The 144179-nt window shown below is 45.4% G+C and overlaps 2 protein-coding genes across 4 annotated transcripts; both read right to left on the bottom strand.

The window, feature by feature from the left end:
• Nucleotides 1–12150: 12150 nt before the first annotated feature.
• On the bottom strand, nt 12151–96169 carry PKP3 (plakophilin 3). Of its 3 annotated transcripts, XM_044270092.1 has the most exons (14): nt 96040–96169; nt 67852–68017; nt 25522–25610; nt 24294–24964; nt 23480–23606; nt 22702–22906; nt 20387–20561; nt 19880–19997; nt 19459–19620; nt 19180–19365; nt 17903–18056; nt 17100–17292; nt 14248–14335; nt 12151–14135 (listed from the first exon to the last, which is right to left on the bottom strand). In XM_044270092.1, exons 1-14 carry the CDS (start codon nt 96070–96072, stop codon nt 14100–14102), a joined length of 2403 nt encoding a protein of 800 aa, XP_044126027.1. In that variant the 5' UTR covers nt 96073–96169; the 3' UTR covers nt 12151–14099. The 3 variants fall into 3 exon arrangements, with proteins under 3 accessions (XP_044126027.1, XP_044126026.1, XP_044126025.1); XM_044270091.1 differs by lacking the exon at nt 96040–96169 and having other exon boundaries at nt 19180–19362; nt 67852–68561; XM_044270090.1 differs by lacking the exon at nt 96040–96169 and having other exon boundaries at nt 67852–68559.
• A 3023-nt stretch (nt 96170–99192) lies between these two features.
• LOC122920016 (TRIO and F-actin-binding protein-like) lies at nt 99193–100071 on the bottom strand. The gene has a single exon (XM_044269226.1). It carries the CDS (start codon nt 100069–100071, stop codon nt 99193–99195), a length of 879 nt encoding a protein of 292 aa, XP_044125161.1.
• Nucleotides 100072–144179: the final 44108 nt, after the last annotated feature.

The raw sequence follows: 144179 nt of genomic DNA on the forward strand, positions 1-144179 counted from the left end.
CGTCACGAACTTTAAGGGATCTTGCCATAGGGCACATTAAACCTGCAACACCCAGGGCACCTCACCTACCACCCGGCCTGGTCCCTATATACAGAGAGTGCCCCAGAGGATCCATGTGCCAGCCTCTCCATCACTGCTGTATGCCTGCCCAGGGTATATAAAAACTGTGAGTGCCAAGAACACCCTCGGTTTAGTAACTACCCCTGTGACCTCACAATGGCTCACCCTGCAGGGCGGCGTACTGTACATATACAGCCGACGCTAATGATTGGTTGCTACTGAATGTCACAGCTGAAAGAGGCAGGAGAAAACAAGGGTGTCGGATCTTTTGTTATTTTAGATGATTCACGCTATGTTCACATCTCCCAATGTTTTTTTTTGTCCGCCAGAACCCGACATTTATGCCGGAAATCGGCCGGATCACTGCTGGATCCCATTGCAGTAAAGGATCCGGCAGGCTGCTCTGATCTCAAAATGGAGATGTGAACGAGGCCTTACAGGGGTTGTCCAATTTCTAATTTAACTATGGGAAACAAGAGTCGGATGAATTCACATAGGCCAACTGAGCAGGCAAATATGGAGACAATCTGTTCATTCCAGATAACTGCCTGCTCGTCAGAGGAGGTGAGAGCTGCATTTACATGCACCAATCATGTCCACTGTGGATGAATGATCGCCCTTCCCCATAGAGAATTGTTTTTCTCGGCAGCAGACCTCTGTTTACACAGGATAATTTGCTGTTTAGAAACAATGATTTTCGGGGGATGCATCAACGGTGCTTTCCAGTGTCGGATTGGGGTGTAAAATTCATTCTGGGGGCCCAATGTACAGCTACATTCAAATATTACCTGCTCACAAAGCGGGAGCAACAAGTCACTACAAGATGACGCAGATCACTAGGGAAAGAAGATACGGTCTGGCCTACCTCTGTACCCAGAATTCATCTCAGCCAACCCATGCTCCCATAATAATAAACTGGATAGTCTGTTAACCTACCCAATTTTTTATACTAACAAAGACTGGTTGAGGTGCCGTATACTACCTATCTACACGTACTTTAGGTCGTTCAGTCTACTGTGTTGTGCTACTTTTGCTGGAGGTGGGGGACTAGTGGCCCACTTTGCTCAGGGGCCCACCTGGGGATTCACCTGTTACCCTGTAGGCCAGTCGGAGCCTGGTGCTTTCACCCAATGAGCGAGCTGATGTTTGCCCGTTCATCAGGTGATGGGCATCACTTTTACACAGGCCAATTATTGGCCAATCCTAAGATAATTGTGTAAAGCAGACGCCCCTGAACCAAACGGTTTGCCTTTATTTTAATCTGGTTTCGGTCAGACAAAAAACTGTGCGTTTATGCCAGAAACCAGTCGTGAACGTCAGTTTCTGGCTAGGCCGAATACAGTAGACTCCGGCAGGGTGTTACTCTGCCGGATAGCTTTAGCACAAGTGTGGAAGTAGCCTTAAAGGGGTCATCTCATCTTGGACATTGGAGGCTTATCCCTAGGATATGCCCTCAATATCTAAAAGGTGTGAATTCCACCTCTGGGAAAACACCTGTGCCGAAAAAACTCCAATAGAAGTGAATGGAGCAGTGGCCTCTCTTGCGCATTCATTTCTATGAGGCTTCCGAAAATAGCCGAGCACACTGCTCACCTATTTTTAGCACTTCCATATGTGCCCTCTATCACTTTGCATGCTCCACTTTAAGGATAGGTATGGGTCCCAGAGGTGGGACCTGCACCAATCAGACATTGGGGGCATATCCACCCTCAGCATCCAAGATGGGACAACCCCTTTAATCTGTGTGGGATTTTTAGGGCCCAGGGCAACAATCCAATGGGGTGTGCAGGAGATCATTGCTCCATACGGATATTGGCTTTTGACAGTGTGGAGTGGCGGTATACTTGGAAGAGTTTAGCATAGGTGAGAAATTTATAAATTAGGGAAAACTATTGTTTGCTAAAGGGATTTTCCCACTAAAAACACTCATCCCCCATCCACAGGAGTTTCAACACTTCCTATAGTATTTAATGGAGACAGCCAGAAATGCGTGGCCACCTTTGCTTTCACCGCATCCACAGCACCAGTCAGAGAATAGGAACAGTTACAGTATACTCTGTGTATATACCATAATTGCCTGTGATGAGAATACCGCTTTAGGGCCCTTGCACACAACCGTATGCCCTCCGAGATGTACGGTCCGTGAGCGGGCAATTTGCCCCGGAGCGGCATTGATCGTGCACACGGGAGCGCACAGCATCATAGATTGCAATGATGCTGTGCATATCGGGCCCGACGTGCACAGCATCATTGTAATCTATGATGCTGTGCTCTCCCGTTTGCACGATCAATGCCGCTCCGGGACATATGGCCCGCTCACGGACCGTACATCTCGGAGGGCATACGGTCGTGTGCAAGGGCCCTTAAAGTGATCGGAGTGGACTCTCTTAAAGGGGTGGGACATTTAAAAATTGTGGCTCATCCAAAATAAATATTGCTCTCCAGGGCTCCTGCCGGTCTTGGTTCCCGTCCAGCAGTGATGACGTCACCAATGTCATCCCGGGAGCCCCTGATCGGCGGTGTAGTTTCATGTTGAGTAATATTTATTATGTTAATATTGCAAATCCTCTGCTTTCTCTGTGATTTTTAATCGGCCCAGACAAACTCTTTAAACTTCAATCTGTTTAATCTGACCCTCCATTTGGGAGGATGCTGAATTCCTCACACTGCTCTGAGAAATGCTTGACTAAGGTATCACAGTTGTTTTCAAGGAGGGAAGTTCAGAAAGGGTGAAGTTATCGGTATTTCTTACAGAAGGTTGCCTATGTCTCCCGAGAAATCATCAGATACAAAATGTGCACGCAAGGTTTGTAGTGAATGAATCATGTTGCTTTTTACAAATCACAAATATATTCGTGAACATAAGGAGAAAACTGATTTATAAAATTTGAAAGGGGTTGTCCCACAAAAAATAGCCTAAAGTTTTCAAACCAGCACCTGGATCTGAATACTTTTGCAACTTGCATGTAATTAATTATATAAATAATATATAATTGCATAAACTTAGAATAGCCACTGAGTTATTCAATAAAATGTATCTGTATAGCGCCACCTGCTGTTTTTCTTCCTATTTCTTTGTCCTGCTCACTGAGATGGACGCACATGCTCAGTTTCATTCTTAAACTGCCTCCTGAGCTGAAATAGGGAGCGCTGAGACACACCCCCCTGAGCTGTGATAGGGAAGCTGAGACACGCCTCCCTGAGCTGCGATAGGGAGAGCTGAGACACGCATCCTTAGCTGTGATAGGGAAAGCTGAGACACGCCTCCTTAGTTGTTATAGGGAAAGCTGAGACACGCCTCCCTGAGCTGTGATAGGGAGAGCTGAGACACGCCTCCTTAGCTGTGATAGGGAAATCTGAGACACGCCCCCCCTGAGCTGTGATAGGGAAGCTGAGACACGCCTCCCTGAGCTGTGATAGGGAGAGCTAAGACACGCATCCTTAGCTGTGATAGGGAAAGCTGAGACACGCCTCCTTAGTTGTGATAGGGAAAGCTGAGACACGCCTCCCTGAGCTGTGATAGGGAGAGCTGAGACACGCCTCCTTAGCTGTGATAGGGAAATCTGAGACACGCCCCCCCTGAGCTGTGATAGGGAGCGCTGAGACACACACCCTTAGTTTCAGCAGAAAAGACACTCCCCTTGAGCTTCCCGCTTGATATAAACCTAGCAGAGCAATGAATGGGGAGATCTCTGGATCCGTGTGAGGTACAGGGCTGGTTCTAGCTTTATTAGAAAGAGATTGTCATGTACTATATGATGTCTGGGTTTTCATTTTTTACATTAATCATGGGATAACCCCTTTAATGTTTGGAGTACAGGTCCTATACTTAGACTAGAACAAAGTGGGAGAAAACTTGATTACTATTGACATTACATTTTTGACTTTAGTGTTATATATCTCACAAGGTGATGCCTAGGTTATACCGTACTGTGGTCAGTTTGCATAAGACGATACGCCAGTTATATTAGATGTTTGGAAGAGAATGTGGATTTGTAGCCTGAATGGTGGATTTGTAATAAGGAACAAATCACTGAGCAAAATGTCGTTAAATTAATCCAAAATATTTCTCATAGGGTGGTCAACACCTATGAACTAGACAGCAGAAGCAGAATACAGCAAAGAGCTATTCCAGAACAGGGTCACTGCAAAAGGTTAACTGGTATGATGTTGTGTTAAGTAAAAGTGTTCTGATTTACCATATTTGTGCACCCAACAACATTGTATTGATAAATACCTTGACTCAACCCCTTTTAGGTTGCCAGGAGATAGACATAGGTTCGCCCCCTCGTTAGCCAGTGAGTAGAGAGTGTGTGCTTAGCTGAGGAAGAGAAAGGACCTACTTGTACTTGCTCCTCAGAGCCGGCCTGAGCTCGGCCCCCCCCACACATCAGAGGCTCATCAGTTTAAAAATCACAGAAAACCTTTTTTTAACATAAAGGGCACCCCAACTACCACCAGGCAGGAGCTCCCAAAAAAGGGTGTGTCCTGAGGAAAAAAAAAAAAAGGATGTGCCCTCCTTTCACAGCACAGCCCTAGGGGGAATTGGAGTGAGTGTACAACTATCATTGCCAGAGTTACTGCCACTCCCATCCTCCACTCACTCCTCCTGGGCTTGCTGTACTATAATATATCCCTAAACGGTTTAACCCATAGATAAAAGGCGGATTACTGACCATAATAGATAGCATATAGAGTCAGCATCACATCCACTCAAAGTAGCACATGGTTGTATAAGCCAGCCACCCATGGTAGAGGCTGTGTGCAGCGCTTCACGTCCCCATTGAGGCATTACCAACCGAGGCTCCTTTCATCGTTTTACCGTATGTCATCATGCATGATACCGCCTGTTACGCCTGATACTTGTTTTTGCATCATGGCACTTCTGGGCTCTATCTTGGGCCCGGCTATCAAGTCGTCTGAGAGCGAAGAAGTCATGGGCCTCGTTTAACAAACTAAGGGCGTGTGACGTCAGTGTTACATCAGTTTTTTTGTGTGGATCCATTGTAATAAAGCCTGTCCTTCTCCGCAAAACAGACAAGAATAGGGCATGTTCTATTTTTTTGCGGAGAAGGACTGGCTTTGTTACAATGGATCCACACAAAAAACGGCTGTGGGTCCAGAATTCCTACATCATGGATGTCCAATAGGGCTCATGCACACAAATGTATTTTTTGTCTAAGTCCGTTCCTTTTTTTTTTTTTTTCGGCCCATATGCGGAACAATTCATTTCAATGGGGCTGCAAAAAAAAAAAAAAAAAAGGAACGGACACAGACAAAAAATACATTTGTGTGCATGAGCCCTATTGGACATCCATGATGTAGGAATTCTGGACCCAACATGAACCGGGAAATGATTGGTCTAGCTCAGGGATCAGCAACCTTCGGCAGTCCAGCTGCTGTGAAACTACAACTCCCAGCATGCAAACACCCGGCTGCAAGAAGTGAAAGGAGGATTCTGGGAGTTGTAGTTTCAGAACAGCTGCAGTGCCGGAGGTTGGTGACCCCTGGTCTAGTTTGACACAGCCCATTACCTGTGTCTTACTCTGAGTAGATTTGTTGGCGACGAATATGTACGTTAATCCACCTTCTTTTGTGTATGGCCATTAATATTACAGCGTTCTCATGTTTTTCAAAGCCAAGTTTTCAATTTATTTTAATGTTGTCTTTCCGATAAATGACATTGACTGTTCTATACTATATCTGTACCTCCTTTACCAACCTGAATTGCAATGCTGCATTCTACCACAAGGGGGTGATGTTGGGCAGGGAACAAAACACATCACATTGACCATGTACTTACTGGAGCAGGAAGATGTCACATCTATCTTATATTACTCATTTATACATATTATGCAGCACTTAGTCTGTATACAGTAAAAAAAAATCTTAAATTATCTTCTGGAATCAAACAAAAGGAGAGATGCCCAGTTATAGGCCTGTCTGTAATATGGCAATACAGAGGAGAGCACATCAGGATGGCACGAACGTATCGGCATTGCATCAGATAGGAAACTGAACTACATAAGACGGCCACTTTGAAAATTGGGTCAAATAGATGCACCTGCATTTTAATCAATCTCCTTAGACTTCAATGGTTGTTTTCCTTCTGCAAAACAGATAAAAGTCATGCATTCTGCTTTTTTAAAATATGCGTGGATTTTATATCCCCAGGGGAATAGACTCGTCGATTAACATTAGCTTCAGGGGACAGAAAATAAATAGAACGAAATTGGAAACTGATAAAACATATTCTAATATGAGGCGTCAGGAATTGCTACTGTAACATACATGTGAACAATGAAATACCAGACGGCATACATGGAGGTGTTTCTAGGACCATCTGTGGCACGAATTGAACCTTAGTAGTGTCTTTTGTTCGCAGAAACATTTCAAGATGGGGTTAAATTGTGAACAGAATTCAATATGTTCTTAATTATTCCCACATCCTATGGCAAAGGGGTATTCCAGTTGTTAAGAAGGACCTGTCACCGCTCCTGACAGGCCTGTTTTAATAGCGTCATGCATTCCCCATGTAATAACAATTCTGGAGCATCTATTCTTATGACTGTATGTTGTGACATTCCTTTATTATTTCTACTAGAAGTTATGAATGAATTGCCAGCAGTCTGCAGTAAGGGTACAGAGGGGCGGTAACCAGTTGGGGGCGTGTACCTGCACAGTCTGACAATGGCAGCATTGATTGGATAGAGGGAGTCTGTGCAGGTACACCCCCCAACTGGTTACCGCCCCTCTGTACCCTTACTGCAGACTGCTAGCAATTCAATCATAACTTCTAGTAGAAATAATAAAGGAATGACATCATAGAGCCATAAGATACACAGGGAATGCATGAAACAGGCATGTCAGGAGGGGTGACAGGTCCTCTTTAAATGTTATCCCATATCCACAAAATAGGGGATAAGTAGTAGATTGTTTTTTGGATGGGTGGGGGTCCCAGTGGTAGAACTCGTAACAGATACCCTGTAACCCTCAGAGATCCCAAAATGAACAGAGTAGCAGGTTGGGCATGCAAACTCCAGAATTTGCTGAGCTATCTGCAGAACTCCTGTAAAGATCAATGGAGCCCTTCTATTTATGTCAGGGGCTCTGAGGGGTACGGGGTACCCGTTCGCATGATTGGTGGGCATGGGCGGACGGGACATGCACCGTACAGGGAAACTTCCCGGTGGGTCGATGCCCAGGGGGCTACCTGAGCCCTCCTCAGGTACATAACAGTCTGACCCTTCTCAGTTCAGCTGTGTTACCATTATCAGAATGGTGATACAGTTGAATACTGTGGCGGGCACGGGAGCATATGTCATCATGCCCTGCCATTCATCCTCAGAGGAAACAGGGCACTAGGCTTGAAGCCTCTGAGGCAGTGTACAGATGACATAGGGACGCAGGTATTTAAGGCCTCAGCAAGAGGCCTGTGGCCTGCACTGCAGATGGTATGGTTGATCCACCTACTTGTGTTGGCCCTCCTTCTGTCAATTTGGTTGGGCCACTTTTAGTTTTTTTCCAGGGCCACTTTAAGTTACCAGTCTACCCCCTGTTGGTGGGCATCCCAGCGATAGGACCCCCACGATCTAATAGTTATCCTCTAAACTGTGGATACAGGATAACCTTTAACAACCTGAATACCCCTTTAAAAGAAGTCATCTACGATTAGAAAAACATATCTGCATTCTTCCAAAACAGTGCCACACATGTTAAAGGCTTATCCCATCTGGATGTTCATGGCATATCCACAGGTTGTGCCATAAATGTTCGATAGGTGTGGGTCCCACCTCCGGAACCCACCCCTATCTTGACAATGGGGCCCAGTCTCGTGACCACTGTGTTGGATGACAGCACATGTCCATCTATCTCTCTCTCCATTCACTTGCAGAAAGAGACAGATTTCCAGCTTCCATAAAACAGCATAATCTTTATAGAATCCAATACACCCAAAAGGTGTAGACACAACACCACTGATGCGTTTTGGGCTATATACTAAGACGAAAGGGTTATTATGTAGCCCAAAACGCATCAGTTGTGTTATGTGTCCACACCTTTGGATGTATTGGATTTAATAAAGATTATGTGGTTTTATGGAAGCTGGAAATCTCAGTCTATTTCTGCTGGTTATCTTCCTCCGTAATTCCGTGCTTCCAAAAGAAGACACTGGTGAGCTGAACTTCTACCTTATTACTCTCCATTCATTTCTATGGGAGTTTTGAAATTGCGGAGCAAGCATGTTCAACTATTTTCAGAAGTCCGATAGATGCAATGCATACAAGACCATTTCTCCATTCTTGGGTCCCCATTCTCAAAATTGGAGTGGATCCCAAAGTTGCCCTGTTGGACATCTATGGAATATCCTGTGGATATGCCATAACTGTCTAGATGGGAAGGCTCCTTCACTGGAGCAATACCCAACAAGTGAATAGGACTAAGCTGCTGTGGGCAGGGGTGGCAATATTTTTAGAAAAAAAAGCTACCATATTTTTCCAATTCTAGACAACCCCTTTAACTCTTGGCCAGTTTCACATGAACAAAATCTGCATGTCCCATCATGACCACCGGTCTAATGACCCGAATCGACCATAAATCCCTAGGAGCAGGGCGTAGCTATAGGAGATGCAGAGGTAGCAGTCGATACCGGGCTCAGGAGCCTGAGGGGGCCAAAGACCCTTGTGCCGCATAATAAAACACAGGTATTATAGAACGTTCTTGATGGTCAGTTTACACCTCTGGCTGGAGGGAAGGGGTTAGGGCACGAATTTGGCATGGGGGGGGTGCCATTTAAACTTTTAGAATTTTTTAATTAGGCAGCACTAAAGCTATGTGCTCCCCTGCCCCTGGCCACAAAGCACTGGGGAAAGTGGGGACCAAGCTGAACGCTTGCACCAGGGCCCATGAGCCTATAGGCAGTTAGAGCCGTAGCCTGGTGGGGACTTTCTGCACCCATATCATGCTCCTATGAAATTAGCCTTACATGGTCTAGTTTAGTCTTCTTTTACTAACCCCCTTAATTTGTTATATTAGTCTATAATATACATCGTTTCCTGCCCCTACAATTCTAAAAATTAATTTGTGGTGAATAAAAAAAATAAAAAATAAACCACTATAAATGTTTTAAAACACAAACTATCAGCTACAGGTGCAGATTACACCCGTAAAAGCGAGGCCACGGTTGTGTAGGAGTAAAAAATTAACACCGTAAAAACATTTTCAAAAGATAAATGCTAACTAGGAGAAAGGTTGAGTACGGCGAGCCAAGAATAATAATCTGCGCTACACATGTATAATAGGTAACCTATAAGCACATTCAGCAACATACCACAAGAGTGACATAGCAGACTACATTCCGTGCCGGGATACAGGAGTAGGTGCAGAATAGTCCAATAGGTCATTCCCCGATTATTTACTTCCATATTACCAATTACTTATGGAAATAAGAGATGGCACATGTTACAGAGAAAGCAAAATAAAGCAGAAATCGGCCAGTCTGTATTCTGCAATGGACTTGAAACGGGGATTTATAGGAAGGTGTCCTGAAGTCGATCAGCACTCATGCTTGACTGTTCTTCTAACTCCTATAGAAGTGAATGGGGCATTATGGGAGTTGTAGTTTCAGAACAGCTAGAGAGCGCCAAAAGGTTGCCGATGCCTTCTGTAGGAGATAAGCAGCCCCGCAGGTGCCTAGTCGCTACTCACCCCCTTCCCTCTATGGAAGTAAGCATGCTTACATGACTGATCCGAGGATGCATGTTTACGAGGGGGTCTAGAGAGTTAGATAGCTACTTTACATCAGGAAAATCGCTAATTTGCATACCTATTTCCCAGAGGAGCATTGCACGGCCTATAGGACTCCTTACACCTATTAGGTACTCTCCAGAAAAAGAAATAGTACCCCCACATCCCAACTTAGCAGATTTGTTGTTAAATGTTAGGGTGAATTAGTAAAAGTACCCAGGCCCCTACTGCAGATCCTCAGGGGCGGTGCATGCCATACACCATCCTCCTGGGCCGGCCCTAGGTTTAAAGTAAAACTGTCATGTTCAACATGGTGTCTCAGCTGAGGGCAGCATGTTATAGGCCAGGAGGAGCTGAGCAGATTGATTTATTTAGTTTTATGGGAAGATATTCAGCATGACTGACTTATAATTAGTTCATTTAATTTCCTGCTTGTTCTGGCATTAGAAGTCAAGGAGGCGGTCCTATTGGTGATTGACAGCTTTCCCTCTATGACTGTGTAAACAGATGGCTATCAATCATTGATAGGACTGCCTCCTTGATTTTAAAGCCCAGAATAGAGCAGGAGGAGCTGAGCAGATTGATATGTTTTTATGGAAAAAGTTTCAGTATAATTTATAATGAATTCATTTAAATCCCTGCATATTCTAGGCTTTGAAGTCAAGGAGGCGGAGCTATCAGTGATTGACAGCTATCTGTATGCACAGTCAGAGGGGGAAGTCTGTCAATCACTGATAGGACCACCTCCTGGACTTCAAAGCCCAGAATATGCAGTGAATTATATACAAGTTTTACTGAATCTTTTCCTATACAACTAAATATCAATCTGCTCATCTTCTCCTGCTCTATAACCTGCTGCATACATTACATATTCAAGCATTAGGGTCTAAAACAGGCATGGCCAACCTGCGGCTCTCCAGCTGTTGTAAAACTACAACTCACACAATGCCCTGCTGTAAGCTGATAGCTGTTGGCAGTCTGGGCATGATGGGAGTTGTAGTTTTGCAACAGCTGGAGACCCTTAGGTTGGCCATCCCAGGTCTAAAAGAAGCAACCAACCCCCTCTACTCATTCCCAACAGTGAGGGTACATTCACACACTGGAGTTTTTCTGCACTTTTGTGCATTCAGTGGAATTTTTTTTAAAGGGGGGGGGGGCGGCGTAGTAAAAACACCAGCTCCAGATGTGAAGGTCTGTGGGAGTATGAAACGCAGGACTCACAATCTTTTGTTTTTTGTTCATCAGATGGCATTTTTTTTGTATATCTCTGGCTTCTTTTAAAAAAACACAGCACGCGTTAAAGTTTCACCACAGTTCTAGCGGAAAATTCTGTCTCCGTAGGCCAGCGAAATTACATTTATCATCCAGCCTGAGCCCCTGTGATAAATCTAGTGCAGGTCTAGACCTCCTGTCTACGTTTACACCCTCTACAAGATCTGGACTACTGTGTGCAAAAAATGCCAGATAACACGCCACATAAACATAGCAAAAACTGCAGGTGGCCAAAAAATAAATAAAAAGAGGTTACAGTTTTCCTTTATTTTTTTGTGTGGTCAAAATACACGTGTAGGGAGCCTTATTCATTATGCACTCAAAATGCTAAATGGAATAAGGCCTCTTGCACACGACCGTGTCCGTTTCGTGGGCCGCAAATCGCAGATCTGCAAAATACGGATGTGGTCTGTGTGCTGTCCGCATTTTATTTGCAGACCCACTTTTTTCAAATAGGTCCCTTTGGGTCTTTTTGCAGAACGGACATATGGATGTGGAAGCAAAAAGATGATCCTTGTGCCTTCTGGATCCGTACGTCCAAGGGATAGAACAGGTCCTATACTAGTCCACAAACTGCAGACCTCGGGCCCATCGAAGTCAACGGGATGCAATATGGACATCATCCGTATTTTGCAGATCCACCAACAGCAACTTGATGATCGTTTCCAGGCTGAAGGTCCACAAACAGGACACAACGGAGAAGAGATTATAGTGGAAGAATTTTACACTTTTGAATATAAGTGATTACTGTCAGGATGGTTTATTTGACCAATTTGCTTTTTTATACTATTTTTTGGAACTTTTATTTTGGATAAAGACGGAAAGGCTGTGAGCGACTAACTAACGAGCAGACAGCAAATAACGAGTTTTGTCCTTGAACTGCACACACTAAATATCTGAAGTACGTAAGGCAGTCTTGACCTCCGGGGATCCTGTCATAAGACAGGCCCCAGCAAGGCAAGGAAATCTGTGAGAAGATTCCACCTCCGCCCAGGAATGTGAGGCCTCCTCCTTCACAGGGTTCCCACACTTAACCCTTAAAAGTCACATCACAAAACACACGACAATCGCCCATAGAGTTCAAAACTTTTATTGTGTACCGGAACACTGTGCTATAATTTCACAAGGATGATAGGGGAAGGAATAAGGCACGTTGGAGCAAGAACATAAGCACGAAGGGGAACGCTCCCCTCGAGATAAAAAAAAAAAACTAAACAAAAACAACACAGTGTATTATTCTCATTTGCATAAATCCTAAAGGGAAAGGAGGTTCTATGCTGAATCTACCCGCAGCTGCCCAGGCCATACACACATCTACCAACAGTCACACTGGGAATTTATTTACCGCCCGCACCCACATCAGCATTTTATAACATTTACTTAAAAAAGACAGTCAAGAAAATATTAAGCACTTGGCTCCTGGAAATGGTTTTCTTACAAACCAGGGGTAGAAATAAAATAGTAAAAACCCTGGCTGCTTTCTTCCGGCACCGCACCTCGTGTGCGGTATCGCAGCTCCGCCCTATTGACTCTAATGGAGCTGAGCTGCAATGTCAGACACAACCTGTTGGCTGGCGTGGTGCTGTTTTTAGAAGAAAGCAGCCATGTTTTTCTAATCCTGGACAACTCCTTTAAACAGCTTTTTACGTAAAAAAATAAAATCACCAGTAAATACATCCCCGACTGAAAAATTACATTCAGCGCCTTTTTTTTTTTCAGTAAGTGACAACCAATATGGCTTCCATTCCATCTCCCGTATGGGTTGTCAGCCAGCTTTACTAGTCTCCGCAATGGCAAATCTATTTATCCCCATACAATTGAGGAGCAGACGGTAGCGGTGGCCATATCGGCCATCACTCAGCTCCACCTAGAAACGTCTAGAACTACAGCAGCTGAACAGGATTTCTATGTACTGGATTAGATTTTAAATTTTTTATTTTTTTTTGAGAGGAGCTGCAGTGTGACAATCCTCTCTTATTCCTCCTTGAATTGTATAAATATACTAAACGACTGGCTGTCACTATTCCTCTTGTCAATACGGTATTGTCTGTACATACTCAAACTCTGAAAACTGATTGGACAGTGTCATAGTGTACAGGGACACGCCTCACTGACACGGAGAAGGGTAACGCCCAGTTGTTAAAGGGGTTTTCCAGGTTTGGAGTATTGATGACCAGGAGCAAGTGCTGCGGTTTCATCATTTGTTTACCTACATGCCCCTGATGACTTGAATAATATAAAGCCGCGGTACTCTGCACTGCCACTACTAAATAGACGCCGTGGCACTCACACAAACTCCCATAGTCCTATCAAGCATCGGATCGGTAGGAGTCAGACCCACCGCAATGATATAGGCCAGGGATGCCCAAACTGCGGCCCTCCAGCTGTTGCAAAACTACAGCTACCAGCATGCCCTAATAGCTGTAGGCTATCCAGGCATGCTGGGAGTTGTAGTTTTGCAACAGCTGGAGGGCCGCCGTTTGAGCATGCCTGATATAAGCCATTGATATTACAAACCTGGAAATCCCTTTTAAAGTATTCATACATTTCTAGGAGGACAGCCAAATGCATAGTTCGAAGAAAAAGATGCAATACAAGCGTTTGCTAAAACAGACGACATGTCGGGAGCCCACCGACCAGGCTAGTTACCTACAGAAAAGTACAAAATCAGCAAGCATTAGTTCTCCAGCTTAGCACGTGTTCGCATGTATTAAATATACAAACCCAGACACACCCAAAGGTCAAGTTTATGTTTTACATACAAGCCCATACATTCATTTTCATTTATTTCATTTTCTATTTTTTTTTTATACAAAATAAAAGCAGATGCACTTATCTACTTCTTTTTAACCCCTTCCCCCATCTAGATATACACACTGCCCCCCACAAACACTGCTGTGTTGCATTTAGAGTGCCAAAATGTACAAGCGCGGTCGGGGAAGTACTCGGTGAATCAGTGCTTTCTCAGTGATCTTCGGCGGAGAAGAAGGAAGTAGGCACTAGTGTGGTTGGCCGAGAACATATCATGAGCTAAGGAAATCTTCTTTCCGGTATCCCTTCTGTGAAAGCAGAACGAGAGGTTGAGAGATGGCAGGTTTGCGTTTGGATGGTGCAGTGGGTAAGGGGTTATTGCTGGGATATGACCTGTATCACAATAATCAGATTACTCACCGCCTTGAAGTCCCGGTGCAGCTTGCTGTACTGCCACATGTTTGTCAGAAGACTGGAAGCAGCTCGGGAACACTTCTCACTGTCTGGGCTGGAGAGAAGATAGGGGTAAAGTCTTAGTGACCTGTCACAGAGGGTCATCTAGATCAGTGTACCCCAGGGGGTATGTGCCACAGGGTATGGGGGTGTGTGCAACGCTGCCCTGGTGTCGAGCTGCTTGCTAGTGCCACTCCATATACAACACTAGAATACTACAGAAGGGCTCTCTGCCCAACTGTTCATTCTTATAAGCCGCTAGGCCAGAAGGACGAAGCAGGCAGCGCAATCTGGTCATTTCGACCACCTGAGCCAAGACACAATCTGTAAGATACCCATGTCCTGATTCGGGGACAGCAGCATGGAACGACATAAGGTTGTATTTGATTTTGTTATTTTCATTTACCATTTTGGGGGGCGCATACTATTAGGCCACTATATAGGGAGTCACTATTACTACTGGGAAGCAGGGGCTTTATAACTATTGTGGGCACTAAAGGGGGCGCTTTATTAATAGTGAAGACACTCACTATGGGGGGCATTTTTACTACTAGGGCACTATGGGGCTTTTATTACTACTGAGGGCACTATGGTGGGTTTATTAGTACAGGGGGGCACTATGGTGGGTTTATTTCTACTGAGGACATTATGGTGGTCTTTACTACTACTATGGACACTACGGGGTCATTATTACTACTGGGGGAAGTAAGGAGAGTTTATTATTACTGCGACACAATAGAGAGGAATTTTTACTACTAGGGGACCATGAGGGGCATTATTATTGGGCACACTATGGAGGGGACTACTACTGATAGGGACACTCTGGGGGGGGGGGGCATTATTACAATTGGGGACACTATTACTAGTGAGGGCATTCAAGGAATTATTACTATTGGTGGGACTTTTGGGAGCACTATTACGGGGGGGAACCATGGCATAGTATCATCTTGACAACTTTTGTGGACACTGACTGTGGCGCTATTACTGTCAGGGGCACGGTTTGCTGGGCAGGGATTGAAGGGAGCACTATTTGTCTGGTACAAGTATTTTCAGGGTGAATATCCGTTTCTGCAGTATAGTATTTGGCAGAATTGGGGAGCACAGTATCGAGGGTGGCAAGAGAATTAGGATGGAAAAGAGAGGAACATAAGATGTCTGTGGGGCAAACTCTGCTTAGACAAGACATGGTTGGAAGAAGTCATCATGGCAATCTGGGACGAATGGAGAAAAGCAAAAAAAAAAGTCTACATCAGAGGAGACATCACAGGATGTAATAAGCATGTAGTGCTGTATTCTCCTATATTTTTGTTAGGGCAGAGTTTAATTTAAAAATTAATTTCCACGCATCATGGGTCTAAATGTGGCGTCTGTCATGTTTGACCGGAAGATTCTTTCCATCAAATCTGAAGAAACGTCTGATGGAGGCCTGTAATAAAGCCTTGGACAGCGCCATGAGAATAGACTTATTTGTTGACACTTATCACTGATCGCTTCCAAGGAGGTACTTGGGTAGGACGTGTTGTCACTTGGGGGCACTTGGCCTGATTGAGCTAGATGTACTGCAAAAGCCAAGGTGAATGTAAGACCACTTACTCTAAGTGGTATCGAAACAGAATATGGCTCCCATAGATCTCTTGTCAGCCCTACCATGCGTCTGTATGCCTCAGTTTTCATACAGCGACACATACGTTTTGTTTTTTTCTTTCAGATTCTGTATGAACCTGACAGAAGGATAACTATGACACATAGTTAGCGTCTATAGCTCCACAGTAAACCAAGAACAATGATCCTATGATGATCCCATGATTTTCAGTCAGCGAAAATGGGCATTAGAGGTCTTCAAGGGAATAACTGGTATTAGTTCACATCATCACACCAGAGACAGCCTGGGAATGAAGGAACCAAGCACTTGCTGACCCCCTCACGCCACTGAACCTCAGAGTATTTCCCTGCTTTTTAGAGGAAGGAGGATGGTGCCAACATGAGCTGAGGTTATCATTACCTCATGCTGTTTCCATAGTGGTCACATCTTCCATCAAAAACGGATAAGGAACAGCTACTTAAAATCTGGAATCTCTCTGAACATGCATGTCTTCTCAATTGGAGAGTAGATTAAAGGGGTTGGCCTATTTCAAACAATGAGGACATATTGTTAGGATATGCCACCAATGTCACATAGGTATTGGACCTATCTCTTGAACGTGGCCCCCCAAAGGAGAGCACACTGTGCATGCATAGCGTGCTTTTTATTCACTTCTATGGCAGTTTCTCTGATTTTTCTGGAACTCCCATAGAAGTGAACGGAGAGTGCACTGTGCAAGCGTGGCCACCTCTCTATTCACCTTTATGGCAGTTCCGTAAGTAATGTGCTCGGCTATTTTTGCCACTCCGATACAAGTGAACGAAGGGTGGCCGCATTTGCACGGTGTGTCTTCTTTCACTTTGGAGGCCCCTTTCTAGAGACAGGTGCAGCTCCCAAAGGTGAGACACACATCTATTTGACACTGGTGGTGGCCTATCTTAGCAATATGCAGCCAATGTGTAAGATGGTCCAATGCTTTTAATCTCCTGCTAGACACCCGTGGCAGTCGTTTATCTTCCAGAGAACAAAGGGATTAGGCGTTTAAGGAAGCTTGAGCATTTTCTTCCTCAACATTTGCATTCATAGGAGAGTCAGGCGGTCTCCATACACATTGGATGCTCAGATGGTCCAAGCGAAATAGGTGGGCTTAAGTGGCACTGTATAAGTAAAGGTAATTCATTCATAAGCAATATGGACTATGAAAGAGTGCTGTGAAAACCTGTTGCCTCCAACTTACTTATCTCGCTTCCTCTTTATGTACATCAATTTGCTGAGCCCATTGAAGTATACAATATCTCGGGCTGCCAGGGGTCCAGCTACAGTCAGATTATTGAGCACGGCAATTATGTTCACTATGACTTCGCAAGGAGGGCTCTTGTCTGTGCTTTCACCAGGAAGCTTCTCGAGAAGGTGACTCACAAGCTTGGTGGCTATACATCAAGAGAGGAAAGATCATATGGGTATACACTAACACTTATGTAGTTAAATAGATGGTTGCCCACTAAATAGTGGCCCGCCTCCGGCGATAGTATGACGAGACGAACGAGCAAGTGGATTATTTTTTTATTTTTTATTACCCACAAGTCACAAAAGATGCTGAAAGTGGTATTCGTTCACGGTGGGTTGTGATGCTACAGATAGTGCTTGTGATGTTTGTGGACAAGTCTGGGGAATGTGGTGGCCATAACCCCTCGCTCACAGTTCGCTCCTCCATAAACAGTTCATGAACCCGTGCCAGTGAGTTCTGTGAGGTTTGGCATCTTGCTTCATCTTGTTGGAAAAAGCAGAACATTTAGTCTTCTCCAGCATTACCGTTGAAGAGCTGCAAGCAGTATCAGCCAACATATTCCGACGTGCCCAAAAGGGTCAGAGATGTGATCGGGGACCACTTTCAGCATCTTTTGTGACTTGTGGGAAATTAAAAAAAAAAACTTGCTCGTTCATCTTGTCATACTATCGCTGGAGGTGAGCTCATTTTCGTGGACCACTCTGTTTATAAAGGAGAGGAAGGCATGGGAGCGCCATAGATTGAGTACTCACACATCTCATCCTTGTTTTTGGCATGTCTAGACAAGTTGCGGATAAGACCTGTGAGAGAACGCAGTTGGCTGTGATCTGCAGTCCTCAAACGATCCAAAACTGGGTTAAGAATACGTTCTTGTTCCAATGCCACCTGGCTCAAAACGGCTGCCCACTGTAAAAAATACAAATGCACAATTAACTATGGACGCTTTAAACATGGCTTTGAAAAAGTACAATTGGTACTGCATTCTTCTCTGGTGTTTGTACCTCATAATCTGGATACGCACATAAGGTTAAGAACAACTGAAAGCTTGTAAGAGAGGTAAGCGTCACCATCCCCTCTATCCACTACTCTGTAGTCCATGGTATAGTGGGCAGCCAGGCAAATTCAGATCTGCCATGTCCATTCAGAGTAGCTGGTAATGATAGTTTCCTGACTGCCAGCTTGCAGGAGGAGGTGCTAGAGTCAGGGAAAGCCTTGGAAGATCCCAATAATGACATAGGTGTGTGTAGTGTTGTCCTGAAGTACTGTACCACAACATTGATAGGAAGGAGCAGAGGGGAGTTTAGACAGGGGTAGAGTTTTCCACCATACAGGGTGTTGTATATGGTGTAACCCCAAGAGGATGTAAGGGATCTGCTCTTGGAATGTGCAGTGGGCCTGAGCTTGACGATTCTGAATGGAAGCTGGTGGATCTCATGAAGTTAAGATGGCAACCAGGAGGTCCACAAGTAATAGAAAGGTACAGTGGAGCTAGAGTGTGATCACTGAGGGAGAGATGTTGAGTTGGCTGAGTAAAGTGTCTGGGCAACTGTGCGAGACGTCAACCCTGAGAGAGGCCAGCTTTGAGACCATGTGAGCTGTGTGGCATTGTGAGAGGTGACTGCTGAGATTGCATGGACTGTGTGAGACTTCAGCCTTCAGTGACCGGCAGAAAAATATAAACGTGGCACAGCCTTGATGGTCCTACACCTGCTCTCTCTGTTGAGTTGTTGTCTCTGACAGCTTTTCAGTCTCTTTGCTCAGCTAAAATTCCATCACCCTGCAAACTAGGCTAAAGACTACCAGTGTTAACTGTTTGTTGTCCATACACAACCTTTTGGGATACACTGTGCATAAAGACAAGTATTTTTAGCATTAAATCACATTTAACTTGATTAACTTAAAAACTTGATTAACTTTTAGTAGTAATCCAATGGGTCACGGCAGAGAGTAGCCAAGTTGTTCGAACGCTGAAAAAGCTTTAATATAATGATTCCTTTAACCTGAAAAATAAAGCATACGAGCTACGTACCTTGCGGTCTCCAGCAGTGATGTTCTGTAGAGCCCCCGCGGCTGCCTCTGTGGTATGCCTGTTGAGTTCACACTGCTGCAGTAGCCGGTTGTACAGGTTGACTATCTGTGGGTGCCACAGTAGCTCCATTCCCTTTGGATCCTTAGAGATCTCGGCAAAGGTTGCATAGTCCGTGCCCTGCTGCTGCTGGTGGTGGTAGAGAAAGAAAATGACAGTTGTACTCTATAAAGAAATAGCAGTGACAACATCAATCACAAAGAGTTACCCTCATGAATTTACCTCTTTAAGTTTGCGACTCTGTGGGGTGAAACATCCTATGGCATCTCCAGCTGTAGTCCGTCCCCGCTGGGTCCCTTCTAGCCTTTGCAGACTGGATGGTGGCATTTCATCATAAAGTCGGTAAGACAAGTTCCTCAGTACACATACTGTATTTTCCACACTCTAGAAAACATTTTAAAAAAAAATCATCATTTTCTAGAGAAAATTCAAGATGAATCTAGTGTAGCTCTTTTGCAGTCAGTCAATCAAATTACCTCTGCCAAGGTTGTATACTAATACACAATAACTATAGCTAGAATATACAGATCTCTCATCTAAGGTCTAAGGAGCTTTTTCCTTCAAGGTGTGAAGAAATACTGCCCCTGGTAACATATCAAGATGTTTAGTTGTTGGCCGCGACCTTACAGTAACTACTTCTCACCTTGTCTTCAGCTTTTCCAGCTTGTAATGCCTGGTTTGTGTAGCCAACCAAGGATTCCAGCAGACCAGGGCAATCACGCATCTTCTGACGCGTCTCCTCATTAGCTGAGCTCAGGTTCCTACATCAGAGTAATGGAGAATGCTGATAATGTACAATATTCCAAACTATCACAGTAACCTTAGCCCATCCTATTATCACTCCATCCACAAGAAAAGACTGGTTTAGGTTCTTTCCACATCTGTGTCATGGTTTCCATATATAAAGAAAAACCAGTATGCCATACCAGATCCATCGCACAAAGGATACATCAGGCGCCAGACAGCCCTCATTGACTTGACTTACAATGGAGTTAGTCAGGTCTCGATAAGTTTACAGTCATTGTGACTGGAAAAATAGTGCTGCCTGTCATCTTATTTTTCCTGTCAAATATGGAATCTGCAGCAGAGGCTTCAAAGCTTCTGATGCTGGTGAGAACATAGCCTTCGAAGAGCTAAGCAGCCATTTTACCTGAGGAAGCCAGTGGCATTGTAAAAGATCTCAGATTCTGATGCGTTCTGTTGGATAAGAGCAGATCCTGGAGATCCAGACAATGGAGACAGCACACGATCTGTTAAAGGTCCCAGAGTATCACGTGCCAATCTTGATTTCAAGTTGTCACTTGATGACAAATTCCACAAAATTCCTGAAAGAGACGAACACAAAAATCACTAGAACTTTGCAAACCTAGCGCTCTCTGTCCTTATTTAGTGCATAAGATTTTAGAAAGGGCTACCATAAGAATATGTGGAAATCATCTAAATATCTATTTGCTGTTGAAATGTCTAGACCAGCGATGGTGAACCTTTTAGAGACCGAGTGCCCAAACTACAACCCACTTATTTATTGCAAAGTGCCAACATCGCAATTTAACGTGAATACTACAGTCCAGTATAGTATATCTTCCATGTACTTTATCATGTAGCTATAATAGCCTGCCTACATTCAATGCGCCACCTGTGCCATTCATAGCGTTCCCTGCGCTGATAAATAGCGGGAAATGTCTAAGGCATATTGGCACGCTATAGACTTTTTCCTGGGCTCGGGTGCCTACAGAGAGGGCTCTGAGTGCCGCCTCTGGCAACCGTGCCATAGGTTCACCACAACTTGTCTAGACCGTGCCAATTATTTTTTTTATCATTTTCATACAAAGTCTTCTTTTTGACCACGTCATAGAAGTTAGTTCGGTGTACCACTTATACTGTATATCATCCCACTGGTAGTGCATAGGCAGTGTTCCCTCTGTCACTACTGACGCCAAAGCATTACCCATTTATATGAGCTCTTTCTTAGGCCTCATGCACACGGCCGTTGCCTAGCCATGGCCGTATTGCGGCCCGCATACAACAGGTCTGCACCGGCCGTGTGCACCCCGCGTCACGGATGCGCACCCATTGCGGAACGGAAGCACGGATCGGAAGCCCACGGAAGCATTACGGAGTGCTTCTGTGGTGTTTCTGTCTGGACCTCCGCACCGCAAAAAAAAATAGAACATGTTCAATTTTTCTATGGTGCGGACGGATCACGGACCCATTCAAGTTGAATGGGTCACGATCCGTCCCGGCCGCCTCACGGATGTTGCCCGTGCATTGGGGACCGCAAATTGCGGTCCCCAATGCACGGAACGGCCGCACACCGGCCGTGTGCATGAGGCCCTGACCGAATGCATCAGCTTGCCTTTTAGCAGCTTCATGGAGGTCTGCAGAGCTGGACAAGGATATAATGTGCAACCAGCAGGACCAGGACCAGAGTCCTCCACACTAGACAAGTAGAAGTTGAGGCAGCACTCCAATTAATACACGCCTTTATTCACCCATGCTTGAGGAAGGCTCATCGGTGCTAAAACGTTGGCATAGAAGAAGAAAGGCGTGAATTAATTGGAAAGCTGCCTCAACTTCGATTTGACCTTCAGGCAGCGGGAATTTAGCTTTCTAAAGATGTCCCTGTGAAAAGAGACTACTATGGGATTAGCTAGGAAAAGTCAGACTCTTATCCACCGCAGAGGACACGTGTGCATTGCACATATGAAGCCGAGGACCATACACATGTGCATCGAAGCGAGATGTATTATCCTCGGCTTCTTATGCATGAATCTGATGCTACTGGGCATGAATCCCGCATTTTTCTCCAGTAAATTCTACTTTTTCTAGCCAATCCCAAAAGGCCGGTTTTCACAGGGGCATCTTTAGAAAGCTAACCTCCGCTATGTAAGGCATGCTATTGGTTCAGTGGCCCCAAAGCAAACGACGAGTTTCTGTTAAACAATGTATTAAAGGGGCACTCCCTTCTGAGACATTGACGGCATATCACTAGGATATGCCATCAATGTCAGGTGTGGGCACCGCCGCCGCAACCTGGTCCTCTTCTCAGGGCCCTCAAAGTGAAGGAAGAACGGCAGTGCATACACCGACACCCTCCATTTAAACTGTGGGAGTTCTGAAAATAGCCACACTTCCATTCACCACAATGGGACATCCAAATATAGATGAGCAAGTGTGCTTGTCTATTGTCAGAAGTCCCACGACAGTAAGAGGAAAGCAAGCTCGGTTACTTCAGGGACCCCAGTCCCCAGTCTGGAGATAAAAGGAAGTTCCCTGAGGTGGGACTCGCACCTATTTGGCCCTGATGACATAATATAGTGATATGCCATCATTGTCCCAAATGAGAATCCTCCTTTAAACGGTACCCTTCCAATCAGGGTCTGCATCCAATATATATATATATCAAACATATAGATGTATAGAAAAAAGATTTAATTTAGAAAAGTTGACGTGCTTAGAACGTACCCGTCACATTCTTCCGGAGCTCATCATCTGGCTCTTTCAGTGCCCGTAGAAGCTCATTTACACCATTGTCTTCCACAAGCGCTATTTTATTATCGGTATTGTCGTAGATAAGATTACGCATGGCTCCTGTAGCATGGCGTTGTACCTCTTGGTTTGGGTTATTAAAGAGCTTTATTAGCCTTGGTATAGCTTGCAAGCTTCGAGCCTGGAAAATGTATAGTATTAAAAGTTATTGATGGAGCCAAGAAAGGATCCCGAGGACAATGGTCGCAGTGTAAGGCTACTTTCACACTGGCGTTTCTGGGTCCGTTTCTGAGATCCGTTTCAGGGCTCTCACAAGTGGCCCAAAACGGATCAGTTAAGCCACAATGCATTCTGAATGGATAAGGATCCGTTCAGAATGCATCAAATTTGGCTGCGTTTGGTCTCCATTGCGCTTTTGAGACGGACACTAAAACACAGCTTGCAGCGTTTTGGTGTCCGCCTGACGATGCGGAGCCAAACGGTTCCGTCCTAACTTACAATGTAAGTCAACGGGGACGGATCAGTTTTCACTGACAAAATATGGTGCAATTGAAAACGGATCCGTCCAACGTTTTGACTTAACTTTTTTTTTTTTTTATGAATAATGCAAACGGATCCGTTATTAACGGATACAAGCGTTTGCATTATCGGTGCGGATCAGTCTGTGCAGATACAAGACGGATCCGCACCAAACAAGGGTGTGAAAGTAGCCTAACACACCTGTATTCTCCATGCGTTCAAAGCTACGGCTCACCTGCTTTTTGGCTTCTGTATCACTGTAGCACCGATGCTGTATATACGCTGCTCCTATGACCTGCAGGCTTGGGTCATCATCAGCCACCAGATACTTCACAGCAGTTGGCATGCTCATGTCATCAAACCTGAATATATTATATTTGTTATAACATGTGACATTACAACGTGGCAGGGGCAGAGGGGCCCACTGTAGCCACACCGAGTTTTACAACAAGTATCACTACTCCCACTTTCCACGGGTCTCTCATAGATTACTCAGACATTGCATCACCCCCATCAGCCAACAAACAAAAGGTGAAGATTGCCTGAGCTGCACTGTGATTGACGAGTCAGTGTATGAGCAGACTACAGACCACCAGGGATGTCATCAATCATTTCAGTAGCCTAGCCCACCCAGGATGTTATCATTAAACTCTTCACTTCCCTAGTCTACAAGTCATTGTACTACTATCCTCTTCAGAAGGGGGCATTACCACTAGCCCTTTTACAGCCCTAGACCAGCCGACCCCTTCACTACCCTAGACTACCAGTGATGTTACCCATTGCCGCAGGCAAAATAAAAATTGTTTAACGGATAATAGGGAGATAAAAGAGATCATTTACAGTCATTAATCATTTTAAATTTGAGAAGATATGAGTTGCAGGTATTCCGGTGGAAGGGGACCCATAAACTGCTTGCACAGGGGCCCCAAGTTGTCACGAGAATGGTGCAGTTTCTTGAAGAAAAAGCGGGTCCTCTTTTCTGATCTTCTACAACCTTTTTAAACCATCAATGTTTATTTGAACCCTATATAGTTTTGCCTGCGACTTACCCGCTAGTAAAAGAATGTTGACTCATCAAACTCTTGTTTCCATCAAATACATCCATGCCCCTTAATTCTTGCACTTGGTGCGCAGACTCTGCCAGGCTCCGCATGGAAGGAGCCCGAGAGGTGTGTTCAGTTACGTTAGATACATAACTGTTGCCTACAAGACTTTGTTGCTGCTGAATCTGCTGTGGGGCAACTGAAGCCAAAGTGCCGTAAGAACCAGATGCTACCCGGGCACGGTTGGAGCTTTGAAAGCGTTGTAAGGTGCGCATTGCAGGAGCCCGGATTGTGCGAGTCTGTGCCACCTCTGCTCGTTCAACCCACGAGGTGCCGCCATCCTGGACAAGGTTTCCAGAGAGAGACCTTTGTATTGCTGGCCCTGCGCTTGCAGAAGACATCTGGCGTGCATAGAAGCCCGAGTTAGAAGACCCGTGGTCGTATCTTTCTTCACCATCTCCAATGCGCAAAGACCTTAGAGACATGGTATCATATTCTCTTTTGCTTGGGTACACTCGTTCATGGTAGGAGGCTGGACGATAGGTAGAGTATTGCTGTTGTCTTTGCTGCTGTGGAGGTACACTGATTCTTTGTGTTCCTCCAAGATCCACAGCAGAGCGGGAAGAGTAGTTTGTACGCATGCCTCCCATGGTGCCATACCCAGAAGATCGGGCGGACTGCAAAGAACAAGCAAAAGTTATTCTGCAGGGTGTTTATAGAAAGACAACTCCTATTAGGGCATATGAACGAAATAAATGAGGGCCCCCCCCCCCCCCACCAGTTCTAGAGTCCATCCTGTTGTCCGAGCAGCTGTCTGAATGGCCACAATGTCATAGTGCAGGACATGACTGGGTGGCCACGTCTACCCCAGAAAAATCAGCTGTTTGCTGGGAGCATAACCTGGGGCAATCTGCTGATCGCCCCACGTCTGCATTTTTAAAGGGGTTGTCACTGATGAGACAACTCCTTTATACTAATTATTTCTAAATATTCAGCTAGTAAAATGTTTTCCAGTTCCAAGAAAAGCAGATCATTCTTGAAGAGTATGGCGCTACCTGAAGAATCACTCATTTTAGCATAAAGTGGAAGCACGAGTTGTGACACGAGAGAAGAGATGGCACTAAAGGCAGTATTTGTACTGGATTAGAAGTATATTACCGGATACTTGTGTTATATTTACAGTGTTCACTAATATCACACTCCACCCCACTGGCTTCCCTTAACAGGTACTTACAGATATCCTTTGATCATTGCTGAGGACCTGGGAGCGGGAGCTGTAGGAATTTGGCATAGTACTGTACTGGGAGCGAGAGGAGTAGCCGTCTGTGAAGATAAGAAGAAAACCAAACCTGTCAAACCATGAAAAGCCAAATGGCAGGCTTACAGGGCCTAATAGTCGGACAGATTATCGGGGATGAATGATCCTACGCACACTCGTTCCCGATAAGCTGCTCGTCTAAAGGTGCAGCCGATGTCTGGTGATGTAACTCATCGGCATTTATCCTAAATGGGCTATCCCATTAATAATTTTAAAAAATATGAAAATCAGACATTATAGCACATGTCAATTTCTTTCTAACAAAGCTAGAACCAGCCCTGTACCTCACATGGATCCAGAGATCTCCCCATTCATTGCTCTGCTAGATCTAGATCAAGCTGACAGCTCAGGGGGAGTGTCTTTTCTGCTGCAGCTAAGTGGGCGTGTCTCAGCTCTCCCCATCACAGCTCAGGGGGCGTGTCTCGGCTCTCCCTATCACAGCTCGTGGGCGTGTCTCGGCTTTCCCTATCACAACCCAGAAGGCAGCGGAAGGATGAAACGGAGCATGTGCGGCCTTCTCAGTGAGCAGGACAAAGAAATAAAAAAAATATAAAATACAGCAGGTGGCGCTATACAGATACATTTAATTAAATAACTTAATGGCTATTCTAATTTTTTTATTACATGCAATTACAAAACTATTCAGATCCAGGGACAACCTTTAAGAGAGTGTTACCAAGAAATCCACTGGTAAACCAGGTACAATGCCTTGTAGGGCTAGCTCAGCCCAATGTAATGATACCTTTCACTTCATTCTGCAGAAAAGGCACTTTTAATCCACATGCAAATCAGTAGTTAACTGCACCAAGGGCAGGCCCAAGAAGCCACCCTGTGCACCTTTTGCTTCTCCTGCTACCTCTGCCAGCCCCTCCCCAGGTTTCTACTACATATGGTAGTTCTCTCAGTGCACTTTACCTCTCATTTGCATATGGACTGGAAGTTTTTTTTGTCTAGAATGAAGCAATGGCTAAGTGAAAGATATCATTATATTCAGCTGACCTAGCCCTACAAGGCAGTGTGCCTGGTTTAATTTACTGGTAAATTTACAGTGGTTCTATGCTGCAATACCAGATACAGCCTACGCGTAAGGATGGCGCAAGTTCTAAAAAAAATAAAAAACATTTTTTGTAGTCTTATGTGTCTAAGTGTTAATAAGAGACTAGCTACGGTTGTACCACACTATAGATTGTAGTATCTATACTCCCTTGTTATGCAATGCTGAATAAATGTTGCTATGGTAGACCATAATAGAGATAATCTCAGTGATACAATTAGGGTAAGGCCACATGGCAGTAGTGACGAGGTCACGTTGCTGCCGAGTACCGCGTGGCCGTACAAACCGCACCAGACTCAAATTGACTAATTTAGTGGGTCTTCAATGTTAAAGGGTCACAGAGTCCGTGTGATACTTTTGATATGTCAGAGACATATCAAAAGTTTTCATTGGTGGGGGTCTGAGTGCTGAGACCCCGCAATCCCTAGAACAAAGAGAAATAGGTGCTCACATATTGCGCTCTCTCTCCATGCTGCATGGGATGGAATCCAGACGGCCCATAGACTTTCTACGGAGAGTGTCTTGCTTCCTCTCCCACAGTGATTAGAGCGAGAGAGCACTCAGCCCTCCACCCATCCAAAGTTTTACAAAAACTCAGTGACCCAGTCCGTGTGGGCAGCTGTAATAAGGGATAAAAATCGGCCTGACATTTATTATTGAGCTTCATTTTTAAAAATGGCTTGCTACCCATACAACCAATCAGATATCTGCTATCATGGCTCATTCCGGTGTGGAAAAATGAAAGCTGCTATGGCCGACAAGGGCCAGTTCTCTGTTAAAAGGCTTCGCCAAATGTACCAAATAGAAAGTGAATCATACAACATGTTACAAAGAAGATGGTGGCCTTATCCTTCTTAGTAGTTCCTTTTGTCTGAGGGATCTTGTGAGAGTTCTTGAGGCCCGATTAAAAGCATGACTTAGGCAGAGTTGTAGCTGGGCTTTTTCTTCTCAATGGGCAAAGATTCGATTTGCTGCCCTAGCCGTGTATCTAAATACCCTGGCTAAGGCCTCATGCACATGACCATATCCGCCTTGCAGTCCGCAAATCTAGGATCCGCAAAACACAACAATTTTTTTTACTCCTGTAGAAATGTCTAATTCTTGTCCGCAAAACGGACAAGAATAGGACATGTTCTATCTTTTTTTTTGCGGATCCCTGGAATGGACATACGGATGCGAACAGAAGACGTTGTGCTGTCCGCATCATTTGTGGCCCCATTGAAATGAATGGGTCCATATCCAATCCGCAAAAAAGTGTGGACTGAACATACAGTCATGTGCATGAGGCCTACAGCAGAGGAGTTGGTTGGTGCTCCCTATGCCCTGCCAGGCCTCTTGTAGCTACGCTGCCCAGGCCCATAACCATTATAAGATGCCAACCCAAATGAAATGCTCCCGGTGAGTAACAATATAAAATGATAACTCTTATTTACCTGCAGTCTAAGTAGCCATATTACTACTAATGAATCATCTGTCTGGAACTCAGCGATGACTGCCTGCCTCCATACTCTCAGAAATTCTGTAGAGTTTGATAAGATATACCGTAGCTCCAGGGCATGCACTCAAGGACTACTGTCTGGTTTACAGTCTCAAATAAGGACGATATCAGCGCCATTATGTGGCTTACATTTCATAGATTAAAACGTTAACTATTTTGCATTCTTGATCTCTGACCGAAACTTCAGCACCTCCTCTATGCTGCAGGTAAAAAAACCATGGGTATGCGAGAAGTCACAGAACTCCCCAGTGAGAACTTCTCTTTCACTAACTGGATGTGCAGCACAATTTGCTAAAGGCCCCCATATACTAGGGTGACCATACGTCCTCTCTTTTTCCAGGACATGTTCTTTTTTTTGAGACCTCAAAATGTCTTAGATTCTCAAGGGGAGGAGTGGTGAGCCCCGCCAGGTGGGCACTATTACTAATGAGAGCACCAAGTGTCCTCCTTTTTTGAAAACCAAAATATGGTCACCCTACCGTAGACATTAGTGTATTGTCCAACGAACCTGCTGAGAACTGTGGGTTTGGCCGACAGTCTAATGTCTATGTGGAGCTCCTAACTCTCCACCAACAGATGACGTCTGGGGAGAGAAGGAACTACAAAGTGAGTATTTTCGCTTGATCCCTTTGTTCTCCCAGAAGATGTCGCTGCCAGAGGTGTCCAATGGTGGCTTTTGTAACGCCCCAGAGGTGCATTACCACTTTTACACCTCGCCACTATCTCCCACGGTTAACCTAAGGTCATCCCCTGTATTAATTTCCAGGGCCTGCAAAATGTGTATTCTTATTTCTCATTTTGTGACTGTTTAAGTGTAATATGCCTGGTCTAACAGCAGGTGGCAGCAAAAAAAGCAGAGCTATTTTACCTAGAGTGGAACCTTCTTTCCATTCTAACTCTCTCTAAGGCCTCTTTCACACGGGCGTCAGTTTTTTTGCCAGGATAAGAGCCGGGTGCTTTGCGGGAAAATGCGCGATTTTCCGGCGCGAGTGCAAAACATTGTCATGCGTTGCACTCGCGTGAGAAAAATCGCGCATGTTTGGTACCCAAACCCGAACTTCTTCAGGGCTTGGGATTGATGTTCTGAAGATTGTATTATTTTCCCTTATAACATGGTTATAAGGGAAAATAATAGCATTCTGAATACAGAATGCATAGTAAACCAGCACTAGAGGGGTTAAAAAAAAATAAAAAAAAATTTAACTCACCTTAGTCCACTTGATCGCGAAGCCCCGCATCTCCTTGTGTCTCCTCTGCGCTGAGCGGCTGAACAGGACCTGGGATGAGCTGCTCCATTAAATACAGGTTAAGGACCTTCGATGACGTCACTCCAGTCATCACATGGTACGTCACATGATCTTTTACCATGGTGATTCACCATGGTAAAAGACCATGTGATGACCGGAGTGACGTCATCGAAGGTCCTTAAGCGATATTTAATGGAGCAGCTCACCCCAGGTCCTGTTCAGCCGCTCAGCGCAGAGGAGACACAAGGAGATGCCGGCTTCGCGATCAAGTGGACTAAGGTGAGTTAAATTTTTTTTTATTTTTTTTTAACCCCTCTAGCGCTGGTTTACTATGCATTCTGTATTCAGAATGCTATTATTTTCCCTTATAACCATGTTATAAGGGAAAATAATAATGATCGGGTCTCCATCCCGATCGTCTCCTAGCAACCGTGCGTGCAAATCGCACGGCATCTGTACTTGCTTGCGGATGCCATCCGATTTTCACACACCCCATTCATTTCTATGGGGCCTGCGTCACGTCGAAATCGGACAATATAGAGCATGCTGCGATTTCAACTGAACGCACAAGTGATGCGTTAAAAACATCGCTCATGTGCACAGCCCCATAGAAATGAATGGGTCAGGATTTAGTGCGGGTGCCATACGTTCGCCGCACGGATCGCACCCCCACGGAAAACTCGCCTGTGTGAAAGGGGCCTAAGTGAGAGTGGAGTCAGTCTAGTTTTACCTCCTGCCAATGGAGGGTGTGCAGCAAGCCCTCATCCCTGTTGGACGGGTCCTGCCAAAGCCAGCCAGAGTACCTTCAGATCTGCTGGATCCAGAGGCAGAAGTAAAGAGCCTCTGAAGCCGGGAGTAAAGTTCCTTGGACAAAGACAAAGCTACAGACCAGACTATAGAAAGTTAAGTACAGCCAAAAGGAAAAGTTTCCTATTTAATCCTGCTAGCACAGCAGAGCCAGAGAGCAACAGATGTAGCATAGCCGAGTGCGTTTGCCTGCCAGAATATATGCCAAAAGTAAATCTGTTGTTATTAACTTCAACACAATGTCTGGACTCAATTTATTTCTTCATCCCCTTCATCAACTACCCCCTTGATTTGCTTCACATGACTACACTACGCCTGGGATTCCAGCCTATACAGGAAGGAGCACCTTGACACATGCAACACCCTTAAGGGACATTGAGGCCCTCCAACACAACTCTGGCATTCCTACACTGGGTACCACCATATCACTAAAAGGGGCCCTGTGTCCTTGTTGCTACAATGACATCTTAAAGGGATAGCATGGACGTTCTCCCCCCCCCCCCCCCCCCCCCGGCACTTTCTCCTCTCTCCCCATGGAATACATGTACACGCTTGGCCGAACCGTACATGTATGGGGGAGTCAGGAGAGATAGCTGTTCAGATCGTTTGGGCAACAGCTAGCGAATGTGTAGGGAGGCCTTAAGGCCAGGAAGAGATATAATCATAAAAGGTGGTTTGTGCTCATAGAAATAAGGCAGAGTTCACACCAGAGTTGGTGTATCCATTGTTCCGCTCTGTTAGAGGAGCAGAATAACAAAAATAGCTGAAGTGGCACATAACTGACCCAAACTGAGCCTAAGGGTCCATTCACACGTTCGCAATTCTGTTCCGCATTCCTATGGGGCCGCACGATGCGCTGCCCGGATCCGGAAATGCGGACCCGCACTTCCGGGTCTGCATTTCCGTTTCCGAAAAAATAGAACATGTCCTATTTGTGTCCGCAATTGCGGACAAGATTAGGCATATTCTATTATAGTGCCGGTTATGTGCGATCCGCAAAATGCAGAACGCACATTGCCAGTGTCCATGTTTTGCGGATCTGTAAAATATACACGGATGTGTGAATGGACCTTTACTGATCTCATGGACTGTGGATATGGGATTAGTGGCATTAGTCGCACTACCCCTCATTTAGTCTTTTTGCATGTATGGTCATCATAAATGGTCAGCAGATTTGTACCTATGACACCCATGTTCAGACGTGTCCGCATTGCTGACAAAAATAATGTTTTAATGAATGCAAATGAGCCTCTAGGAGCAACGGGGGCGTTGCAGTTACACCTAGAGACTCTGCTCCGTCTGCAACTTTCACACTTTGACAGTTCCAGGCAATGTAAACATGATCACACCTGGCCCTGTCAATCTCAGTGCCAGGGGAGTGACAGTTGCAGAGAGAGCAGAGCCTCTAGGTGTAAGGACAAATCTGCTGACAGAGGACCTTTAAATGAACTTCTCTTTGCAACAGTACAGTAAATGAGGCCCTTACTGGAAGATATCAATGTGTATTGTATACAAAGGACAATCGTACAGGTCGGAACTACTCTACATGGGGAAACATTGTCAAGAATAGTGATGAGCGGCATAAGCAATATTCAAATTTGCGGTCACATATTCGCCGCAAATTCGCGATTGTGAAAATCAGTAATGTGATATGCGCATATTACACGCACAATTTCATTACCTATAACATAATAAACAGACAAGTACACAAAGGCTATATGCCAAAAGCCAGGTATGTGTTAACCAATAACCTATCCATGAGACAGATAATAGCCAGCATACCTTACAATGGCAGCCTTGTGCACTATAAGACATTCAAATCCAGCTCTCATCGGACTGAGAGCCAGTAAGCCTCAAAGTTGATTTAAGTTGGATGGCTATGCACCTAGATCATTATCATTAGGGTGACAAAAATTGTAAAACATTTTTGGGGATGCCAGCTAACTCTTCTCTCGCTGCTTAGGAGGGCTGCATACAAATTTTCAGTTTTCTAATTGTCCTAATATTATATTCAATAACCTTTCTACACTGTTTTGTCATGTAGACTCATTTGCATAAACTTGAATATGGGAAAGACATGCAAATTAGCAGAACCTGCCTTGTTTTTCAGCTGAAACACCATTTGCCATATTCAAGTTTATGCAAATGAGTTTACATGACAAAGCCATCCAACTTAAATCAAGCAACTTTGAGGCTAACTGTCAGATGAGAGCTGGTCCTGGCAATATCATAGCCCATGAGGTTTATCCGAGGTGATTATTGCTAGTTGTATCAGTGCACAAGGCTGCCATTGTAAGGTATGTCTCATGGATAGGTTGTTGGCTTGCACATACCTGGCATTTGGCATACAGCCTTTGTGCGATTGTCTGTTATGTGTTGTGTATTATACAGCAAGAAAATTTAGACTAGCACATTCATATTCATAGTCACAGGTGCATATCCATCAAGCAAACATGGTTGATAAAAAAAAATTGCTGCACAACATTTCACATACAAACAATAGAGCTGAGAAATGGGGATCATTCAAAATTAAAGTGGTATGATACCTACTATAAATGAAAAAATAGAAGCCCTTTGCGCACATTTTAGATCAAACGTGTGTCGGGCCCATCTACCAGGCGTCAAGGTGGCTTCCGCAGACGGGTACCTAAGGGCCGTTTCACACGAGTGGATGCCGTGCGTGGCATCCGCTCCGTGAAAGAGTGCCAAGACCCGCTGCAGACTGCAGAGGCACGGAGCAGTAACATGACTGATAATGCTCCGTAGCTCTCTGTGATCTCTTTACTACGAAATCACAGTTGGCACTCTTTAACAGACTGTACATACATAAGTACTGTTCCTGTAAGGGGCAGGGGTGGTGTACACCAACTAAAAGCACTGGATGTTTTAGCAGACCAAAAAAAGTTTATAAGCATACTGCATACATCCTATGTAGAAGGAAACAAAGGAAGTGTAAACCTGGCATAGTGGGTCTGGTCAGACATTCAGTGGGGAACACAAAGAACATTCTTATGAGAATCTTTCAGAAAAGCTCCAGATGGAATCCTCACATACTGTATACATACAGCAATTTCTGATTATACGTTACATTGAAGAAAATCTGGTCATGAAACATTAGAAAACACGCATGAGGTATACCGGATGATTTGTGTTGTGGTTTCTGTATAGCCCATCTACCTCGAAGGCACAAATTACATTAATTTTACTTGCATAAGAGTGGTTTTACTTCCCCAAGCACATGGAAAGCCAAACCAAAACCTGGAAATGCAATGTAGCTTCTCAACCTGCCATTACAAAAAGACTCTTCTATACCTAATACATAAGCAGGAGCTTTAGAAGGATGTCCATAAATCACATACCCGGCAACCCCATCAATGCTTCTTTGGATCTCGCTTCTTGGACTGCAAACATGAGCATCTTATTCCTTTCCCAATGGAAAACCTCCAAAATAATTATCTCTTCGCAGAAGGTAGGACTGGCTCCATGAAGGGAAATTTTGTTCTTATAAAGGGCCAACAACATCTACTCCCTCTCCAGAAGTGACACCATATGCATGCCAATGGTACATGCATAACAGAAATATTAGGCAAAACTGGTCAGACATGGGTGCTAAGGCTGAGACCATGCTGTGACATCTCAACCTGAAACTGTATGCAGTCATGGCACCGGTTGCACAGTGACAAATACAACTAACATCTCCTAGGTGGACAATATGTGAAAAACACCAACTTGTTGTGGAAGTATTAACATTATGACTGTGGGTCTTTTGTACAGTAAACAGGGGAGATGATACAGGCAGTGAGCATCCCTTTTTTTAAAGTTGGTCATAGAACATTACCACCACAGGGGTGCAGAGAAAGCAGTTAAACCTGGGACCCTGGTGCCCGAGGGCTTCCAAGGCCAATATCATGAACTGAGGCCTCGAGCCCTTCCAATTATGCTTCTTCTGGACATGCATAGGGACAGATGATAAAAGGCCATACATCACAAGATAACTGCAAACAGTGAACTATTTGTTTCCCTATGGAAAATCATTCTTTGTCGATGTTGATTGCAAGCACAACCATTAGTGGTTAGTAACGATGCAGACAATGGGTGTCATTTACTAAAGACTGGCTCCCAAGTGTCTTGAGGGTCTTGCAACTTTTTTTTCTGCCCAAAAAATAGCATAGGCTTCAGAATAAATGACTCCCAATCCCTTCTCAAACAGAAGCTGACCCATTGGTTCAGCCGTCATCACCAAGGGGTGCCATTTCTGGGCATGAACATTGTTACAATATATGCCAACCATCTAATGTGCCGATTGTGCCAATGCAGGAGCTATTCTTAAGGCCTCTTGCACATGAAAGTTTTTTTCCCCCCCGTTTACGTTCCGTTTTTTGTGTTCTGTATACAGAACCTTTCATTTCAATGGATCCGCAAAAAAAACTGAAGGTACTCCCTATGCCTTCCGTTTTCGTATCTCAGTTTTTCTGTTCTATTCAAAAGATAGAACATGTCCTATTATTGTCCGCACGACGGACAAGGATACGACTGTTCTATAAAGGGCCAGCTGTTCCGTTCCGCAAAATACGGAATGCACATGGACGTCATCCGTATTTTTGGCGGACCGCAAAATACTTAAAAAGCCATACTGTCATGTGCAAGAGGCCTTAAAGGGGTTGTCTGGTTTCGGGAGGAAAACTGACAACCCTCGAGATCCACCTGCAATATAGAACTGGAAAGTACCTACCTGACCGTTTCTATGCCTCTGCTCCAGTTCTTCTGGCAGGGCTTTGTTTTCCCAGCTGCAGCAGTGACGTCACGTCCACAACACGTGACTACTGCACCCAATCATTGGACGCAGTGTTGCACGGAAAAAGCCATTGATTGGCCGCAGCAGTCACTTGTCGACGCGAGGTTACTGCCTGAGCCGGTATACAGAGTCCGGTCAGCAGAATTGGATTGGCGGTGGAGCATCTGTCAGGTAGGTACTTACCAGTTCTAAAATGCAGGTGGATCCCAAGGGTTGTCCTCGCGGTCAAACATGCAAGAACTCAGCGGCTCAGCTGTCACATGCCATTCTTGCGCTAGTGACGGCTGAGGCCAGCGACTGACTGCAGCAGTCACATGAGTGGGAATGGAAGGGATGAGAGCTCTAGATTTATGGCGATTGACTAATATTTTTTATTACACCCTCAGCATCTGGTTAGTTTTAATTTTGGATGAGACAACCCCTTTAACCATCACGTTTTCCACTCATATAATTAACCTTTTTCATTACTTTTTTGCCCTCTTTATAGTCTTAGGACCTTTATCACAGTTTTTTGATGGTCCATGTGATTGGAGCATGTGATCTGACGTCACCACAGGTCATTTAGCCGGCAGCTCATCATTAAAGATGTAAGAAGAGACCGGCAGCTACGCGATCAAGAGGAGAAGGCGAGTTAATTTTTTTTTTTTTTTAACCCTCAATTGACTACCTACTATCCATTCTGTATTAACCATGTTATAAGGGAAAATAATACAGTGAATAGACTGTCACCTAGTAACCATGCGTGAAAATCGCACCACATCCGCACTTGCTTGCAGATGCTTGCGATTTTCACTCAGCCCCATTCACTTATATGAATATATGATAAACGCACAATATAAAGCATGCTGCGATTTTCACGCAACGCATAAGTGATGCGTGAAACTCACCGCTCGTGTGCACAGCCCCATAGAAATGAATGGGTCCGGATTCAGTGCGGGTGCAATGCGTTCACCTCCTGCATTGCAGCAGCGCGGAAATCTCGCCCGTGTGAACTCGGCCTAAGGCCTGACGCAGAACTCAATAACTTCCGTTCGTGTGCTGCCCAGACTGCCACCGCATAAGGTCTCATGCACACGACCGTTGTGTGCATCCGTGTCCGTTCCGTCATTTTTCACAGTTTAGCGTAGGTCCCAGTCATTTCTATGGAGCTGTGAAAAAAAACTGATAGTCCTCCGTTTTTTCTCCATGTCCGTGATCCGTGATTCCAGTCCATCCAAAAAATATAACCTGTCCTATTCTTGTCAGTGGAAAACTGAGGACGGACCCATTCAAGTCAATGGGTCAGTCAAAAATGTCATCCGTGTCCGCGTCCATGTACGTTTTTTTCTACAAGACCTTGGTGCAATAAAATTACACTTTTCATTAACCTTCCTTTTCTTCCCCTGTCAGACAAAAAAAAAGGAAGACACAAGGAAACAACTGAAGCAAAATCGGACACGGACCACTGAAGCCAAATCACTGACAGTGAAAAAACACTGTCGTGTGCATGAGGCCTAACAGGCAGATCCATAAAATTAAAATTCACACTTCAGTTTTTACTGAAACTCGTTAGTTTCTATGAATGAATCTGGCGCAAAAAAAACAAACAAAAAAAAAAAAAAAAAAAAAACCTCCATATTTTGCCGACAGAAATCAGAAAGATTGTCTAAATCTGACTTAAACCATCCAGAAACAGTTATATTGTATGTATTGTTACTAGGTTACTTATCTGCTATTTCTTCTCTTTACAGTTGGCTGCATTTTAGGCCTTTACCATTAGGACCTCACTATGATCAGTCACTGTATCACAAGCCTCATGCTGCAATACCAGACACAGCCCATAGGCAAGAGTGGCACTGTCTCTTGACAAGTCGTTTAAAGGGAAAGTATCATCTATATTTTTTCCCATCAAAACCAGATTGTGATCAATATATTTTTTCTGATATGTTTTTATTTTCTTATTGTAGATTTTCTTATATTATATTCTGTGCATGGTTATGGGGGTAGCCATGTTTCCTGAACTAGCGTTTAAAATTAAGGGGTTTTCCAGGTGTTTAATATTGATGGCCTATCTTTAGGGTAAAACATCTTAAATAAGTGCATTTGACCTGTAAAAACTGCATAGGCAATTACCGCCTTGATTCAACATAAAAAAATACAAAAAACACAGTTACGTTAATGTACTTTCATGCAATTTGTTTTTGATGAATTTTTATGCAATACAAAAGGTAATATGTAAATCTACCCTCAAGGTAGAGGTTTGTGATGTGCTCCTAGTGGTCATGAGGATTATCTCAGAAGACAACCAAATCTTTGCTTTGCTACCATATACCAAGATCAGAAAATGGAAGAAATCTGATAAGAGCAACCAAAAGCCATCCCTGGCCCGTCATTAAGCCTACTCAGCATATCATAGAGAACAAGATCTTATTTAGGACAAGTGAAAGAGAAGAAAAAGGAGCTTTCATATGAGATTTTAGATCCACCAAGAAGCCTTTATAGCTTGTCTGAGTCTCCCTGGTTACCAGCCTGGTCATTGACTTCTCTGAATACCCTGCATGGCTGGAAGAGTTATAGGCCTCCTTCTGTGTGAATAGGAACGGGGGTTAATTGGCCTTCATGGGACATTTTTTGCTCTTGTGCACATGACTGAGCAGTTCTTTTGCCAAAAGCACTAGAACTCCATATAATCCGGGCGGGCAGAAGGGTGTGACAGTCATTCGGAGCTGCAGAAGAATGCGTGTCTCCCTCCCCAATATTACGAGGCAACGATCTTCAGAATTCTGTCTCAATGTTCAGTTTATGTGCATCCCCATAAGATACAACATGTGAAGCACCACAAAATAACAGGTTGGTCTTTTTTAAAGGGCATGTCCACTTTGGACAACACCGTTTTGTTAAGGCCTCATGCACACCACCGTATGCTTTCTGCGGCCCCCAAATTGTGGATCCACAAAACACAGATACCATCCGCGTTTCATCCGTCTTGACTTGAATGGGTCTTCGGTCCACATTTTTCGGCCAAGTATAGGACACGTCCTCATCTTTATTTGGGACGGACATGTGGAAGCAGCATGCACATGGATTATTAGTGTGCTTTTTACACATATGTACAGTGGATATAAAAAGTCTACACACCCCTGTTAAAATATCAGGTTTCTGTGATGTAAAAAAATAAGACAAAAGATAAATAATTTCTGAACTTTTCCCATCTTTAATGTGACCAATAAACTGTACAACTCAATTGAAAAACAAACAAATCTTTTAGGTGGAGGGAAGAAAAAGAAAGAAAAAAAACCCTAAAATAATGTGGTTGCATAAGTGTGCACACCCTCTTATAACTGGGGATGTAGCTGTGCTCAGAATTAAGCAATCACATTCAAATTCATGTTAAATAGGAGTCAGCATACAGCGGCCATCATTTAAAGTGCCTCTGATTAACTCCAAATAAAGTTCAGCTGCTCTAGTTGGTCTTTCCTGAAATTTTCTTAGTCGCATCCCACAGCAAAAGCCATGGTCCACAGAGAGCTTCCAAAGCATCAGAGGGATCTCATTGTTAAAAGGTATCAGTCAGGAGAAGGGTACAAAAGAATTTCCAAGGCATTAGATCTACCATGGAACACAGTGAAGACAGTCATCATCAAGTGGAGAAAATATGGCACAACAGTGACATTACCAAGAACTGGACATCCCTCCAAAATTGATGAAAAGACGAGAAGAAAACTGGTCTGGGAGCCCGCATTCGGCAGTCAGAAGATGGTGGCATTGTTGGCAACATGGAGGGGTACATACTGGACAAACTACCTTCCGTCCAAAGGTCAGCACACAGTAAGATTTTCAAGAAAGCATTTTTTGTCTAACAGTGGAGACTCCTGGAAGCAAGACGTCTATTTATTAAAGGGAACCTGTCACCGGGATTTTGTGTATAGAGCTGAAGACTTGGGTTGCTAGATGGCCGCTAGCACATCCGCAATACCCAGTCCCCATAGCTCTGTGTGCTTTTATTGTGTAAAAAAACTGATTTGATACATATGCAAATTAACCTGAGATGAGTCCTGTCCCTGACTCATCTCACATACAGGACTCATCTCAGGTTCATTTGCATATGTATCAAATCGTTTTCTTTACACAATAAAAGCACACAGAGCTATGGGGACTGGATATTGCGGCTGTGCTAGCGGCCATCTAGCAACCCATGTCCTCAGCTCTATACACAAAATCCCGTGACAGGTTCCCTTTAACTCCGAATTTCTTAACAGGAGAATGTTTGAGAATTGGTTTTCTAAAAGTAGATAACCCCTTTATATACAGAAATTAGGTAAAAGGAGTCCAGTATAAGTCTTACCTCCTGTTCATGGAAAGGAGAAGAAATAATTTAATTAAAAAGGTGTTCAAACATATAAAATGTGAAAACGGTGAGCTTTGCCATATTACTGGGACCTGTTGACTATCCGATGTGTCCCGACTCATCCCCAACAGCAGATGTCTGGGAACAGAAGAACTGGTCATGTGGGAATTCAACACTGGCCATCCTTTGTCCCGGGAGATAAGCCACAGACGTGTCTGGCCTTGGCTTATTTCCCTTTCTTTATTTTAAACACATGGACAATCATCTGTTCCGGCATTCAATAGACAGATGTCTAACATGTATGAGCACCCTAAAGGTGCCCATAAACTAAATCTTCAATTGCTGCTGGCCAAATGCTTTATCATCTGACAGCTATTACTCCCCCTCCTCCATGGATGCTCATTATGGCTGAGCGTGTTTGTGTTTTCAATGGAGAGAGAGAGAGAGAGAGAGAGAAGAGAAAGCCACCTCTGGTGGTGGCTTATCTCCTGGCAGAATAGGACCAGATGTTGAAATGCATAGTGCCTGAAACTTTTCTCCCCTGACATAATCTATCGGCGAACAGTGGGAAGATACCCATACACGTTAAACTGTAGGCTGGTTCCAATAACAATTATATAATGCATATGGGAGCCTTTACTCTATATTCTCACGCACACAATTGAGAAGGGTTTTCTAGGGATACAGTTGGCCACAAACACAAAAAAACACTGTCTAAACAATCAAGGAACAGAATCAGGATCAAAATGGCCCACCAGATTCCAGAGCACCCTATGGTTGACCCAGTATCTGGCACAGCAGAGGAGAACCCCATTTGTAGTGGACTTTTCACTTACCACAAGGATCTATTTCTTTATTCAGAAATGTTGTGTGCATAAATTGATATAAGTGGATGAATACAGGTTCTGTAGAGATGGACGGTAGATCCTCACAATCATTTCCTCTGGTCGGTCTAAGGAACTCTATTCTAACACTGTACTGAGTAGTTTATGGGCAACTTAGCTTTACCAACCCACTTTTCTATGCAAGTTCTGATTATGTAAAGTGCTTAGGGAGATATTTAGAAAATTATGTAAGAAACTTGTTTTATTAGTTATCTTTTACCTCTAGTTACTAGTTGATAGGAAGAGGCAGTTCTCCAGAAGTAGAATATTCATGGCTTTTCCTCAGGATAGGTCATCAATATCTGATCAGTGGAGGTCTAACTTCCAGAACCCCCACCGATCACCTGTTTGAAGAGGCCCCTTCCCAGGACAGGGACATCATGTTCTTCAATCACATGGCCATATTTGCAGCTCAGTCCCATTTAGGTGAATGGGCCTGGGCTGCAATACCAAAGTCTCCAGGAGTTGAACCCTCCACCGATCTGAGGATAGGTCATCAATGCTGAAGTCCTAGAAACCCATTTAACATGGACGTGACACTGTAACCACATGTTCATAGATGTAGGTTGTGAACGGACAGGGCATTGGGTGCACATAGATACGCAAGTTTTTTTTTTAATTATTATTATGTACTATAGTCATGGAAATTGCTCAATATATTGCACAATGTCTGGAGAATTCCCACAAGTCCCTAATTTTCATGCGCACCAACTAGATTACTTAGCAGATTACTAATCTGTATTCTTCCTCACTCCTGAATCAGCTAGAAATATTTCTTTAAAATATCATATGGCTACTAATGCACTAGTCACACTGACCAAACCCGAGTGAATAATAGAATGCCGACCAGGAACATTACCAAAATACCGGTCTGTGTAGAAAACATGATGGAACAGATTATTTTTTTTTTGTTTAAGTGGTATTCCCACCCAAGGCAGCAATGTAAAGTCAGCTAATGATCGGTTCTCTGACCCCCATCTCACCTGGTGAGTAGACCACAAATAGTCATATCCAAGACTAGGGTTACATGGAAGAAGAGCGGCCCCCATTGTGCCTGGTCTCTCCATTTACTGAGGTGAGATTTAAGGAAACATCCAAGCACATCTGCCATGATAGAAGTAAATGATGAGAGCCATGGTCACCTCTCCATGCATTCTCTGCCTCAATGTGGCAGTCTTTTCACCAGGTGGGATGGAGGTCCGGGGGGCTCCATTGTGGACAAGTGGGACCTGCATCTGTCAGAAATGTATGGCATATACTGCAGATATATGGAAGCCATGGAAAGATCCAAATCAAGGGGCTGCTTGCACATACTTCTTTCACAAGGGCCCTCTGCTGTCTATAGCCACCCCTGGTAAGGTGTGTTGTCTACCTGAATCAAAAAGTGCATCATAGGTTACTCACTGAATGCTGCTGAGGGTTTACATATTTCACGTGGGTGCGTCCTATAACACCAGGTAATAATTCAAATCATGCAATAGGCATTATTCATACTGGCATCCATACATGCCGTAACACAGTGCTGCAAACCTTTTCTGGTCTGAGGGCCACAATGTTAGAGCCAACCAATTGCAAGTATGAGTAATGCTTTCTTCAGCAAGCAGTGCGACATCTATCACAGGTTGTGCGTGGTATTGCCACAGCTCTATTCAGTTCCATGGACTGGGCTGCAATACCACACACAACCTATAGACCGGCGTGGTGCAGCCATGCTGTTGTAATCCTGGACAACCCTTTTGAAAGGGACGTTACCTTCTGCGACATTGATGGCATATAGAAAGTATCCGATAGGCGCTTGTTCTACTTCCAGGACTCCCACCTATCGATGATGCCTGGGCACATAGTAGTGGCCATCTTTGGCACCCCAGAAAGAACGTAACCGTGCACGAAAAAATTAAATGATACAATCAAGATCGCCTCACTCTTGCGTAGATGCTTCTGCCCCGATTTATCAAGGCCGGCACACGCTGCATCGGTCTTAATAGGGTCTGCGCTGCCGGAAGAGGCATGTCATTTATGATGAGGCGTAGGCCTGGTCATACATTACATGCCTCCTCTGGCTCTCCGTGCTGAAATCAGCCACAATTGTGTCTTTGACTAGATGGCCACACAGAATGCATGTGCATCCCTGAGGATTGTGTTTGGCCGCATGCACACTATCGTGGTGTGTTTTGCAGGATCAGAAAAATGGAAAGCTGAACAGTGATTTGAATGCACCCTAAGGCTACTTTCACATTAGCGTTTAAGTTTTCCGGTATTGAGATCAGTCATAGGGGCTCAATACCGGAATAAAATGCTTCCGTTTTGTCCCCATTCGTTGTCAATAGGGACAAAACTGAACTGAACAGAACGGAGCGCTCCAAAATGCATTCCGTTCCGTTTAGTTGCATTCCCAGACCGGAGAGCAAATCGCAACATGTTGTATTTTGCTTTCCGTCCTGGGATGCGGATGCAAGACGGATCCGGCATGACCCCCAATGCAAGTCAATGGGGACGGATCCGTTTTCTCTGCCACAATAGAAAACAGATCCGTCCTCTATTGACATTCAATGGAGTTGATGACAGATCCGTTTTGGCAGTGTTAAAGATAATACAACCGGATCTGTTCATAACGGATGCAGACTGCTGTATTATCAGTAACGGAAGCATTTTTGCTGAACCCTGCCGGATCCAGTAAAAACGCTAGTGTGAAAGTAGCCTTATGCAGCATCTGTGGGGTTTCCATGACCGTGTGGCCATTTTTCGGGGCACAGTAGTGATATATGTCTCTCCAGTCTGCATTACGCAATCAAACCTAATCTGTGTCCGCACCATGCCGCCGGACAAATCTCATGATACAGAGCTATGCAGAAAGATCAAGCTTGAAGCCGGCCTTAGGGAGACTCATTATACATATACAAACACAAGGCAGGGCAGCAAAAGAAACTATCCGGAAAGATATACAAGTCAATATTGGAAATCAAACACGCTAAAATAAATATTCAGAAATCCTTGTGCATTTCTGTAATATATCAAGTCAGAAAATCCATCGGCAATGAAATCGGAGGCGTATACAGGTATCAGGAGCCCGAGTGTGGCCCTGAACAATAGTGAGCCATAATCGCGTCGTGCAGATGAGGTCTCAAAGGAGAATTTACACCGCGCAATTGTTGGGCTGAATATCTGGAATGAATGTTACTTGCGTACACCCGTTCCCAAAGATCAGCCCGTGTAAAGGTGCAGCAGATCACTAGATGAACAAGCAAAACGCTCGTTCATCGGGTGAAGTCATCGTTGATGAGGACCCCTCAGTCATGGTTTCTGGGCAGCAAATCTGCTGCCAAGAAACAATGAATCTATATGAGAGCTCATTCACACGACCATATGTATTTTGCGGTCCACAAAACATGGATCCACATAAAAAATACGGATGACGTCCGTGCAGCCGGCCCATAATAGAACAGTACTATCCTTGTCCATAATGCGGACAATAATAGGACATGTTCTATTTTTTTGTGGACATACGAATGTCCGTTTTTTTTGCAGACCCATTGATATGAAGGATTCCACATACAGTCCCCCCCAAAAAAACAGACATGGAAAGAAAATACGTTCATGTGCATGAGGCCTGAGGCTGAATGACTTCAATAGCCATCGCTCGTCTTCATACGGTGAAAGTGATCGCTGCATGTAAATGCAGCTCTTACTTCCACTGAGGAGCAAGCAGTTAGGCCTCAAGCACACGACCGTATGTATTTTGCGGTCCGCATAAAAACGGATCCGCAAAAAATACGGATGACGTCCATGTGCATTCCGTATTTTGCGGAACAGAACAGCTGGCCCCTAATAGAACAGTCTTATCCTTGTCAGTGATGCAGACAATAATAGGACATGTTCTATTTTTTTGCGGAACAGAAATACGGACATACGGAAATGGAATGCACACGGAGTAACTTCTGTTTTTTGTGGACCCATTGAAATGAATGGTTCCGTATACGGTCCACAAAAAAAACAAAAACGAATGGACACAGAAAGAATATACATTCGTGTGCATGAGGCCTTAGAGGCTGGAATAGCCTGCCATATTGGTTTACCAGAGACGTGAACGTAACCTTATCGGGAAAGAATGGTCTCTTCCCGATAATTGTCTGCTCAGTCGACAAGTGTAAGCGCGACTTAATTAAGGTTGTATCATGCCACCATACAACCTCCATGGCACCCATAGATTAAAAGGCCCAACTTAAAGCAGCACCATGCAGATTGTTAGATCATTTGAGATGACTACTGCTGTGCGTCTCCCAAGACTCCGCCAGCGCTGTAAAAGCCCAAGATCAGGCTTTCTTCATCCAAGGCCCCAAAAATTGGTGTAGCATGCCACACACACAAAAAAAAAAAAAAAAAAAAAGTGTCTGCAAGGATACAGTCTACCACAAACCTTTTCCAAAAGGATAAGGGCTCATGACCTGTTCCTCAAGACTCTGAACCAGAAGACCCATCTAGAGGGGACCACTAGCCTCCCTTCTGCTGAATCTTAGAGAGAACCCATCTGCATCTATACTCTAGTATTGTTACCATATTCTACCAATCACTACAGATTACAGTTGGAAGTATTCCTTAAAAACAAATCCTTATAGGATCAGAAGTGATGGGAACCTGTTATTGGTCACTCACCGGCCTTAGCAGTAACATGCCGTTCTTGCAGAGGTGTCTGCCGAGGGTATTGATTGGCTGCATAAGGCTGAAGACCAAGAATGGTCCATGACCATGGACGTAACTACCACAGCGGCAGACCATGCGACTGCTATGGGGCCCAGGGCAAGAGGGGGCCCAGTCTTAGTTGGGATCATCTTCTCTTCTACTGGGGGTGAAAACTTGGTCAGGACTCTACCTTCTAAAGGAACAACTTTTAGCAAATCAGGCAGTGGAATAATCGCCCAAGGGTCATTGAAAGGGGTTTAGGCGGAAACCCCTCTGTCCTGTGTGGGGGGCTATGGGGCCCTTACTTCTCTATGTACACCACTGTCCATGACACTTTCATTCTGACGGCGGCCACTGGGAGCCAGAGCGCTGGAACACCATCATAAAAAGTATCGTCTCCAATTAGAGTTTGAATCACACCAGACAACCCTTTTAAGGCCATGGGAGAACCGGATTTCTGCTGTGTCTTGCTAGATTCTGCACATGTTGGAGCAGGTAATAATTTATGTAACATTACATATAATTCCCCTGGTGTACTTAGTGGCTGGCTCACAATAGAAAGTCAGCCCTCTGCTCAAAATGGGGCAGGTACAGTTCTAATACAAAGCTTCATTGTTTGTAGAGAGTTTTTGCCAATATTTGTATCAAAACGGATCATAGACCTACATGGGGTCATTTATCAAACTGGTGTAAAGCAACCAATCAGATTCCACCTTTCATTCTTGACAGCTCCTTTGGAAAATGAAAGGTGGAATCTGATTGGTTGCTATGGGCAACTAAGCCAGTTCTCCTTTACACTAGTTTGATAAATGACCTCCACAGTATTTTCAGAAAGCAATTACACAGAATGTCAGGATCCCAACATAATATGGCGGGATCCACATGGAATTGTAATCATCATCCTCGTCATAAATTATGCACATCTTTGAGCATCAGAGGGGGAAATCATAGACCAGTGTAAAAGGCTAGTCTTTGTAAATGACCCCCTTCCCGCCATTGCGCTTCTAAGGCTACATTCACACAACAGTATGAAAAAGAGTTATGGACCCATTCAACGGTTATGGACCCATTCATTTTAACGGGGCCGCAAAAGATGCGTACATCACACCGTGTGCTGTCCACATCCGTAGTTCCGTTTCGCGGCCCCACAAAAAAATTGAATGTCCTATTTTTGTCCGCAATTGCAGACAATAGGCATTTTGTACGATAGCGTCGGCATGTGCAGTCCACAAATAGCAGAACGCACACGGGCCATTATCAGTGTTTTGCGGATCCGCAAAACAGTACGGTCGTGTGAATGTAGCCTTATTAGAATTCTATAATGTCTTCTCCCAGGCACAAGAGGTCATGTAGTTTGGGCCGGAGGTTGGATATGAGACCACTGTCAGATGAACAGCTCTCTCATCTGACCATACACGAATGCTCAGCCGGGCATGCGTGTGTTCTGAATGGGGAGAAAGTCGCTGCCAGTCGCTAGCAACATCCTGATCTTGATCTCCCCCCAACATCTGATGATGGGGGAAGAGCCAGGAGGCCAATATCACTGAAATGTGCAAGTTCAGCCAGTATGCATGTAAAGTGTGTGACCAGCAAAAAAATGGATTGTATCCAAGCAAATGAATACGATAAGTGAAATCTCCTCTGATAATATCGCAGGAGATAACACAGATAACATAGCAGAGCCGCTCCTATATCATGGGCACAAATTCCTTACATCCGGATCTTTGGACAATCCTGAGCCCCCTTTCTGCATTTAGTGCCCCCCCCCCCCCCCCCAATACACAGACTAATATATAGGTTCTGTCACAGCCACTGGTATAGCCTCGGCATGATTTATACACATATCCATAGAGACTTCCACACACGCCCGAACACACCCACACACAGCTGGGCGCAGACTTTGCCTCTATTCATGGGGGAGTTTCCCAGAGAACAAACTGGGAGCACTGATAACTGGTGAATGATTTGTAAAGGCGGGATGGTGGGAGGGAGGGATGGAGACAGGAGCCTCTGTGGAGGTGCGCACTCCCTGACTTCCATAAACTGCACTTCTGCACAAACTCTCCCACTCCTTCCAGTTACTGTGTAATATTAGGCCACTAAATATCTGCTTCTGAATGACTTTTTGGCCTACAAATCCAATGTCTGACTCCCTCAATAATCGACACATTCTGTTTCTACTATGGAGCAGGGGAGATAAGCAGCTGCCAGACACTTCTAGCGACACTTATCTTGGACCCAGGGGTGCACCTAGCCTTTCTGCTGCCTGAGGCAAAAACTGATATGGCCCTCCACCCCAATGCCAATTTCTTAACCTAACCTCTTCCCTTCAGCCAATGGCCCCTCCGCTGCCCCCCTCTTGCTGCCTGAGGCAATCGCCTCACCTGGCCTCATTGGTGGTGCGCCCCTGCTCAGACCGATAACCCAACCTAAGCCAATCCATCACCGACGTCTGGTAGTAGCGTTTTTGGAATATGTAGATGCACCTACTGCCTTAGTTCACAGCATTGCTATAACCTAAGGCCCCTCGCAGACGAGCAGGTCCGGATGCGTTCAGTGAGAACTGCGCAATTTCGCAAGCAAGTCCATTCAGTTTTGTTAGCGATCGAGTTCAGTTTTTATCGCACGGGTTCAATGCGATTTAATACTTAATGTATACAAACAACATTTTTTAGCAACCATCCGTGAAAAACGCATCGCATCTGCACTTGCTTGCGGATGCGATTTTCACGCAGCCTCAGTCACGTCTATGGGATCAGCGTTGCGTGAAAAATCGCAGAATATAGAACACGCTGCGATTTTCACGCAACGCACAAGTGATGCGTGAAAACCAATGCTCATGTACACAGACCCATTGAAATGAAAGGGGCCAGATTCCGTGCGGGTGCAATGCATTCGCATTACGCATTTCACCCGCGTGGAATACTCGTGTGAAAGGGGCCTAAAGGCGCGTCTATCGGGCTGACAGACCAGGGTACATTTCTACCTTAAAAAAAAAAATTATAGTGCTTCCTGCTGGCTTATGCACACTAACGTATTTTCTTTCTGTGTCCGTTCCGTTTTTTTGTGGACTGTATGCGGAACCATTCATTTCAATGGGCCCACAAATAATACGGAAGTTACTCTGTATGCATTCCATTTCCGTTCTGCAAAAATATAGAATATGTCCTAGTATTGTCCGCATTACGGAAAAGGATAGGACTGTTCTATTAGGGGCCAGCTGTTCTGTTCCGCAAAATACAGAATGCACACGGACGTCAAAATACGGAATGCATGAGGCCTTAAGGAGGAGCCATTACCTCTCTTGTCTGTTTTAGGCTTCCTGCACACGACTGTATCCATTTTGCGGTTTACAAATCACGGATTTGCAAAGTACGTGTGCATCACACAATTTTGTGGGACCTATTCTTGTCCACAAAATGGACAAAAGGACAGGGTCTAGAATTTACAGCCCGGCTGCATGGATGCGAACAGCATGCGGATAACATCCGTGTGGTGTCCGTTTTTTTTTTTTTGCGGACCCATAGAAATTAATGGGTCTGCAAAAATTGAGGATCGGACACGAACCAAAAATACGGTTGTGTGCATGAGACCTTATTCACTACCGTGCTTACATCCCCCTGTCACAACAATTCTGGAGCATCTATTCCTACGACTCTAATGATGCGCTGTTCCTCCATTATTCATGCTAGAAGTTGTAAATTAGGGTTGTGAGAATCAGGTTCAGATTGCTGTATCCGAACCCGATTCGTTTAAAAACTTTGTTAACATGGGCATAGTCTTACAGTAAAATGTGTGTCCTCCGCGGAGGTCTTTCCGAAATTTCTGCAAATGGAAGAGAGACAATGCGAGTCTCGCGTTGTCTCTCTTCTATCTCGTCAGTTTGTTTATTGGCATAAATTACTGTATCAAAATACTAAGCCGAACTCCGCTTCATTAACGAGGCACGAAGCAGAGTTCGGTATACAGTAATTTATGCCAATAAACGGACCGACTTGATAGAAGTGAGACGAAGCAAGTCTTGCAATATTTGCTGAAACGTCGGAAACACCTCCGGGGAGGACATCCATTTTACAGTTAGACTGAGCCAATATTAATAACGAAGTTTATAAATTAATCGAGTTCGGATACAGCCATTGCTCAACCCTAGTTCAGATGTCAGACTGTGCAGGTTCACCCCCCCCCCCCCCCCAACTGGTAACAGCCATCTGGACCTTCATGGCAAACTGCTAGCAGTTCATTCGGAACTTCTAGGAGGAATAACAGAGGAACGGCACAGCTTACAGTCACAAGAATAGATGTTCCAGAATTGTTGTTTCATGGGGAATGCAGGAGAGGGGGCCGCTGTTCTTGGTATATTGATGAGGAATTTTCTAGAGAGCCATGAATGATGCGGTCTATTGCTAGCACCTCACTGTCAAATGAAACAAAAACAAGTGGTCCATGGGCCATTCCTACACAGGGGCCACTGTTATACGCCCCTGTGTCCGTGCCCGGTGCGGAGGTAGCAGTCGCACTTAGGTCCTAGTGTCTGAGGGCGCCATTGAACTCGCAGTCACAGAAGGCATCGGTATTTTAAAAAGTACGCGGTAGGTAATAAGCCTAAATTCTGTATTAGGGACCAGAAGCTTTTAAAAAAACTGAAGCTATAGAGAAGGGTACTATTGAGATTTTGCATATAAAGGGGGGGGGGGGGGGGCTCTACGAGAAATAAAAAGGGTCAAGTATTGGATTTCAATGCAATTCTAGTGAACTGTATATATAGCAATTAGGCAAGAAGCGGTTTTGTTTCCTAGCGCGCTCCTGAGGGTTTTAACAAGGATAGCAAAGAACAAAGGAGAAGCGCTTATGTTGTTAGTGCCAGGACCGTGAAGGGAGAGGGGGGGAGGAAGGATAACTGTTTTCCAGCGAAACAGGGGGCACAGGTGAGCACGGCATGGCCAAGTTCACACCAGGCTGATTACAATGCATGGGGTGTTACAAACCCTCAGGCCTCATGCACACAACCGTTGTTTGCTTCCGCGTCTGTTCGACTGATTTTAGCATTTGAGGTTGGGACCCATTCATTTCTATGGAGTCGTTGAAAGTGCGGATAGTGCACCGTTTGCCGTCCGTGATTCCAGTCCATCAAAAAAATATAACCTGTCCTATTATTTTCGCGGAAAATGGGGACCGCTAAAAAACGCGGAGGCACACAAGATTGTTTTATTCCTATCATTTGCATGGCAAACCTGTCAGACTTTTTTTTTTTTTACATTCCTTTATGTCTGGTGGTCCTCCAAAAATAAAGGAAGACACACGGAAACAAAAACGGAAACTGATCATGGAACCCCAATTTGCGGAACGGAACACAACAACAGTCGTGTGCATGAGGCCTCATTCACACAACTGGGTAAAAACTCTGTTGCTGATTTTTTTATCAATCCATACTGTGAAATCTGCGACAAAATCGAAATGCACATGCTTGTGGGAAACACTGCCGGGATCTTACCGTGCGATAAATCCAGCCAAACACAAGAGCAGTGTACCGTTCTACAAAGCAAAGTCTAAATGTTTTTGGCCCTAGCAACTCATTAGTTAAATGAAACTACTGTATGTGCAGTGCCGTAAGATTTAGGCCTCATGCACACGACCGGTGTGTGTTTTGCGGATCTGCAAAACACGGGTGGCGTCCATGTGCGTTCCGCAATTTGCGGAACAGCACGGACAACCATTAATATAACGGCCTATTCTTGTCCGCAAAACGGACAAGAATAGGACAGGTTATATATTTTTTTGCGGACCACGGAACGGAGCAACGGATGCAGACAGCACACGGAGTGCTGTCCGCATCCTTTGCGGCCCTATTGAAGTGAATAGGTTCGCATCCAAGCCGCAAAAACTGGGGCTCGGATGCGGACCAAAACAACGGTCGTGTGCATGAGGCCTTAGGCTAGGGCTACACGACGACATGTGTCGCGCAACATATAGGGCACAACTACATGTTGCGCAACAATTTTTATAATGATAGTCTATGGTGTCGCACTACGACATGCTGCGACTGTCGCAGAAAAATCCATTTTGAATGGATTTTTTGCTACTGTCGTGTCGCAGTATGTCGCAGTGCGACACCATAGATCATCATTATAAAAATTGTTGTGTAGCCTTAGACATTGCAAACCGCAAACAGTACTGGGACAGAACAGCTATGAAGCCACCTTAAAGAGGTCGTGCCACGAAACATAGTCTATATTTTTTAAACCAGTGCCTGGATCTGAATACTATTGTAATTGCATGTAATTAAAAAAAATTGTATAGCCAGTGAGCTACTCAATAAAATGTATCTGTATAGCGCCACCTGCTGTTTTTTCTTGCTGAGGTGGTCGCACGCGCTCAGTTTAAATCTTTAACTGCCACCAGCCAGATGTTCTGTTAGGTGCCGTGGCAGTTACAGGGAAATAGCAGAAAGGACAAACCCCCTTAAAAAGAACACACCCCCTTAAAAAGAACACACCCCCTTAAAAAGAACACACCCCCTTGAGCCGCCAGCGCTGAAGGGAATCTAGCAGAACAATTGGAGCAGTGAATGGGGAGATCTCTGGATCCATGTGAGGTACACGGCTGGTCTCATGCACACGACCGTATGTATTTTGCGGTCCGCAAAAAATACGGCTAACGTCCGTGTGCATTCCGTATTTTGCAGAACGGAACAGCTGGCCCCTAATAGAACAGTCCTATCCTTGTCCGTTATGCGGATAATAATAGGACACGTTCTATTTTTTTTGTTGAATGGACATACAGAAACGGATTGCACACGGAGTAACTACCTTTTTTTTGCTGACCCATTGAAATGTATGGTTCCGCAAACACGGAAAGAAAGTACATTCAGAAAGAGATTAGCGTGTACTATGTGAGGACTGATTTTCATTTTTTACATCAATCATGGCATAAAACCTTTAAAGGGTTTGTCTGGGTTCAGGAATTCAGCCCGCAATAAAGAACTGCCCAGCACAGAGATCCCTCAGGATACAATATTACATACAGTGGTCTTTTCTGACCCATCGTAAGTTGAAACCAGACTCAACATACAAAGTCTCAGACTCGTATCCAACCAATCAAGGCCAATTCTCTGGTACAATAGCTGGATTAGTTACTAGTTAGCAGCTATCCCTGACTGGTGGGGCTCAAGCACACGACCGTGTGCTGCCCGTGGCCGTATTGCGGCCCGCATATGGCAGGTCCGCAATACACAGGCACCGGCCGTGTGCATCCCGCATCACAGACCCATTCACTTCAATGGGTTCGCAATCAAAGAGATACGGAATGGAAGCACGGAACGGAAGCACTACGGATGTTGCCGTGCATTGGGGGACCGCAAATTGCCATTTTCTTTCCGTGTCCATTTTTTGGGCGGACTGTATGCGGAACCATTCATTTTAATGGGTCCGCAAGAAAACAGAACTTATTCCGTTTAAATTCCGTTTCCGTATGTCCGCGTTTCCGTTCCGCACAAAAATAGAACATGTTTTAATATTGTCCGCATAGGACTGTTCTATTAGAGGCCAGCTGTTCCGTTCCGCAAAATACGGAATGCACACGGACGTCATCCGTATTTTTTGCGGACCGCGAAATACATATGGTCGTGTGCATGAGCCCTTAGTCATCTATTTATTTTTCTAAAATCTTAATTTTCTCTCATCTTGGATGACATTTTGGGGCTTTGGAACCAATTACTCAGCTTACAATGGTCGTCCTGGAACCAGTAATATTGTAACTTGATGGACCACTGTATGCACATTCAGCGCATCGATGAGACCAGTGATTGGCTGCAGCAGTCACGAGTTGTCAGCGTGATATCACCGTTGCAGTCGGGTAAACAGAACCTGGCAGAGGGCACTTAAACTGCCCGGTAAGTACTATTGCAGGCTGATCCCCAGCATTGCTGGATTATTTGCAATTCACGTGTCGTGGTCGCAGCAAATGTACGAGTCGCCCTGTGGACCCATTCAGCCCCACTGCACCGTGAACTTTGGTCGTGCGACAGGTGTCACAGCCATAATTACCGTGTAGACTTTATATAAAAGCTTCTAACTGACCCGCCTGAATCTGGTCTATCAGCCCTATCTAGTATGACAGTAGATAAAGCAGTTATATGATGACTTGGCATAACGCCCAAGGGTGCCACACCCTTACCTCGTTGGACAATTTAGCACTTAAGTAAATACCAGTTACACCCTGTTAGCCAACGGACAGGGCCGTAGCTATAGGTAAAGCAGGGGAAGCTGCAGCTTTGGGGCCCTGACCCAGAAGGGGCCCATCCAGGAGGAGGTGGACTAAAGGATTTGGTCAGGGCCCCCTCAACAGTATTACACAATGAAAATATATACAGTGACAGTACCATTGGTAGCTTACTCTAACCAATGGTACTCTAAGCTCTTTTCTCTTGTTTTCTGCCGTCATGCTCGGAGCTTGTACCGAGTCATTTCTCTTTAGGTGTCCCCCTTTATCTGTTTATTTCACGGGCATTGTCCCTGTTATATATATTGGGGGATTTCTGGGGTCTTTTTCTTCTCTTCCTATATACAGTGACAGTATAGACAGTGTAGAAAACGGATGGTACAGCTGCCGGCCCTGGTCTGAGAGAGCGATCTTTACTAGCCACAGGATTGGGGGCGGCATGAAAGGAAGGGGGGGGGGGGGTCGCTAAAAAAATTACTGTGGGGTGGAGTCCCATTCAAAAATTAGCTGTGGGGCCCAGTCAATTCTATCTACACCACTGCCAACGGACCTTTTCTCTTATTGTTTAACCAAAAAAAAAAAAAAAAAATAATAATCTGTTCTGGGTCTAAGAAGAAAACAACATTTACTATGACTGCATTGTTGATGGGGGAATTGTTCAAGATGGGAGTTATACTGCTGAACACCAATAGTACTGAGCTTAAAAAAAAAAAAAAATGTTTTGCCAGTTTCACATAATGAAAGCATGCCGCACATGCAGTTATTATGGTTGACATTTTTCAAATTGCTTTATAATTACATTATGATATTGGAGCTCAGCCTATACCATTTATTAAATTGCTGCACAAGCACAATTACATTTTCAGAAGGTAGGTCCCTTTGCTGGAATTCGATTCATATTCATTGGCCTCGTAGTCTAAATACTGTATGAAAAAAGAAGCCAAAAAAGTTGGTATTCTTGCCAGTCAGCTATTTTAAAATCATATACCTGTAACAAACAGCAGTGTTGGCCTTGTGGCACAAGCCCACTCCATACCAATGAGAAAGCCATCAAACAGCTTCAACCAAGGTCATACTCCAAGTCCAAGTCCAAGTCCATGGCACGATAGTTAGTGGTTCCTCCATGAAGAATCCGTGTTTGGTCTGGGTGTCTATTTTTTGCCCTCCGTTTGTCATCTGTATTTCAGAGCATCTTTTACCAGTGATCCGTGAAAACCACAGACCCAACATGGATGGCACTCGTGTGGCGTCATGGTTTTTAAGGACCCATAAAATGTAATGTGAATGAGGGATTCATAATCACAGACAAAAATAGGGTATGGTCCCGTGAGGTCACCACAGACCTATGGTCCGTGGGAAACCACTGATGTGTGAATATATATCAATTAAATCAATGGATATGTGAATCAATGGATATGTGAGCATTTCATGGAGACCACATGTTCATGATTCACTGACGTGTGAAAGAGGCCTAAAGCTGGCCTTAACTACACTGTTAAAACTACTCTCTTAGCAAGAAAGCCAGGCATGGATCATACATTAATCTGAGACTTTCATACTGATTGGTAGGGTCCGACCCCCAGGACCTTCACTAATCAGTTGTTTGAGAAGGCACCGGCCCTCTTGTAGCTTACCCTAGACCAGGCATGTCCAAACTGCGGCCCTCCAGCTGTTGCAAAACGACAACTCCCAGCATGCCTGGATAGCTTACAGCTATTAGGGCATGCTGGGAGTTGTAGTTTTGCAACAGCTGGAGGGCCGCAGTTTGGACATGCCTGCCCTAGACCATGTGATGTCACGTTAATCGGTCACATGGCCGAGGCACAGCTCAGCCCCTTTGAAGCGAATAGGGTTGAGCTGCAATACCAAGCACAGCCACTATACTACGTATGGAGCTGAGAAATGGCTACTGCCAGCGATGGTGCCTTCTCAAGCAGCCGATTGGTGGGAGGATAGGTCATCAGTATTACAGTCTGAGAAAAACCCTTTAACCAATATCCTTAGTTCTGTCTCAAAACCTACTCGTGTCTTCTTATGTGGCAGTGAGGTCTTTTGGTCCTCTCATGCACCAGGGCATCTACAGCTTCTAATTCAGCACTTGTAAAAACCATTCAGAGAACTTTCCTTTTATTTCATTTTTTACAACTCCCTCCCCCGTCGTCATTTACCCATAATTTACTTACAGATATGACTGGAAAAATGTTGCTCTGCAGGCCTTGGGGCAGTGTCTTCTACAACTGTCTCCTTTACGTTCTTCTGTTTGTAGGATGAGTAAGGCTACTTTAGGCTATTTCACACTTGTGGCAGCAGGGTCCGGCAGGCTGTTCTGGCAGGGGAACAGCCTGACCGATCTGTGCTAACGCTAGCCCACCCTGCCCCCTTCTCTATAATAGGGGCGGACCGGAAGTCCCACCACAGTACGGCAAACATGCAGACAGGCGGCCGGACAAAAACTACAGCATGCTGCGGTTTACGTCTGCCATGTTTGCCGTGCTGTGGCCAGACCTCCGACCCGCCCCCATTATAGTGAATGGGGCCAGAGTGGACTTCCAGCGGCACGGTGGGCTACCGTTAGCTCGGAAACGACAGGCCATTCCCCCTGCTGGACCCTGCTGCCGCAAGTGTGAAAGTAAACTGTAATAACAGGTCATCTGGGAAAATGTAACATCGAACAAGAACAGCATGGATTAACATAGGAGTCAATCTTACCAGTCAAGGAAATGGGACCAAAAATACTACACTCAAAATAGCATAAAAACCACTACAAATATTGTAATACACATAGCTTACACATAAACAAACATAACACTTTGTACAAAAGAATATGGCAGTACAAAGCCCTAGAAACAACAGCGAGTCAAGGGTGGATATATCTTTGTTGAATTTAGGATGGAGAGATTTCAGAAAAGAAACAAGTGTGCTGCGAATAAGCGGCACAGTAGATGGCACATGCCCTGGGCAGCCACAGCCTCAGAAACGTATTCTGTCACTACTTCTAGACTCATGTTCCTACGTTGCAAAGGAATGGCTGGGAGAGCTTCCCCTAAGTGAACAAGTTATAGCACGTAGGGATTGGAGTCATAATTATTACCTATAGTATGAAATATATGTAAAAAATGCAGCCATGCCAAGTTCAAAGTCTCCATCAGCTTGCCTTGAAGATAGAAGAAAAAAAAAAAAAAAAAGGTTTTTCACCGACGAGTGCAGTCCGTATTCTCTGAGGACAGCACATGTACCCATTGATATAAATGCGTCAGTTCACATATTAGTATTTTTTGTTTTTTACTGACTGTTGGTCAGTAAAATAAATAATAAGAACGGAGACATGCACTACTTTAGTCCGTGAGATGGACCATACCCACCCATTGAAGTCTATGGGTCCAGAAAATCAAGGACACAACACAGATGGCATCCGTGTTGCACCCGTTTTTCACTGGAGACTGATAGGAGATGCTTTGGAAATTAATTTTCAGCTGAGCAGCGTCCGTGGATTACGGATGAAACACGGAGGGTAAAAAACAGACACACGGACCAAACAGAAACCCTTCACGGATCAAACACGGATGTCAAGCTGACACGGAAATGTGGACGAGTCCCGAAGCCTTCATCCGTGTTTGCTCCCTTTTCACTGACCACTGGTAGGAGAGGATCTGGAAATTAGTTTTCAGTTGAGCAGTGTCTGTGGGATACAGATGACAAAAACCAGACACACGGACCAAACATGGATCCTTCACGGACATCTTCATGGAGGAAACACGTACAGATTTTCCATGGACGTCAAACAGACGAGAAAATGTGAATGAAGCCTAAGGCTTGTTTTATGGTGTCCTTGCCACTTTGTATGTAGCTCATGAGCTTGAGATGGTTGGGGAGCTCTGCTGCAGAGAATGATGCCATATATCTCTGCTGCTCCAACTGTTAGTTGGAAAACCCTTGGAAGTTTAAAAGGACCATACGGCAGAACTCTGTTTAGTACGGGGCTTTTGATAGGACTCCCATAGAGGTGCACTGGGCCTCTACTGTAACCGTGAAAACTTCTGAAGCCATATAGTTCATTTCCGTTTGATTCATATGGAAAAAGGTCATACAACCGCTTCTGACATACATTCTGAGGCTTAAAAGTTAAGGGATATGGAATCAAATTATTTCAAAATGCATCAGTTTGCATTAATTCATTCTCCGATTGTTTTTCCACAGGATCAGAAAAATTAAGGATGTTAATATTTAAAGGGATATTCCCATCTGGCCATGCATATTAATAGGATATGCTATGAATGTCTGATGGGTATGGGTCTCGTCCGTGGGACCTGCTCCTATCTCAAGAAAAGAACCTCAAAGTGAATAGAGAGCATGCACGCTCAGCTATTTTTGGATGTCCCACAGCAGTGAAAGGAGAGGATGGTCACACATGAGCAGAGTGCTCTCTGTTCACGGCCTCATTGTTGAGAAGAAGTAGGACCCAAATCTATCAGACATATATGGTATATCCTATTGATATGCCATGTATGTCCAGATGGGACAACCTTTTTAATCTCTTTGGATCTGTAGAATGCATGTAAAAGTTAAGATAAACTAGAAGCTCAAAGTGACCTCTAGCTAGAAGTGCCTCTCCTCTTACTAGCCTGCAGGGATGAGGGTTCTGGTGATTGACAGGCATTGGCAATACCATGAGCTACCATACCAGTCTGGGAAGAGATACTGTAGCCCAGGTTGTCAAACAAGACAAAAAAATAATAATCTTACTCAACTCATTGTCTGACCAGATTCCTAAGACCAGGATTGATATTTACTTTCCAATAACTGGTTTGCTGAATGCTTAGAAGAAAACAATCTGATGATGGAGCATGGTTCTCCAAACAACACATAATTACATAGAAATGCAGGCCAACAATTGGGAAGTTCCAGGGGAATTATTGCATTAATTAAAGAAAGACCAGGGTCAGTGAATTATCTGGTCAACATCTTGGGCTCCATATGTATGTGTACTGAATGAGGAGAACATAGAAAGCTGCAATTGTCATTCACCGTGGATCAAGTTTTTGCCAAGGTTGAGACTTGCAAGTAAGCATAGACTCTTGGCTTGTCCTCTACTGTGAAACAGTTTGATACTGTATTCTATTCAGATATTTTCAGTTATGGTCTGTTCCCAGGAGAGCCAGGTGACAACCAAGATAGCTAGCATTACAGTTCCTTAAGGGTTTGAGGCCCATCTTTCAAGAGGTCTACAGGAATCTGCAGTTATATAAATGCAGTTAGGGGATTTAGGACGTTAGGAAAGGCTCTTTTCATTTTGGACTACATCAGGAAATGCCTGGCTTCAGCGGTGGTATGGCCACAAGCAGCATGTCTCTGCTGAAGCCAGTCACTGGCTGGAGAAATGCATGTGACCATGCCCACAGCCAGCTAGACCGGAAGATGGAGACGGTGGGGGAAGCATGGATGAATCTTTAGTTGCAGGGTCCTGCTGCAGGCACTTCGTAAAAACAATAATAATTTTTTACTGGAAACCCCTTTCAGGTGGCCTTACACATTAGTCCAACGTTGATCAAAAAAGGACAACTCCAACCAAACAATGGTTCATTGGTTGTAATCTAACAATGAACGTTTTAGCTGCCTGATGACCGACCATCACCATCTGAAAAGAAGTCGGCCATATTTTACATTTTTCATCCGATAGTCAGATGAAAGATATTTCATTCGAAGAGAGATCGTTCATGGATAAAATATCTTTTTTAGGATATACCGCTCCCAGAAAGATCTTTTATCCATTGCCCGGTGTCATTCAACATGTGTGGTCAGTCTGAACAACTGTAGTGGTCAATATGGATTAAAATGTCTATGGCTGCGTCTGCAAAATGATCGTTCACCAGCTTCTATCTAATGTGTGTGGTCACCTATAGGCTACATCCACACATAGCAGACATGCTGTGGATTTTCCATCCAGATTTGCAGACAATCAAAAGCGTCTTAGCTGCCCACACACAGACTCCTCTATTCACATTTAGCTGAGCCAAACGCGAGCGTATTGTATGAGAAGAACAGAGGAAGCTGCTGCCGGCTTATCTCACTGGAGAACAAAAGGAAAGCGTGGAAATATTCAATTGTCCGACCTTTGTTTCCCCCGACACATGATGTCAGACGAGAGTCGGGAGCTCCTCACAGCACATTAGTGTTGGTCGAACCCTCAGTTTTCTGACAGAAGACTAATGCGTATGGTCACCCTCACAGTACCAGCAAAGTGGATGAGATGGCCTTTTTTTTTTTTTACACATCTGGATGGTATGTGTGAGCATCCCTATGTCGGGCCATACTTTTGGAGTAGGTGTTGGAAGCATTTCCCGTCTTATATGCCAAAAGAAGTGGACAAAAAAAATGAGATGTGAATGGAGCCGACCCTTGGTGGCGACCACTGTGGATATTGTCATTGCAGCCACAGCAAAACTAAGAAATGTCTCAATAAAATGTGTGACTTCACATAGGAAGACAAGTTACTGGATATTTAATAGTGATTTTTTTGATTCAGGGTGAAAGTAGATTTCATTTACATTGCTATAAGGCTGGGTTCACATCACTTTTCATTCTTATGATCCATCAGAAGAACAGAAAAACGGATCTTGTATTTTAAGTGTCCGTTAGTCTACTTCTACACCACCGGTGTGAACCTCCGACGTGGCTGTTCCAGCAGACAAGTAGAGAATCGGCAGCATGCAGTGGTTCTGTGCTTGTCTGCCGGAATGCGCACAGATCTCCGCTGGGCCCTATTACACTTAATGGGGCTAGCAGATATTCCGTCTGCATCCGGCAGTGCCGGGTCCGGATAATTCCGGTAGGCTGTTCTTTGCCGGAACAGGCTACCGGAATTCACATGGGAGGTGCAAAAGTAGCCTTAGGCCTCATGCATACAACAGTGTCCATTTTGCAGTCCGCAAATTGCAGATCCCCAAAACAGCAACACTGACCGCGTGCATTCTGCGGAACGGACCATCCAGCCCTCAATAGAGCAGTCCTATCCCTGCCCGTGATACGGATAAGAATAGGACATGTTCTATATTTTTTATTTTTTTTTGTGCGGAGTCGTGGAATGGACATGCGGATGCGGACACCACAAGGAGTGCTGTCTGACTCTTTTGCGGCCCTATTGAAGTGAATGGGTCCGCGTCCGACCTCCGAAATATGCAGCTCAGGTGCAGACCCAAACCACAGCATGAGGCCTTATGCTCAGTTATGCACATTTTGCATCCATTTTAGCTATTTCCGCCTGAAATCCATCATTTTAGACAGAAAAAAAGTCCTACACAATTTTTTTTTTTCTGTCTAAAATAACGGATCTTAGATCTAATACGGATGCAAAACGTACATGAGGGCTCATGCACATGAACTTATTTTCTTTCCATCTCCGTATCTTTTTTTTTTCCGGACCATATGCGGAACCATTCATTTCAATGGGTCGGCAAAAGAAACTGAAGTTACTCCGCGTGCATTCCGTTTCCGGGTGAACAGCCTGCCGGATCTGTCCTGCTGCTGGTGACCGTGTGCCCCCGGACTGCCGCTCCGTCCCCATTGACTATAATGGGGCGGGAGCGGAGTTCCGGGGAGACACAGCAGCGCACAGTGAGAGGCTGCCGGAATAAAACTAAGACATGTCTGACAGCCTCTCGCCGTGCCTCACTGGAACTCCCCCCCGCCTTATTATAGTCAATCTAGCAGTCCGGGGGCACACAGTCACTAGCGGCAGGACGGATCCGACAGGCTGTTCACCCGACGGAACAGCCTGCCGGAGGTCCGTGCCACTAGTGTGAAACTAGCCAAAAATGCTCATGCAACAATATTTTGTCACAATGGCGTTTTTTACTCCTTTCTCCAAACTGTGGCGGGGGCTCGGCTGGGACATTGGCCCCAGTAAATTTACTAACATTTAGGCTACATGCACACGACCGTATGCGTTTTGCAGTCCGCAAATTGCGGATCCGCAAAAAAAACGGATGACGTTCCGTATGGCATCCGGTGTGCTGTCTGAGTCGTTTTTTGCAGACCCATTGAAATGAATGGGTCCACATCCAATCCGGATCCATTCATTTCAATGGGGCTGTGTACATGCGAGTTGGTTTTCACGCATCACTTGTGCGCTGCGTGAAAAATCACAGCATGTTCTATATTCTGCGATTTTCACGCAACGCTGGCCCCATAGAAGTAATTGGAGCTGCGTAAAAATCGTATCCGCAAGCAAGTGTGGATGCAATGCGTTTTTCACGGATGGTTGCTAGGAGATGTTTGGATACATTCAGTTTTTTATCACGCGCGTGCAAAATGCATTGCACTCGTGTGATAAAAACTGAACGCGATCGCAGGCAAAACTGAATGACTTTGCCTGCGAAATCGCGCATTTTTCACTGAACGCATTCGCAAAGCACCCAGACCTAATCCAGACACGCTCGTCTGCAAGGGGCCTTACACCAGGCGTAAACGTTGGCATAAGACTACCCCAGTCAGGTGCATGTCGCCGTGATTTTTCCACTGACTGGTCGTGTACATGAGGCCTCAATCACAAGAAATGGCATGAAATAACATGACAAACATTAAAAAGCAAACCGTTTGCAAGTAGCCCCAGCTCTGGCGTGCTGCACCGGTCAGATAATGGGGGTCATTTATCACGCGTGTGGATTAGGCTACATGTACACGACCGTGTGTGTTTTGCATTCCGTAACAATGCCTAAAACGGACAAGAATAGGACATGTTCTATATTTTTTTTTTGCAGGGCTACGGAACGGACATACTGATGCGGACAGCACACGGTGTGCTGTCCGCATTTTTTGCGGACCTATTGAAATAAGTGGGTCGGCATCCTATCCGCAAAAAAAAACGTAACAGACACGGAAACAAACAACTTTCATGTGCATGTACCCTGTGTGCTGTCCGCATCCGTTTCTCCATTCCGTGGGGCCGCAAAAAGAATATAACAGTTTTGCGGACAAGAATAGGCATTTCTATAATGGGCGACCTGTTCTGTAAATTGCGGAACGCACAGGGGCGGCATCTGTTTTGTCTGCGAGCGCGTTCAGTTGTTCTTTTATTTTTTTTCCGCACGGGTGCAATGCGCTTTGGTGCGTTTTTCACTCGTTTGATAAAAAACTGAAGGTTTACAAACAACATCTCTTAGCAACCATCAGTGAAAAACACATCGCATCCGCACTTGCTTCCGGATGCTATGCGTTTTTCACTGAAGCCCCATTCACTTCTATGGGGTCAGGGCTGCCAACGGGCGGCCCCATTGAAGTGAATGGGTCTGCACCCGAGCCGCAAAAAAATGTGGCTCGGATGTGGACCACAACAATGGCCGTGTGCATGAGGCCTATAGAACATGCTGCGTTTTTCAGTGCGGATTCAGTGCGGGTGCAATGCGTTCACCTCACACATTGCACCCGCGAGGAAAACTCGCCCGTGTGAAAGGGGCCTTAGTATTGCCTCTTCCTACTCATCATGACTGCAGGTCTATACACATAGCATCCGAAATTCAACACCAAGGTGAAAAGCACGTCCACTCCCTTATCCCTCCACCCATCCATGCGCCTCCTTATTACACACAGGTGACAACAGCGCAGGGAGGGAGGACACACCCGACCCTGCCCGGACAGCCACCAGTCACTGGCAATAAAACCGCGCATCATCCTGCAGGAATGTGGACTATGGCGTATGCATGAGGAATGGGCCCCAGCCTCTTCCTACTCAGGGGAAGCAGGATTTAGCTCGCCAAGCTCGTTCCCCACCCAAAATCATACAGTATCTGCAGAGTAATGCAAGTCATAAGACAGAAACTGGCAGCAGTCCCTCTGATTCAGCCAAAAAATACTCCAGGATGATGAGGGTTGTCTTCCTCTAAAACAGGGAGGGATCGGCAACCTTCGGCACTCCAGCATGCCTCATTCATTTCTATCAGAGTTCTCAGAGGAGCATAGCAAGTATGCATGCTGGGAGTTGTAGTTTCACAACAGCTGGAGTGCCAGAGGTTGCCTACCCCTGCTCTAAGGCTACATCTACACAACGACATTTGTCGCGCGACAATTTTTTTAATGGCAGTCTATGGTGTTGCGCTGCGACTGCGACGCAACAGTCGCAGAAAATACATTCGAGATGGATTTTTCTGCGACTGTTGCATCGCAGCATGTTGCAGTGCGACACCATAGACTGCCATTATAAAAATTGTTGCGCGACATTAGTGCCACAAAATATTGCGCTACAAATGTTGCTGTGTAGTTGTGCCCTGTCGTCGTGTAGACGTAGCCTAAAACATCAGAAGCCTCTGGATAAAAAGAGTCGGAGGGAAACCGGATTTATTTTAGTACTTATCATGGAGAACATACTGAATTTGACGCTGAACTGTATACGCAAGATATCAATGGAAACTGCCCAAAACAACTGCTTCGACCATAACGTTGACAACGCTGCATGCGACGGTTTTTGTCCAGGCGAATACCGCCATTTATTGTACTGGATCACAGCCAGACCCCATTGCAGTGAATGGGGATCCGGCGGTGAAGCACTGGGATCCGCGAGATCCAGCGGGCTGCTCTGTGCCGGAACGGCCTGTCGGACCTCCAAATGGAGATGTGAACAAGGCCCTAGAAATTTGGCGCTTACTGGCTGCTTGAGACTTGTAGTACCACAAGTCACATACCTTACACATATATACGTTAGGAGTATAGAAAAGACAACAGACTCCCACTCAACGGCCGGATACAACTTTACAGGGAACTTGAGACTATGACCTATGGACTGCGCACAGATTGCATCATACGGCGTGCCGCTCGCAGACTGGCACTGTCTCTGGCTGAATGAATGTCTGCCATCTTCTAGAGCGGCACAGAAGGATTCAAGACTCGCAGCCATATCTTCAAGGCCTCTATTAAAGGGTTTCAAACAGAGGCCTTTTTTCCCCCCTGAAACAGCGCCTCTCTTGCTTATAGGCTGAGCCTGGTATTGCAGCCCAACCCCATTTAAGTGAATGAGGCTGAACTGCAATACCAGACACAGCCCTTGGATGAGGTAGCGCTGTTCTAGGGAAAAAAGCAGACCCTCTTTACTTGTCCTTTAGGGTACATTCACACGACCGTGTATATTTTGCTGTCTGCAAAACACAGATCTGCAAAATATGGATGGCGTCCGTGTGATGCCCATTAGTGATGAGCGAAGCGAGCTTTGGATGTTACATCCGAAGTCGCTTTGTTCATAACTTTGGATTAATACTGTACGGAGATCCGTCTGCGTACAGTATTAGAATGTACGGGTTCCGATGATCCGAAGTTAGTGATTTGCGAAGTCCCGCGTGGCTTCGTTGAATAACTTTGGTTTTCCAGTTTAAAAATCAGCTACCAAAGTTATTCAACGAAGTCACGCGAGACTTTGCGAATAACTAACTTCGGCTCATCGGAGCCCATACATTCTAATACTGTACGGAGACGGATCTCCGTACAGTATTAATCCGAAGTTATGAACAAAGCGACCAGATGTAACATCCAAAGTTCGCTCATCACTAATGCGCATGTTGCATCCTTTTTTAATTTTTTTTTGGGCCCATTGACTTTAGTGGGTCCATGAACTAAATTTTGCGGCCAAGTATTGGGCACGTTCTCTCTTTTGCAGAGCCGACATACAGATCCCGAAAGCACACACATGTCTTCCGTGTGCTTTCCACATCCGTATGTCCATTCTGCAAAAGAGAGAACATTCGTGGTTTCCCACAGACAATGGTGGCACCACAGTGGCATGCCCTATTTTTGTCCCTCACGCATATTATAGCCTATAAGTTCATGAAAACCACATATTTAACATGGATGCCATCCAAGTTTTCTTCTTCGCCTAGAAGATGCTCTGGAAATCCATTTTGTAGTCGAGCAGTATCTATGGACCACAGATAAACGGACACATGGACATCTTCACGGATGAACCACAGATCACGTATATGTGTCAGAAGGGCCTCTATGTCCCCTCAGGCTCCAATACTACTACAGCTACCTCCGCATCAGCTTTTTTTTTTGTAGACGATGCCATCTTTGGAATGCCCCTTTAAGACTATACACAGAGTCTGACAATGAGACAGCGCCACCTATGGGATGAGACTCACGAAAATTCGAAGCTGTACCAGGCTGGCTATCCCAATGACAAGTATAATGTATTCAGGATTCACACTGTACTATGTGTAACACCTGATTATTCCATTGATTGGCAAATACTCCGTAATTAACCCCTTAAGAGAAAATTAGTAATGTAGCTTAAAGCCAGTTCAAAGCTCGGAGCATTAGAACGTTTATTGCCATGCCAAGTGACTTCAATGAGGCCGGTTCTGACACCCAAGCTGAACAGGGGACATCATAAAAACTCCCAACGGCACAAGGATCAGGGCTGAGCAATGCGACAGATCTAGAAAATCACCATGCAGTCTTTTTATTGGGATCCCCGGGAAGTTGTATGCGGGTAATGCGCATTTATGGGATGAAGTGCGGATTGATGTGCACTGTACACAAACACACACTGCCCTGTGAGTAATGGGCCAGCCTTTAAAGATGCCACACTGACGGGGATACTACTCCCATCAGGAACAGCTGGAGGTTTTACACAACTCTAGACCATTAGACCAATGCATTATTTCCCCATCGGAAGAGCACGCCCCATAAAAATCAAAAGTGCGTACAAGCATTACTAATGGCCGTTTCTTAGCGCAGTGTATAGAGTGTTGAGCGAACTTTGGTTTTCAGGTTCGACGTACAAGGTTCGGGTTATCTAAGAATCCCATTAAGGATTTTGCTATTATGAGGGAATGCCTCTTATAGGCTTCCCTGGTGTATGCCGTCATAGAATTCCGTTATGGTTCGTGGTACTGGAATCCATAACGGGATTCTTAGATAGCGCGAACCTGAACCTGTACGCCGAAAACCCAAGTTCGCTCATCACTAGATGTGGATTTGATGTGGAATCCGCACCAAGAATGAACATGTCACCTCTTTGTTCCTTAAAACCGTAAACAGAAAACAAAAAAGTGCCACGTAAACTAACAAGCGGTTTTCCCACAGAAGAGAACATTCGCAAGCGTCTTTGGCACGGTTTTTGGATGCCCAATCTGCTCCAAAATCTACTTTGGAAAAAAAACCTGTGTGAACATACCCTTAGGCCTCTTTCACATGGTCAGTATTTTTGCATCACAACCCAGGAGTGGATCCAAAACACAGATATTTCTACGATACCTTTTCTCTGTAGGTTTCACTTCTAGTTTTGGCTTACAAATACTGATGCGAAATACTGACCACGTGAAAGAGGCCTTACGCTGGAGCATTTTTGCGGAGCCGCGGCCCGGAAGTTCGGGGCTGCGCTCCGGAAATGCAGATGTGGAAAGCACATCCATTCCTGCCCCATTGAGAATGAATGGGTCCGCACCCGTTCTCGATATAGCGGAACGGATGCGGACATGTGAATGGATCCTTATGCGCACCATGTACATACTTTATACCCTCATGCATATCTGGACAGATTTGTCTTCAGAGTTTTAGTCTACTACTTATGTCAGTTTCTTGGAAAGCTGAGTGCCAGCCAATATGGTCGCTATTATGGATCCCGAAGGGCTTCTGACTAGGGATGAGCGAACTTGTTTTTAAAAGTTCGGGTTATCTAAGAATTCCATTATGGATTCCGCTACCACAGACCATAACTTAATTCTTAACGGAATCCATAACGGAATTCTTAGATAGGGCTACTTTCACACTAGCATTTTTTGCGGATCCGTTATGTTACAATAATACAACCGCATGCATCTGTCATGAACGGATCCGGTTGTATTATGTCTTACATAGCCAAGACGGAGCCATCATGAATTCCATTGAAAGTCAATGGGGACGGATCCGTTTTCTTTTGTGTCAGAGAAAACGGATCCGTCCCCATTGACTTACATTGTGTGTCAGGACGGATCCGTCTCGCTCCGCATCCCAGGATGGACAGAAAAACACTGCAGGCAGCGTTTTGGTGTCCGCCTCCAGAGCGGAATGGCGACTGATCGGAGGCAAACTGATGCATTCTGAGCGGATCCTTTTCCATTCAGGATGCAGTAGGGCATTTTTAGACCGCTTGTGAGATCCCTGAACGGATATCACAAACGGAAAGCCAAAAACGCTAGTGCGAAAGTAGCCTAACCCAAATCTTGTGCGCCGAACTTGAAAACACAAGTTCGCTAATCCCTACTTCTGACCCAACTTTCCCAGGGTCATAAAGGGGAAATCCGCCTCGTCATGCAGTAATACATCCACAGAGCCGGTAGTACTGCATATGTAGGTAGATTTGCCATTTAGAGGTCTAGGAAAGCTGGGCAGTAACAATATTGGGTGTCACTCAGCTTTCCTAGAAACGGATAGAAATAAGATACCGCGAAAAAGAAGATTAACACTTCGATGGAGGAGGACAATTCAAGGTGGCAAATGAGCACAACGGAATAATGACCTTTCCTTGGGCAACTTTCTGACTAGGTGCCGAGGAGTTGTTTTTTTTTGCTTTAGTATGGTGAGGAGTGGAGTGGTGTGGTAACTAACTGTAGGTTGTCACTCTAGGATAGCCACAGGCGCTCAGCTTAACCCTGTCCACGCCAGAAAGAACTAAACATCGAGTTCCACATCAACAGAATCTGGATCAGCGGCTAAGAAGGTCCCATGGATACCGGTAGCATACGATCATTTCAGGTTTGCATGCATGGAATTTTCTTACCTGAGTAGTTGGAGTTGTTCTTCGATGAACTCGTTCCCTTTTGCATCATCCGTACTCGAACCTGTTCCTGAACTCGAGCGTTGCGCAGCTCCAGGCTCTCATCCCGCAGTCTTCGGTCCAGTTGCGAATCCGTAGGCAGCGCCAGCGAGGTGATATCGGTGTTTGGCTGCAGGGCCGACATAAGGAAGTGACTGTCCTGCATTTTCAAGCTTTGAGAGTGGAAGTGCAATCTCCCACGTTGCGAACCTGCCTTTGCTCAGCGTCTGGTTCACCTGAGGCGCTATACGTGGCACGCTCCCCCACCTGTCTAACTGGACCTCTCTTTCCGATATGTCAAAGCTTTGACAAGGTCTCTTGGTACAGAAGGAAGTTTCCTGCCCGTCAGTGGCCTCCTCTCCACGTTCTCAGCCTGTCTCGGCTTCCATGCCCCACCCTACCATTACCTCAGCACTCCTACCTGTTCCTGCTATTCTCTCTACTCCGCCCTGTGACCTAATACTCTTACTGTCACTCTGTCCCTGTTGGGCCACAATATCCTTTTGTCTCTTGGTTATTTGCAGCGTCTGTCTCCTTCGTGTTCCTTGCACGCTCCCTCACACCTGTGTACGTTCTGCAGATCACTCGCACCTGATCCTGCATGCTCTGCACAAGAAGACCATAGGCAGGCTGCACACTCCCTCTCCATGCACTCTGCCTGTCTCACACCTCACTCACTGCACTCTATACAGGAATGTAACATCCCCCTCTCGGTGTCAGCAAGAAATCTTCCTCCCTTTCCCAACCCCTTGCTGAAAAAAACCACTATAGCAAGTCCTGGACACCTAATCTTGGCAGTGGGGGAGATTTAAGCCTTGGCTACACTGCGTCTTTTTGTAGCGCGACTATTGAACGATCGGTGCAGTCTAAATGAATGCAGTCTATAGTTAAAATCAATCAGTCGCACTACAAAAAGTAGCCAAGGCCTTATCAAACCGGTGAAAAGGAAAACTAGTTTAGTTGCCCATAGCAACCAATCAGATTCCACCTTTCATTTTCTAAAGGAGTTCTGAAAAGTGAAAGGTGGAATCTGATTGGTTGCCATGGACAACTAATCCAGCTTTCCTTTACACCATTTTTTGATAAATCTCCCCCATCGTGTTCTGTGGTCTATGTTATAAAATGCATAGGCCCAGCTTTACTAGTCCTAAAGATATCATAAATTTAGCCAGGCTGTCTAGGCCTGCACCAGATGTATCAAGGGGCTCAGGCTGGATGACAAATGGTTCAGGGAGAGACACTGGGGGAGAGTTATTAAAACTAGTGTAAAGGAAAACTGGTTTAGTTGCCCATAGCAACCAATCGGATTCCATCTTTCATTTTTCAGAGCTCCTTTGGAAAATGAAAGGTGGAATCTGACTGGTTGCTATGGGCAACTAAGCCAGTTTTCCTTCACACCAGTTTGATAACTCTCCTCCACTGGGGCACATTTATCAAGCTCACCTGTTTTTAGGCATAAAATTAGACAGGCGAGTATTTATTAAAAGTCGCACAGCAGTTTATGAATAAGACTAGGCGTATTTTTATTAGGGCTCATACACACGACCGTGTTTTTTTTGTCCACATCCAATCGTCAATTTTTGCGGGTCGGATACGGACCCATTCAAAATATGCGGGACAGCATACCATGTGCTCTCCGCATCCGTCCATCTATTCCGCGGCTCCGCAAAAAACATAGAACATATCCTATTCTTGTCAGTTTTACAGACAAGGATAGGACAGTTCTATAGATGGCAGGACATTCCGTTCCGCAAAATGCGGAATGCACACGGCCAGTATCTGTGTTTTGCGGACTGCAAAAACCGCTACAGCCGTGTGCATGAACCCTTAGGCTACATGTACACGACTGTTGTGTGTTTTGCAGTCCGCAAATTGCGGATCCGCAAAACACAGATGGGGTCCGTGTGCGTTCTGCAATTTGAGGAACGGCACGGACAGCCATTAATATAACTGCCTATTCTTGTCCGCAAAACGGACAAGAATAAGACAGGTTATATATTTTTTTTGCGGGGCCACGGAATGGAGCAACGGATGCGGACAGCACACGGAGTGCTATCCGCATCTTTTGCGGCCCCATTGAAGCGAATGGGTCCGCATCCAAGCTGCAGAAACTGGGACTCGGATGCTGACCAAAACAATGGTCGTGTGCATGAGGCCTTAGGGCTCGTTCACACGAACGTGTGCTGCCCGTTGCCATATTGCGGCCCGCATTTGCGGATCCGCAATACACGGGCACCGTTCCGTGGCCATTCCGCATCACAGATGCGGACCCATTAATTTCAATGGGTCCGCAAATCCGGAGATGCGGAACGGAAGAACGGAACGGAAGCACTACGGAGTGCTTTCTGGGGTTCCGTTCCGTGCTTCCGCACCGCAAAAAGATAGAGCTTGCTCTATCTTTTTTCGGAACGGAAGGATCGCGGACCCATTTCAGTGAATGGGTCTGCGATCCCCATGCGCCTGCCCCACCGACGGTGCCCGTGCATTGCGGACCACAGCATTGGCACGGGCTTCACACATTCGTGTGGACGAGCCCTTAGGGTTCATTCACACGTCCATAAGTGTTCTGCGGATCCGCAAGACACGGACACTGGCAATGTGCATTCCGCAATTTGCGGACTGCACATCGCCGGAACTATAATAGAAAATGCCTAATAGGACATGTTCTATTTTTTTGCGGAAACGGAAGCACGGATGCGGAAGTGCGGATCCGCAAATGCGGATGCGGACAGCACATTCAGGCCCTATTGAAAATGAATGCAGACCCATTTTGTGGACTTGTGAATGGACCCTAGGGCCTCCTGCACACGACCGTATGGCTTTTTCAGTGTTTTGCAGGCCGTTTTTTCCGTATCCGTTTTTTGTTTCCATTGTGTTTCTGTTTTGGCTCAGTTTTTCCGTTCCGTTTTTTCCGTATGGCATATGCAGTATACAGTAATTACATAGAAAATATTGGGCTGGGCATAACATTTTCAATAGATGGTTCCGCAAAAACGGAATGGATACGGATGCATTTCTGTATGTGTTCTGTTTTTTTGGCGGACCCATTGACTTGAATGGAGAAACGGAACTTGATTTGCAGGCAATAATAGGACATGTTCTATCTTTCAACGGAACGGAAATACGGAATGCGTACAGAGTACATTCCGTTTTTTTGTGCGGAACCATTGAAATGAATAGTTCCGTATACGGACCGTATACGGAACGCAAAAAACGGCCCGTAAACGGGAAAAAAAAACGTTTGTGTGCAGGAGGCCTAAGGCCTCCTGCACAAGACCGTATTTTGTTTCCGTGTCCTATCCGTTTTTTTTGCGGATACAATGCGGACCCATTCATTTCAATGGGTCCGCAAAAAACGCGAACAGCACACTGTGTGCTGCCCGCATCAGTATGTCCGGAAAAAAAAAATAGTGCATGTCCTATTTTTTTTCTAGTTTGCGGACAAGGATAGGCATTATTACAATGGATCCGCAAACAAAACGGATCCGCAATCCATACAAACATCATCAGTTTTTTTTGTGGATCCGCAATTTGCGGACCGCAAAACACATACGTTCGTGTGCAGGAGGCCTAAGTCTGACCTTTGGTGGTTGTTTTTCAGTTAGACAGGTTCATATTTATTTACTTAGACTGGTCTAATTTATTTGCGTATGAAAAAAGTCCCATTTCACCACTAAAAACAAGCGAAGAAAGGTATGCCAGCCCTGGAGTGGAATAGAAATTAGACTGTTTTTGCGACAAATTTAGGCGTATAACATAAATGGGTCAGAAAAAAGTTGCAAAAGTTAGAATACTTCAAAAAAATCGAAATAGCCGAACAAGGCATAAAAGCCTCCAAAATAGGTGCAATTTTAGTAGTAAATGCAACTTAAAAAATAAGACTATTTAAGGGAACATGCACACGAACGTATTGCCCGTATGTGTAACCATTCATTTCAAAGGGACCACAAAAAAACGGAAATGACTCTGTGTGCATTCTGTATTGGTATTAGAGATTAGCGAATTTGTTAATAGTTATTTTCGGCTGATTTGCCGAATTTCACCCAAAAATTTGCTTTGTGACGAATTACTTCGTCACGAAGCGCATTTTTTTGTAAGTAGCAGGTGCAATAACAGGGAGCAGTGATAGCGCCGCCCCTGTCATTGTACCCCTCAGATGCCGTGTTCATACATGATCGCAGCATCTGAGTGTAAAATTAACAATAAAAAAAAAAATTAAAAAATTACTGCCTCCATTTGCTCGCGACGGGCCGGCCGCCGCCATCTCGCTTGAAGATCTCGGCCATAATCCTGTGTGGCGCGAGATTACGTCATCACGCTGACCAGCGTGATGATATAATCTCGCGCCACATGGGATTATGGCTGAGATCTTCAAGAAAGATGGAGGCTGGTGGCCCGTCGCGAGCAAATGGAGGAGGTCAGTTTGAATTTTTTTTGCTTTTTATACTATTTCAGGTTAAATCGATTCGCTGACACGAAGCACGAGGAAATTCGGCTTCTAGGCAAATCGAATTTATCCTGAAATTCGGATCGAATGGGATTCGATTCGCTCATCTCTAATCGGTATGTACGCAAGTCCGTTCCACAAAAAAATAGAACATGTGCTATTCTTGTCCGTTTTGAGGACAAGCACAGGCATTGTTACAATGGATCCGCAAAATACATATGTAACGCCCCAGAGTGGCATTCTAAGTGGGCGAGTACCACTTCCTGCAGGAGGGGTGGGGACCAGAGTTAGTGAGTTCCAGCTTACCCTCTGCCAAGGGAGGGTGTGCTGGTCATGTCTCTGCTGGACGTGCCCACGCCAGCCAGAGCACCTTAAGCTCTGCTGGTCATGGAGGCTAAAGCCTAAAGCCCAGGAGCCAGGAGCACAGTTCCCTGGCCTAATCTAGAGACAGGCCATACTACAGAAAGAGAAGTGCAGCAGACAAGAAGAAGCAAGGTTATACAGCCAGCCTGTCAGTACAGCAGAGCCAGAGAGAAACCGATGTAGCAGTGACGAGTTTGCCTGCCAGTTGTATTGCTAAAGCCTGCTGGGACTAAGATCAAGCTTGAAGATTGTTTTGGATGAACATTTATTCAAGTAAATCTGCTGTTCAACTTCATACAAGGTCTGGAATGATTTCCTTGAAATCCCTCAATTATTCCCCCTATTTATTGCTTCAGAGCTAAAGCCCGGGGTCCAGCCGTATCCAGGTAGGAGCACCGTGACACACATAAAGAGACATTTTAGGCCGCACTATACCACTCAGCATTCCTACTAAACATGGGATGCACGTAATTACATCTATTAAGGGCCCTAGGGGGAGGCGCACAAATTTAAACAGAATTAAAACTGCTTCATTATTATGTACATCAAGCTGCAGGCATTTGGTGTGGGGGGGGTATATAAAATTTGTACACTAAAAAACCTAAAAGTCACAAATTTGCTACTTTCTGCCATTTATGCCTTTTATGATGTCACACGGTTGTCATCTGTTTTTTGCGGATCCGTGTTTTGTGGACTGAAAATTACATACTGTTGTGTGAATGAGCCCTTAAACAGCATTTTGTAGACACTATACATATATTCTGTACTATATCCCCCTTTCCCTGACTCCGTACCAACTGCCATTGGTTGGCTTACTCTGAAACAGATTTTTATGCCAGAATTGTAGCGCACACATGGCACTAATTGGCACGGGGACGCCCCCTTGTCGAGCATGTCAGAACCAAACAAATCTGGGCTATACTTTTCAGTGATATAACTCCCCTGGTGGAGTCCAATCTGATGGAAGTGAAATGTGACTAAAGTTTAGACTGAAAGGGGGGAATTTATTATGAATAGTTATGAGCGAAGTTCATGTTTTGAATTTCGATTTCGGCCTTCGAGTTTTCTGGCAATTCCGTTATGGATTCCGTTACCACAGGCCATAACGGAATTCTATGAAAGAATGCATAACAGAATCCTATCCGCAAAAAAAACTGAACGGACACGGGAAAAAAGTACCTTCGTGTGCATGTAGCCTAAGGCCTAGTTCACACAAACGTTTTTTTTGCGAGTGTATGGGCCGTTTTTTTGTGTTCCGTATACGGAACCATTCATTTAAATGGTTCTGCAAAAAAAAACGGAATGTACTCCGTATGCATTCCGTTTCCGTATTTCCGTTCCGTTGAAAGATAGAACATGTCCTATATTTGGCCGCAAATCACGTTCCGTGGCTCCATTCAAGTCAATGGGTCCGCAAAAAAAATACGGAACACATACGGAAATGCATCCGTATGTCTTCCGTATCCATTCCGGTTTTTCTGAACCATCTATTGAAAATGTTATGCCCAGCCCAATTTTTTCTATGTAATTACTGTATACTGTACATGGCATACGGAACGGAAAAACGGAAAGGAAACGGAACTCAAAAATGGAAAAACGGATCCGTGACAAACGGACCACAAAAAAACTATAAAAGCCATACGTTCGTGTGAACTAGGCCTAAGAGGCATTCTGTTTTGCTTTCTGTCATAATAGAAGTCTACGGGCCGCATAACTGATCCTGTCAAGTAGGGCAAAAAAATAAAAATCAATGGATTGTCTATTTGAGAAAAAAAAAACACCAGTTATTGACGGAAAAAAAAACACCAGACCCACAGCATTGCTAAAGCCTGCTGGGACCAAGCGTTAAAAATCTCGAGCGTTAAAAATACCACTACAAAGCGATGCATGTTTGTTCTGCATTTGCTATTTCTCAGAAATTTCCATTCAATATATGGAGCTGCCGTTTTTTTCTTTTTTTTTTTGCTGAAAAATCTCAAGAAAAAAAAAAAAAGTAAAAACCCTAATAATCTGAAGCTGGCGTTTTCTCAGCAAATCCTCATCAAACCGAAAAAAAGTATGGAGGACATTTATTAAGATCTGCATTTTATATGCACAAGCGGGGTGTGCGTCAAACTTTGTAACTTTTTGAAGCTAGTTTTTTTTTTTTTGCATACCAGGTATGATGAATGCCCCCTATATGTGGACCCAACCTTAGGCCTCATGCACACGACCGTTGTGTGCATCCGTGGCCGTTGTGCCGTTTTCCGTTTTTATTTTCGCGGACCCTATGACTTTCAATGGGTCCGTGGAAAAATCGGAAAATGCACCGTTTGGCAGCCGCATCCGTGATCCGTGTTTCCTGGCCGTGAAAAAAATAGGACCTGTCCTATTTTTTTCACGGCCAACGGTTCACGGACTCATTCAAGTCAATGGGTCCGTGAAAAATCACGGATGCACACAAGATTGTCATCCACGTCCGTGATCCGTGTCCGTTTTTTCCTATCATTTCAATGGCAAACTTGACTTAGATTTTTTTTTATTTTTCATGTCCGTGGATCCTCCAAAAAACAAGGAAGACCCACGGACGAAAAAACGGTCACGGATCACGGAGCTACGGACCCCGTTTTTGCGGACCTTAAAAAAAAACCGGTTGTGTGCATGAGGCCTTATAGTGGTATTTATTTAATGAAGAACTTGTCCAGCTGGTGGCCTGGGAAAGCAGAGGAGAACTTGATCTATAGGGTCCTATATAAAAGCCCTATAGAAAAGTTCGGGGGTCAGAGGTAACAGTTTTTGTCTCCTTAGCTTTCCCCTCTGAGAACACAATAGGCCTGCATCGGCTCACCCTTTCTCACAGCAGAAGCTGTATACCCCCCTCAGTAATAAATGTAATTGATGTCCTATTGTCCCAATGTCACATCCCCATTAAAATGCGAGAACTACAACATAAAATCTAGTACTTCTTGTAAACAGTAATCTCAGGATTATCTTATTTATCCTGGCATTTTTACATATCCAGGCTACTTTACACACATAGGTTTTTGCTGAGGTTTTTCTGCCCTTTTACCTTTTAGTGGCATTTTTTCAGCTTTTTTGCAATTAGCTGGCGGTCTATGGGAAAATTTTGTTTTGCTACTGCCATTTGTGTTCATTAGGTGGCGTTTTTTGTCTTTTGCTTCTTTTTAATAACACAGCATGCTGAAGCTCTTGGTGTTTTTTACATCACCTTTTCTTTAGTGGAAAAACACCATGAAGAAGACACTGGTGGGCAAACACACAGGGGGTCATTTGCAAAAAGCAGCTGTTTACACCAGTCTTTATTTCCCCTCTGCCCTGCAAGAGGAATTGCCTAGTTTATGAATTGGGCACACCTCTAGCAGATAGTGTGCCTGGAGTGAAAACGACTCCAGCTCCTGACTGGAGTAGCTTTTACTCCTCTTTTATGCCTTTATAGGGTAAAAAATTAGTAAATTTGTTGGAGCCGAAGTCTTGGCCCTTGCCAAACCCCTGCTACTTCCTCGCCACATGGTGCAAAAATGCTATGTGATTAAATATGGTCACACAGGCATTTGAAAAAGTTGCAAAAATGGGTTTGTAACCTTTTTATGCCTAAAAGAGGCATAGTAAACGACACAAGTAAACAACACCCACAATGTGCAAAAAAAAGCTAAAAACCCACAAAAACACAACCATGTTAATCCATGCTCCTTTTCTGCAAATCCACATCCTTTTCCCACTAAGTCAACCCCATAAGGCAAAGTGGGTCATTCATTTTTGATTACCTGCTTCATAAATACTTCTAAGGGCTCATATACATGAAAGTATTTTTTTTCCGTGTCCGTACCTTTTTTTTTTCTGCCCTTATGCAAAGCCATTCATTTCAGGGCAGGCAGAGTTCATGCTAAACTATAAAACAGTCCAAAGGTCAGGGCAGGTGGCACATGGTCAAAATCTGGGAATCAGGCAGAAGTCAGAACATAGCCAGACAAATGGTTTATAGCACCTTTTAAGGATTTAAGCAAGCTAGAAATACATACAGGTCCTTCTCGAAAAATTAGCATATTGTGATAAAGTTCATTATTTTCTGTAATGTACTGATAAACATTAGACTTTCATATATTTTAGATTCATTACACACCAACTGAAGTAGTTCAAGCCTTTTATTGTTTTAATATTGATGATTTTGGCATACAGCTCATGAAAACCCACATTTCCTATCTCAAAAAATTAGCATATTTCATCCAACCAAAAAAATAAAAGTGTTTTTAATACAAAAAAAGTCAACCTTCAAATAATTATGTTCAGTTATGCACTCAATACTTGGTCGGGAATCCTTTTGCAGAAATGGCTGCTTCAATGCGGCGTGGCATGGAGGCAATCAGCCTGTGGCACTGCTGAGGTGTTATGGAGGCCCAGGATGCTTCGATAGCGGCCTTAAGCTCATCCAGAGTGTTGGGTCTTGCGTCTCTCAACTTTCTCTTCCCAATAGCCCACAGATTCTCTATGGGGTTCAGGTCAGGAGAGTTGGCAGGCCAATTGAGCACAGTAATACCATAGTCAGTAAACCATTTACCAGTGGTTTTGGCACTGTGAGCAGGTGCCAGGTTGTGCTGAAAAATGAAATCTTCATCTCCATAAAGCTTTTCAGCAGATGGAAGCATGAAGTGCTCCAAAATCTCCTGATAGCTAGCTGCATTGACCCTGCCCTTGATAAAACACAGTGGACCAACACCAGCAGCTGACATGGCACCCCAGACCATCACTGACTGTGGGTACTTGACACTGGACTTCAGGCATTTTGGCATTTCCCTCTCCTTAGTCTTCCTCCACACTCTGGCACCTTGATTTCCGAATGACATGCAACAGTCCAGTGCTGCTTCTCTGTAGCCCAGGTCAGGCGCTTCTGCCGCTATTTCTGGTTCAAAAGTGGCTTGACCTGGGGAATGCGGCACCTGTAGCCCATTTCCTGCACACGCCTGTACACGGTGGCTCTGGATGTTTCTACTCCAGACTCAGTCCACTGCTTCCGCAGGTCCCCCAAGGTCTGGAATCGGTCCTTCTCCACAATCTTCCTCAGGGTCCGGTCACCTCTTCTCGTTGTGCAGCATTTTCTGCCACACTTTTTCCTTCCCACAGACTTCCCACTGAGGTGCCTTGATACAGAACTCTGGGAACAGCCTATTCGTTCAGAAATTTCTTTCTGTGTCTTACCCTCTTGCTTGAGGGTGTCAATGATGGCCTTCTGGACAGCAGTCAGGTCGGCAGTCTTACCCATGATAGCGGTTTGGAGTAATGAACCAGGCTGGGAGTTTTTAAAAGCCTCAGGAATCTTTTGAAGGTGTTTAGAGTTAATTAGTTGATTCAGATGATTAGGTTAATAGCTCATTTAGAGAACCTTTTCATGATATGCTAATTTTTTGAGATAGGAATTTTGGGTTTTCATGAGCTGTATGCCAAAATCATCAATATTAAAACAATAAAAGGCTTGAACTACTTCAGTTGGTGTGTAATGAATCTAAAATATATGAAAGTCTAATGTTTATCAGTACATTACAGAAAATAATGAACTTTATCACAATATGCTAATTTTTTGAGAAGGACCTGTATTGCTCAGGCACCTCTCACCTCTAGATCTAACAGTAATCCAGCCATTGATTGGTGCATATTGTGTACAGGTGTGCTGGTCATGTAAGGACACAGGAGATGCCCTTGCAAGCAGACTGCTGCCTGTAGTGTTGGGCAGAAACTAGGTGGGTGATGTAGCGCCTGTGCCCACCCCGGACAGTGTGATGGCGGCAGGCAGGGAGTGCCACCATGACACAGCACTTTGTGTTATTGCATGATTTATACTGCTCCAATGTAAGGAGCTTTTATCTTCTGGGATAGAACTAGGTTATATGTATGTGGCATGTGCCTCCTGCTGATAGCCTTTGAGATGACAGCAACAATATGAGTCCTTTTTGTCATCTCACAGGAGGTTTTGTCAGTCGCAGCTTCTGTTGATAGGGAACCCTGCATTCACATCATGAGCAATGTTTTGGCACAAAAGTGGCCCACTGTGGCATTCTCTTGTGGTGGTTAGGAGACATTAACGGGAAGCTGTCAGCACTAGATAGGGACTTGGGAAAGAAGTAAAACAGTCAGGTCCATAAATATTGGGACATCGACACAATTCTAACATTGTTGGCTCTATACACCACCACAATGGATTTGTAATGAAACAAACAAGATGTGCTTTAACTGCAGACTGTCAGCTTTAATATAAGGGTATTTACATCCAAATCAGGTGAACGGTGTAGGAATTACAACAGTTTGCATATGTGCCCTTGACAGCTGAATCATGGTCTTGGTCCCATCAGCCTCCATTGTTGCATTCCTCAGAAAATTGCACTTTTGCAATATACCAATGAGCTTCTAGGAGCAATGAGGGCAGTGCCATTGTACCTCCCTGCTCCTAAAGGCTCCACTCACTCCTCTTCATGCCACAGTTGGCTGTCTGGTCTGTCAGTCTTAGCGGTGGGGGCATGGTATGAAGAGGGGTGAGCGGAGCCGCTGCGAGGTACAATGGCACTGCCCTCATTGCTCCTAGAAGCTCATTCGCATATTCCAAAAGTGCAATTTTCTCAGGAAGGCGGGAACGGAGGCGGAAGGGACCAAGAACATGAACGTTAGCTGTCAAGGTCTCATGTGTCAGACGAGGTGAGACGGTTTTAGGTCCTTGTTTCTGATGGCAGAAGCCCTTTACGCCTTGGCCAGACCTTGACTGCAACCATACGTAATCTGAATCCTGAAAAGATGTTGTTATTCATGTGACTGGAGCGCCGGATCAATGCTATGACCAATACCACTGTCCTTACCTGAACTGTTTTTATTTTTTTAGTTGCCTCCTGTGTTATTATATGAGCCTTTTATCTCTCCACATCATACGAGAGAAATACAGCATTGTATGCATGTTCTCTACTGCTGTATCATGGTCACAATGGACCTCATAAAGACTGTTGTCTCATAGACAATGACTGTTGACTTGAGAACAACAATGCAGCCAGCTTTCCCAGGTAAATTTACCAACCCGACACATCATTTTCACTGTTATACATGTGTAAATTCCATGCTACTATCCCAAATACATGGTTCCCCAAAAAACTCTGTGCCTCCCATTCCGGGGTCCTTGGTTGAATTAATCTATGAAGCCATATACCATCTTCATATCCATTCCTCACCTTAGTCCTTCCCCTCCCCTCTATTTGTCCTCTATGTATTTCATCCTCCTTAAAGGGAATGTGTCACTTACATTTTTTTCTGCCAATTAAAACCAGATAGGGACACATATCTTTTTTCCAATCTATTTTTATTTTCTGATTGTAAAAGTTTTGTTTTTATTCTATTTCCTGAACATGATTATGAGGGCAGCCATCTTGCCTGAGTTGTTGTTAGCAGCATTTAGAGATATGCTTTACAGCAGCCATCATGGACGAGAGACACAACAGTCTGGAGGAGACCTCCTTAACATCTAGAGATTTTCTAGGCATGATCTGTGACCTGTGCAGAGGTCAGGAAGGAGTAGATAAACTGTCATATCACCTGATGTAAACGTTGGATCCTGTGTTATCTATCTATAAGGCCTCATGCACACGACCGTATTTTGTTTCTGTGTCCGATCCGTTTTTTTGCGGATAGGATGCGGACCCATTCATTTCAATGGGTCCGCAAAAAACGCGGACAGCACACCGTGTGCTGTCCACATCAGTATGTCCGTTCCGTTGCTCCGCAAAAAAAATAGTGCATGTCCTATTTTTTTCAAGTTTGCGGACAAGGATAGGCATTATTACAATGGATCCGCAAAAAAAAAACGATCCGCAAAAAAAATAAAAACAGATGCCATACCGAACGTCATCCATTTTTTTTGCGGACCGCAAAACACATACGGTCGTGTGCATGTAGCCTAAGGGATATCTGTCATTCTAATCTTACCTATGATGATAATGAGAAGGCCGCTCAACAGTGATATGTACAAACCAAAAAGTGAGTGACGCATATTACTAGGTGTATTAGGAGGTTCTGCAGCAGCTAAGGTTTGTATCAGGAGGTTATGCAGCAGCTGAGGTGTGTATTAGGAGGTTCTGCAGCAGCTGAGGTATGTATTGTGAGGTTCTGCAGTAGCTGAGGTGTGTATTAGGAAGTTCTGCAGCAGCTGAGGTATGAATTAGGAGGTTCTGCAGAAGCTGAGGTTGGTATCTGAAGGTTCTGCAGCAGCTGAGGTATGAATTAGGAGGTTCTGCAGAAGCTGAGGTTGGTATCTGAAGGTTCTGCAGCAGCTGAGGTTTGTATCAGGAGGTTATTCAGCAGCTGAGGTATGTATTAGGAGGTTCTGCAGTAGCTGAGGTGTGTATTAGGAGGTTCTGCAGCAGTTGAGGTGTGTATTAGGAGGTTCTGCAGCAGCTGAGGTATGTATTATGATGTTCTGCAGCAGTTGAGGCGTGTATTGTGAGGTTCTGCAGCAGCTGAGGTATGTATCTGGAGGTTCTGCAGCAGTCAGAGAAACATCAGCTCTGACTGGAATTAATATTGTACTAGTCTGTGTCTGCACCTTGTAAAATGTTTTAAAATTAATTTTATTAGCAGGTGAGGTAGGTTTTAATTATTTCTACAAAGGGGGGGGGGGGGGCCTTTTGCCTAATCTGCCTGGGGCACCAAAATACCTTTTCCCGGCCCTGTTCCTCTGCCAGCACACGTCACACTGCGGCCTGACTGACCAGACCTGATCCAGCAGCGTCACCAGTCCAGGCTCCAGTCCAGTGCTGTAAACATCTGCCCCAGTGACAGCCAGCTACAGCAGCACAAACAGTAAGCTGGCATTGGGGGATAGGTGAAGCAGCAGCAGGCACAGTTCATGGCGCACTGAATAATAAGCAGCAGCTGGCACAGTCCTTGGGGGAAGGATTGCACACTGTATAGACGGTTTATCGGGTAAGGTCAGGTGCACACTTATGATCAGATTCTGGTATTCTGTTCCAGGGTGTATAGTGGGAGGGGCTTTGGTTGGTTACTGGGAGGGGCCAGGGCCCAATTCAGACTCTTGCTATGGGGCCCATTGATTTCTATGTAGACCCCTGACGGTGGCTTATCTCCCGAGTGAACAAAAGGATCCTTCTCTCCTCCAACATCATCTGTCGTGGAGATTCTGGAGCTCCCCAAACAGTGAGTTCAACCAACTATACACTAATGTGTATGGAGGCCAGCACAATCACAGGTGTGCACAAACATTCCAAGTGTGAGGGGAAACTATGACCTTGCAACCATTAGGGTGACCAGACACCTTAGGTTGGCATGTGTTCTCCATTGGGAGAAGGGAAGTGGGGAATAAGCTGAAATCCAAAATGGCCAATTCGTCTTTCTCCTGATATCTGTGGATTCAGTCTGCATTTGTCTGAGGGGCTATTCACACGACTGTATCTGTTTTGCGGTCCGCAAATCGCAGATCTCCTAAATGGTGGTCTGTGTGCATACCACAATTTTTATGGCCCCATTGTAGCAATGCCTATTCTTTTGCTCAAAATGGGTAAGAATAGGACATGTTCTATCCTCTTTGCAGGGCCACCAAAAAGACCCATGAAATGAATGGGTCTGCTTGTAATCTGCAAAAAATGCAAATACGGTCAGGTGAATAGCCCCTAATCTGTATGACCACCTTCTGTCTAATCTGTGGATTGTCATTTGAAATTAAGGCAACATGACCAGTTTTACAAGCATGTTTCCCCCGCCGCCATTATAATCTGAAAGTATGGCGGATCTTTCTGTCAAGGGAGATATGGAAGCTATTGATCAAAACAAAGAGGGTGCACAGGATACGGTACATCACCGGTCACATCACTGTTTATTATTTTTACGTTCATTAGATCCATCAGAAGAACAGATAAAAAAAGAAAAAAAAAACGGATCCTGACCATTAGGCCTCATGCACACGACTGTATGTATTTTGTGGTCCGCAAAAAATATGGATAACGTCCGTGTGACATCCATATTTTGCGAAACGGAACAGCCATCCCCTAATAGAACAGTCCTATCCTTGGCCATAATGCAGACTATTTTTTTGCGTAACGGAAATACGGTACATCACTGTTTATTTTTTTATTTTTCCATTCTTCAGATCCATCAGAAGAAGAGATAAAAAAAGAAAAAAACTGATTCTGTAACGCTGGGTTCAGACCTGAGCGTTTGCGATGGAGCGCTCTGTATGCGCGATTGTACGGGCGTTTGCAATCGCGCACACAGAGACAAGCGAACGCCCATTGTCGCGCGTTCCCGCTGAAGTACGGGAACGCGCGACAAGACGCCCCAAAGAAGCTCATGTACTTCTTGGGGCGTCGGGCGTTTTACAGCGCGATCGTACGCGCTGTAAAACGCTCAGGTGAGAACCATTCCCATAGGGAATCATTGGTTCTTGCCTGTTGAGCGTTTTACAGCGCGTAGGAACGCGCTGTAAAACGCTCAGGTGTGAACCCAGCCTAAAAATAAAAACAGATTCTGACGTCCGTGTGCATTCTATATTTTGCGGAACGGAACAGCTGGCCCCTAATAGAACAGTCCTATCCTTGTCTGTAATGTGGACAATAATAGGACATGTTCTATTTTTTTGCGGAACGGAAATATGGACATACGGAAACGGAATGCACGCGGAGTAACTTCTGGGTTTTTTGCGGACCCATTGAAATGAATAGTTCCATATACGGTCCTCAAAAAAAACGGAACGGAAAGAAAATACGTTCGTGTGCATGAGGCCTTAGTTGCACATTTGGGATCCGTTTTAGCCATTTCCATCTCCTGTCTAAAATAACAGATCTCAGATGGAAATGGCTGATACGGATGACAAATGTGCATAACTGATGCTCAGGATCCGTTTCTTTAACAGAATTATTTTTTTTCTCTTTATTTATCTGTTCTTCTGATGGATCAGAAGAATGGAAAAATAAACTGTGATGTGAACTCGCCGTAAGAAAAACATGACTGCTTTCTCCCCAAAATACTGCCACACCTATCCATAGGTAACCTATCCTCAGGATAGGTTACCAATATCTGATTGATGGGGGTCCGACACAGCTGTTTAAAGAGGAGATGGCGCTCGTACGATTGCTGCTCGCTGTCTCGCTTGGAGTGGTGGCGCAGTGTAATTACAAGCGCTTGTCCCACTCAAAAAAAACTATTGTAATTACACTGCGCAACCAAGACTTCTGAGACCATGAGCAATCTTGAAGAGGAAGTAGCCCCTGCACGAGCACCGCCTTCTCTTCAAACAGCTGATCGGCAGGGGTGTCGGGAGCTGGACCCCTACTGTTCAGATATTGATGACCTATCCTCAGCAAAAATCGCACAGAAATCTGCATAACCTACACTGCCGTGTGCATGTACCCTAAGGGCGCAACAAAGAGAATGCTGCTAAGCTTTACAGACAGGTTTGTCGTAGTGACACACACAGTGCTGCACTGCCACTTTCCATACAATACAACAGCAATGCCCCAGAGGACTACTGCAAAGGGTTAATTACTGCAAAAAGGGTTAATTCAACGTTTGCTGAGCTAAATGTTATGTATTGTTAAAGAGGTTATTTCTATATGCACTGTGTGTACCTAATAGCAATGTATGGGCAGTATATATTTAACACTGGCATACCTGGTTGGGTTACCAGGGTGATGGACTTAGCCTGCCCCTGTTTTTTTTGTTTTTTTGTTAGAAGAGTCTTAGCAGAGCAAAGCTGCAAACCTACATGTGTAAGCTTCTGCAAGCTACGTCAGAGTGCAGGCACCCACCACATTTTGAGAGGGACTGGCCATAAAAATCTACATTTTGCACCCCTTAGCCCGAGAACTGCAGAAGGATTAACAATGAACAAGAACAGAATAATACATCTGTGGCTATTAGGAGTGACTGTAAATTATCTTAAGACAGAGAGTCAGGGAGCAGTACTATCTCCATCATTGTTGCTGGCCACACACACCTATTGGGAGGAGATTACAATGTGATATATTTGGAACTGTGCTATATGTATTACTTCTCCCATCACCAATTTAGTAAACAAAGACTTTATTTATTGCCACCAATGGGTCTTATTATTATTAACTCCATCATCCATGCATCGGGCCTGCATGTGCACTCCGGTCTTGCATCCTGCCAACCACCTAACATCACCCCAACTACCATCAGGCAGGAGCCCCAGAAAGTCAGTAAGGGAAGAAAGGGTGCGCTATCCATTCTCTGTGCATGACCCAGGGTGGGCCAGGTTGAGGACTGCCACCGTGAACTGTGACTACTAATATAAACACCATAGGCACTACCTCTATTTCTTACTTTCCCTCTGTGTCAGAGAATCTGATGGATCCAGGAGTGAGAGGACCCCCAGTGATCACAACTGCAGCTGAGTGAAGTTGATTGTTGTCCAAGTGTCATGGTCTTACCTCCTTGCTGTTCCCTTCGTTTGACATGTGCTGGCGGCCATCTTGGTTTCTGGGTTTTCTTGTAGCCTCCCACCCTGCGGCTCCTCCTTCCCACTGGGAGGAGCTGGATGCCCAGCTCATATATATAGGAGGTCTGTGGCTTCAGTTCCTTGCTTGGTCCTCCTGTGTTCACATGCTTCCAAGACTGCTGCTGCTTCTGGTTCCTGATCCTGGCCTCGTCTGACTACCCCGTTGGTTCCTGATTCCGGCTTCGTCTGACTACCCCGTTGGTTCCTGATTCCGGCTTCGTCTGACTACCCCGTTGGTTCCTGTTCCTGGCTTCGTCTGACTACCCTTCTGGTTCCTGACCTCTGTCTCCGCAAGACCCTGCTTCGGTTTAGCCATCCGTTTGGACTTTGCTTACGGCTTGCTCTTCAATAAAACCTTCTTATTTTCCACTTATCTCTTGTTGTACGTCTGGTTCATGGTTCCATGACATTAGGACCAAGCCATGAATTCTGACGGTACAGGGCCACCCTCGCTACCTACGCTGGTTGCCAGACTTGATCAGCAGGATCACCTGTTGGGTCGGTTCGCTGTGGCGTTGCAAACCCTGCTTGAACGCACGGCTCATTTAGCTTCCGTTGCCGATGGGTCGGTTGTCGCTCCTGGGCCCGCTCCTACTGCCGCTCCGGTTGTTGCGCCAGAGTCTACCCTGACACCTGTTGCTGCGCCTGTGGTGTTTCAGGGTATGACCGGTTCTGCCCCCCTTCCACAGCGCTTTGGGGGAGAGCCAACTCAGTGCCGAGGTTTCCTTAACCAGGTGGGCATTTACTTCGAGTTGCTGCCACATGCCTTTCCTACTGAGAGATCAAGGGTGGGCTTCTTGATCTCGCTGCTCTCGGACAAGGCCTTGGCCTGGGCCAGCCCTTTATGGGAGAACAACAATCCGGTGGTTGCCGAGTTTTCCGGTTTTGTTGCTTCTCTTCGGAAGGTATTCGATGTGCCGGCTCGTGCTGCCTCTGCTGCGAAGCTCCTTATGTCCATCAGACAGGGTTCACGATCCGTAGCTGAATACGCCATTGAGTTTCGTACCCTGGCAGCAGAGGTGGGCTGGAATAATGAGGCTCTGGTCGCTGCTTTCTCTCATGGTCTCTCGGATGCCTTGAAGGATGAGGTTGCAGCTAAGGACCTACCAGTGGAGCTCGAGTCTCTTATTTCTTTCCTGATTTTGATTGACACCAGACTCAGGGAGAGACCTTCCTTTAAGGAGAGCCTGCGGAGGTCTCCTAACAGATTGGCGCCTACGTTTGCTGTCCCACCCGTGCCTCCCTCTCCTCCCACGCCTCCTGGGGATGACTTGTCTGGGGGTGAACCCATGCAGCGGGGGTTTGCTCGCCTGTCTGAGGGGGAGAGGGTACTCCGGAGACGCGAGGGCCGATGCATGTACTGTGGTCTCGGTGGGCATTTTCGGTTGGCATGTCCGAACCGTCCGGGAGAACGCTCGCACCTGAGGTCCTGTCGGGGGCAGATCTTGGGTGGAGTCTCCTCGTCCCCGGTTTCCCGTGTTGACAAACCACTGATCACGGTTGTCCTCTCCTGGGTCGGGGGCTCGGTGACGACCCAGGCGTTGGTGGACTCTGGTGCTGGTGGTTTGTTCATTGATAGAGTGTTCGTTGCCGCCAATTCCATTCCTCTGCAGCCTCGAGGTTCCCCACTGGCTCTTGAGGCGATAGACGGCAGACCCCTTCTGCCGCCACACGTGACTCATGAGACCCTTCCAGTGGGGATAGCCATTGGTGCCGTTCACAGAGAGTCGGTCTGTCTCCAGGTTATTTCGTCTCCACACTACTCGGTGGTCTTGGGGTACCCCTGGCTCCAGAAGCATAATCCGACTTTCGATTGGAGATCGGTCGAGATCCTCTCGTGGTCACCGCAGTGTGGGGCTAGTTGCATCCATGGGCCTGTCAAGTTGCTGTGTACTTCCTCGGACTCTCTGTTGCCTCCTGAATACGAAGAGTACCGGGATGTATTCGATAAGGTGCGCGCGGTTGCCCTACCTCCGCACCGCCCATACGATTGTGCCATAGAGTTACAATCCGGTGCCGTTCCTCCTCGTGGCAAAGTCTATCCACTGTCGGTAGCGGAGAATGAGGCCATGGAGGAGTACGTGAGGGAGGCGCTTTCACGCGGACACATTCGCAAATCCTCGTCCCCGGCAGGGGCTGGATTTTTCTTTGTGAAAAAGAAGGGCGGCGAGTTGAGGCCTTGCATCGATTACAGGGGTCTCAATCGCATCACGATCAAGAACGCTTACCCGATACCCTTGATTTCCGAGCTGTTCGATCGCCTCAAAGGGGCCACGGTCTTTACCAAACTCGACCTGAGGGCGGCATATAACCTGGTAAGGATCAAGGCGGGCGATGAGTGGAAGACCGCGTTTAACACCAGGACCGGTCATTATGAATCCTTGGTTATGCCCTTTGGGTTGTGCAATGCGCCCGCAGTCTTCCAGGAATTCATCAACGATGTTTTCCGTGACCTGTTGCAGCAGTGTGTGGTGGTCTATTTGGATGACATCTTGGTATATTCTGCATCCATGGAGGCCCACATTCTGGATGTCAGACGAGTGTTGCAACGCTTACGAGAGAACAAGCTGTTCGGTAAGCTTGAGAAATGCGAATTTCACCGATCCCAGGTAACCTTCTTAGGTTACATCATTTCCGCTGAGGGGTTCTCCATGGATCCTGAGAAGGTTTCGGCTGTCTTACAGTGGCCCCAGCCCAGTGGGCTTCGTGCCCTGCAGCGCTTTTTGGGCTTCGCCAATTATTATCGGAAGTTCATCAGGGACTTTTCCATGCTAGCCAAGCCTCTCACGGATCTGACCAGGAAGGGCAGTAATCCTCAGGTCTGGCCGCTCGAGGCCATCCGAGCTTTTGAGGCTCTAAAGTCCGCCTTTGTGTCGGCTCCGATTCTGTCGCATCCCAACCCTGGGTTGCCTTTTGTCCTCGAGGTGGACGCGTCTGAGACGGGAGTAGGCGCCCTCCTGTCTCAGCGTAGAACACCAGAGGGTCCTCTGCTTCCTTGTGGGTTTTACTCCCGGAAACTGTCTTCCGCGGAGTGCAACTATCAGATTGGTGACAGGGAGTTATTGGCCATCGTGCAGGCCCTTAAAGAATGGAGGCACTTGCTCGAGGGCTCGGTGGTTCCGGTTCTCATCCTGACGGACCACAAGAATCTGACCTACCTCTCTGAGGCCAAGAGATTGACACCACGTCAGGCCAGATGGGCTCTGTTCTTGTCACGTTTTAATTACGTGGTCTCCTACCTACCCGGCTCCAAGAACATCAGAGCGGATGCCTTATCACGGCAGTACTCCGAGCTGTCCGGGGAGGAGTCGATTCCGACTACGGTCATACCCCCGAATCAGATCCTGGCCGCTATTCGCACCAGCCTGACTTCTCCTCTGGGTGAGCAGATTTTGGCGGCTCAATCTGGTGCTCCCTCTGGGAGACCCAACGGCAGATGTTTTGTGCCTGAGGAGTTGCGCACTCGGTTGTTGCGAACCTACCATAACTCCAAGGCCGCGGGGCACCCTGGAAAGAATCAGCTGTCCTGGGCGGTTTCACGTCTGTTCTGGTGGCCTTCTCTACGTTCCGACATCGCCGCATATGTAGCGGCATGCTCCGTTTGTGCCCAGAGTAAGTCCCCTCGGCACCTTCCGTTGGGTCTTTTGCAACCCATAGCCACCGGGGAGCGTCCATGGTCACACCTGGGGATGGATTTCATTGTGGACCTCCCTGCATCCCGAGGCCATACGGTCATTCTCATGATTGTGGATCGGTTTTCCAAAATGTGCCACTGTGTTCCTCTCAAGAAGTTACCCTCTGCACAAGAGTTGGCCTCGATTTTTGCCAGGGAGGTCTTCCGGTTGCACGGTTTGCCCAAGGAGATTGTGTCGGATCGGGGGAGTCAGTTTGTGTCCAGGTTCTGGCGCGCCTTTTGCTCCCAGTTGGGGATTCATCTCTCTTTCTCCTCGGCCTACCACCCTCAGTCCAATGGGGCCGCAGAACGATCCAATCAGGCCTTGGAGCAATTCCTTCGTTGCTATGTCTCCGATCACCAAGACAATTGGGTTGACCTCCTGCCTTGGGCTGAGTTTGCCAGGAACACGGCGGTGAACTCTTCCTCTGGGACGTCTCCCTTCATGGCCAATTATGGGTTCCAACCTGCCGTGTTACCGGAGGTATTCTCTCCCCAGGATATTCCGGCTGTGGAGGATCACCTTTCCGTCCTACGTGCTTCTTGGGTACAGATCCAGAGGTCCCTTGAGGTCTCTGCGCAGCGCCAGAAACTCCAGGCTGATCGCAGACGAGCGCCCGCTCCTTCCTACCAGGTCGGAGACCGCGTATGGTTGTCCACCCGCAACCTCAACCTTCGAGTGCCCACTCCCAAGCTGGCGCCTCGCTTTGTTGGTCCCTTCCGAGTGCTTCGCAGGGTAAACCCGGTAGCCTATGCCCTTGCGCTTCCTCCTGGCATGCGGATCTCCAACGTGTTTCATGTCTCCCTGTTGAAGCCACTGGTGTGTAATCGTTTCACTTCCTCGATTCCTCGGCCTCGTCCGGTCCAAGTGGGCAATCGTGAGGAGTATGAGGTGAGCAATATCCTGGACTCACGCCTGGTCCGCGGCCGGGTGCAGTTTTTGGTCCATTGGCGTGGTTATGGTCCAGAGGAGCGTTCCTGGGTTCCCTCCGCAGATGTCCATGCTCCTGTCTTGCTCCGAGCCTTCCACGCACGCTTCCCTCAGAAACCGTTCCTTACTCCGCGGAGGAGGGGCCCTTGAGGGGGAGGTACTGTCATGGTCTTACCTCCTTGCTGTTCCCTTCGTTTGACATGTGCTGGCGGCCATCTTGGTTTCTGGGTTTTCTTGTAGCCTCCCACCCTGCGGCTCCTCCTTCCCACTGGGAGGAGCTGGATGCCCAGCTCATATATATAGGAGGTCTGTGGCTTCAGTTCCTTGCTTGGTCCTCCTGTGTTCACATGCTTCCAAGACTGCTGCTGCTTCTGGTTCCTGATCCTGGCCTCGTCTGACTACCCCGTTGGTTCCTGATTCCGGCTTCGTCTGACTACCCCGTTGGTTCCTGATTCCGGCTTCGTCTGACTACCCCGTTGGTTCCTGTTCCTGGCTTCGTCTGACTACCCTTCTGGTTCCTGACCTCTGTCTCCGCAAGACCCTGCTTCGGTTTAGCCATCCGTTTGGACTTTGCTTACGGCTTGCTCTTCAATAAAACCTTCTTATTTTCCACTTATCTCTTGTTGTACGTCTGGTTCATGGTTCCATGACACCAAGACCCAGATCCTGTTTCCAGGAAGGCTGATAAGAGCTGAGGAACAAAGCTACATAACCTGCGGGACCTCATGTTTGCTGGAGAGACTGGTTGTTTGGTTCAAAGTCATCAGCGGAAGAAGAGCAGACCCGGGTCGGTAAGATTGTGCACGCACCTCATTGCAGTGTTGGCGCCTAGAGACTGAGACCAGGCCTGTAGTTAGCTAGTTAGGGTCTCTTCTTTGTGTCAGGCCTAAAGTGTTTCTACTGTTACTACAAGGACTCCATTAGTAAAATGGACATTGCACATTTGAGAGCAGATAAACACCCCCACGAACTCGATCCAGTTCAGTTTTTTTTTTTTTTGCTCAGAAGTAATACTCAGGCACTGGAGGGGGGATACTATAGAGCACGATAAGATTGTAAACTGTTGTGTTGCACCGCAGGCTAGCCCGTACTAGGCACCCAAACAATTGTTCGTGTTTGCTTCAGGGTAATAATAGGTACGGCGAGGCACTTTTAGTTGTGCCCGCCAGTAGGTAAATTATGTCACTATTTCCTCAGGCATCCATCAGAGGGCGCCCTGCTGTGCAGCCCTCGGGCTGGGTGTATGTAAATTGATTTTCTGTGCTTACCATGTGTGGTTGTGTTTATTATCACGTGTTAGTAAAATTTCGTTTTGGCAAAAGCTGGTGTCAGAGTTGCTTTCCTCGTTCGTGACTTCGCTGTATCCTGGGGAGCCCACCCCGGTACACGGTTTACACCTGCACCAGATTTATTATCCAACCTGAGCCATTGTGATAAATCTGGTGCAGGTCTAGTCCAGGGGTTAGCAACATTTGGCACTCCAGCTGCTGTCAAACTACAGCTCCCAGCATGCACACTTGTTTGGCTGTTCTTGTAACTTCCATAGAGGTGAATGGTGCATTCCGGGAGTTGTAGTTTCAGCTAGAGTGCTGGATGCTGCTGATCCCTGGTCTAGACAGACTAAGTTTATGCCATCTATAGGATTAGTAAATCTGTCTTAAATATTTTCTTTTTTTATTGACTAGTGGAAAATGCTATGAATTTCAAGCATTTTTCATTGCCCTTTTAACATGCAGTTTTGGCTTTTTTCAATTCGTTATTATTTGTAACATACATACATAAGTCCTATACAGAACCCTATATAAAACATACAAAAAATAGATTAACCCCTTAAGGACCCGCACCATACATGTATGGCGCTGGTGGACGTGACTTAAGGACCAGCGCTGTACATGTACGGCGGGCTGATCGGGTGGGTGCAGGAGCTGTACCCGCCCGATCAGCGGCAGGGGCCGCAAAGTCACTGACAGCCGGGCCCCTGCTGCATACGCTGGCATCGATGCTGGCGTGTTAACCCCTTGTATGCCGTTGTCAAAGCTGACCTCGGTATGCAGTAGGTTCGCGGAGGGTACGGATGCCCGACCGCTCAGGGCCGGCCTTTGGGGTGTGCGGGCTGTGCAGCCGCACAGGGCGCCATAGCAACAGGGGCGCCGGGCGGCCGACAGCCCGCCGAACTCTAAGTGAAGTCTATCTACTTACTACTATATTTTGTTGCCGCCGCGGCTCGCCGGCCATCTAACAGCATGAAGAAACGTTCCGGACTATAGAAAGAGACTGAGTGAGGAGGGGGCGGGGCCCGCGGCTGCTCTGCGCTCCGCTCTGCTGCCTGGCCTGCCAGGCTCTTTAACAGAGCAGACCAGTGGCTGCTGGAGTGTGACGCATCTGCCGCACAGGCAGAAAGAAGAAGGAGGCGGAGCGAGCCCGAGCGCCAGCCAGCAGCCACAACAGACACAGCCTGAGCCAGCCAAGCAACTAAGCAAGTTCCAGTTCCACCATAACAAGTCAGAACAGAACTTACAGTTATTTGGTAGTACAAAGTGCAATTTTGTACAAAGATAACATCTGGATGGATCCCATCTGCCACTGGCCCATGATGGAGTGGGAAAAATGTGCCATGGGGGGGGGGGGGGGCTCATAGAGGACAGGGGGACAGTGCGTGCTTTCCTGCTACTACATCAACCCCCCCCCAGGGATTTTGGGGGCCATTAAGGGTCGGACTTTAACGCCTTGCTGCTGATGTTGAGTGTGCCAGTGCCACCAATCATATCCCCCTCCCCCCAGCACATCAGTTACTTTTAGGATTGGTGGCTATGTGCACACTCCGCATCATCCAACCCCTAATGCCCTCCAAAATGCCTGGTGGGGGGGTGGCATGACATGACTGTGTGTGACTGTCCGTCCCTGTGTGTGACTGTCCGTCCCTGTGTGTGACTGTCCGTCCCCGTGTGTGACTGTCCGTCCCCGTGTGTGTGTGACTGTCCGTCCCCGTGTGTGTGTGTGTGACTGTCCGTCCCTGTGTGTGTGTGTGACTGTCTGTCCCTGTGTGTGTGTGTGTGACTGTCTGTCCCTGTGTGTCTGTGACTGTCTGTCCCTGTGTGTGTGTACGCCCCTGTATGTGTATGTCTCTCCCTGTGTGTATCACCATGCCCACAGTGTTCCTATGACTTGACGCAGCTGCTTCAGAACGTTCTGTGCGGGGCAAGAAGAAGAAGATGGAAGAGGAGGCAGCGCCAGCATGGAGTCCATGCGATAGACACAGGGAGGCACACTAAGGACGAAGGTAACACTTCCACATGATCTACACTAGTATTATCTGTGGTTTTACATAGGACTGCAGGTAACACTACCACATTATCAGCACTAGTGTAAGGGGGGGGGGGGGGGGGCGCCACAAGGTTAGCTTGCACAGGGCGCCTGAACACCTAAGGCCGGCCCTGCCTCCGCTTCCCCATAGGGTCCCCATGCTGCAGGGCATAGGCATCGGAGCTTGCCTTCTAGGGAAGCCTATGAGATCCAGCCCTTAGGCTGGGTCTCACAGGTAGGCTGTCAGCATAAAAGGTTGTATTGTAATGCATTGCAGAGGGGATCAAACCCCAGAAGTTGAAGTCCCAGAGTGGGACAAATATAAAAAGTTTAAAAAAAAGTGTTTTTCATAATAAAAAAAATAAAGTTTCAAGTAAAAAAAAATAAAAAAAATTCCCAAAATAAAACACATAAAATTGTAAAAAAAAAATGGAAAAAAAGAAAACTAGACATATTGGGTATTGCCGCATCCGTAATGACCGGCTCTACATAAATATCACATTATCCACCCCCTCACCTGAATGTCGTAGAAAAAATAAAATAAAAACTGTGCTAAAACAATAATTTTTTTGTCACCTTACATCACAAAAAGTGCAACACCAAGCGATCAAAAAGGCGTATGTCCCCCAAACCGTCAACTCATCCTGCAAAAAATGAGCCCCTACATAAAATAATCAGGCAAAAAATAAAAAAATTATGGCTCTCAGAATATGCAGACGCTGTATAAAAATATCATATGAACTAAACCCGCAGTTGAACACCATAAAAAAAAATACTGTAAAAAAAGCCATTTTTTGTCACCTTACATCACAAAAAGTGTAATACCAAGCGATCAAAAAGTCATATGCACACCAAAATCATACCAATTAAACCATCATCTCACCCCGCAAAAAATGAAACCCTACATAAGACAATCGGCAAAAAAAAAAACTATGGCTCTCAGAATATGGAGACACTAAAACATGATTTTTTTGTTTAAAAAATGCTGTTATTGTTAAAGCTTAAATAAATAAAAAAAAGTATACATATTAGATGTTACCGCGTCAGTAAAAACCTGCTGTATAATAATATCACAAGATCTAATCCCTCAGGTGAACACTGTAAAAAAATAAAAATAAAAACGGTGTCAAAAAAGCCATTTTTTGTCACCTTACACCACAAAAAGTGTAATACCAAGTGATCAAAAAGTCATATCCACCCTATAATAGTACCAATCAAACCGTGATCTCATACCGAAAAATGAGCCCCTAATAAGACAGTTGCCCAAAAAATATAAATAAACTATGGCTTTCAGAATATGGAGACACTAAAAAATCATTTTTTCAAAAATGCTTTATTATGTAAAACTGAAACATACAACCAAAAATATTTGGTATTGTCGCATCCGTAACAATCTGCTCTAACACAAAGGCAATAGAAAGATATTAAACACTGCACTTTTCGTGGTGCTTTTTCTTTATGTTTTTTGGATCTACACAATTTTTTCTTTATTTTTCAAAATTATGATTTTATAGTTTTTTTTCCAGATGTTTTTCACAAATACTTTACTACAGGAAAAAAAAGCATGGAAAAAAGCACGAGAAGACAATGCCTGTAAAAAAATGCCACCTGCTTGCAAAAAAAAAAAGAAAAAAAGCTGAACTTTTTACAAGTCACAAAAAACATGTGAAGGGATGTCATCTTCCGAAGATCTGTACTGTGGTTCCTTCATTGCAGTTCGGGTTAGCCTTCCCCCCATTCCCCAAGATCCTGTATCTGAGGGCTAAAAAGGATCAAAATCATAGACACCACTGCACTGTGCCCATATGGAAATGTTAACCCTCCTTGTCACTTTTGATGGATCTTTTTCCTGTGGGTCTTTTTCCTGTGGATCTTTTTCCTGGGCAGAACACACCTAGGCTATGTAACTCTGGCACTTCCCAAAATGAAGGAAACACGAAAACAATATGCTTTCCTCATGTGAATTTTATCTACTGCTATGAAAAAATGCTACCATACAAACGTTAGGTGACATAACTATATTTATGGTGTTTTGATGCAGAAAAACGTACTCTAACCTTCGTAAGTAACACCAGGATTATCGAGAACGACCAGTTTTTTCCCCCCCAAGGTGCCTCCTGTGCACTCTGATTCTCCAGATCCCTCAGTAAAGTCTAGCCTTTGCAGACGTGAATGCACGGTGTGTAGCATGTACAGACGGTACTAGTGCAATGTGTGACATGGGTGGAACATACAGTAATCTGCAGAACGTAACACAAGTGCTGCACACCTGTCCCTCTACCTCCCGCAAGAGGAGTTCTCCCTGTTCTCTACAGTCATGTAGCTTCCCAATTGCTTCTTTATCTGTTACTACTTCCCCAAGAATAGCACAAACTTTGAGTAATAAATTGCAGTCACGTGCAGCAAATCAGTAGGACGCCTCTTGCATTGCTTACATAAAAGTCTTTTCCATGGGCTGATCATCAGGGTTGAGCAGTCGAAAAATGATTGCTCCCATGTTCAGAAGATGTGCTGAAAACACTTGTTCAACGGCTGATAGTATCATTTGGTCTCCAAATTATCGCTTATGGGCAGCACATTGTCCAGTGTAAACAGGGATCTTCTGCCCACAAATGATAAATCTGCATGGGGATGAATGATCACAGTAGCGATCATTCGTCCCCATGATTCCTGCACGTAAATACTGATCACACTTTTGCTCCATGCAGGCAACAGTCAGGAGCAAACGGTTTGTTCACAATAATTGCCTGTCAATCGTCCCATGCAAAAAGACCTAAGTCCATGTCCCTTTATAGGTCCACCGGCCCACCTACAGTTGGATGAACCCTTCCTTCAGTACGCTGCTCCTGAAACCTGTCTTATCACCTCTTCCTCGTTTAAACAATTCACCCACCCATGCCTCCCACCTGCTATCGGAAGTCTAGAACAGTCCATACCTGAGGCCGCATGATGGGGCCATGGCTCATCATGGTGCTCCGTGAAGCTTCTGCAGTGCGACTGGGGCGTGAGAAGTTCTAGAGGTAACAGCCTAAATTGTATCAAAGGCAGAGAATGGAAACTGTATCATCCCGTGTCGTCACTGGACCTGTTGATGCACCTCCGCCCTGTGAAAGTTTAACCCTTCAGCTGGCAAAATGTTGTGCCAAAATTATGGGAGCATATGAGACGTAAGAGAAAAGCGACAGTTTTTAAAGACTCCAAGAGGTAAAAAGTAAAAAAAAATTAAAATGGTTGCACAGGTCAGACATGCAAACTGGAATCTGAATTGCAGGTCTGTAGTAAAAGAAGAATAACTTTCCCTGCTGTGTCATAGGTGAGCGTGACATGGGGAGGTCACCTGGGAGTGCTAGGCAGAAGATACAAGTCACTGTCCACATGAAAGAGAAGTTCAGACTTGGCTTTGTTCAATTATACTGTCTAGACCAGTGATTTACAAACTACAGTTCTGTAAACTACAACTCCCAGCATCCATGGACACTGCAGTTTTACAACCACTGGAGAGACAAACATAGAAGATCACTATTTTGGGATAATAAAACTGCATTTTGTTGTAGTGATGTCCATTATGTTGAGATTCTCTGACAGAAGTTTGAGGCCTCTTTCACGCGTCGGAGAACTCTCCACGGACCCCTCAGGCATCCATTGACCTTAAAGGGAACCTGTCACCTCAAAAATGCACCTACACCCACCAGCAGTACCTCCTAGTAGCCCGCAGCCTGGTAATAATCATATACAGACGTGGACAAAATTGTTGGTACCCTTTGGTCAATGAAAGAAAAAGTCACAATGGTCACAGAAATAACTTTAATCTGACAAAAGTAATAATAAATTAAAATTCTATAAATGTTAACCAATGAAAGTCAGACATTGTTTTTCAACCATGCTTCAACAGAATTATGTAAAAAAATAAACTCATGAAACAGGCATGGACAAAAATGATGGTACCCCTAGAAAACACAGAACATAATGTGACCAAAGGGACATGTTAATTCAAGGTGTGTCCACTAATTAGCATCACAGGTGTCTACAACCTTGTAATCAGCCATTGGGCCTATATATATGGCTCCAGGTAATCACTGTGTTGTTTGGTGATATGGTGTGTACCACACTCGACATGGACCAGAGGAAGCAAAGGAAAGAGCTGTCTCAAGAGATCAGAAAGAAAATTATAGACAAGCATGTTAAAGGTAAAGGCTATAAGACCATCTCCAAGCAACTAGATGTTCCTGTGAGTACAGTTGCACATATTATTCATAAGTTTAAGATCCATGGGACTGTAGCCAACCTCCCTGGACGTGGCCGCAGGAGGAAAATTGATGACAAATCTAAGAGACGGATAATCCGAATGGTAACAAAAGAGCCTAGAAAGACTTCTAAAGAGATTCAAGGTGAACTTCATGCTCAAGGAACATCAGTGTCAGATCGCACCATCCGTCGTTGTTTGAGCCAAAGTGGACTACATGGGAGACGACCAAGGAGGACACCATTGTTGAAAACGAATCATAAAAAAGCAAGACTGGAATATGCCAAACTACATGTTGACAAGCCACAAAGCTTCTGGGAGAATGTCCTGTGGACAGATGAGACAAAAATCGAAGTTTTTGCCAAGGCACATCAGCTGTATGTTCACAGACGAAAAAATGAAGCATATCAAGAAAAGAACACTGTCCCTACTGTGAAACATGGAGGAGGCTCTGTTATGTTCTGGGGCTGCTTTGCTGCGTCTGGCACAGGGTGTCTTGAATCTGTGCAGGGTACAATGAAATCTCAAGACTATCAAGGAATTCTAGAGAGAAATGTACTAGCCAGTGTCAGAAAGCTTGGTCTCAGTCGCAGGTCATGGGTCTTGCAACAGGACAATGACCCAAAACACACCGCTAAAAACACCCAAGAATGGCTAAGAGGAAAAAATTGGACTATTCTAAAGTGGCCTTCTATGAGCCCTGACCTCAATCCTATTGAGCATCTTTGGAAGGAGCTGAAACATGCAGTCTGGAAAAGGCACCCTTCAAACCGGACACAACTGGAGCAGTTTGCTCATGAGGAGTGGGCCAAAATACCTGCTGAGAGGTGCAGATGTCTCATTGACAGTTACAGGAAGCGTTTGATTGCAGTGATTGCCTCAAAAGGTTGCGCAACAAAATATTAAGTTAGGGGTACCATCATTTTTGTCCATGCCTGTTTCATGAGTTTATTTTTTTACATAATTCTGTTGAAGCATGGTTGAAAAACAATGTCTGACTTTCATTGGTTAACATTTATAGAATTTTAATTTATTATTACTTTTGTCAGATTAAAGTTATTTCTGTGACCATTGTGACTTTTTCTTTCATTGACCAAAGGGTACCAACAATTTTGTCCACGTCTGTATGTCATCCTGTTGTCCGTTGCTGCGTAAGTTCAAAAAATGCAGTTTAATTCTCCATCAGCGCTATAGTGCCGGCCAGCTTGAAGTCCAGGGGGCAGCGGCCTCCTTGCTTCAAGTCAAGGTAACCGCGCCCTAACCGTTCCCTCTTGCCTGAGAGTGACAGCCTGCAGTGCGGCCGCGATTCTCCAAGCCTTGCGCATGCGCAGTGCGCTCTGTAGTAATGCGCTATCCAATCTCCTGCTGCTGCTGTTAGCCGGGTTTTAGCGGCACAATGCACATGCGTGAGACTTGGGGAATCGCGGCTGCACTGCAGGCTGTCACTCTCAGGCATGGAGCGCCGCCTCCTCTTCAAACAGCTGATAGGTGGGGGTGCTGGGTGTTGGACCCCGCCAATCAGATATTGATGACCTATCTTGACGATAGGCCATCAATATATGTGGCCAAACAACCCCTTTAAAATCAATTAGAAGTGCTACAAAATGTCTAGGTGTAGCTCTACCTTAAAAGGGCCATAGGCTGGGGCCACACGTAGACTTTTTGTAGCGTTGTGACTGTGATAGCTGTCAAGTAGCTCAATAGTTAAAATTAATGAAATGTGCTACAAAAACTCAAAGTAAGCATACCGCCATGTAGGGTATATTCTGTAGCATAACCAGTTCTAGTTTCTAGTGAAAAGCCAGTTCTCTAATCCCGAGAAAGGCTCTATTTTTCTAAAATGTAATTAATGTTTTTGGTGCACCGTGGGTGGGGTCGCTCTGTTTGGTGCACCGCGGGTGGGGTCGCTCTGTTTGGTGCACCGTGGGTGGGGTCGCTCTGTTTGGTGCACCGTGGGTGGGGTCGCTCTGTTTGGTGCACCGTGGGTGGGGTCGCTCTGTTTGGTGTACCGTGGGTGGGGTCGCTCTGTTTGGTGCACCGTGGGTGGGGTCGTTCTGTTTGGTGCACCGTGGGTGGGGTCGTTCTGTTTGGTGCACCGTGGGTGGGGTCGCTCTGTTTGGTGCACCGTGGGTGGGGTCGCTCTGTTTGGTGTACCGTGGGTGGGGTCGCTCTGTTTGGTGCACCGTGGGTGGGGTCGCTCCGTTTGGTGCACCGTGGGTGGGGTCGCTCTGTTTGGTGCACCGTGGGTGGGGTCGCTCTGTTTGGTGTACCGTGGGTGGGGTCGCTCTGTTTGGTGCACCGTGGGTGGGGTCGCTCTGTTTGGTGTACCGTGGGTGGGGTCGCTCTGTTTGGTGCACCGTGGGTGGGGTCGCTCTGTTTGGTGCACCGTGGGTGGGGTCGCTCTGTTTGGTGCACCGTGGGTGGGGTCGCTCTGTTTGGTGCACCGTGGGTGGGGTCGCTCTGTTTGGTGTACCGTGGGTGGGGTCGCTCTGTTTGGTGCACCGTGGGTGGGGTCGCTCTGTTTGGTGTAAGGTGGGTGGGGTCGCTCTGTTTGGTGTACCGTGGGTGGGGTCGCTCTGTTTGGTGCACCGTGGGTGGGGTCGCTCTGTTTGGTGCACCGTGGGTGGGGACGCTCTGTTTGGTGCACCATCGCTCCACCAGTGATATACTCGGCTATCTCCAGAACTCTGATGTAAATCTGAAATGAATAGAGCAGCCAGCACATGCCTGACTGGGAGCTCCATTCATTTCGGGGGGCTCCACTGGGTGAGGGCCCCCCATTCTCGTGATCGGTGGGGTGCCCAGCAGTAGGACCCCTTCCAGTTTAATAGCTATCAACTATCTACAGGATAGGGGATAATGTAATATAACCAGAACACCCCTTTAAAAAGGTTATCCAGCTTTAAGATCTGGATGCCCTATCCTCCAGATAACCCAGTTTTCTATTTATTTCTACATATTTAGGAGGAATAACAGAGGAATGTCTCAATGAGTTTTGCAAAAAGATGTTCTAAGGCCTCATGCACATGATCATTGTTTTGGTCCGCATCCGGAATTTACTTCAATGGGGCCACAAAAGATGCGGACAGCACTCCGTGTGCTGTCCACATCCGTTGCTCCGTTCCGTGGCCCTGCAACAAAAATATAATCTGTCCTATTCTTGACCGCGCTTTGCGGACAAGAATAGGCAGGTATATTAAAGGCTGTCCATGCCTTTACGCAAATCCGTGTTTTGCGGATCCACGATTTGCGGACCGCAAAACACACAACGGTCGTGTGCATGAGGACTAAGGCCAGTTTTTAGTTTTTCTCCAGGGGTACTTAAGTTCCCAGTCCACCCATGGAAACTGGCCTAAGGGCTTATGCACACAAACGTATTTTCTTTCCGTGTCTTACACTTTTTTTTGTGGACCGTATGCGGAACCATTCATTTCAATGGGTCCGCAAAAAAAAAGGAAGTTTCCGTATGTCCGTATTTCCGTTCCGCAAAAAAAAAAATAGAACATGTCCTATTATTGTCCACATTACGGACAAGGATAGGACTGTTCTATTAGGGTCCACCTGTTTCGTTCCGCAAAATACGGAATGCACACGGATGTCATCAGTATTTTTTGCGGATCCTTTTTTTTTGCCGACCGCAAAACACATAAGGTCGCGTGCAAGACCCCTAACACAGATTTTTTATGGAGAATACAAGTGTTCGGACATGTACGGAGAAGGGACATCCACTTTAATTGGTAATGAAGTGGTTAATCTACGGACAAATTACACACCTGCATAAATAGTCATTAACAATTGGCTGACACGCCGCAAGGACAGCAGCAGGGAATTTGCTTTGTCTGCAGCAACTTAAAGGGACATTTCCATCACAAAGGCGACTTTCACACAGTCAGTACTGTATCCGTATCTGTAAGCCAAAACCGGAAGCAGAACCGTAATGAACCATAATGGAAAGATTTGTACCTTTTCTATATTTCGGACCCGCTCCTGATCTTGCAAATATTAATTCAAAATACTGACCAAATACTGACCATGTGAAAGAGGCCAAAGGGGTATTTTTTATCATTCAGTGATGGCCATTTTCTAACATCCCTATGCCAGTTTTGGTATAAAAAAGTCGCAAGACCCCCTTTTGCAACTTATTAAGTGCCTGTGCGACAATATTTTGTTACACGCGCATTTTGACGCTGTCCTTGCCACCTGGAAACAGGAATAAATGTTAAAGAAAAACTACTCCACTCAATTAGTGGAGAACATTTTCACTCCAGGGCAGGGGCGTTGCCAGGGTCTCAGAAGATCCGGGGCCCAAGCCCCAATGCATATGGCCCCAGTCAACGCCCCCTGCCCGCACTAGTACTAAAGACATTTTACTTTCTGCATAGACACTATCAAACATACAGGAGTATACAGCAGCACATACCGCTCACATCCAGAGCCTCCCAAGTGGCGTCTCTACTGATCTTCTCTGTCATCATCTTCTACAGTAGGTCAGGACAAGTCAGTCAGCCCTCGTCTCCGCAGAGTGTGACACACGGACATCTTAGCTTCCTCACATTTCTATCATCATCCCCCCAACAACCTGGAGTCCATACAGTGTTATCCTGCTGCTCGCTGTGCCCCCCAATACTCCCAAATACCATCCTGAAGGAAAATGACTGCCATACAAATAGTCCCCCCACAGTAATAGTGCTCCTCCAAGTCCCACCAATGGTAATTCCCTTCTAGAATGCCCTCATTAGTAATACTGCCCCCTACAGTGCCCCCAATCATGATAATGCTCCCCAAGAGCGCCCCTATTAGTAGAAGAACCCTCCAGTATTAATAATGGCCTCACACAACCCCCAGTAGAAATAAGGCCCCCTATTGTCCCCCCAGTGGTAATAAAGCTCTCTACAGCCCCGATGTATAAACACTCCTATAGATGCCCCCTGTAGCAATCAGGACCCCAATAATGTCCTCTGTATTTATAATGCCCCCCTGCAGTGCCCCCTATAGTTATGATCCTCCCTGTAGTGCCCTCAGAAATTATAATGCCCCAGTTATTCCAACATACAGACCCAATAACATAATTTCCCTCCCTCCACCATACAGTCCCATGTAAATAACATTACGCCATGTCTCCTGCCTCCTCCAACATACAGTCCCATGTAAATAACATTATGCCATGTCTCCTGCCTCCTCCAACATACAGTCCCATGTAAATAACATCAATCCCCTGTCTTCAGCCCCTCCAACATACAGTCCCATGTACAAAACATCATTCCCTCCCTTTAGCCTCATCCAACACACAGTACCATGTAAGAAACATTGGCGTTTAGAAGCAGACGCTCTGTCATAACCATTTTCTAACCCTTTGTGCGCCCATTTTCTCGACATCTGGCTGTTCAAAAATGGATGAATTTCATTGGCTTATACCAACCCCCCATAATGGCCCCAATTGTAAATAATGTCCCTCATAGTGGCCACCAGCATTAAAGGGCTTCTGTCAGCCCACTAAACCCTTTTTTTCCCCCCCGTTAATATTAATCCCTACACTGCAAGCTCCCTGTACATATGCTAAATATTAATTTTCGTTCAGTAGATATTGTTAAAAATCAAGTTTTATCATATGTAAATTACCTTGCTACCAGCAAGTAGGGCGGCTACTTGCTGGTAGCAGCCGCATCCTCCTCTCATCATGACGCCCCCTCCGCCGTTTGATTGACAGGGCCAGGGAACGGGTTCGTTCTCTGCTGGCCCTGTTCGAATTCAAAATATCGCGCCTGCGCCGTACCTTTCTTTAATCGGTGCAGGCGCACTGAGAGGCGGCCTCTCTCCCGGCCGCTCCATCCTCAATGCGCCTGCGCCGGGTGTAGATGTGATGTCATCGGCGCAGGCGCATTGAGGATGGAGCGGCCGGGAGAGAGGCCGCCTCTCAGTGCGCCTGCGCCGATGACGTCACATCCACACCCGGCGCAGGCGCATTGAGGATGGAGCAGCCGGGAGAGAGGCCGCCTCTCAGTGCGCCTGCACCGATTAAAGAAAGGTACGGCGCAGGCGCGATATTTTGAATTCGAACAGGGCCAGCAGAGAACGAACCCGTTCCCTGGCCCTGTCAATCAAACGGCGGAGGGGGCGTCATGATGAGAGGAGGATGCGGCTGCTACCAGCAAGTAGCCGCCCTACTTGCTGGTAGCAAGGTAATTTACATATGATAAAACTTGATTTTTAACAATATCTACTGAACGAAAATTAATATTTAGCATATGTACAGGGAGCTTGCAGTGTAGGGATTAATATTAACGGGAAAAAAAAAAAAGGGTTTAGTGGGCTGACAGAAGCCCTTTAATAATATGGCCCACAGCATTTTTATTTGACTGCAAAAAAAAAAAAACATACCTCATCCACTTTCACGCATGGGGGCACTCGCTCCTCACTGGATGCAGCAGGACCTGATGTGATCATGTGATGTCATCATGCTGGGAATGCAGGTCCTTGTGCATCCAATGAGGCGTCTGTGTCCCTGTGATTTGGATGAAGTGAGTATTTTAAAAATTATTTTAACTCCTGAAATATCATTTATCCCCACTGTACCTGTTTTTATCAGCTGTTAAACAGGTACGCTCCAGTCTAGACGGCTAGACAAAGGCCCCATTGATTTCATGGCCAACATGTCCTATTTTTTATTGGCCGCTATTTACTAGACCGTTAAAAAAAAAAAAAAAAAAATGCCGTGTGAACAGCCACATAGACTGCAATTGGTTATAATTGGTTATATATGGTTGCTACTTAAAGGGGTTCTGCACTTTGTTTAAATAGCATCTGATTGGCGGGGGTCCGATACCCGGGACCCCCGCCGATCAGCTGTTTGAGAAGGGAGCGGCGCTCCAGCAGCGCCGCGGCCTTCTCACTGTTTACCGCTGGCCCAGTGACGTCACGACTAGTATCAACTTGCCTGGGTGGGGCTAAGCTCCATTCAAGTGAACAGAGCTTAGCCGCGCCCAGGCCAGTGATACAAGTAGTGACGTCACTGGGCCAGCGGCAAGCAGTAAGAAGGCCGCGGCGCTGCTGGAGCGCCGCTCCCTTCTCAAACAGCTGATCGGCGGGGGTCCCGGGTGTCGGACCCCCGCCAATCAGATGCTGATGATCTATCCAGAGGATAGATCATAAGTTTAAACAAAGTGCAGAACCCCTTTAAACTGCTGTCACATGACCTAAATAACATCACTCTCCTCCAAGATACAGTCCCATGTAAATAACATCACTCCCTGCCCTTCTGCCCCTCCAACATACAGTCCCATGTAAATAATATCACTCCCTTCCCTTTAGCCCCTTCAATATACAGTCCCATGTAAATAACATCACCCCCCTCCCTTCAGCCCTAACATACAGTCCCTTGTAAACAACATCACTCTCTTAACCAAGCAGGGAGGTGGTGTAAGAGAGCAGAACTACAGCTCCCAGCATTCCTCTGGCTCTCACACTGTATCCATCCCTTCACTTACCTCTCTTCAGTCACAGAAGCCATAACAGTCAGGGTCTTCTCCACTAGTTGTCCTCTTCACAGCTTAGCTCCGCCCCCTCCCGCACTTATTACATGATGGTGACATCATCGAAGGTCCTTCTCCACCACTGAGCTCTGCCTCTAGCACAGATCACCTGACTGTGATGTCATCACAGGTCCTTCAGCTCCTGCAGTGCGTCCCTGGTTAGTAGTCACGCTTTTTTTCATTAGAAGGCAGTACATTCGGGGCCTGGGACAAAACATCTGGGGCCCAGGGGCACAAAGTAGATGTACCTAATTTATTACTAGGTGCATGCTTTGTCATAAATTATCTGCATTCTCCAGCAATCAAAGACTGACGTAAAACACTAGTCTTAGTAAATGACCCCCCCCCCCCTTGTTTAAGATTACACCATTATCTCCAGGGTAGTCTCATTTTAATAATAGGTTCCGGACTGGAATGACTTACAGAATAGGGCCTTATGCACACGGCCATTGTTTTGGTCCGCATCCGAGCCGCAGTTTTGGCGGCTCGGAGCAAACTCATTCACTTCAACGGGGCCGTAAAGATGCGAACAGCACTCCGTGTGCTGTCCGCATCTGTTGCTCCATTCCGTGGTCCGCAAAAAAATATAACCTGTCCTATTCTTGTCCGCATTTTGCGGACAAGAATAGGCAGTTATATTAATGGCTGTACGTGCCATTCCGCAAATTGCAGAACGCACACACAGACGCCATCTGTGTTTTGCGCATTTGCGGACTGCAAAACACATAACGGTCGTGTGCATGAGGCCTAGCAGTGAGCCTCAAAGGAGCCGAAGCAGAGGATGGGAGTGTTAGTGGCCCTGATAAAGTGTTGTGTCATAGTGTACTACCTCAGGCCGTTGCTCCCTGGGGATATGTGCAGTGCAAATGCAGTTTTGAAGAATGAGGCCAGATTTAAAAGTATAAAAGTCTTCAAACTTCAAAAATATTCAGTAGCAGCAGATTCTAAGTGCAAATCTTCTCCGGCACCAGTATGGATTGTAGCTGGTTGGATGGTGGCATTCTAGCTGTAGGGTGGTACTGGCCTAGTCACGGTCTATGTGATCCCGCACCTTGCAGCAGTCTTTAAAGGGGTTCTGCACTTTGTTTAAACTGATGATCTATCCTCTGGATAGATCATCAGCTTCTGATCGGTGGGGGTCAGACACCGGGACCCCCACCGATCAGCTGTTTGAGAAGGCAGCGGCGCTCCAGGAGCGCCACAGCCTTCTCACTGTTTACCGCCGGGCCGAGTGACATCATGACTTGTATCAACTGGCCTGGGCGGGGCTAAGCTCCATTCAAGGGAACAGAGCTTAGCCCCGCCCAGGCCAGTTGATACTAGTCGTGACATCACTGGGCCTGCGGTAAACAGTGAGAAGGCCGTTGCGCCGCTGGAGCGCCGCTGCCTTCTCAAACAGCTGATCAGATGCTAATCAGATGCCGATCAGATGCTAATGATCTATCCAGAGGATAGATCATCAGTTTAAACAAAGTGCAGAACCCCTTTAATGCTAGTCGTGCAGTTAACTCTGCTGTCTAGCATCTCAAGACTCCACTTGAGGCAGATGAATGACTGAGCTCTCTAGAGAATCAGGAGCAGGAGCACTGCAGTCAGCTTCCTCTCCCCTCCGTCTCTCGACAGGAACTCCCCCTCCTGAAAGGAAGCAGGACAAGCCCCCTCCTGCCAAGAGGGTAGGAACAGGGTGGTTAGCGCTGTTCCTTGCCAACCATTTGCCATCCATTCCTTAACAGGAAACAGAAGCCAAATAAATAAAAGCAATTTATAAGATTATAATACAAAACTATTCACAAAATTGTAGTACCCCCAGGTCTGGGGTACTACGGAATGACAGCTCTGTTGCTCTCTTGATAGTCTTAGATAAACATGGAGTAGACAGACAAGGACTGCAAAATGAATAGAACTTTCAAGCCAGCAGTGTATAATGAGGCTAATTATCGCAAAAGAAAGAAAAAGAAAAAAGCAAGCTATACACAGACGGCATAAAACATACATGACATACAAAAAATAGTAGATGGAAAACATGAACGGCATGATTCACCGCAATCACAATACATAAATATACAAACCATAATTAGGCTACAGAAACATACAATGGGGATAGCTGAAAGTCTACAGGAAATATGAAATGCAGGAAACATATGAGCCAAATACCATAAGGCTAGGGCTACACTGCGACACTGGTCACAGCCAGGATTGCAGAGTAGCGGCTATCCCATAGAAATGAATGGGAGCGTCAAAAGACCGAACACTGATGGATTTTTGGCAATTCAGGCTGCAAACCCATTCATTTCTATGGGATCACAGCTATTCTGCAATCCTGGCCGTGACCAATGTCACCTTGTAGTCCTAGACTTAATGTGATTGCCCCAGCCACACTAAGGCGTGTCACGTGACTTCTTGACACAGATAAGTCACGCAATATGTGCGGTGTAAATCTAACTTTACTATATTAGTATCTAGTCGCATCTCTTATCGCAATCACTCCCTTTATGACCCGGAGGCTGATAATTGAACTGGAACATGCTTTCATGGGCTTCATTCACATTCAAGTTTGTAGATTCTGCAGGCTGTGCAGTGGCCAGGTTTGGGGTGGCCCCAACACTACACTGGTTCCCCGGGCACCGTTGAGCTGTCACCACGAGGTGCTGCTCTTCGAAAGCCATGGTAAGGCATGGTGCACCACAATGGGAAATAAGTTCAGAGAGTCGGGGTCTGTAGTTAACCAGTGTGCTTCTTTACTGGAGAAACTCAAGTGCAAAACAATACAAGCAAGGCACTGAGCCGGCTTCTCCAGTCTCCTCCCTGGCAGAAGAAGGGTTCATGCTGAGTAAAGGCCTGAGCTAGCCGGCCCTCTCTCTCTCAAAGGGCTGGTACCCTGCCCAAAGGCTGGTGGCCAAGGGTCTGTGGCTCAGTAGTCGACTGGCTCCTTGGTCACAGGACTGGTGACCCAGAGTCTGTGGCTCAGCATTCCCATCACAGCGTCTTCTTCTGGTCACCCAAGTAGTCTGACAAAGTCTCTTCTCCTAATCACTGATCCCTAACTGCAGAACACTAGGGTCTCTCACTGTTCTCCTTATATAAAGTTTCTAGCTAAACAAAAACCTTCTAATGGGAGGAGTGGAGTGGAGAAACTCAGCCCAAACAGATACAAAGTTGCAATTTCTGTCTGTCATAGACTTGCTTTAGAACTTCAATAATACTCAATGGGAATGACAAAGCAGTTTTTCTAGAGACCTAATAACATCGCTATACCAGACATTCAAATGGTCAGTCTGTCTGGTCTTAGTGGTAAATAAGTCTAGCTTTTCCCCCAAACACATACTTTTCTTATACCCTTATGGTAACTGTGGAAAATTATTAGCTTTTCATTATTAGCTAGAAAGTCCCAATAGTTTCAAAGTATTCAGTAACCCTTTCCACAGTCCTGTGCAAATGAGCAGGATATATATCACAGCATACATATAAAATGCAATTAAACAGTATAAGTCAGTGCAAGTTAACCCTTTAAAGTGAAATAAAGTAAGTTGATGACTTTGCATAGGAGAAACAGGGGCAAATGTCCACAAACGTCCAGACTTCAAAATACCCCTGCTCCAGGCCACTATAGCTGTTCCGGCACAGAGCAACCTGTTGGAGCCACTACTTCACTTCCAGAGCCCCATTGACTGCAATGCCAGGTTTTGTCCGGACATAAACTGTTGCATGCAACTGTTTTTATCTGTCCAAAATCCGACATTTATGCCAGAAATCGTCCAAATCATTGCCAAAACCCATTGCAGTCAGTGGTGATGTAGAGGATCTGGCAACGGAGATGTGAACAAGGCCATAAATGTCCATGTTTCAGAAAAGCCCTGTCTGCTGATCAACAGGGAGGAAGGATAAAATTAGACCAATCTCATGTACCGTACACTTTGCTTTTTTTTTTTATGTGTTGCGAATTTCATGTCATTTCAGTATGTCAATTCTTTGTGCAATTCTTATTTTTTACAGGTTTGAAGTCTGCAAAAAATCCACATCAAATTCATACAACATTTTTTAGCAATACATGCAGTTTTTGGTGTGGATTTTATGTGGAAACAAACAAGAATCCGCACAAAAAACACACCGATTTTCTGTTTTGAAAACCTGCACTCGTGCAGGTAGCTTTAGGATTAGCATACAAAGTACAGTATATCAGTGAAGTAATATTAGCTTTTATGGTTATTATACAACAGTGATGCAATATTGATTTTACAGTTAATGTAATAGTAATGTAATAACTATGATAGTGATTCAATAGTAGTGAAATAGTTATACAATAATGAAATAATACTTGATGAACATACACACATATGTAATACCCCATATGTAATGTAATGTTATATCATGCATGTAATGCCTTGAATATTTCCAGCATAGCTTTGTAGGGTAGTAATGGATTTGAAAAAGGGCTAGTCGCCACCTAGCACCCTACTGCAAAGGGTTGTGTCAGAGTTGTTTAAAAGGGTATTCCAGTTATAGAAAGTTATAGGGGATAGGGTATAATTTTCTATAACCGGAATACCCCTTTAACTAACTCTGACACAGCCCTTTGCAGTAAGTTGCTAGGTGGCAGCTGGCTCCACCCCTATATCTAGGGAGAGCTCAGAGAGAAAATAAGCAAAGTCTATGTGCTCCCTCTTCTCAGGCCCAAGAAAGCTACGGCGACTAAGGCCAAGTGTGTCCGGATAAGGTCCGGATGCGTTGCGGCAAACCCGCGCGAGTAGGTACGCAATTGCAGTCAGTTTTTACTGCGATTGCGTTCCGTTGTTCAGTTTTTATCACGCGGGTGCAATGCGTTTTGCACGCTCGTGATAAAAAACTGAATGTGGTACCCAGACCCGAACTTCTTCACAGAAGTTCAGGTGTGGGTTCAAGGTTGTGTAGACTGTATTATTTTCCCTTATAACATGGTTATAAGGGAAAATAATAGCATTCTGAATACATAATGCATAGTACAATAGGGCTGGAGGGGTTAAATATTTTTTTTATTATAATTTAACTCACCTTAATCCACTTGTTCGCGCAGCCGGCATTTCTTCTGTCTTCATCTGTGAGGAAAAGGACCTTTGATTATGTCACTACGCTCATCACATGATCCATCACCGTGTGTCTAGCGCTGTCAATCTAAGGGGAGATCGGCGTGTTTGGAGCACCAGGGGTGTTGCTAGAGAAGTGCTCAAACCACATAGGCCCACCTCTTGGTGCTCCAATGGCTCATTTGCATACAAATAAATCTTTCTCCACAATGCCAGAACCTAGAAAGAAAATACAGGTATCGTTTTACTCAGCTAGATCAACCCTACCAAGCTATATGCCTGGTAGGGTTGATCCTGGTGACATAGCCTCTTTAAGGAGTATTTATTATGAACTGTGCATCAGAATTGTGGAGGATAAAGAGCAGCATATCTATGAAACTCAAACATTAGCAAATTTAATTTTAAATATTTTAACTGTGGGGCTTATATAAGTATAAAGGTCCATCAATGTCCAGACTGGACAAAGTATAAAGGTCCATCAATGTGCAGACTGTAGAAAGTATAGTGATATGCTTAATCACTAATTTGGCGCAAATTATACCGCACATCTATGTCAATTATTGTCCATATTGCCTCCTTTGCTGGCTTGATTTATTTTTATATCGCATTATGCACTGCTCATATCCAGAGTTTACAACCACCCTGCAATCCCGAAGCGGTGTGGTGCCAGCTTATGTACACCCCCATGGTCCCTGCCACCAGAGAGACCGGTGCTTTTTTCTATAGTGTGCAAACATAGCCACTGCTGCTGGATTACAGGATGTTCTTAACTCCTGGAAACGAGCAGTGTATAATTTTATGGAAAAATGAATGAAGCCAGCTATGAGGCAATATGGACAATCACAATACATTAGTAAGTGCCTTGTATTAACTTTGTCTACATGACAAATACCATTTACTGAGCTGAGACTTTAAGGGAAGGTAGAGTGGCCATTGCAAAGGAAGAGTGCTAGAAAATACAAGCCAGTGAATATGTAACATGTATCTGCATGGTTTGGACTTTACTGCATTGGGGTTGGGGTGATAAGCTTCAGGTTCCCTGCCATCTTAGGAGACAGATTGGCCATCAGTTACAAAACTTCCCCCGCAGAAGGTACTGCAGAAATAGCAACTGAACAAGGGAGAGAAATTGCACCCCTTTGGCCGGATGAGAGAGGCTGCATTGTTTATCTGTAGAGAAAATCTAATGAGAGTAGTAAACTGCCTACCCTTCCATACACACAGCTTTGGAGGAAGTTGTCTGAAACACCTGTAAAGACTGTACCCATGTTCAAAAATGCCAGTGTGAACCACTGAATTGTCTCAGTAAAAACAAACTGTTTGCATCAATACCTGCATTACTACCTCATTGTATTCTGTAGCCGCATACCACTCAGGTCCACTGTTTTGCACCCCAAAACTTATCTACACTAAGGATCAGGCAAGAGCCCCAAAGCGAAGGAGTGCCTCAAAAGAAAGAAAAGGCGCACCCTTTCTATCACTGCACAAACCCAGGGAGCACCAGAGTGAGGACCTCCACCATGAGTAACTACTGCCACTATCATCGCTGCTACCACCACTCCTGTCCTCTACTTCTCTTCCCTCTATTGGGCTCTCTCCAAGTCTGCAGACAAAATCTGGACATACCCTGTAGTTTGTATTTGGCTGGAGATTCAATCTGATGCCAAGCTTTCCTTGTGAGTGGGATGGGTTGTCACTAAGTTGCCCTCTTCCAGTGGTGGACAGGGCTGCAGCTGTGATACCCGCCAAATATAGTGACAAGATCATTAGCATTTCTTGCCGAACACTGCACGTTGTGACTTTACCTTTAAGAGCTAACTGGTGCTAAAGCCCCTAAAGCAGGGGGAGGCAACCTCCGACACTCCAGCTCTTGTGAAACTACAACTCTCAACATGCATAATTGCTCTGCTTTTCAAAGAACTCTCATGGATATGAATGTAGCATGCTGGGAATTGTAGTTTACAAACGCTGGATTGATGAAGGTTGCTGAACCCTTCCCTAAACGCTAGGCTCTCACATTGATGCAGTACTCGAATTGACTGAAGCTACAAGTTTGATCGTAAATGGCTGCAAGGTTTCGTAGCTAAACAACTGTTTACATGCAGCCATTAACAATTAAACTACTTAGTTGCAACCCCCCCCCCCCCCTCCATGAACAGGGGTGATTCTAGCTTTTCTGCTGCCTGAGCCAAAAATTATCTATGGTAAAAAATAAAAAAACAACAAGTAACCAACTGCTACTGGATCACTCACACTCGTAAACCTAAACCAAAATTTGAAAGGGACTCAAGGGATCTGGGACCCAAACTCCAATGCATATATGCCAAATACTTAGTCCAATCTCCCATCAGCCCCAGTGCTACAGACATGTTTGGATGGACATTAAGTTCAGCACTACCAAGCATATAGGAGAATACATTACATACCTATTACATCCAGTAATGACTATTCTGATTACACATTCTTTTTCTTCATCTTCTCTATTTGGACCAGACCGCAATGATGACTTCTTTCAGTCATATTTTATATCTGCAGAGTTTGCCGCAGAGACATCTTTGGTTCCTCACTTCTCCATCATCCTCCCCATCCAGGTGCCCCAACAGTGTTATCCTGCTGCTACTCCAAATACTGTGCCTGCTGTACTCCCCAGTGCCCCCAATATCATACTGATGTCACGAGGGTGTCAAGAGCCACGTCTGACTCCGTTATACCCGGGGTCAGGAAGTCGCAGCGGGTGGCTGCGCGCTCTATGTCTAAAGATCACTGTGTTTCTTAGTGTTTGTTTTCTGTGTTTGCCTTGCTATCCTTTTTGTCTCACTCAGGGATCCGTAGCTTCTCCTCCTCAGCTGTTTCTTGTCTGCCACTCCCAAACTCCTTATATTCTCCTCTCACACTTCTCTTGTTGCCAGTTATAGAGCTTCCTGCCTGGACATCTATGCTGACCCACTGGAGCTGAGAATCTGGTTGTTGTTCCAGAGTGCTACCCTCCAGATCCCTGTTGGGCTTTTGTTGTCTCCTGTTGTTGCCCTCCTGGGATTATATGTTTAGTTTGTATTGTCTGTCCTCCCCTTGGTGTTTTCCTTTAGAGCTAGTGGTGCGGACTAGTGTTCCCACCGCCCTGTTCACTATCTAGGGCTCATCCTAGGGAAAGCCAGGGTTTTAGGCACGTGATCGGCGTACGGGTGAGGAACCCGTCTAGGGACGACAGGGCAGCCAGGCGCCAGTCGCAAAGTGAGTCAGGGGTCACCACCTTCCCTCTCACTAGGGCAGGGCCTCCCTCTTTTCCTCCCTCAGTGTCACGTATGTGACAGTTACGCCGATCGTGATATTATAACTGGCCCTTATTTTTTTTTTGAGAAAAAAAAAAATTAAAAAAAAAATATATACGTTTTTTTTTTTCTCTACTTAGAATCCAATATGGATCCTATTGCTGCTTTGGCAAAACAGCTTCAAGGCCTGTCTTTGGAGGTGGCGGGATTGAAGGCGTCTGTCCTCCAACAGCAGCAGCAAATGCAGCAGACCGTAAGCCCAGCGGTTGCTATGGGTAACCAGGTTGTTACAGAACCCAAGGTTGTTCTTCCTGACAGATTCTCTGGGGGAAGGGACAAATTTGTGTTGTTCCGTGAGGCCTGCAAATTATATTTTAAGCTGCGCCCTTACTCCTCAGGTAATGAAGAACAGCGGGTGGGGATTGTTATTTCCCTGCTTCAGGGGGACCCGCAATCCTGGGCGTTCTCGTTACCCCCTGGTTCCCAGGCTCTCCGGTCAGTGGAGGGATTTTTTGGGGCTTTGGGTCTCATATATGATGACCCTGACCGTGTCGCCCTGGCTGAGTCGAAGTTACGGAGACTCCTACAGGGAGATCGGCCAGCAGAGGAATATTGCTCAGAGTTCCGCAGGTGGGCTACGGATACTCAGTGGAACGACCCGGCTCTCAGGAGTCAGTTCTGCTCTGGGTTATCTGAAAGGGTTAAGGATGCGCTGGCGCTGTATGAGACCCCCCTTTCCCTTGATGCTGTTATGTCCCTCTCTATCAGGATAGATAGACGTCTTAGGGAGAGATCGAAAATTCCTGAGCAATCGGTAACCTCTCCCAAGCAGCAGTTAGTCTGTACTGACTTGGATGAGCCTATGCAGCTAGGAGGAACTTCTCGTCAGGTCCGTCCTCCTGAGGTTCGCCGTAGGTGGGGGGCTTGTTTTTTCTGTGGGGGGAAGGGTCATTTCATTAATGTCTGTCCCTCCTTTTCCCAAAAACAAAAGACCGTCGGAAAACTACTAACCCCAGGCTGTGCGGAGGATGTCAGCCGGGGGGTATACGTTTCCTCCATACGAACATCTCAATTTGTGTTGCCAGCGGTTATTGTTTTTGGTGTTAAGACGGAGTCTATTTCTTTTTTTCTAGACAGTGGTGCAGGGGTAAATTTGATAGATGCCCATTTTGCCCGCACTATGGGTTTGTCTCTCTGTACGCTGCAGAGACCCATTCCCATATTCGCTATTGACTCTGCTCCTCTGTCTCAGAGAAACCTCACTCACGTTGTCCATAACTTACATCTTCGGGTAGGGGACCACCATAAGGAGCGTCTTTCATGTTACGTTCTGGAGGGCCTTCCCTCTCCTGTGGTATTGGGTCTTCCCTGGTTGGTAGCGCACAATCCAGTGGTGGATTGGCAGGCCAGGGAGATATTGGAGTGGAGTGAGCATTGCAGAGAGAATTGCTTAAATAACAATTGCTTAATCGCCTCCATAGCTTCCCTACCTACATTTATTTCAGACTTTGAGGACGTTTTTTCTGAAATGGGTTGTCAGAAGCTACCACCTCATCGTCCTTATGATTGCCCGGTTAACCTGATTCCCGGTGCAAAATTACCCAAGTCCAGGTTGTATAATCTTTCGGGTCCCGAGAGACAAGCCATGAAAGATTATATCTCCGAGAGTCTGGCCAAGGGACACATCAGACCCTCTTCTTCACCCGTGGCTGCAGGGTTTTTCTTTGTTAAAAAGAAAGATGGGGGCCTGCGTCCTTGCCTAGATTTCCGTGAGCTAAACCGGATAACCGTCCGAGACCCATACCCTCTTCCTCTCATTCCTGACCTTTTTAATCAGATTGCGGGTGCTAGGTGGTTCTCCAAACTTGATCTTAGGGGGGCCTACAATCTGATTCGTATCAAGGAAGGGGATGAGTGGAAGACAGCTTTTAACACCCCTGAGGGGCATTACGAAAATTTAGTCATGCCTTTCGGTCTGACCAATGCCCCTGCTGTCTTCCAACATTTCGTTAATGATATTTTTAGTCATCTCATCGGCAGGTTTGTAGTCATATACCTAGATGATATCTTAATTTATTCGGCTGATCTGAAAACACATGAAGTACATGTCAGGCAAGTACTGCAGGTCCTACGGACGAATAAATTATATGCGAAAATTGAAAAATGTGTCTTCGCCGTTCAGGAAATACAATTCCTGGGATATCTATTATCTGCTTCAGGTTTCCGTATGGATCCTGGGAAGGTCCAGGCAATTTTAGATTGGGATCTTCCTGAGAACCTGAAAGCTCTACAACGGTTTTTGGGTTTCGCAAATTTCTACAGAAAGTTTATTAAAAATTATTCAGTGATCGTTAAACCCCTTACTGACATGACTAGGAAGGGGACTGATTTTTCTAAATGGTCTGACGCCGCTAAAATTGCATTTTCCTCTCTAAAAGAGAGATTTACCTCGGCACCTGTCCTAATTCAACCTGATGTCTCCCAGCCTTTTATTGTTGAAGTTGATGCGTCGGAGGTGGGAGTGGGGGCTGTATTGTCTCAGGGTCCGTCTCCTGGCAAATGGCGTCCTTGCGCTTTCTTTTCCAAAAAATTATCTGCAGCAGAAAAGAACTATGATATTGGAAATAGGGAACTGTTGGCGATTAAACTGGCGTTTGAAGAGTGGCGTCACTTCTTAGAGGGAGCAATCCACCCCGTCACGGTAATTACGGATCACAAAAACCTTCTGTACCTAGAATCGGCTAAGCGTCTCACCCCTAGACAAGCTAGGTGGTCGCTATTCTTTACCAGATTTAACTTTGTAATCACCTATCGTCCTGGGGCAAAAAATACCAAGGCAGACGCATTGTCTCGTAGTTTCCCTGGAGGGGGTAATGTTAGTGATCCGGTACCTATTTTACAAAGAGGAGTGGTTGTCTCTGCTGTACACTCTGTTCTAGAGGGAAAGGTGTTAGAGGCCCAGGGGGACGCCCCGGCCTCTTGCCCCTCAGAGAAATTGTTTGTACCGTTAAACCTGCGTCTTGAGTTATTGAAGGAACATCATAATTCGGCACTTGCTGGGCACCCGGGTAGTAAAGCAACCTTGGAGCTATTGTCTCGTCGTTTTTGGTGGCCAAGGTTGCGTCAGGATGTAATAGATTTCGTGTCTACTTGTTCTACTTGTGCACGCGCGAAAGTCTCTCATACACGTCCAGCAGGGTCTTTATTGCCACTTTTCATCCCCAATAGACCATGGACACATCTATCAATGGATTTCATCACTGACTTACCTTTGTCTGCGGGTAAAACAGTTATCTTGGTAGTAGTAGACAGGTTTAGCAAAATGGTACACTTTATTGCGCTACCCGCACTTCCTAATGCTAAGACTCTTGCTCAGGTGTTTATCAGTGAAATCGTGAAGCTTCACGGGGTCCCTTCCGATGTGGTTTCGGATCGGGGAACCCAGTTTATTTCTAAGTTTTGGAAAGCTTTTTGTACCCGTTTAGGGGTACACTTATCCTTTTCCTCAGCTTTCCATCCTCAGTCGAATGGACAGACTGAGCGTACCAACCAAAACCTAGAAACATATTTAAGGTGTTTTGCGTCTGAAAACCAAGAGGTGTGGTCATCATATTTACCGTTAGCCGAGTTTGCCATAAATAATCGCCGTCAGGAATCCACTGGCAAGTCACCATTTCTTGGTGCATACGGTTTTCATCCCCAATTTTGTACTTTCAAAGAGGGGGGGTCTTCTGGGGTTCCCGAAGAGGAACGGTTTTCTTCATCTCTTTCATCGGTATGGCAGAAGGTGCAAGCTAACTTGAAAAATATGAGTGGTAAATACAAATGCATGGCCGATAAGAAACGGTCGCCAGGTCCGGACCTAGGAGTGAATGACTATGTGTGGTTGTCTACTAGGAATATTAAGTTGAAGGTTCCCTCTTGGAAACTGGGTCCTAGGTTCATTGGTCCTTATAAAATTGTAGCCGTCATTAACCCTGTGGCTTTTCGCCTGGAGCTACCTCAGACTTTTAAGATCCATAACGTCTTCCATAAGTCGCTGCTCAAGAAGTATGTTCCACCTCTAGAACCATCGCCGCTGCCACCTCCTCCTGTTGTTGTGGATGGTAATCTGGAGTTTCAAATATCCAGAATTGTTGATTCTCGTCGGGTCCGCCGCTCTCTTCAGTATCTGGTGCATTGGAGGGGTTACGGTCCCGAGGAAAGAATGTGGGTTCCAGCGTCAGAGGTAAACGCCAACAGGTTGATTCAGGCTTTCCATGTCTCTCATCCGGAGAGACCTGGTCCTGAGTGTCCGGAGGCCCCTCGTGAAAGGGGGGGTACTGTCACGAGGGTGTCAAGAGCCACGTCTGACTCCGTTATACCCGGGGTCAGGAAGTCGCAGCGCGCTCTATGTCTAAAGATCACGGTGTTTCTTAGTGTTTGTTTTCTGTGTTTGCCTTGCTATCCTTTTTGTCTCACTCAGGGATCCGTAGCTTCTCCTCCTCAGCTGTTTCTTGTCTGCCACTCCCAAACTCCTTATATTCTCCTCTCACACTTCTCTTGTTGCCAGTTATAGAGCTTCCTGCCTGGACATCTATGCTGACCCACTGGAGCTGAGAATCTGGTTGTTGTTCCAGAGTGCTACCCTCCAGATCCCTGTTGGGCTTTTGTTGTCTCCTGTTGTTGCCCTCCTGGGATTATATGTTTAGTTTGTATTGTCTGTCCTCCCCTTGGTGTTTTCCTTTAGAGCTAGTGGTGCGGACTAGTGTTCCCACCGCCCTGTTCACTATCTAGGGCTCATCCTAGGGAAAGCCAGGGTTTTAGGCACGTGATCGGCGTACGGGTGAGGAACCCGTCTAGGGACGACAGGGCAGCCAGGCGCCAGTCGCAAGGTGAGTCAGGGGTCACCACCTTCCCTCTCACTAGGGCAGGGCCTCCCTCTTTTCCTCCCTCCGTGTCACGTATGTGACAGTTACGCCGATCGTGATAACTGAAGATCAATGCAGAAAAAATTCCTTACAGATAGTGCCCCTATAGTAATTGGGCGCCAAAAAGTCCCACCAGTAGTAATAATTTTATCCCAGAGTGCCCTGATTAATAATAGTGCCCCAACAGTGATAATGCTCAGCAAGAGTGCCTCTGTTAGTAGTATTGCCCACCATATTAGGCACAATAATAATAATTGCCCCACAGTACCACCGTAGTAATAATGCCCCAATAGTACCCTTAGTAGTGATAACTCCCTCAGAAGTAATACTCCCCCCCCTGCTCCCAGTAGTAATAATGCCCATCTATAGTGGCCACAGTAGTAATAAGGCCCAATATAGTGCCATCAATAGTAGTGATGCCTCTATGTAGTGCCATCAGTAGTTATAATGCCCCCTATAGTGCCCCCAGTAGTTATAATGTCTCCTTTAGTGCTGTGGCCTATAAGAGTGAATAAACTGGGCAAAACATTCAGGGCCAAATTGAAGCTGCAGTCCCCCATCACCACCGTGAATGTAGCTGTGTTTCCTGTTCCATTCGCAGTGCTGACTCCAGAGCCAGAGGATGCAGGGAACATCTGATCGGTAGGGATGTGGGGCGTGAGATCCTCACTGCTTGGATTTAAGTTGTCAATATCAACAGCCTAATACAACCCTTTAAAGCTCTTATGGTTGAGCATTGTCCTTGTGCGCAGTCCAAGTGTAGAATGGACAGAACACTGACCCATTGTAGCCAATGGGTCAATTCACATGCACGATTTTCTGAAAAAACTGCAGCAAGAAACGTGCAAGACTCGCGACAGAAACGGACAGAATGCTGACACTGTGTACAATCTATTTATTTATTTAAAAAAACTAATTTCATGGATGAGTTTTATATCGCTCATCTTAAAGCAGCCTGAGGGTCCCTACACACAAATTTTGTCTAGAGTTTTCTTAGCACTAAAAAAGCATGCATTTTTTGTTGCCTGTTTTACAACATCTTTTTGCATAGTTTTTTTTAAATGTTTTTCCCCTATAAGGTAGGAGATGCCAAAATACCTGAAAAAAACGCCGAGAGATCCAGCTCCAACTACCTAATGAACAAAAGCGCCAGTAGCAAAAAACTCTTCTGTGTCCTACATTTTAAATTTCCTATAGACCTTCAGCTAACATCTAGAGCTGACATTTTTGCTGCAAAATAAAAAAAAAAAACACCAAAAAATGCCAAAAAACAGTTCCATACATCTAAAAGGGGTTATTTCCCCATGTTTATTACGCAAGCCCAATTCAGCTGCACGGCAGTCCCAGACATTTCTTGGCTTAGAACTGAAATACACTGACGCGCTTTGGACTTGAGAAAGAACCAAGAACTGACTATTACTGAGAGTCTAAAGAAACACCTTGGCTGTTTGAAAGCCCTTGAGGGAAACTCAAGTTCATCCTTGCTTTTGCTACTCACAGGGTGTGGATGGGGGTAGTCATTACCTTACTCCCTGGCAGGTATAAGCTTGTATGAAAAGTTTTTATGACCACACCCAATTCTTCATATATTCTCCACCTAAAAAGACAACACCCATACTGACACTAAGAAAAGCCTGGAGTGAGCTGAAAGATGTGCAGGGGATTTGCGAGGAAGCACATACACATCTATCTAGATTTCCCATGATTAAGGGTGGATTTGTTCTGTACTTTTACGTCATGGAGAAATCTGACTCAATACCTGAGTATCTTACGTGCTTTTTAGGTGGCATAATATTACAGTACATGTGAATCCACCATTATAATCTATGGTATTTGGGGCTGAGAAATGGACTGCTGCCCGCTATCGTATGTGTGAGCACTTCTTTAGGCTACATGCAACAGGTGCCTATTAGGAGTTAATTTTCATGCAGGAAATTCGCAGTGTAGTACAGTGCCAGCTAATCAGATGAGATTTTCACCATCTGCATGCAGTGTGTTGTATGCAGTGTGTGAACTGTCTGCAACAAATTCTTCAAGTAATTGGAAATGCAACAAAATCCACAATTAAAATCTGCATCAAATGACACTGCCGTATGCATTTTCCCTTACGCTGGGTTCACACCTGAGCGTTCGCGATGGAGCGCTCTGTATGCGCGATTGTCTGGGCGTTTGCAATCGCGCATACAGAGACAAGCGAACACCCATTGTCGCGTGTTCCCGCTGAAGTCTATGTACGGGAATGCGCGACAAGACTCCCCAAAGAAGCTCATGTACTTCTTGGGGCGTCGGGCGTTTTACAGCGCGATCGTACACGCTGTAAAACGCTTAGGTGTGAACCATTCCCATAGGGAATCATTGGTTCTTGCCTGTACGCACTGTAAAACGCTCAGGTGGGAACCCAGCCTTAGGGTCTGTACACACATGTACAGCTCTTGGAGTTTTCACATCATTTTCTCTATAGATAATAAAACACCATGAAGAAAATGCAAGTGGTGAGACACACTGTTTGCATAAAACGCAAGAGAAATCAACCCAGAAAATGCACCAAAAAGCACAGCTGGAAAAACAAATGCAAGCGCTTATTCTAGCATGTTTTACAGGTAAAACAAAATGCCAGCGCCAAATTAATTCCTGTAAGGACATTAAAGCGTACCTGAGTAAAAAAACAAAAAAAGGTTGCATAATTGTAGAATCATAACTGTGAAGGAACAGGTCTTTTTTGGGCTTCCCTAATGTCTCGTTCAGTCATAATATTCCTTATGTCAGCTGCACAGCTAGATGCATTTCACTCAGAAGCAGGGAGTATATCTGTTCTGTGGAATTCACCAGCACTGTACCGCAGTGATGTCCTTTCCCTTTTGTCCCACTAAGTTTGTTTTCAGCTCCTGAGCTCACAAAACAGATAAGGAGGGGAAAATCGCACTTCCAGAAAGGCAGGAGGCTCCTATGAATTCAGAAGCAGTGTAGAAGTAGTTTATTTTTCAGGCTAACAATCTCAGCTAGCTCTGACACAGTCCCATATCTTGTGAACCGTCTTATGAGTCTCTGTTACTAGGGACACATCTTGCCTAACAGCAGGCAGTAGACTGCAAATTAGGTGGAAGTTAAACCCCTAGTGGCAATGACTTTCAAATTATTTTTTTCAGGTGGATGCAGGCATATTTTTTTAAATGTAATAATTTAAAAATTATGTGTCTTTGTTATTTGCCCTTGTTCATTAGATATCACAGTTGCAGACGAAAATACAATGAAAAAGTAGTGCACTGTTGTCTCAGGTTGTAGCAGTGTCATCTGCCCCTTCCTCTCCCCCCTCTCATGCTGCTGCAACCAGGGACGTAGCTATAGGGGTGCAGAGGCAGCAGTAGCTAACGGGGCCAGGAGCCCAAAGGCCCTTGTGCCGCATAAGAAGACACCAGTATTATAGAAAGTGCGTGCTGGTCACGTCAAATATCACTAGCCTATATATGGGGTTTACTTGGTCACATGACCCTTCATCAGAGTCCATCTTATGGACAGGTCCTCTATGCGGACATCACAATAGATTTTCCAAACGAGAGGACATGGCATATGAAATATAGCAAACAGCACAGAATATCAGCATCAAGACTTTCAGCAGCCATTTAATGGAGAGGACCTCCATGCAGACAGTCCATGGCAGTGCCCTCAAACATCATTCATACCATGTTATCTGTATCCATATTTCTTACTCCCAGAAAATGAGCTTCGATCAATATGCAAATGAGTCTCCAAGTGCCCAGCAGGGTGTCATCAATTGTCCAAGCCCAAGCCTGCCCCTTCAGCTACGACCAGTACATCCCCAGCATCCTCTTTGGTTTGATGTCACAACTTCCGCACCCCTTCAACTGCTATGTCAGCCTCTCTGTATTTGAATTAGTGGGCAAGTGCAGACCAGGAATCGGCCGACACTTGCACACTGCCTTACCTACTGTGGGCATCGGACTCACTGTATGCATAACACATGCATAAAGTATATAGGCAAGGCAGTGCGCAAGCGTTGGCCGATTCCTAGCCTGCGCATATGCAAGATTTCAGATACTGAGAAGCTGAGTGGGCAGAGGAGTGTGGAAGCAGAGATGTCGTAGAGAGGACGGAAAGGGAGCTACTGTGAAGAGGTGGTGTGGGGCTCTTCAGAGAGGTGGGCTTGGACAGATGATGATGTCCTGCTGGGCACTTTGAGACTCATTTGCATTTCAATCAAACTTAATTTCCTGGGAGTGAGAAATGTGGATAAAGATAACAAAGGTATGGTATGAGAGATGCTTGAGGGCACTACCATGGGCCTAAGGACCAGGGTAGCAGGCATGACAGCTCCTATGGGGTCCCAATAACTAAGGGGTCCCATCTCAACTCAAACACATGTGCAGTTACTGATGTATATGGACAATGGAAGACTATTACTTTTTGCATCATTTCCGTGCTGTGAAATCACTGATCCATTTCTGTACATCACCATACGTATTACCATATTCTGGTGATATCACTGTGAGCTTTCCTGCTGAGCTGTGACATCACTGTGCACATTATCCCACCATTATTGACACCCCCCTGGGCACCAACTTAATCAAAAGCTTCTTTTCATGCTACAAAAGAGGTTCCTAGTGGAGTGGAGAACCATTCTACGTTTTGCTATGGAACCCCATGGGTCCTTGTTAATCCTCTGGGCATTGACTTGGGTTACAAATGGAAACATTTTAAGACAATTTCACCACAGGTCCCAAATCCTGTTCCTTTTAAGACGAGTTTCACCTCAGATCCCAAAACCTGCTCCGTCAGACAAATTACGCAATGCTTATTCATCGTCATGTCCATTACAGAAAGTACAGTACAATGCCTGGAATGACGATACCCCGTAATTCTATTATTGTATGCATGGGACACAGTCTACAGATTGTTTGTATAATTATTGCATGACTGGGATAATCATAGAGTAACTGGTAAATGATATCACATGGGTGTCAAATATCAGACCAGTTAAATCATACCCTGTGTTCCTATAACAGATCAGTATATCGAGGTAAAAGAGAACGAGAAGCTGGTCTCCTTTCATATCAATAGAGTAGGCACAGAAGAGGGAACCCAAAATCAACACATATCCCATTTCTGGTGCTCTTCATGCACCCACATGAGCTTCCCAGAGACAGAAGGGTCTAGCACTTTTTCCCCCCATTTAAATCCCATGTCAAGGGAGTGGTATTTCTCTTTTCTAGCTAACATTACTGAGCTTGTGAGGAATGGCAGCAAATGTTTAATTTACCCCAGGGGCGTAGCTAAAAGCTCATGGGCCCTGGTGCAAGAGTTCAGCTTGGGCCCCCGTCCCTCAGTGCTTGTTGGCAAGGGGCAGGGGAGCACATATCCTTCCTGCTGCCTGAGGCAAACATTGAAAGGGCACCCCCTCATGCCAAATTCTTGACCTAACCCCTTCCCTCCAGCCAGAGGTGTAAATTGACCAGCATGCACTTTCTATAATGCCAGTGTCTTATGTGGCACAAGGGTCTTTGGGCCCCCTCAGGCTCCTGGGCCCGGTAGCAACTGCTACCTCTGCACCCCTTATAGCTACGCCCCTGATTTATACCCCACATAAGTAAAGGGATAGGACAAGCCTGAGCTGAAGTCCTACAACTCCACGGACCCAGAGGAGCACGTCTATATAGTACAGGAACGGTTGTACATCTCAAAGGTGATTTTTAAATTAGTTGAGCCATATAGGCGCCTTCCCTTCTTTTTAAAAAAATTGGTGAGTGCCACGTAATTGGGGAAAAAAGTCACACATTTTTTAGCTTGTGCACAACTGCGCCACTTTTCAGGTGCATGGGAACTGATAAACTCCCCTAAGGTGCACACATGTTAACATCACTTCTCAAGGCCCATCAAGAAACATGCAATGCCTTGTATTCTACCCACCAGCCCTTGGGTGTCATGAAACCCCCCCCCCCCCCCCCCAAAAAAAAAAAAAATATATATATTTTTTTTTTTTACATATAACTGAGAGTGCCCCATAGCCAACACCTGACCATGAAAGACATGGCTCCCTGACTATTCTGGTACATAAAAAAATAGAGCATTTCTTAGGGTACTTTCACACCTACGGCAGAGGATTCCGGCAATCCTGACGCAAAAGGATGCATTTGTGAGACGGATCCTAGTGCGGATCTGTCTCCCAAATGCATTGCAATACCGGATCCGTCTTTCCGGTTGTCATCTGGAAAAACGGATCCTGTATTTATTTTTTTCTCATTTTTAAAGGTCTGCGCATGTGCAGACCGCAAAACCAGATCCGTTTTGCCTGAACACTTGGGGCCGGATCTGGCATTAATACATTTCAACGGAAATTACGGTAATGCCGGATCCGGCTTTTCGGCAAGTGTTAACAGTTTTTGGCCGGAGAGAAAACTGCAGCATGCTGCGGTATTTTCTCCGGCCAAAAAACATAAAAGGGACTGAACTGATACATCCTGAACGGATTGCTCGCTATTCAGAATGCATTAGGACAAGGGCTCATTCAGACGGCCGTATGCTGTCCGCAAAAATGTGGATCCGTTTTTTCGCGGATTAGATGCTGTCCCATTCACTTCTATGGGGCCCTTTTCTTCCATTGCACGGCTCAGCAAAAAAATGAAACATGTCCTATACTTGTCAGTGAAAATCAGGACATGGCCCTATTGAAGTCTATGGATCAGCAAAAAAACGGAATGCAATTGTTTTTTTTGCGGACATGCTGAACTGTCCGCAAAAGAACGGATCAGCATTTTTGCGGACAGAATACGGCCGTCTGAATGAGCCCTAAAACTGATCAGTTTTTTCCCGGTATTAAGTACCTTCACAGGGGACGCTAGTGTGAACGTACCCTTATCACCCATTGGAAACCAGGAGGTAGAAAACCTGGGCTAAGCCCCCATTCCTTCTCCATGGACCTTACAGTAGCTGCCTAGTCCTCCAACCTTGCCCATATGGCTACTAACAAGTAGTACACCCCCTTCCTCCGAGCTTACTGGGAACCTTTCTTGAAACTAACAAAAAAAATTCTAAGTAATTAAAACAAAAATAAATTGTGTAAAAACATGCATTTATTTTCTGATTTGGACCTGGCATAGCAAATTGGGGCATTGGAGGTCATCTACAATGGCCCCTACGCCTGAAACTGGCATAAAAAGGTCGCAAGCTGTGGTCTTGCTGCTTTATAAATGCCACTGCGATTAAATTTAGTTGCACTTGCTGTTTCTATCCCGCCCTTGCCACTTTCCAAAAAAGGGAGCTTGGTGTGGTGGAGTCCATCGGCCCCTTCTCATTTATCATCATTTACGCCAGTTTTCTGCCTTAACTGATGAATGAACCCTATGCCAGCTGAAAGCTGGAGTAGATTTTATTCTAGACACATGGGGCCAGATTTATCACGACTCTGACAGCTCACTCCACTTTCACATATGGCTAAAGTCAGTTTTAGCCAAGTCAGATTTATGATCGCCCCTTTAAGACTGTAATAAATGTGGTTTGACGGTAGCAGTTTATCCGTCAGTAAGCAGCTTTACAAAAGTCGCACGTTTTTATGAAAAAGTCGCATGTTCTATTAAAAAGTCTCATAAGATAAGCATGGTCCTCACTGGAGTGAAGTTGCGACTTTTTTGCGACTTTTTAAAAAAGTCCCAATAGTAAATCTGTCTAGAGATTCATTTACATACGAAAACACGCCCACTTTCAGAAAACTGGCGAACATAGTGCAGAGCAGAAAAAAGTCGCAAATTTGTGCGCAGTTTTAGCCTTTGGGACTTTTTTGCGACTTTTCCACTCCACAAAAGTGACTTTGCCTAATGATATATCTGGCCCATGGACTCAACGAAGATGGGCGTAAAAAAGCACTCCAGGATTTTTTTTTTCTTTGCCTACATACAGGTGAAACGCGAAAAATTTGAATATCGTGCAAAAGTTATTCTAATGTAATGCAACTTAAAATTTGAATTTTGTGAAAATGTTCAATATTCTAGGCTCAAAGTGTCACACTCTAGTCAGCTAATTAATCCATACCCCCTGAGCAAAGGGGACCTGAGATTGTGACTTTGGGGTTTCATAAGCTATAAGCCATAATCATCCAAATTATAACAAATAAAGGCTTGAAATATCTCGCTTTGCAGTTAATGACTCTATCTCATATGTTAGTTTCACCTTTTAAGTTGCATTACTGAAATAAATGAACTTTGCACGATATTCTAATTTTTCGAGTTTCACCTGTAGTGCAGGATAGGCCATTAGTAAAGAGTAAGATAGCAGCTCTTGTGTATACCTGTTTTATTTGATGTGTAATTTGTAGGTTGTTATTCCTTCTTCCCCCTGTGATATAGATTAAAGCCTGTCTGCCCTGCCATCTCCCTCTCCTCTGTCAGCTCTTCCATTCAGGAAGCAGGGACACCAGTGTGAAGATACATCCCATAGAACTACACTGGAGAGTCAGCACACACAGATAGTACAGACAGGCAGTGTATGTCAGGAAACGTATTAACTGCAGCTAGTTACCGTATACATGTACCTACTCCAAGTCCTTTAGATAAGGCCTCATGCACACAACAGTTTATTTTCACGGTCCGCAAAAACGGGGTCCGTGGGTCCGTGATCCGTGACCGTTTTTTCGTCCGTGGGTCTTCCTTGATTTTTGGAGGATCCACGGACATGAAAAAAAAGTCGTTTTGGTGTCCGCCTGGCCGTGCGGAGCCAAACGGATCCGTCCTGAATTACAATGCAAGTCAATGGGGACGGATCCGTTTGACGTTGACACAATATGGTGCAATTGCAAACGGATCCGTCCCCATTGACTTTCAATGTAAAGTCAGGAGTCCCTTTACTTTCACACTTGCGTTCATATAATGCAGACGGTGGCTCCGTTCAGAGCGGATCCGTCTGCATTATATTGTTAAAACATTTCTAAGTGTGAAAGTAGCCTCAGACGGATCCGTCCAGAATTTACATTGAAAGTCAATGTGGGACGGATCCGTTTGAAAATTGAGCCACAGTGTGTCATCTTCAAACGGATCCATCCCCATTGACTTACATTATAAGTCTGGACGGATCCGCTTGCCTCCGCACGGGCAGGCGGACACCCAAACATAACAGTGTGCGCCCACCATCGCCCCCCTCCTGCTAAGTAACCATGGCAACCAGGGCTGCAGTAGCTTCCTGGTTGCCATGGTTACCGATCGGAGCCCCAGCGATTAAACTGGGACTCCGATCGGAACTACGCTGCCACCAATGATCGGGGGGGGGGGAGATGGGAGGCCGCACACTGCCACCAATGTTGTTACTGCTATAGAGGGAGGGGGGCCGATGGTGGGCGCACACTGTGCCACCAACGATTTCTAACAATAGAGGGAGGAAGGGGGGGCCCGATGGGGGGCGCACACTGTGCCACCAACGATTTCTAACAATAGAGGAAGGAAGGGAAGCCCCGATGGGGGGCGCACACTGTGCCACCAACGATATTCAAACTGGGGAGGGGGGGGGGGGGTCTGCCCCCTGCTGCCTGGCAGCCCTGATCTCTTACAGGGGAATATGATAGTACAATTAACCCCTTCCGGTGCCGCACCTGAGGGGTTAATTGTGCTATCATATCCCCCTGTAAGAGATCGGGTGCTGCCAGGCAGCAGGGGGCAGTCTTGTACAAAGTTTGTAGTGTATTCTAACTAGAGGCGTCCCCATCACCATGGGAACGCTTCTGTGTTAGAATATACTGTCGGATATGAGTTTTCACGAAGTGAAAACTTAGATCTGAAAAAGCTTTTATGCAGACGGATCTTCGGATCCGTCTGTATGAAAGCAACCTACGGCCACGGATCACGGACACGGATGCCAATCTTGTGTGCATCCGTGTTCTTTCACGGACCCATTGACTTGAATGGGTCCGTGAACCGTTGTCCGTCAAAAAAATAGGACAGGTCCTATTTTTTTGACGGACAGGATACACGGATCACGGCCTCGGCTGCAAAACGGTGCATTTTCCGATTTTTCCACGGACCCATTGAAAGTCAATGGGTCCGCGAAAAAAAAAACCGGAAAACGGCACAACGGCCACGGATGCACACAACGGTCGTGTGCATGAGGCCTTAGGGTGTAACAAATGACACTGCTAGAATACTGGTGGTGAGTTAGTAATACATGAAAAATAAAGAATAGAAAAATGAAGCACTTGTTTGACTTATGACAAGGTGTACGTCAGAAAGTAAGCGCATCCTCTGGTGGCGCAGAGCGTATTCAAGGCTCGGCATAGCAAACACCAGTCTTTGATAAATGAGCCCTAATGTCTCTCCGTACAGCCTGGCTAAATTTATATCTACCTTTAGTACCTACACATGAGCTGTATTACACTATGACAAGTCAGTTGGTGTCTAAACACAACTTCGCATAATGCTTCACTGAGTGACAAGCTGTTACCCCTCTGCCTGCAGGGGCTGATCGTCAGACAGGTTCATGTAGTTATACTGGCTCAGTGACAAATCACTGACTACAAATATCTTACCGTAAAAAAAAAAATCTTCTTCAGAATGTATGCACCCACCCTTGTAGTTCTATGTAACATTCCCATTGTAATCAATTATTATGGCGTCTCCCAGTCTTGAATTAATTATTTCTTGCAGTATTAAATGCTAAGCAACCAACCAAATATGTTCAGACTGCTGCGGAGCAACAGAGGACACAGTGGAGACGTCACAACACAGGATCTCCATGGTCTTCCACCATTGTGGAAGAACTGGTGGTATGTGTTGGTACATGTGACCAACATGCTTCCTTCCCTGGTTGATTCAGAAACGTCCCAAAAATGCAGAGGAAGACCGTTCAATGCAAATCTGGATAAACTCTGTGTTCCCTTTGGCGGGATCCTCCCATGAAAAAAGGGATTGCTGGCAGATAGACAACAATGCTTGGAACACCTAGAGATGGAATCTGGGACCCAACGGTGGATTGTAGATTTCTTGATAAGTAGTTAATTACAAGGGTGTATGTGCCATAGTGGAAGCCAATGCAGGTGTTGTGGCGCCTCTAGGAGAAGGGGGTATTCCAGGTTGGTTGGCCTCATTCCCATTTTAATGGGTGGAGAGAACCTGAACAGAGATGTCATCTCCATGGGTACTGCAATGGTAAAGACCTGCACTGGAGTCATGAAAATGGGATGGTGGCGCCAAGACTTGCTGTTGTGGATGGTCAGGAGAAAGGTGGTGTCAAAGAGCAAATGAAAGGGGCCAACATCTCCCAGCAACATTTTTTTTTAACTTACAAAAACATTTACTGAATTATATATCATCACATATGACTCCAACACAAAAAGAATACCCTACATTCAGTCACCGATTCATACCAAGGTTTTTCAAAAGTGATACATAGCATGTGTCGTGTACATCCTCAAATGATTGATGTATGAGAGAAGAAAATCACCATGGTTTTTAGTAAATGGTTTGACTAGGGATTGAGGGTGATGGTCATCTGCATGGGCAGGCTACTGTAGGAACCACCGATGGGTTATCATGCTTAATAACATTGACCTTGGAGGCTGAACTGAATGGCAATACTCACACACATGGTAAAACCATTTGGAGCTTGTACCAAGGCACACAAAGTGCTAACGGCACAATATGCTCCCCTAGGAGATATGCTTTGAGGGAAGAATACCTCCATAATACAGCATCCACTGGAAGATGACATCCTCCACATGGCTTTGTGTGAAATCAGCCACATACAGAGGTATGGTATGGACCCCTAGATTTCTGTGGCTGCCATATTAGGATCCATACAGCATGGGTCCAGAATACTATAGTGTGCATGAGCCTGAGGCCTCACTCAGATGGCCACTAAGTGGGCACATTTTAGGCACCGAATGAGGTCTTAAAAGGTGTATTCCAACTTTTTGGTATTGGTGACATATCCTCCAGATCAGATTGATTGGGTCCAACACCCAGCAACCCTACTAAACCCTATTTTAGGCAGCCACTGGAAGCTAAACAGTGGATGGAGCCAGATGCAGAAGGCTCTATCCATTGTGTAGTGGCCATATTGCGGTAATACAGTTTCCATTTATTGGGCTTCTGGCTCTGACCATGGTTAAGTTTCTGGCACTGTGGCGAAAACAGCTGATCATTGGGGGGTGCTGGGTGTCGGACCCCCGTCGATCTGATACTGATGACCTATCCTACGCATAGGCCATCAATATCAAAGAGCTGGAATGCCCTCTTATGATACGGGACGCAGGGCGGCAGCGGGTTCCAATTAAACGAATGAAGACAGCACTGTGCAGTAGGTCTGCATTTTTAAAGACTGCGCGGCACCTTTAATACCGCACACCTGTTAACAGTGCAGACCGACTAAATAGTGCTGTCTTCATTGGTTTAAATAGAGCCCGCTGCAGCCCTTACAGCAGTGCAGCCGCATCGCAAATGTGCAGCATGGTCGTACCCTAAGGCCCCTTTCACACGAGCGAGTATTCCACGCGGGTGCAATGCGTGATGCGAACGCATAGCAGCCGCACTGAATCCGGACCCATTCATTTCAGTGGGTCTGTATAAAAAATTTTCACGCATCAGTTCTGCGTTGCGTGAAAATCGCAGCAAGCGAGTGCGGATGCAATGCGTTTTTCATGGATGGTTACTAAGAGATGTTTGTAAACCTTCCGTTTTTAATCACGCACGTGAAAAACGCATCAAAACGCATTGCACCCGCACGATAAAAACTGAACGCAATCGCAGGCAAAACTGAATGAACTTGCTTGCAAAATCGCACATTTTTCACTGAACGCATCCGGACCTATTCCGCTCACGCTCGTCTGCAAGGGGCCTAAGGATTACCTGATGCAGTTTTGGAAGCCAAAATCAGGAGTGGATCATAAAATGTAAGAAAGTATAAGGGCTCACTCATGCACTCAACCGTATTTTCTTTCCATGTCCGTTCCATTTTTTTCGCCGCCCGTGTGCAGAACTATTGACTTCAATGGGTCTGCAAAAACCAAAGAAATCGCTCCTCGTGCATTTCGTTTCCATATGTCTGCCAGTCCGTTTGGCAAAAAAATAGAACATGTCCTATTCTTGTCTATTTTGCGAAGGACAGGCATTTTTACAATGGATCCCCTAAAAAACGGATGTAACACGGACGTCATCAGTTTTTTTTGCAGATCTGTGCTTTGCAGACTGCAAAATACATATGGTCGTGTGAATGAGCCCTAAGGGCTAATTCAGACAGCTGTATGGTTTGTTCCGCATTTTTGCGGAACTGGTGCAAACCCATATATTTCAATGCTGTCCGCATCCGTTGTTCCGTTCCGCCGCCCCATTAAAAATATAGAGCATGTCCTATAAAAGGCATTTTCGATGAGAGTAACGGCCATGTGCGATCTGCAAATCGCGGAACGCACACAGTCCGGTATCCCTGTTTTGCCGTCTGAATGAGCCCTAAAGGTCAGATACTACTTCTCTTTTTGGCTTCCAAAACTGCATCAGGAAACCTGCCCGTGTGGCCGTACCCTAACACTGGGTTCACACCTGAGCGTTCCGAAAGGAGCGCTCTGTATGTGCGATTGTACCGGCGTTTACAATCGCGCATACAGAGACAAGCGAACACCCATTGTCGCGCGTTCCCAAATGTCTAGGTACGGGAACGCGCGACAAAACGCCCCAAAGAAGCTCATGTACTTTTTTGAGCGTAGGGCATTTTACAGCGCGATCGTACACGCTGTAAAACGCCCAGGTGTGAACCATTCCCATAGGGAATCATTGGTTTCTCCTTGTTGAGCGTTTTACAGCACGTAGGAACGCGCTGTAAAACGCTCAGGTGTGAACCCAGCCATAGTGTTCATGCACACGAGCGTATTTTCTTTCCGTGTCCGTTACGTTTTTTTTGTATGCAGAACCATTCATTTCAATGGGTCCGCAAAAAAAAAAAACACGGAAGTTACTCCCTGTGCATTCTATTTCTGTATTTCCGTTTCACAAAAAAATAGAACATGTCCTATTATTGTCTGCATTACGGACAAGGATAGGACTGTTCTATTAGGGGCCAGCTGTTCCGTTCCGCAAAATACGGAATGTACACGGATGTAATCCGTATTTTTTGCAGACCGCAAAATACATACTCGTGTGCATAAGCCCTAATATGGATGTAAAAATTCTCCCATATGCGCATGCGAAACTGGCCTAAAACTGAGATTCTGTAACCGTGTCCCACGACAATTATCTGACTCTGCCGCCAGACATTCAGCAAATAAGCTAAGTACACTGCAGTCTCTCCAGCAGTCACACAGTTAAACGTCCCGGCTGTCAGCACCCATTAATCCCAGCGGCTTGTTCAGGTGTCATCAGCTTTCAGTCTCGGGCTCAGATTGGAGGAAGATCTGTTATTATTCAACTCTGGCTGCACATGAGCATTCCCATTGGCTGCAGCAAAGTCTGTGCGGTGGTTGTGTGCTGTCTGTGTAGCTGGGAGCCGCCTGCGCTGTGAATCACTGCTTCGCATTGTGGCTCAGTCCCATAAAGAGCTGCACTGAAAGACCAAACAGATCATATCGATAAAGCCCTGAATAATGAACGCCATTAATCCAAAGAAAGAATACATTGCCAAACATCCAGCCAGAGGATGACAGGCCTGTGTAATTAACGCCTCTGATGGGCGTGCACACACAAGTAACGCACGGGGCGTGAACATGTACGTGTCACATTTTACAAATAACATACCTCGTAACCCACATAAATGTCACATGCAAAACACGAAGGTGATGGATGAAGTTTGAAGTGATTTTTTTCTCCCAATGGCTTCAATTGAAAAAAAAAAAACACACAAAAAAACATAACAAAGGCAAACGAATGAGAAAAAGCAGTGAGGTCCATAGAGAATTCAGAAAAAGGGCATACAGCAGGCGGTGCAATACAGATTTCAGTGAATACCGACGTGTTTAGGCTACATGCACACGACCGTGGTCCGCAAAAAAAACAAAAAACGGATGACATCCGTATGCCATGCGTTTTGCGGATCCATTGTAGCAATGTCTTAAACGGACAAGAATAGGACATGTTCTATTTTTTTGCCGGGCTACGGAACGGACATACTGATGCGGACAGCATTGAAATGAATGGGTCCGCATCCTATCCGCAAAAAAAAACAAAACGGAAAGGACACGGAAACAAACAACGTTTGTGTTCATGAGGCCTTAATGACATGCAATTACAAAAGTATTCAGGTGCTGGCTTTAAAAAATGTAGAAGATTTTTCGTGTGACATCCCCTTTAGGCCTCATGCACATGACAGTTTTTCTCGGTCCGCAAAATGGGGTTCCGTTGTTCCGTGATCCGTGTCTGCGTGCGTTTCCTACAGTTAAAAGCGTTATCCGAGTTAAATAAAAAGTTGGACAGAACTTCTAATGGTCCCTTAGGGACGACGATCTAGCAGATTGTTGGACAGGAAGCGTTCCTTCCTGACAATCTGCTGATCGCTAGCATTGGAGACTGGTCATTTCACATGCAGCGATCTCCTCCAGATTATGGGAAGGAATGATCTCTAATGCCATCGCTCTTCCTTATACTGTCTCGTTGTTTCCCGGCAGCAGATCTGCAGAGGACCTACTACGGACCTGGGGTATCCCTTGCCCCTTAGGAGGTTTCTACGAAATATATCCCTCTTACAAAGCAAGTAGTCGTTACGCCAGTTGCCATTAGGCAATGAGGGCTTGGAGTCCCCTTTGTAGATGGTATAGTTGGTACCCAGGTGTAGGATTGCCAGAATGGTGTAGAGTGGCCTACAATGTCTCTGAAGATGTTGTATGCATGTGTCACAGTGCTCCTACCTGGATATCCTTGGATCCCGGACGTCATGGTTCGAAGTAGTGCAAAATGGGGGTGATTAACTCGGATGATTGAGGAATAATTGAGTCCAGACTTGTAGTAATGTTGAACACAGTTTTACTTGAATAAACGGCAATCCAAACAGTTACCAGACTTTATCTTGATCATCAGTAGGTATTGGCTCAACTTCTGTGGCAGGCAAACATTTCTGCAACAATCTCAGCTCTGCTATACTGTATCTTTCTCAGCTCTGCTATGTTGGCTGGGTCAAATAGGAACTTTTTTTTTCTGCTGGAACTTTGCTTAGCTGTAGTCTGTCTCTTACTTCAATCCTAGGAACTTCTTCCTGGCTTTAAGTTCACTTAGCTTGGATATAGGCAATGCAAGCCCAGGAGGCGACATGCAACCATGTAGACTTCACAGGCAGTGCCCTGCAAGCCCAGTAGAGCAGGCAGTGCCCTGCTGGCTGACACTCAACCTTCCCTAGGAAGGGTAAGCTAGACTGACTTTCTGCAGGCTCATCCAGGAGGGACGAGATCCTGCTGCTTCCCCATACAAGGGCTACTCTGAAGTCCCTCACTAACACTAAAACTCCTCCCTCTCTAGAGAGGGCCGGAAGGGAACTAGAAGGTTCCTCTCCAGGGAAACTAGCTCTGCACAGATTTCCGCCACCTACTGGTGAACCAGGCACATTACATGTTAACAGTAGTTAGCAAGGAAATACATACACACACACATTGCAGGAAATAGCAATAAATATATATGATGACACATGATGCACCAACCAAGATAGTGGGGGAACAAAAGAGGTGGTAATGCGACTCTGAGGTATTACAGATCGTGATTACACAGCACGATCTGCCACTGGGTAACGATGATCTTTTGTTCTGCACAAAAGATACAATTACCTGATGAACGAGCGTTATGCTCGTTCGTGGGGCAATAGGCGGTGCAAGATCATCGTTAATGAGCATTATTAGTAATGGTGATTAGCGATGATCGTTTCAATTGTCGGCCCGTGTAAAGGGCCCTTAAGTGACCCAAAATAACAAAAGAATGGATAGCTACTGCTATCCGCACTGCGCTCTGGTCCTGCACCAGTGATGTTGTTTTCCTGGCTGCAGTGGTGACAATTCCAGCCACAGAGGTCGTTGTTGAGACAATCACTGGCCTCAGTCAGCGCTGCAGCCAGGAAAACAAACAGTGGCGTGGAGTACTGGAGCACGGAAGAATCGCACGATCTGTATAAGTGTGCCATATGTGCAAATGCTCATTTGTTGGCTGTGTAGTATCCCAGAGAGGTACTACCATTCTTACACCTAGCTACTGTCTTTAATGGCTAGCAGAGAATGTCATCTGTGTATTTATTTCCTGGTTCTCTGATGCTGTGCCTTAATAATATTGCTATGTAACTGTTAAGTACTGTATTTCATGCACTGTGCCTGGTTGTCCAGCAGGTGGCAGTGTATCTGGCAGAGTTCCTTTTTTAGGTAGAATGAAACTTACCATTCCATTCTCCCCCTTTTGAGAAGAAGTGATCGAGTCCTGCTTCCTACCAATGAAGGGGTTGCTGGAAGCTGTATAGGGAGCTGAGTTTCAGTCCAAAGAGACTCTCTGACGGGGCCACCATGTTGACTCCTTATGCGGTTGCCACCTCCTAATTTGTGACAGGGCCACTATGTTGTCTCCTTTTGACATCACCATTTATTTTACTCTTCTTCTGATCGGTCAGAAGAACGGAAAAATTAGAAACCCAACGGATGGAGCAGCCGTAAGGCCATATCACACAGTCCCTATTTTGCATCAGGATTGGCTCATGATTTGGAGGCCAAAAGCAGGAGTGGGTACACAACACAGAAGACATGCAAATATTCCATTCACGTGTCATCTCTGTTTTGGATCCACTCCTGTTTTTTTTTTATGGCCTTAGTAATACTGATGGATTACTGACCATATGCTGACCGAGTGAAGGCGTATGCTCCACAGACAGGATCCGTTTTTTTGGGGTTGTTCTTATAACGGATGAGAAGAAAGGCAAAATAATCAGTGACGTTAACACACACTTACTGTTGACACCCTCTCCACTCTGTCAGGGGGGCTCTACTGGTCTCAGTGTGCAATAGAACAGTTTCTGTAGAAATCTATGTGGAATCAACTGACGACGGTGTAAAAGGAGTGCGCTCTTTCACTCTATATTAGAATCTTGGGCTGCTGCAAGGTTCTTCATAGCTAACGCTAACATTGACCTGTAAGGCTGAGTTCACACTAGAGTTATTTAGTCAGTTTTAGCCCTGTAATTGACTAAATAAGTGAAGTGTGCAGTGATTCTAAGAGCGACACCTGTCATCTACATGTCATACGGACTCACAGTATTGTTTCACTACCACAGCAGACTCCCTATGCGTGTTACTGCAAGGCACAGTGTTCTACACCACTATACAGGTAAGCTTCCACTGTATTTTCTCCATTCGAGTTAGTTTATGGTAGACATCCCAGGGGTCTGCTGGACATCACAAAATAAACTTGGGAGCAAGAACCCACTCCCCACAAAAGTGTCAGAGCATATTGCAAGTATGCAGGACAGGGTGGTGGCCGTTATGCCCATAATTACGTAAGCCGTGTACCGGGGTGGGCTCCCCAGGATACAGCGATGTCATGAACGAGGAAAGCAACTCCCAACACCAGCTTTCGCCAAAACAGAATTTTACTAAAACATGGTAATGAACACAACTACAAATGCTGGGAACATAAGATAAATTTACATACAACCAGCCCGAAGGCAGATACCCTTGTGCTGCACAACAGGGCGCTCTCCGATGGATGCAGGAGGAAAATGCTGTAATTTACCTACCTGTTATTACCCTAAAAGAACAAGAATCACTATATAGGTGTGCGATAAGGGTTAACCTGTGGTGCAGCACAACAGCTTACTATCTTACACAGATCTACAGTATTTCCCCTCCCATAACTGGTCCTGTAGCAGGTGCCTGAGTATTCCTCCTGAGCAAAATGTCAGCCTGGCTTGAGTTTGTGGGGATTTATCAGCTCTCCAAGGTGAAATGTCCCTTTAAGTTATGGAGTCCTTGCAATGAACAGGAGTAACACTTGTGGCCTGACACAAAGAGACCCTAACTAACTAACTACAGGCCTGGTCTCAGTCTCTAGGCGCCAACACTGTGATGAGGTGCGTGCACAATCTTACCGACCCGTGTCTGCTTTGCATCTGCTGGTGACTCTGAACAGAACAAATGTCTCTCCAACTGTAAGGTACCTGTAAAAGGTAGTGTCCGAAGTGGAAATAGCGTGCTTGAGATCCAGGCAAAGCGTCGTCAGGCGAATAGTTCAGAATCAAAATCCGGAGAAGAGTCAGGCAGGCTAAGGTCATTCACGATCTGGCGGCAAGGTACAAAATCAGCAGGCTGTAGAATAGTCGGGATATCAGGCAGGAGTTCAATACAAGGAAGATCACTGAAGTCAAAACACCCAGGGAAGAAATCCAAATAAACGGGCACTGAGTGATGACCTCACTTCCTATTTAAAGGCTGTCCAGATTGAGAATTGTCCACAGCTGGCAGCAGGTGGAGCTAGAGAGTATGATGTAGTGTTGAACACAGTAAGGACATTCCCAAAGTCTAGATCTCTTCTGTAGCACAACAGGTAAGGCTATGGTTTAAGAGACCAGGAAGATCCCGGTTCGAATACAACCCGGGTCATGACACCAACAAGCATGTGGTGCTGCAGTGTATGTAGCTTTGTTCCTCTGCTCTCATTAGTGTTCCTGGCAGCAATCTTCCTTCCTCTGGACAGGATCAGGGTCTTGGACACAATCAGCTTCACTTAGCTGCACCTATGGTCACGGAGGTATGCTCCCACACCTGGATGCTGTCGGATTCACTGCCCACACAGTCTCTCAGTGTGTCTCACAGCTTCCTTCTAAGATGGCTGCTGGCTTCCTCTCCAGACTTGTAACTCCACCCCTCTCATAAATATGGAGATATATGTACAGTCTGTAGCTGTGTTATGAAACACCGGCATCTTGTGGCCAAACAGCAGAATGTCAGTCCAGAACATTTAATTTAATCACACAAACAGTGTTCAGACAAGGAGACCTGTTTCCCCATCTCACAATCAAACAGCATATAGAGGAGGCCCAAAAGGCTTAAAGCCAGGTTTACAATAGGTCGGCCAAGGCAAGGACCTTTAAACCCAGTGACCGAGAACTTGTGCTAGTGCCCATGGTAGAAAGTACATTTCTGGCTAAATGGCAGGAACCATATAATGTGTTATAGGAAGTGAACTACATTGTACATCAGCCTAGTAAGATAAAGCCCGAGTAGATGTACCATGTAAATCTGCTAGAAACATGGAAAGACCGAGAGAGTGTCTGTTCACAGAGAGGTCTCCGGCTGTACTACCTCCATAGACTAAGTTTAAGCCTGCGGCAGGTGCTGTAGTGGTGAAGATAGAATATACCATCTCTAAAAGATAACAGCAAAAGGCTGAAGAGTTTGTGGGTAGGAATACAGACGTGTTCTCGGAGTTACCTGTATATACGTTTGTGACCAAGCATGACATTGTCACTGAGCCACAGGTGATAGTTCCGTCAAGGCCGTACTGAGGCTTGTCAACAAGCCATTGCAGATGAAGTGCAAAAGATGCTCCAGTTGCTTGGGGGGGGGTATATGAGAAAGTGAAGGGAAAACAGATCTCTGTCACCCAGCAGATTGCATTGTGTATGGCGAAACCCAGGATTTGGCTATCTCCACCTGTGAGCTGGCTGAGACAGACATGGAAAGCAGGAAAGTGTTGGGGGGATTTACATCAGCATTTTCAATTCCGTAGCTTTCCATTATAACAGGCTTATGACAGAATTGTGAGACGGAATTAAAAATGGAAACCTTTAGAGGCATTCCATTTTGATCCATCATAATAGAGTTCTATAGGCAAAAATAATGCTGTGAACCCACCCTTTATCTATGTCAGGCATAGCTGCCATAGACCTTTTTGTAAAGTCTGTTATGGGCCTGCTTTTTATGGAGTGAATGGTAGGTTGGCAGTGGGACCCTTCACTCAATCCCGGGTTTCTTCCCCAGCTCACATCTGTGGGTCATGTGGCTTGTTAGGAGCCTGATATATTCTCCTTTAGAGAATCAGGTGTGTGCACCACCTGGGGACTGATGCCGTACCAACCAAGGTAACTGTGTGTCACCTGGTTCTGTGGAACCATAGCGTGGGTCTGGCAGCCGGCCCTCGTCTAGAGAGTGATTGTTCTGTATTAGTGGCTGGACGGCCGAGGGGTTTATTTGGACCTGAATTAAGGATGTTTTACTTGAAAGTGTGAATAAAACACTGTTTTTGGACTTATACATGCTTGTGTCCCTGTCTCACTCAGTGTCTGACTGCGGTGCCTAGGTCCCACCAGTAAAATTTATTTTGAGGGTCTAAATATTTAAATGTTACCTGTTCACACAGTAGCAGACAAGGGTCCCTGCAGCGACTTTGAGAAGATGGGTCCCCGGAAAAGAGGATACTGGTTGGTCTGCCTCTGTACGTAGAAGCCATCTCTGCCTCCTGATGTATCTATGATAATAAACTGGGTAGTTTCTTAAATAATCTATCCTTTTTTACATGAACATAGACTGGTTGAGATGTATGCTGTCTATCTTTATGTAGTACAATCACTCTCCTGTGTTATGCACCACTTGTGCAGGGGGTAGTAAACTATGGGCCCACCTTGCTCAGGGGCCCTCCGGGGGATTCACCTGTACCCTTGCGGTCTCACTGCATCGCTACACATACATCAAACTCAAAGGAAAAAGAAGAACATGTGTAAGGCTACTTTACTTCTGCGTTTTTGCTGGATCCGTCATGGTTCAGCAAAGACGCTTACGTCATGATAATACAACCGGCTGCATCCGATATGAATGGATCTGGTTGCATTATCTCTAAATTAGCCATGACGGATACGGCACTAAAACTATTGTAAATCAATGGGCGCCAGATCCGTTTTCTTTTGTGTCCAAGACAACGGATCCAGCACCATTGACTTACATTTTGCCCCACAACCCATGCCAGAGGCAACCACCTAGCAGTGTTCCCAGTGACATCACCGGCATGGGCGGTCTTTAGCGCTGCCCTAGCCTGTTTTACAGGTTAGGGCAGCACCAAAGACTGGCCATTAGTGCCGGTGACGTCACCGACAACACTGCTAGGCAGAAACCTCCACCTAGCAGAGCCCAGTACGTCATCGGATCTGCAGAAAAAGCCCTTGCCCTGCGAGGTATGAAATGCTCCGATGCTCAGCTCATAAGGGCTGACTGTGTGAAGGAAGCGCTATGTCTGGGTTCAGCTCTGAACCTGAAAAAACCCTTTAATTTGATGCCTGCATGCTTGCTAGCTATTGGTGTATCCTGCAATGCTGTTTTTATGTGAAGGATTTTCTTGCGGCATTGTTGTTGATATTGTGCTACTAAGAAGCTGTCTACGTTAAGCTTAAGGATTGGGGTGGTGTGACATGCGCCAAATATAGTCTGTCACAGTTAGTAAATGTAACATAATCTTACTTTAATCCCGAAACCCATGACGAAATATTAGATGTGCATGATTTCGGACTAAATCTGTCTTTGTGTTCAATCTTGTCACAAAAAAAAACGCAAAAAAACAACGTGCGACATTATAGTGATATTTTAACACCCAAAACAGACGACTTTATAGAATGATAAACAGAACAGGACGAACTGAACTTTGGGTTTAGGACTAATGAAGTCACCATGTCAAGGTGCCATTACTGAAGCTGAACATAGACAGAAGATAGCAGTTGGCAGATCTAGTCATGTCCATCCAGTCTATGGCAATATTTAATGCGAGATGTTCCTGAGCTTAAGACTTGTTCCAATTATTTATGTAGTTAAGAAGAGAGGCCAATGGAATACTTTCGTTACTGACTACTTGTACGTGCCCCATTTCTCAGCTACAGGGGTTAAATAAAAATCCCTGTTCTAAGCTGATATCTACTGTAATTCACTGATCAGCTTCACTGCGTAGATTGAGGTAGTATGAGCAGAGCCATCACATCAGATAATCATTAGAGGGGAAGGGGGTTGATTAAAGCTCTATTGTAATGTTGAAAGCTTAGCAACACAATAATATATAACACACATACGTCTCTCCATTCATCTTCCCTGCACTTTCTAGTCTCTAGAGGGAAGTGTTCCATCCTATCACCTCCTGGAGACTGTACTTGTCTATGACCTATTTCTGTCCATCAACTCTCATTCATTTCAGCTCCATTAAAGCGCATGCCTTCCTATATTGTCTATACAGACAATAAAGGAAGGGTGTCTCCAATATGCTCGCCCTAAGAACTTTATCAAAGAAAAAAAGAAATAATCATTACATAGTTCAAAATGTCATCTTTATCTCTCTTGCATTTTGCATATCATATTGTGTTTTTGGGTTGTGTTTTTGTTTTCTTCAGTGTTGTACAATGTTTATACAATGTTTAAAAATGAATAAGGAACATCTAATAAATGACACTAAAATCAAATACATGAGACATTCCCTTTAAAGGGAACCTGTCATCAACTTTAGGGTCCATTCACACGTCCTGTTTTTTTTCATCCTGAAAAACGGTCCGTTTTTTGCGGATCCGTTGTTCCTGAAAATGTTTCCGTATGTCATCCGTTTTTTGCGGATCCGCAAAAAACGGGAACATGTATACATTTCAATAATCAAATAAAGTTGTTTGGATTTCTTTGAAAAAAAATTGAAAAAAAAAAAAATTTGTTATGTGTTTCCAGGAACGGAATCCGCAAAAAACGGATGACATACGGAATGACATCCGAATGTCATCCGTTTTTTGCGGATCCATTGACTTTGTATTGTACCAGGATCCGATTTTTCAGGACAAGAATAGGACATGTTTTATATTTAAACGGACATGCGGAACGGAACAACGGAAACGGACAGCACACATTGTGCTGTCCGATTTTTTCCAGGACCCATTGAAAATGAATGGGTCCAGATCTGGTCCTGATCTGTTCCTGAAAAAACGGAACAGATCAGGAAAGAAAAAACGGACGTGTGAATGGACCCTTATGCTAACCTCACTGAGGTCAGCATAAATTAGTGACAGAAATGCTGATGTCAGCGGTGTGTCACTCATCAGCTAAAATAAAGTGGTTGCCGAGAATAAGCATCATAATTAGGGATGAGCGAACTCGAACTGTATAGTTCGGGTTCGTACCGAATTTTGGGGTGTCCGTGACACGGACCCGAACCCGGACATTTTTGTAAAAGTCCGGGTTCGGGTTCGGTGTTCGTCGCTTTCTTCGCGCTTTTGTGACGCTTTCTTGGCGCTTTTTGAAAGGCTGCAAAGCAGCCAATCAACAAGCGTCATACTACTTGCCCCAAGAGGCCATCACAGCCATGCCTACTATTGGCATGGCTGTGATTGGCCAGAGCACCATGTGACCCAGCCTCTATTTAAGCTGGAGTCACATAGCGCCGCCCGTCACTCTGCTCTGATTAGCGTAGGGAGAGGTTGCGGCTGCGACAGTAGGGCGAGATTAGGCAGATTAACTCCTCCAAAGGACTTGATTAACTGATCGATCTGCAGCTGTGGATCATTGAGCTGCTGATCCTCAATTGCTCACTGTTTTTAGGCTGCCCAGACCGTTTGTCAGTCACATTTTTCTGGGGTGATCGGCGGCCATTTTGTGTCTTGTGGTGCGCCAGCACAAGCTGCGACCAAGTGCATTTAACCCTCAATGGTGTGGTTGTTTTTTGGCTAAAGCCTACATCAGGGTGAAGCTGTCACACCAAGTGCATTTAACCAGCAATAGTCTGTTCATTTTTTGGCCATATACAAAATCAGGGGCAAGCTGCGCCTGTCACCAAGTGCATTTAACCCTCAATGGTGTGGTTGTTTTTTGGCTAAAGCCTACATCAGGGTGAAGCTGTCACACCAAGTGCATTTAACCAGCAATAGTCTGTTCATTTTTTGGCCATATACAAAATCAGGGGCAAGCTGCGCCTGTCACCAAGTGCATTTAACCCTCAATGGTGTGGTTGTTTTTTGGCTAAAGCCTACATCAGGGTGAAGCTGTCACACCAAGTGCATTTAACCAGCAATAGTCTGTTCATTTTTTGGCCATATACAAAATCAGGGGCAAGCTGCGCCTGTCACCAAGTGCATTTAACCCTCAATGGTGTGGTTGTTTTTTGGCTAAAGCCTACATCAGGGTGAAGCTGTCACACCAAGTGCATTTAACCAGCAATAGTCTGTTCATTTTTTGGCCATATACAAAATCAGGGGCAAGCTGCGCCTGTCACCAAGTGCATTTAACCCTCAATGGTGTGGTTGTTTTCTGGCTAAAGCCTACATCAGGGTGAAGCTGTCACACCAAGTGCATTTAACCAGCAATAGTCTGTTTATTTTTTGGCCATATACTACATCAGGGGCAAGCTGCGCCCGTCACCAAGTGCATTTAACCCTCAGTAGTGTGGTTGGTCAAGCTGTGACACCAAGTGCATTTAACCAGCAATAGTCTGTTCATTTTTTGGCCATATACTACATCAGGGGCAAGCTGCGCCCGTCACCAAGTGCATTTAACCAGCAATAGTGTGGTTATTTTTTGGCCATATCCCAGTCTAATTCTGTCACTAAATCCATACCGGTCACCCAGCGCCTAAATACTAGGCCTCAAATTTATATCCCGCTAAATCTCTCGTTACCGCTGTCCTGTTGTAGCTGGGAAAGTTATTTAGTGTCCGTCAAAGCACATTTTTTGTTCTGGGTTGAAGTACAATTCCCAATTTAGCAATTTCATAATTTAGTGGTTTCTGCTATATCAGAGCTATTTGAAATCTATCCCTAAAAGGGTATATAATATTCAAGGTGCACATTGGGTCATTCAGAATAACTTCACACACACCCGCTACTGTGTATTTTCAAGTCTAATTCTGTCACTAAACCCATACCTGTCACCCAGCGCCTAAATACTAGGCCTCAAATTTATATCCTGCTAAATCTCTCGTTACCGCTGTCCTGTTGTAGCTGGGAAAGTTATTTAGTGTCCGTCAAAGCACATTTTTTGTTCTGGGTTGAAGTACAATTCCCAATTTAGCAATTTCATAATTTAGTGGTTTCTGCTATATCAGAGCTATTTGAAATCTATCCCTAAAAGGGTATATAATATTCAAGGTGCACATTGGGTCATTCAGAATAACTTCACACACACCCGCTA

Source organism: Bufo gargarizans, chromosome 10, assembly GCF_014858855.1.
Source record: "Bufo gargarizans isolate SCDJY-AF-19 chromosome 10, ASM1485885v1, whole genome shotgun sequence".
NCBI lineage: Eukaryota > Metazoa > Chordata > Amphibia > Anura > Bufonidae > Bufo > Bufo gargarizans.

Excerpts from the sequence above, each read along its gene's own strand:
- PKP3 (XM_044270090.1), bottom strand. The coding sequence starts at position 68,053 with ATGCAGGACAGTCACTTCCTTATGTCGGCCCTGCAGCCAAACACCGAT. Across the intron at positions 23,607-24,293 it reads CAACATTCTTTTACTAGCGG|GTTTGATGACATGAGCATGC; the intron begins GTAAGTCGCAGG and ends TAATATATTCAG. Across the intron at positions 19,621-19,879 it reads CTGGAAAAGCTGAAGACAAG|AGTGTGGAAAATACAGTATG; the intron begins GTGAGAAGTAGT and ends AATGTTTTCTAG.
- LOC122920016 (XM_044269226.1), bottom strand. The coding sequence starts at position 100,071 with ATGTGCTGGCTGCTCTATTCATTTCAGATTTACATCAGAGTTCTGGAG.